The sequence below is a fragment of the Diplotaxodon limnothrissa genome, linkage group LG8 (genome assembly GCF_057381915.1).
Source record: "Diplotaxodon limnothrissa isolate DT_005_m linkage group LG8, D_limnothrissa_male_GT1.1, whole genome shotgun sequence".
Classification (NCBI taxonomy): Eukaryota; Metazoa; Chordata; class Actinopteri; order Cichliformes; family Cichlidae; genus Diplotaxodon; species Diplotaxodon limnothrissa.
The window spans coordinates 7,230,644-7,348,391 of NC_140603.1; the positions used below are offsets into that span (position 1 = coordinate 7,230,644).

The 117,748-nt window shown below is 42.4% G+C and overlaps 11 protein-coding genes across 11 annotated transcripts in view; 7 read left to right on the forward strand and 4 right to left on the reverse strand.

The window, feature by feature from the left end:
• Positions 1 to 9,779, forward strand: part of sap30bp (SAP30 binding protein) — a 19,808-nt gene extending 10,029 nt beyond the window's left edge. The window contains exons 4-10 of the mRNA XM_085360384.1: positions 3 to 42; positions 4,885 to 4,973; positions 7,470 to 7,561; positions 7,677 to 7,789; positions 7,865 to 7,923; positions 8,596 to 8,683; positions 9,077 to 9,779. Of these exons, the coding sequence (XP_085216510.1) occupies positions 3 to 42; positions 4,885 to 4,973; positions 7,470 to 7,561; positions 7,677 to 7,789; positions 7,865 to 7,923; positions 8,596 to 8,683; positions 9,077 to 9,255 (660 nt within the window). The 3' untranslated portion in view covers positions 9,256 to 9,779. The remainder of the gene's footprint in view (positions 1 to 2; positions 43 to 4,884; positions 4,974 to 7,469; positions 7,562 to 7,676; positions 7,790 to 7,864; positions 7,924 to 8,595; positions 8,684 to 9,076) is intronic.
• A 7,465-nt stretch (positions 9,780 to 17,244) lies between these two features.
• itgb4 (integrin, beta 4) lies at positions 17,245 to 41,355 on the forward strand. The gene is made up of 43 exons (XM_085361204.1): positions 17,245 to 17,361; positions 17,453 to 17,575; positions 19,408 to 19,490; positions 19,952 to 20,034; positions 20,563 to 20,664; positions 20,781 to 20,985; positions 21,060 to 21,156; positions 21,254 to 21,425; positions 22,657 to 22,920; positions 23,027 to 23,116; positions 23,203 to 23,325; positions 24,178 to 24,345; positions 24,431 to 24,507; positions 24,627 to 24,835; positions 25,305 to 25,408; positions 25,501 to 25,596; positions 25,694 to 25,826; positions 25,922 to 26,047; positions 28,327 to 28,445; positions 28,536 to 28,569; positions 28,661 to 28,855; positions 28,959 to 29,062; positions 29,139 to 29,197; positions 29,312 to 29,335; positions 29,442 to 29,590; positions 29,698 to 29,877; positions 29,976 to 30,124; positions 30,816 to 31,023; positions 31,127 to 31,444; positions 31,597 to 31,769; positions 32,121 to 32,301; positions 32,522 to 32,659; positions 32,745 to 32,927; positions 33,011 to 33,139; positions 35,653 to 35,817; positions 35,915 to 36,061; positions 36,438 to 36,572; positions 37,631 to 37,780; positions 37,909 to 38,097; positions 38,208 to 38,363; positions 38,457 to 38,621; positions 40,240 to 40,359; positions 40,449 to 41,355. The coding sequence occupies exons 3-43, from the start codon at positions 19,415 to 19,417 to the stop codon at positions 40,577 to 40,579; spliced, it is 5,826 nt and encodes a 1,941-aa protein (XP_085217330.1). The 5' UTR covers positions 17,245 to 17,361; positions 17,453 to 17,575; positions 19,408 to 19,414; the 3' UTR covers positions 40,580 to 41,355.
• A 1,385-nt stretch (positions 41,356 to 42,740) lies between these two features.
• Positions 42,741 to 48,269, reverse strand: LOC146626206 (butyrophilin subfamily 1 member A1). The gene is made up of 9 exons (XM_085360385.1): positions 48,135 to 48,269; positions 47,940 to 48,038; positions 47,751 to 47,858; positions 47,515 to 47,673; positions 47,200 to 47,340; positions 46,868 to 46,919; positions 44,725 to 44,751; positions 43,380 to 43,406; positions 42,741 to 43,300 (listed from the first exon to the last, which is right to left on the reverse strand). The coding sequence occupies exons 1-9, from the start codon at positions 48,267 to 48,269 to the stop codon at positions 42,741 to 42,743; spliced, it is 1,308 nt and encodes a 435-aa protein (XP_085216511.1).
• Positions 48,270 to 50,750: 2,481 nt separating this feature from the next.
• Positions 50,751 to 54,245, forward strand: LOC146626207 (uncharacterized). The gene is made up of 16 exons (XM_085360386.1): positions 50,751 to 50,787; positions 51,090 to 51,197; positions 51,284 to 51,359; positions 51,473 to 51,629; positions 51,752 to 51,797; positions 51,881 to 51,939; positions 52,016 to 52,051; positions 52,178 to 52,230; positions 52,314 to 52,446; positions 52,988 to 53,202; positions 53,298 to 53,343; positions 53,425 to 53,490; positions 53,563 to 53,622; positions 53,698 to 53,783; positions 54,019 to 54,113; positions 54,201 to 54,245. Exons 1-16 carry the CDS (start codon positions 50,751 to 50,753, stop codon positions 54,233 to 54,235), a joined length of 1,308 nt encoding a protein of 435 aa, XP_085216512.1. The 3' UTR covers positions 54,236 to 54,245.
• Positions 54,246 to 54,354: 109 nt separating this feature from the next.
• Positions 54,355 to 56,722, reverse strand: LOC146626208 (histone H3.3A). Its single transcript, XM_085360388.1, has 4 exons — positions 56,645 to 56,722; positions 55,773 to 55,910; positions 55,536 to 55,689; positions 54,355 to 55,447 (listed from the first exon to the last, which is right to left on the reverse strand). The coding sequence occupies exons 2-4, from the start codon at positions 55,898 to 55,900 to the stop codon at positions 55,319 to 55,321; spliced, it is 411 nt and encodes a 136-aa protein (XP_085216514.1). The 5' UTR covers positions 55,901 to 55,910; positions 56,645 to 56,722; the 3' UTR covers positions 54,355 to 55,318.
• Positions 56,723 to 57,074: 352 nt separating this feature from the next.
• unk (unk zinc finger) lies at positions 57,075 to 66,815 on the forward strand. The gene is made up of 15 exons (XM_085360389.1): positions 57,075 to 57,294; positions 57,826 to 58,035; positions 59,498 to 59,674; positions 59,772 to 59,902; positions 61,185 to 61,320; positions 61,433 to 61,550; positions 61,645 to 61,729; positions 61,822 to 62,117; positions 62,256 to 62,321; positions 62,432 to 62,615; positions 62,702 to 62,803; positions 62,914 to 63,099; positions 63,179 to 63,360; positions 63,496 to 63,756; positions 66,081 to 66,815. The coding sequence occupies exons 1-15, from the start codon at positions 57,146 to 57,148 to the stop codon at positions 66,234 to 66,236; spliced, it is 2,439 nt and encodes an 812-aa protein (XP_085216515.1). The 5' UTR covers positions 57,075 to 57,145; the 3' UTR covers positions 66,237 to 66,815.
• A 739-nt stretch (positions 66,816 to 67,554) lies between these two features.
• Positions 67,555 to 82,647, reverse strand: unc13d (unc-13 homolog D (C. elegans)). Its single transcript, XM_085360390.1, has 34 exons — positions 82,560 to 82,647; positions 81,686 to 81,712; positions 79,494 to 79,547; positions 79,324 to 79,380; positions 79,128 to 79,235; positions 78,975 to 79,034; positions 78,696 to 78,762; positions 77,248 to 77,428; positions 77,123 to 77,167; positions 76,558 to 76,629; positions 76,408 to 76,477; positions 76,215 to 76,319; positions 75,841 to 75,933; positions 74,455 to 74,555; positions 73,931 to 74,048; positions 73,529 to 73,650; positions 73,350 to 73,440; positions 73,204 to 73,260; positions 73,018 to 73,115; positions 72,870 to 72,921; positions 72,642 to 72,772; positions 72,103 to 72,220; positions 71,861 to 72,013; positions 71,677 to 71,772; positions 71,389 to 71,595; positions 71,232 to 71,306; positions 70,870 to 70,949; positions 70,638 to 70,752; positions 69,849 to 69,920; positions 69,677 to 69,760; positions 69,476 to 69,596; positions 69,264 to 69,387; positions 68,952 to 69,172; positions 67,555 to 67,667 (listed from the first exon to the last, which is right to left on the reverse strand). The coding sequence occupies exons 1-34, from the start codon at positions 82,617 to 82,619 to the stop codon at positions 67,555 to 67,557; spliced, it is 3,348 nt and encodes a 1,115-aa protein (XP_085216516.1). The 5' UTR covers positions 82,620 to 82,647.
• Positions 82,648 to 85,611: 2,964 nt separating this feature from the next.
• wbp2 (WW domain binding protein 2) lies at positions 85,612 to 93,625 on the forward strand. Its single transcript, XM_085360391.1, has 8 exons — positions 85,612 to 85,824; positions 86,880 to 86,988; positions 87,409 to 87,544; positions 87,863 to 87,955; positions 88,043 to 88,189; positions 88,274 to 88,396; positions 89,466 to 89,542; positions 92,390 to 93,625. Exons 1-8 carry the CDS (start codon positions 85,766 to 85,768, stop codon positions 92,435 to 92,437), a joined length of 792 nt encoding a protein of 263 aa, XP_085216517.1. The 5' UTR covers positions 85,612 to 85,765; the 3' UTR covers positions 92,438 to 93,625.
• Positions 93,626 to 95,265: 1,640 nt separating this feature from the next.
• Positions 95,266 to 99,207, reverse strand: trim65 (tripartite motif containing 65). The gene is made up of 8 exons (XM_085360392.1): positions 99,147 to 99,207; positions 98,314 to 98,765; positions 98,091 to 98,186; positions 97,733 to 97,963; positions 96,636 to 96,804; positions 96,455 to 96,544; positions 96,137 to 96,354; positions 95,266 to 95,756 (listed from the first exon to the last, which is right to left on the reverse strand). The coding sequence occupies exons 2-8, from the start codon at positions 98,761 to 98,763 to the stop codon at positions 95,448 to 95,450; spliced, it is 1,563 nt and encodes a 520-aa protein (XP_085216518.1). The 5' UTR covers positions 98,764 to 98,765; positions 99,147 to 99,207; the 3' UTR covers positions 95,266 to 95,447.
• Positions 99,208 to 99,608: 401 nt separating this feature from the next.
• Positions 99,609 to 104,501, forward strand: mrpl38 (mitochondrial ribosomal protein L38). Its single transcript, XM_085360393.1, has 9 exons — positions 99,609 to 99,693; positions 100,790 to 100,978; positions 101,084 to 101,215; positions 101,299 to 101,501; positions 101,591 to 101,663; positions 101,807 to 101,852; positions 103,081 to 103,239; positions 104,042 to 104,178; positions 104,326 to 104,501. The coding sequence occupies exons 1-9, from the start codon at positions 99,609 to 99,611 to the stop codon at positions 104,460 to 104,462; spliced, it is 1,161 nt and encodes a 386-aa protein (XP_085216519.1). The 3' UTR covers positions 104,463 to 104,501.
• Positions 104,502 to 109,883: 5,382 nt separating this feature from the next.
• LOC146626214 (uncharacterized) lies at positions 109,884 to 113,295 on the forward strand. Its single transcript, XM_085360395.1, has 5 exons — positions 109,884 to 110,019; positions 110,233 to 110,283; positions 110,789 to 110,866; positions 111,161 to 111,308; positions 112,134 to 113,295. The coding sequence occupies exons 1-5, from the start codon at positions 109,884 to 109,886 to the stop codon at positions 113,293 to 113,295; spliced, it is 1,575 nt and encodes a 524-aa protein (XP_085216521.1).
• The last annotated feature ends 4,453 nt before the right edge of the window (positions 113,296 to 117,748 follow it).

Below are 117,748 nucleotides of genomic sequence, written 5' to 3' on the forward strand. Positions count from 1 at the left end.
AGATCTCAGAAGCAGAAAAAAAGGACCCCAAGGAGCTAGTTGGTGAGTATACGCATGAACTCGCACGTGCTCACGCAGAATATAGAGCGGCAATTAAAGGATTAAAGTAATCCTTGTGCTCAATCTTTAACTTTGAACAATAAACTGACCCTACACAGAAGTATTAGCCCAAGCCTGTGATATATTCCCCACTGTTGTCCACAAGCTCTTAAAATGGACTTGATTTAATATTTAAAAAAATAAAAAAAATAAAAAATAAAAAAAAAATATATATATATATATATATTTTTTTATTTTTTTTTATTTTAGTGGAACCCGACTTAAAAATTAATTTCTTCCCAAGGGTCTTTCGTAAGTCGCAAATTTTCGTAAGTCGAAGCACCCATTGCACGTTTTGAGTGAGGCGATGCTGATTGATAGGCTAATTGCTAACTAGAACCACAATGCGTCGTTCAAGTGGAACAGCGAAGCGCAAGTACGGAAGCCAAGGGGTTGTCACATGATTCGGAAGGCATTGTGGGCATTGTAGGCTTGGCTGAGCCAATCAGAGCCAGCGGTTTCGTTACTCGGGCATTTTGCCGTAACACGGGCAGAAATATTGCCGTTCAGTGCCTTCGTAACTTGAATTTTTCGTGAAACGGGGTATTCGTAAGTCAGGGTTCCACTGTATATACAGGGTGGGCCATTTATATGGATACACCGTAATAACATGGGAATGGTTGGTGATATTAAAGTCCTGTTTGTGGCACATTAGTATATGTGAGGGGGAAAGCTCCTCAAGATGGGTGGTGACCATGGTGGCCATTTAGAAGTTGGCCATCTTGGATACAACTTTTGTTTTTTCAATAGGAAGAGGGCCATGTGACACATCTAACTTATTGGTACTGTCACAAGAAAAACAATGGTGTGCTTGGTTTCAACGTAACTTTATTCTTTCATGAGTTATTTACAAGTTTCTCTTTGTTCACAGCCATTAACATGTCGAAGAGGTTAACATGTGAGGAGCGGATCGAAATTGTGTTGATATCTGGTGAACGCAGTAACCGGGTCATTGCAGCAGATTTCAATGCAAGACACCCTACGAGACCACCCATCTCCCATGCTACAGTTAGCAAACTGCTCGCTAAGTTTCGTGAAACTGGTTCAGTGTTGGATTTGCCAAAATGTGGACGCAAGAAAACTGTCACTAATGAAGAAACATCAGTGGCTGTCCTAGCTTCATTCAGCAAGAGCCCACAGCGTAGCACTCGCCGCATGTCACTGGAGACTGGCATTAGTCGAACATCCCTTCGGCGGATATTAGCTACTCACAAATGGCACCCTTAGAAACTCCAGCTACTGCAGCATCTCAACGAGGATGACCCAGATCGGCGCACAGAATTTGCAGAATGGGCAAAACAAAAATTGGAACAGGACCCTCAGTTCACGCAGAAGATTTTGTTCAGTGATGAGGCAAACTTTTATGTGAATGGTGAAGTTAACAAACAAAACCACCACTATTGGTCTGACACTAACCCACATTGGATGGATCCCTCCAAGACTGTTGGAACAACAAAAGTGATGGGTTCGACATGTTAATGGCTGTGAACAAAGAGAAACTTGTAAATAACTCATGAAAGAATAAAGTTACATTGAAACCAAGCACACCATTCCTTTTCTTGTGACAGTACCAATAAGTTTGATGTGTCACATGGCCCTCTTCCTATTGAAAAAACAAAAGTTGTATCCAAGATGGCTCTGAGACTTTGCAGCGACATCAGCGGCCACCTTTGAACTCGTAACTATGTAACTGACTGTAAAGATGAATGAATGAATGTAAAGATGCAGACAAGACCAGGAGGCATTCATTGCAGTGAAATGTGGATGGCTATAATTATACTCCAGTACATTAGCCAAACTTTGTAGAGAAATACAGTTAATATATATTTAAATATATTTAAAAAAAACCAAAACAATTGTTGTAGAAAATTACACCTTTTGGAAAAAGTACAGTATATATTCTGACTTATCCTTTGTAGAACCTAATAGCACTCAAAGCTGAGTGCCTCAGACATGGCTGTAATTATTTGCTTAAAAGGATAATAATACATTTGTTGAATTTCTTTCAAAAATATGTGAAAGAATCAGATTTTTTAGCAATGCCAGCTGGGTGTTGGTACAGTAGGTGTATGAATCACTACCTAGACCTAGTTGACTTATTCAAGCCTCTTTGTCCACTGACTAATAAATGAAGGACTAACAAGGACCTGGCAGTGGTTAGTGAGTAATGACTGATCTGTACAGGTGTGTAAGGAAACATCAAATCAGGCAGGATATGAGTGATACAGGGAGTGGCGTTTTATACACCAACCTCTTAGACTGTAAACCTCTGGCACTGACCGTCTCTCTCTGCTGTTGGTTAATGCAGCCCCCAGCTGGATGCGGATGATGGCACAGATTAGGCAGTGCGACACCCATTCGACATGTGGTAATGCATTGCCACGAGGGTAGACAACTCATAATTACAATTAAAATTATGTGATTTCTCATGGATTAAATGTTTTATTTTGAAAGAATGTCTCGCAGAAAACGAGTGTGAGAAGAGTTGTGTAACATATTTGTTTATAAAATGGATGAAAATCATTTTAAAAGGTGTCAGCACATCTCACTGTGTAATATCTGCCATCACTCTCCACGAGAGGAATGGCCTCTGCTCACAAATAATTTCCCGCTACCGTCACCTCTTCCAAACTTCTAGCCTGGCTCAGGCATAAAAACAAGTCCCAGAGGAAAAGGAGATGCACTAGCGCGATTTTAAAGCTTTCAAAGCAGTTGCTATTGCCACGAGTGTACTGTAGTGTCAGTGTGACTCATAACCTGAGCCCGGACCCTTGGCATTCCTGCAGTGGAGCTCGGCTCCTCCGTCTTGTCTGTCAGTAAATGTCACAGAGCATCTGGCTAAAAGCCTTCTGTCAGCAAGCTGAAGATGGCTCTTTGTCTGTTTACTGAAGGGACGGACATTGTCTGCCTTTCCCAGAAAAAACCCCCAGGGCACAGACTTTGACTTTCTGTCTGTTTTTAGGAAGACAGATGGTGATTTAGAAACAGAATATAATCTTTTCTCTGTCTGTTTATTACTCTCAGATTCTTCCTGTTGTTTGAGAATATTCCTTCCCATGCTGAGCTGAATAATTAGCAGGGATTTATTTATTTTTGTATTTATTACACAGGCTGTGATTTATTCACACTCACACTGCTACTACCATCCGACGCACTTTAGTGTTTAGAGTTTGTACAAGGGCACAAAATTGTGAAGTAAATCTCAGGTTGTTTTAAGTGGATTAGCAGGCTTCCACACTGTTAAACCTTGTTGCAGCAGCACTGTTAGACAGTGTTTGCAAGTCTTTGTGTAGAGAGAGTTTTGTAAAATACCAAGCTACCACCTAATGCCTCTGAGTCATCGGACTTGCCTTGTCAGGTTTTTATTGTTTGGTGCTACAGAAGTTTTCTGTCTCTAATAACTGAGGTTTAGTGCCACAGACTATTTACACAAGACCAGTTCATGTTCACGTAACTGAATATCTCTGTATATCTCTATATATCTCTAAACTAGTTCACATCTTAGGCATGCGTATGAACCTATGCACATGCATGCTCAGCTTTACTTTTGTGTCTAGCCAACAGAGGGAACGCCCTGCCCCTCCTTTACTCCAACGGGGGAGGTTAACTATAACCATATCAGTTATCCAACAAAAGGGAAAGAGAGGTGCTCCGCCTCTTAGTCTTCTGACATGCGGGCAATCGGTGCACCAAAACAGTATAGACATGTGCGCCTCTGTGGACCCATATGATCATGATCAGCAGGCTGATGAAGATAGAAAATGATTAGCATCGTGTCTGCACACGAGCAGAGTTCAGCTCTGGCACATGTTGCTTAACTGTGTTGCAGTAATGTTTCTGCTCACATAGAGCAGTCTCCATTATTTCCAAACACAGGTTTTCCACTTTGCCTAAGTCCATTTTAAATGATGGCTTGCTAAGAGAATTGTCTATTTTTAATCCTGTAACACCTGAAGGGGAGCTCAGGTTTGGTTTTTGGTCTTGTGTCAGGAATTTGAATATATACTCTGATAAATGACTTTGGGTCTAACGGGATTTTTTCCCTTATGTTCCCTGATTGAAAGCTGGGTGGGATGTTTTCTTTTGAATTGAATAAAAACATTAAATATAAGAATAAAAGTAATTGGGTTGTGCGTATGTGATGATGGGATTTTGCTCTGCTCTGTAAGCTAAAGTGTGAAACAAGACACAGTAAGCACGTTCTTTTTGGTCTTTTCATGTCCAGTCAGGTTCTTACTTGTCAGTGTTCTTCATAGAGCTTCAGCAGACACGAGTTCCTCCATCTGCACATACATGCACACTTGCAGCATCTACTCACCGAAGTACTGACAGCTCTAAATGACTGTGTCTGTGTGATTAAGAGTTAGTGACACAGAAGAATGCCTGGCCTGCAGTCAGAGAGAGCAGAGGGAGACAAGTCGAGCAAAACAAAGGAGACGAAAGGAGTCTGCCTTCTCTATACAAGCCCCAACAGCAGCCACTCCCTGCCTGGGACATGCTCTCTTCATACCACACTGCCCTGTAAAACTTACTGGCACACACTTAGGAGTAAGATGAACACAAGGGTGCTCAGGAATTCTCCAGTAATACTTTGATGCACATTAATCGAGTTTCTTCTCCAATTCATGTCCGTATTCCACCACCACCTCTCCAATTTCTCATTTGGTGGATGTACTTCTACATTTTAGCCGTCTAACGTAGCTAATCCTGCATGTAAAGACACGCAGGGAAAAGCCACAGAGGTGAAAGCACATTAGGCTTATGTTTATTTTTCTTTCCTTCCAGCTCTGTTTTCAGAAAAGGTTAGAAACATGTCACCTGACGAGATCAAGATCCCCTCCGAACCCCCCGGACGCTGCTCCAGCCATCTACAGGTACCCAACACCACTGCTAAACGTTCTCTTAACCACATACATTTCACTTGCAGCACACGCTTTAATGCTGTTGTATCATGCAAGCAGCTTGAGTAACACCACTTAGGCCACAGTTATGCCTGCTAATCAGATTGGGGGGGGAGGGTGTGGTTAAAGCTGGGGTTTGGGGTTTTATAAGGGCTTGATTGAATAATCTGGGGTTTTGTAGACTTGTTTATGTGCTGGATAACTACTTTCCAGGTAGTAAATTCATCCTCCTAAAAGAACTTGTCATTAGCTTAAAAAAGAAGAAATTGGTTCCATGGGGGGAGAAAACAGTCTGCGCTCACAGCCTTGGCATAAGATCAGATTTAGAAACCAAGACTTGAAACGCTAAAGGTTCGAAGCTGCCTCATCCACACACGAAACATATGGGATATTTATGCACTGAAAATAACCTCCTGTTGACGCCAAGCGACTCATTTAGCTTTCACTTGTTCCCTCTCGGGTTAGAAATACATTCTGGTGGCGACATAAATCCTGAGGCGCACCCCTGTAATAAACCGGCACACAGTGTCATCCTCAGTCTGCTCAGCATCACCGCCGCTGATTTCTTTTCGTTGCTTTGCATTTTCGGCGCTTCCAGCTTCAGTCAGTTAGGTTTGTCTTCTGAGGAGCAAAGGCAGGTCAGGACATACAGCTGACTTAGTAAGTGAACAGCTCAGCAGTATCCCCTCTGGGCTGACACTCCCCCACCTATCAGACGAACAACTAATGATTCACCTTCACCATAACAGCCTGGATATCCCTGCCCTCTGGGCTCAGAGGAGCTGCAGCACATGTACTCTCACAGTATGGCTTAATTGGATTTCGCAAATATTCTGTTTTTCCTGTCAATTCACCAGCGCTGGAATGTAGCCACTTTGTGAACTGTTTCCAAATGCCTTTTGCAATCATACCGCGACCTTGAGATTAGAGCAGATTAGAGCGATCCACTGGCTGCCAACTCACTGAGCTCAGTCTGAAACTCGGATATCTCTGGAAAAGATTTGTGTTTTAGGAAAAGCTGACCACAATATCTGTTTTTATTTTTTATAAGTCTGCATTTGACAAAATTTTGCTGCTGGAAATTCAAGTGAAACCTTCTGAGGGAGAGGCAGGAAGTGTCCAGACTGGTCCAAATCAGAGCAGCAGAATCACTATCATGTGTTAGCCTAATAAAAAAACAACAACAAAAAAAAACACTTGCAACAGCTCCAATAGTTTTATCAGTCACCAGTAGGTTTGTTGGGGCTTTACATCAGTGTAAAGTAGATATTTGACTATTGTACCTGTTATAGAGAGTGTGTCAAATTGGAAGACTTGTAAAGATGTGTTTTCTTTTGTAGTTTAAAAGTTAAAATGTGACAACATGGTGTAGACAGTCTGCAGCAAGTGTCACTCACAGTTTCCTCTTGTGCATTTTTGGCTACTTCTTTAATAAAAAGAGAAATAACATCACTGCCAGTGAGTGCTTAAATGCTGACAGTCGTCAGCTATACTTGTATAGGTTATCTCATAGGATCTACATGCATCAGTGCAGAAGCATAAATGAAGCTTCTAATGTCATTTGTCCAACCAAAGTGGTACAACACCTAAGGGTTGCTCTCTAACAAATGCATAACTTGTAATTACAATTTAAGTGGGGCATACAGTTACTTTAAGGGTGCAGAGTGTTCATAGTGACAATGCTGTGAGCATGTTTGTTTTTGCATTTTCTGTGGGAGTTTATAGGGATGGACTCATCCTGGAACAAACTGCATATTTTGGTGCTGATCTATTCGCGACATGCTCGCTGCTTGCCTTCAGCCATTAACCTTGTTTATTTCACTGTTTATTGACATCCTATTTGTGGTTTTACATGTGGCAGAGGGATGCTTATTGAACCTTGAAAGTAAATATAATTCATTATAGTCCAGATATGTTTAATATTAGTGTGCTTGTTAATCTCAAGAATCCACACAAGATATTTTAATTAAGTCGGGGATTTATTGTGCACATTTAAAGAGTTTACTTGAGGAAGGTCAGAAAGTGCGTCTTCAAAAATAATTTTTTGTAGTTGTTTACATCAAATTATCCAGCCAATAGGGATGGCTTTTTAGAAAACACTAATATTAGAAGCACAGGAATTCGTTTTGTTGCTGTTAACACAGTAACAGTGGACCTAGACATGTAGTGATGATAGAGATACCTCTATGGATGAACAAGAGCACTATCCTCTTATTTCTTCTTTTTCTATATTAAGACCTCATGCATCACTGTGGATCTGGGTACATGTGCCAGCTCTATGTGGTTTAGTTGAACGTGGATGTGAAATATTTCTCCGCAAATTCAGGAAACTCATCTACAGTAACTCCATTCCTGGTATAAACATGTTGTTTATTTCCTAAGTGACACTGCATTGTGACACAAGTGAAGTGAATTGTAACAGCGGCGTGTGTGTTCTCTTCCTTCACCAGTTTGTTTGTTTTGTAACAGGAGAAGATTCACAAGCTGTATGAGAGGAAGCTCCATGGAGATTTTGACACAAACGCCCATATCCAGCAAAAGAAGGAATTTAGAAACCCAAGGTATGCAGCTCAGCTGGAGAATGCACCCACACCGTCAAACGCACACATGGGCTGTCAGCTACACGTGACAGCAGATGTACTGTTTGACTCTTATGAAGCTCCTCTTTGTTTTCAGTATTTACGAGAAGCTCATTCAGTTCTGCGCCATAGATGAACTGGGAACCAACTACCCAAAAGATATGTTCGATCCTCATGCCTGGTCGGAAGACTCTTACTATGAAGCTCTCGGTAAGTCTTTTTATTTTCGCTTACTTGTTCTTTGTGATTTCATATCAGCGCTCATAATTGCTTTTAATCCTCCAGCCAAAGCTCAGAAGGTGGAGATGGACAAACTGGAGAAAGCCAAGAAGGAACGGACCAAGGTGAGCCTAACGACAAAGAAGAGTGGATTACTCTGTCAGTCTGCATCAGGGGCAAGTCTCCACCAGCTGTACTTCATTTCTACTTTACCTCCATCTGACACACAGAAATCAATGTTGCCAAGTTGAGCTCTCGTAACAGCAGCTCGGGCCCAGCCCAGGGCAGATGTACTTGTCGGCTTCACCCATTCTGGGTTGCTACATAAAAACCAACTGCTCCCCCCACCCCCCCAGTATGTCTTTCTTTGCTATGGATTCTTTTGACTTTATGCTGGGCATCATTTCAGACAGCTAAATGCTGGGGGTGATGGGAGTTTCCAAGGACAATGTTGTTTAAAAACATAGTGATACCTGCTGCCATCAGCAGCATCATTCCTGCTGTTGCACTGAGCTGGACTTGAATGAACATGTAGAGCACAGCAGCTATTCTGCCTGATGTGAAATGAACTCACTGTTATGTAGCTACAGTATTCAAGCTAAGAGACATCAGAGCTGTTCACAGTATTTGTAGTTGTGCAAAATGCTTCGCTTACATATTATTGTAACCTCTGCTGTAGATTCTTAAGTTGAGCTTTTCAGTGACTGCGGTCAAGTTGTTTTTTTAAACAATAATAAATCAAACAATTTAAACCAGTGTTTTAATATGTGTGTGTGTGTGTTGTTGTTTTTTTCCAGATTGAGTTTGTCACGGGGACTAAGAAGGGCACCAACCCCTCCAGCACAGCAGCCTCCACCACCAGCAACACCACAACTACATCCACAGGTAAAGCACTGCAACATCTGCTAGCTTCAGCTGCTCCAGTAGTAGTGTGATCAGATTGGACCTCAGGTGTACACGAACAAATGAGGCTATTGGGTTAGTGAGGTACAGTCCAAAAATCTTAAGCCACTTCTTATTTGTTTCTATTTTGCTTCCAAGAAGCTGGCTCTTCTTTTTCTTTGTGCTTTTTCAGGCTTTTTTTGTTTGGTAAGCCATTGTTACAGATAACAGACACAGTAGCAAATAAACAATTTTAAAATTAATATCATTTTTAAACGCTTTGTTGCTAGCAGGCGGTCACAAAAATGAGATGAATGATGCATCCTGCCAATCGGTTAATCCAGAAAACACAGACCTGCTCTTACTGACTCCTCCCCTGTGTTTACTATGTCACAGATGCCCAGAAGAGGAAAAGTAAGTGGGACTCTGCACTCCCTGTGACCCTGGCCCAGCCCACCCTCATCACAACCACAGCCACGCTGCCCGCCGTCGTCTCTGTGACAACAACAGCAAGCGGTACCAAGACCACCGTCATCTCCGCAGTGGGTACCATCTTAAAGAAAGCAAAGCAGTGAGGATGATGAACGGGCTGCAGCGTGACCGACGGCCTGTATTGTGCTGCAGCCGTTATATGTGTGAAAAGTGATGGACACATTTTCAGAACCAGCCCACAAATTCTTTCTGCTCCTCGTGGACTCACAAAGACTAAAAACTGCCTTCTATCTCTGGGATTGTATCTGCAATTATGGCATCACAAAGCCAAACTGACCGCGGGGACAATACTCCTCTGTAAATCTGATGCATGCAGATCTTTCTAAACAAGCGACTATGTCATTGTGCTTTTTTCTTTTTCTTTATCTGATGGCAACATTTGTTTATTTAAGACAGGAAATTGTTGAAACTGTAAAAGGGTCCCTCACAGAACAGATGTAGTTAAAATGTCTGAAGTTTATTTTTCTATACATAGTTGTGGTACAGTATTTTCATGCCTGCTGTAGCACTCGATTGTAATCGTTCTTCTGTAGCACAGTGAATGACTCTGAGCTGAGATGTTTGTTTTTTTGTTTTTTTTTACTCTTGTACGTATGTATTGATAAGAAGGTGAATAAATGGATGAGATGTTGCCTTTTCACTTGGTTTCTCGTCATTTGCGCAAACTGTGATCACTCAGTCCTCTGTCATTTCACATATGGCTGCTTCTAGGAGAGCGTTACGTCTTTGTGCTTTGAAAGGACGCTCCGTGGTTATCCAGGAACAAGCTCTTATTGACTGCACACATTGGCCTGAATCTGGACTGAAGACTCTCTCTGGCTTTCGTGCAGATGCCGCCAACACATTCAAACAGTTTCTATCTTTCAGGGCGAAGCATCTGCGTTCCAGGTGAGGTTATGCTCACTCTAACCTCACACTCCTCATCTGACTTCTCTAGAAAGGGGAGTGTCAAGACATTTATGTGATTATGAGGTACTGTAGTGGGTTAAAGCTGGCAAGAATCAGCAGGCTCTGAATTTTAAAGCAGCAGCACGTCCCATTGAGTTATTTTTAAAAGCTGCACATAGTTTTTCATAACCTTTCATACTTGGAAGGTGGGTGCAGTCCTTTAACTTGCCTAACTAAATATCTGAAATATGCAAAAGTAAATGTCTTCCTTGTTTTCCGGTTGTTTATCAGAACCTCACCCTGCGATCCCAGTCATGATGTTGTCGTATAATCATCCATGATGGCCTGCAATTAGACTGATGTAAATATACCGTGCACAGCTTTGCGATTAACTTTATACTTTGTCCTCAATCACAAGCTGACTTCCTAAATTGGCTCTCACTCATTAAACCTTTGGTATTAGAGGCTGGAGAAGACTCTGCGTTCTGAATCTGAGCTGTCGGTGCGACTCCTGAGGGAGGTTTAAAGTGCAGATTATGGTTTAGCACTGACTCATTTATGACATTCAGTTGAATCATACCCACATTTGGCCACAAGCCTCTATAGAAGTCATGCATTTGGTAGAGTTGCATGTTCGTGTTCTTATTGCATCTCAACATGTTTTTGCAGAGCCTGGAATGCAAATGAATGGCTGAAGACTGCTGGTGGCACAACTGTGATTTCTCCAAGCTTCAGTGATTTAGGATAGAGGAAATACAATTAGAGCCAGACTGGAGCTGATTGGATAGTTGTTTTATCACATTTGGCTGATGTTATCTGACTTGAAAGCTTATAACTTGAGCCCTGTGCTTTGGCGGGGCCTGCCCTGTAGTGCTCTGTTTGTCCCATAGTCATGCCTTGCAGGTTCCTGGGAGCACCTGGCAAGTCCTCCCTGAGCATTTAATAGCTGGAAGTTGCAGTCTTAGATCTCTCCATTGACTCAGCGTTATGCTATTTGCTTCATGGGCTTTACTTCAGCTTTTACAGTTTACACCACCAGACTCTTGATACATTTAATATTCAAACAGTCATCCAACTGCTAAAACCCTGATAACACTGGTAGAATTTGGACAGTGAAAAGTTAAAGGCCCCTTTTTCCTGAAAACTGTCACATTAATTCAGCCATCTAGAAGTTAAAATATACATATGAAAATGGGCATGTATATACAGTGGGGCAAAAAAGTATTTAGTTCCCCCACCTAAAATGATGACAGAGGTCAGTAATTTGCACCAGAGGTACACTTCAACTGTGAGAGACAGAATGTGAAAAAGAAATCCATGAATTCACATGGTAGGATTTGTAAAGAATTTATTCGTAAATCAGGGTGGAAAATAAGTATTTGGTCACCTCAAACAAGGAAAATCTCTGGCTCTCACAGACCTGTAACATCTTCTGTAAGAAGCTTTTCTGTCCCCCACTCGTTACCTGTATGAATGGCACCTGTTTGAACTCATCATCTGTATAAAAGACACCTGTCCACAGCCTCAAACAGTCAGACTCCAAACTCCGCCATGGCCAAGACCAAAGAGCTTTCGAAGGACACCAGGAAAAGTATTGTAGACCTGCACCAGACTGGGAAGAGTGAATCTACAATAGGCAAGCAGCTTGGTGTGAAAAAATCAACTGTGGGAGCAATCATCAGAAAATGGAAGACATACAAGACCACTGATAATCTCCCTCGATCTGGGGCTCCATGCAAGATCTCATCCCGTGGGGTCAAAATGATCATGAGAACGGTGAGCAAAGATCCCAGAACCACACGGGGGGACCTGGTGAATGACCTGCAGAGAGCTGGGACCAAAGTAACAAAGGTCACCATCAGTAACACACTACAACGGCAGGGAATCAAATCCCGCAGTGCCAGACGTGTTCCGCTGCTGAAGCCAGTGCATGTCCAGGCCCGTCTGAAGTTTGCCAGAGAGCACATGGATGATACAGCAGAGGATTGGGAGAATGTCATGTGGTCAGATGAAACCAAAGTAGAACTTTTTGGTATAAACTCAACTCGTCGTGTTTGGAGGAAGAAGAATACTGAGTTGCATCCCAAGAACACCATACCTACTGTGAAGCATGGGGGTGGAAACATCATGCTATGGGGCTGTTTTTCTGCCAAGGGGACAGGACGACTGATCCGTGTTAAGGACAGAATGAATGGGGCCATGTATCGTGAGATTTTGAGCCAAAGTATTGAGTTGTATTTTTGTTATTGACCAAATACTTATTTTTATTTTACTAATTTTACTAATTTACAAATCCTACCATGTGGATTCATGGATTTTTTTTTCACATTCTGTCTCTCACAGTTGAAGTGTACCTCTGGTGCACATTACTGACCTCTGTCATCATTTTAAGTGGAGGAACTTGCACAATCGGTGGCTGACTAAATACTTTTTTGCCCCACTGTAGCAGTATATTTGTTTTTATGTTTAGGTGTTTTTATAAACCTTCATACACAATTAAAACCTTAGTAAGGTTGATTATTCATTTCTATTTTGTTTTTTCTTTTTAAACCTTTTCCCCATGGGTTATAATTCAAAAGGAACAAGAGTGGGCACACTTTGGAGGTGAGCCCGTCAGACACACCCAATGTACAGCTTGTGCTGAGCAGGTTACAACTTTACCCCATTTATCCACTGTCATCACGATATGACTCAAAAATGTGTACACAAAAACCCTTATGTTAATACATTTTAAAACTTGTGTTAATGTAGCTAAACCTGATTTAAAAAAAAAACCCTGAGCCACTATTTAATAAAACTCCATTTTTCCCCCTAACCCTAATTAATAGCTAGCTACAAAGGAGTACACGGCTACATTAAGAAAAAAATATCTACCATTTTGGCAATAAAGTAAAAAAGTATTAATATTATTTTGAGAAAAAAAAAAGTCAAAATGTGAACATTACAGTTTATTTTCTTAATGTGGTCCTAATACTCCCTAATACTAGCTAAACCTAATTAAAACAAGTGTTACTTTTTCTGTTAGCATATAGCATTTTACCCCTAAAATGACAGAGTAGCTGTGTTTTTATTGAGGTAATTATTCACATAGTCTGCGTTACTACATGTCAACCTCATTAACACAGCTTTCTATTACAATGTAAAGGGTAGTTATTTGTGCTTTTATAGAGATATTTGACATGAGGAAATTTTTGTTGCTACACTTCAACGCACAGTTTTACCAAAGTTATTAATTGGTAGCATGATTGTTTTGTAGCATACATGGTTGCAAAGCTGTGTGTGAAATGTGTGCGTAGTAGCAGATTTATTAGTGGGAAGAAGAAGAACGGGGAGACGCCATTATAAGTGGTGAATGAACTCAGTGATCCAACAAGCGCAGTTTTTGTCATGTAAATTGGCAAAGAGTGGGCCAGTGACTCAGACTGAAACGTGGAGAGGGGAGCTGGGAAATGGGGACATTCTTGTTGGGCTTCTTGTCTGAATCCAAAACTTTACCCCTTTCTTTCCAGCTGCCTGCGGTAGGGAGAAAACCAGCTCCATCAATTCTGCAGATGAGTCCGATTCACGACAGGAGCATCGTGTAAACAGTAAGTAATGTCTAAACTCATAATCAGCATGTCTGCATATGCAGGAACCAGCAGTGTATTTGTGGTCCTTGAACGGTTTATTATCAATTTTACCTTTAGTTCCCACTGAGGGTGAATCATGGTAACTGACTGGTATATGTATAACCATGTATGTACATGTATAATTAGCACAAAGCTTCTTTCACATGATCCCTTGCTTGATTGTACAAACGATACAGCAGGTGTGCCACACCTTCCCCTTAACTCGTTCAACATCTGAAAGGGCTGTTTAGATTGGCATCTCTCCTTCAGCATTAGCCAAAATACAAAAAGTGTTGAATAAGAAGAGTTGTTTCTAACAAGTTTTGTTCCCCTGGAGAGTCAGCCATTGTCTCAAACCAGATCTGGTTGCTAGGAGTGTATGTCCCCATTCAGGCTGCTCATGTTGTGAAAGGGAAAAGAGATGTTTTCACATTTAAGTTTGAGTCCTTAAATCCCAGATCTGGTCCACGCGTTGGATAAGATGTGATGCGGAGACAGTAAGTGATTGTGAATAACCTTTAACACCTGATGTGTGGTCTGCTGGAGAGCAGAGGAAAAGGCTTTCCAGATAAATACACATAAAATTGCTCAATTGGACTCTGCCCCTTACTGGAATTTCTGCTACTTCCTTTTGCAAACTTCATGCAATGCAAGAAATTTATTAAAGAGCAAAAACTTAGACTGAAGCAAAGATTAAAGGGTTAGTTACAGTAAAAGGGCAGAGCGGGGGTTTACTGAGAACGTTTAACAACAAAACAGTCCAATGATTAATGAGAATCCTGACATCTAAACAAAAAAGCCTGAGGGGCATGGGTTTTGAAGGAATGTAGGCAAGTAAAAGATAATAGTTGAAGTGTTTTAAAGTCCAAAACAGACATCTAATATGTGGGTTCTCATAGAACTCAACCGGAACACAAGCGAGCACACAGCAGCACAAGTGCTTTCCTGTGAAGATCACTCAACACTGCAGCAATATAGTGTTAAAATGGAAATGATTCTCACTCATAGGCAGGGCTGGATAAACATCACAAGGCCTGGTGGCAGGCGAATTGCTTTTGGGCCGCCCCCTACGCTATAGAACCCGAGTGACTTTGAACGTGGCATAGCTGTTAGGTCAAAAAATGCCTTGTTGATGCCGGAGGTCAGTGGAGACATCTTGAAGTTGATATGAAAGTGAGAGTAACCAAAGGAACCAGCCAGATGGCCCCGCCCCTCCCTGAGCCTGGTTCTGCCAGATGTTTCTTCCTGTTAAAAGGGAGTTTTTCCTTCCCACTGTCGCCAAAGTGCTTGCTCATAGGGGGTCATATGATTGCTGGGTTTTTCTCTGTGTGTATTATTGTAGGCTCTACCTTACAATATAAAGTGCATTGAGGCGGCTGTTATTGTGATTTGGCGCTGTATAAATAAAATTGAATTTTGAACTCATCTCAAACTGGTTTCTTCAACATGAGAATGAGTTGTGTGCTTGGATGGCCTTCACAGCCATCAAGTCAAAAGAAACACAATTTCAATTTGGGACTTTGGCCAACTGGTCCTGATGTTGCTAACCCAACCAATAATAAATATTAGGGGTGCAACGATACACAAAATTCACGGTTCGGTTCGGTTCGATACTTTGGTGTCACGATTCGATATTTTTTCGATACAAAAAAATGTTCATGCCTTTTTAATTTGTCATTTATTAAAATTATAAATATATATTTTAACTCAAAAGTACAGTTTTTAAATTTAATGTTGTTGAAACAACAAAATAATAAAAATAAATCTATCTGATCGAGGAATCACTCATCTTTGGAAAAGAGAGTTTATTACAGAGAAATGGCTCTTTCCAAAATAAAAGCTATACTATACGCTTCTTCTGGGCTATATTCTCAGCAGCATATTAAACATATCAGGTCCCCATAAGGAGAATCCTGTGCTAACGGCTGTCTAAATGACTCGGGTAAAGTTTGTAGCATGCGTGCTTGTTGTTTTTGTCTGCTTCCACTTGTCTTTGCAATAGGATGATGTCGGAGTAAATGTGCAGTCATATTCATTGTGTTCCCACTAGTGCTGTCAGCGTTAATCTTGTTAAAATGACGTTAACATCATAACGCGGCAAATCTCCGTTAACAAGTTACCGCGGATCGCCCCGTGCGTGGGGCTGGACGGCGCCAACACCTTAACAAGCTAACTGCGCTAACGCACTAGTTCCCATCAATTGAGCATTGCGTGGCACATCCAACACACTGTTTTACTTTTGTCCATGACGCGCTTACCATCAGGGTCATGCTTCACATGAAAAACAAGATAGTTCCAAAGGCCAGATCTGAATGAGGGTGGGGGAGGTTCAATTTCGGGTAGCGTTGAGGCAGTTGCCATGTTGCAACGAGCTTAGCTTCTGTCTTGCTAGCTTGTGCTGCGCTCAGTGGATCTGCACTCGACAGTGCAGCCTAGGCGGAGTAGTCGAACGCAGATCCACTGAGCGCTCAACACAGACAGCATCGTCAGAAGAAAAGTTGATAAAATAAATAAATTTTTTTGTTTTGTTCGATACATATGCGTACCGAACCGAAAGCACTGTATCGAACGGTTCAATATCGATACGAGTATTGTTGCACCCCTAATAAATATATGCTTCTTTTACTGACCATTGTCGTGCTGGGCAAATGTCACTGCAGGAGTCCTGAGCTGCAAAATCCAAACATGAAAAAAATAAATAAAATTCAAAAGCGTGACCCCCTAAAAGAGAAAAGAAAAAAAGAAAACAGATCAAACTGAAAATGTTCCCTTTTTTAAAAAAATGTTTTGTTTCGCACTTTAGAACCTCCATACATGAGTTTGAACAAAATGCGATGTCGTGCAGAGTTGGAACACGGAGCTCTTACGAGCTGCCCCATCAGGCATTAATATACTTCTTCTTGCTGTTCGGTTGGAAAGATGTTCCAACAAATTGTGAGAATGACACTTGAATATATTTAAACATTGAAACTGTGAAATTTTCTTTACCTTCAGTTTAAAATGTACCTACACCAAAAAAAGGAAACACAGTGAGGACTGTGAAGTGTGGCAATCAGTACATTAATATGAAATACTGGAAGATGTAAGTACAAGAAGAAAATGTGCCCTGCAAGTATGAGTACACGGTTGTGTAAACACAAATCACAGAACTGTTTCCCGTAGCCTGCAGGCAGAGCTGCTCTGTGTGCCACTCCCAAGAGCATGGGAGGAGGCTGCTGAAGGAGGGGACTGACTGCAGAGTGTCAAGCCCACACAGGTGAACTCCCGCTGGGGTGGAATGCAACGGGCGGGAGGGGGGGCTGACGCACAGAGGTGTGGACCTTTTAACTTAACAGGGTGGGGAAGATGGAGGCGGCGGAAGGGAGTTAACTCTATCTGTTAGAACTACTCACCTGGATAGGAAAGTGTGTGTGTGTGTGTGTGTGTGTGTGTGTGTGTGTGTGTGTGTGTGTGTGTGTGTGTGTGTGTGTGTGTGTGTGAGCATGCAGGAGCAAAAGGAGGGATCAAGTCACAGCCCTGGCAGTATATTCAGTCAGCTGCTCTCACTGAGTCTCATATCTCTCCCACATACACTCTGAGACACACACACACTCACTCTTACTTGAGTGAGCGCAGTTTGAGGGCAAATAAGTCAATATTTGACCAGAGCGGACTGTACAGGAACAAAGAAACAGAAGAGAGTAGAAGCTGGAAGTGCGTCCGTTTCTGTTTGTAAGGGGAACTGTCAACTTGGTCACAAGGATTTGAAGTTTTTGGGTTTTTTTTTTCCTTTTTCTGCTAACAGGTGGATACAAAAACTCTTCACCAAACTCCTGGGTCAAACAAAGCAGAGAAAAAAAACGGGGAAATAGTTTTCTTATTTATTGCTGCACCTTTGGACCTGGACTGGGCGAGAACACAGTAACAGGTTTGTTTGATCAGTAATCTCTTTGTGTGCGGTTGTAAATTGCCTGATGGCTCCATTGTTTTCAGCGTCCTCTTTAAACGATAATCGCAGAGCTTCGAGAAATCGACTGGCTACTCTACCTGTTGGTGTTTGCATGACTTTTGAGCGAAGTGTCTGGCTGTGAAACGTGCGTTATATAACTTTATATCAGGCCACATGGTTTTAGAATTGCATGCAAGACCGATGACTGAGGTTTAAACAAAGTTGCTTTAAGTTTACTTGTTATTTTCTTTTTTCTTTGTGTGTGTTTGTGAATTTGGCTTCTCGTTCTGCATGATTGCTCACATCAAAACCCAGACTGCAGTGTAGCACAGGTGAAGTGGATCAGCTATGGGGAGAGTAATCCTTCTTCTTTTGCTGCCTGTTGTGTTGCTGCTTGTGTTGTGCTGTTTGTGGTTTTATGGGAGGAATTTGCAGATAGCAGGGCGGGTTTCAGGTGTCACCCTTCAAACACGTTACAAAAGACCCTCCTGCCCTTTCACTGATGATGTCAAGACGAGGTCGGACCCGCACCCAGCGGTGGTATGTTCACCTGGCGGGCATGTTGTTGTCTGTGCAGAAACAAGCCCAGCTTAATGCCCCGCAGACTCCTTCTGAGCAAAGAAAAAAACAAAAAACAGCACGAATGACTCTGCTCTGTTTTCTGTCCCCTCAAAGCTGTAATTTGTGTCAGTGTCAGTGTCATAAATGCCTGCGTGCCTTTGATTTCGCCTGAGCGGGAGCAAAATGCAAAGTTGCACTTTTTTTTAGCTCATATTCGACGACTCATGATTAAGTTTGGGGATAAGAGCTGGTTTGTTCTGTGTTTCAGGCCCAGCTCTTTATTGCTCACGCACACACCTGCAGCCAGCTCAAGTTCACACCGAGTTGCCAGGTTGGCTTTCCCATGTGTTTTTCAGGCTGTGTTTTTAACTCGCACAGGTCATTCTCTCGCCCGAAGGAGAAATTCCTTTTCAGGGTTGTAAATCTTCGTGGCGCGAATCACCTTCTTTTCTTCCTTTTTTTTCTGCGTGTGCACTCAAATCGCATATGCCCACTGCAGCAATTACAGAGACCTTCCATGCCACACAGCGCCCTTTGTTCAGTGCCATGTTCGGTGGAGTGTTTTTTGCAGCTTCCATCCAAGATTCCAGAATGAAATTATAAAGTGGTTTTGTTGTGAAGAGTCTGCACAGCGTGCTGCTGCGAATATTTCCAGGTCCCACCCTGCATCCGCCCTTTCATGTCAGGATTCGATCCATCACTCTGCTGCAAAGATAAAGTTTGCTGGGAACCTTTTTTTCTTTATTGATCTGTATCTGAGATTTCCACCTACACCGTTACAGTGGAGCTGTATTGAATGTGTGTAGTGCAAGATGTACGGTCCCCAGTATTGGCCACGATCGACCTCAGAAGCAGCTTTTTCTTCTGCTGAAGTTTCTTCTAGAGAAGTCAGTTAACAGTTTGAATTAGAGATGACGATTTATTTATTGTAAATGGCTGTACTAACATATTCTCTCTTTGCTAACACTCCTAAAAAGTGTCCAGTGTTTTAAAGAATAGAAATCAGTGAATGTATTTTAATAGGGTCTAGTGTTTGTCTTTGGAAGCTGCTGTTTTCCCAAACTGAAGTGAAGGTAAGGGGAGCGTCTGGGCCTGGTCTCTCTGTCTGGCCCCGAGAGTGCAGGTGGTTCAAATTACACCAGAGGGAAGTAGATTCTCTGACCTTCTTTTTTTCTTTTCTTTCCCTAAAAGTGGATTTGAGAATTCTTCTACATTTGATTTTTTTCAAATTTGTTCTGTTTCTCTTGCAGGAAGGAGATGGGGAGATGGACGTTACATCTCTCGGTAGGGATCGCGCTTGTAGCGGTCCTGTTGACCTGCTCCTATGCTGAAGGTGAGAAAGACCAGATACATGTTACCTCAACTAGACACACATTTATTTATTGAGAACATTTATTGTGAAATATTTCTCAGTGCTGTTTGTTTGAAGCTACTGAGGTGTAGATTGACAGAACCTGTGCTATCTGCAAACTGTCTTGTGCTCATTTGCAGATTTTTCACCAGATTTGTACACTCATTTCATTATGTCGACTAAATTACAAATTGATTACTGAAAGCTATAACTGGCGTATTATTATTTTTTTTACGAATGAAGAAGTTGGATTTGACCTTAATTTTATAAAAGCTCTATTAAACCTGCTGGTTTAGCCAACTTTTATGGAATACAGGACCAAAATGAGAGATTTGAAGATGTGCTTGGTGTCAGTTGAGCTGCTGTTCACAGGTTCGGTTCTCACTGCGTTTCCTCTCTGTGATTCCTTCTGAGAGCGTTTCATTTTCTTTCTGCTCCAACAGAGAACTACTGCTTTGCCTCCAGGGCCAGCTCCTGCTCAGAATGTCTGCAAGCCGGGGTCGGCTGCGCTTACTGCTCTGAAGAGGTGAGAGTAAAAAACTGCAGAAATACGAAAGAGCAGAAAGACGATTCATTCTCAATGTTCTCATTCTTAGCATTTTGAATTTCAGGTGACACTGTTGCCTTATGTGAAGTAGTGAAGTTTATCTATTAGGTTGTAGTCAACAACTAATACATAAACAATGACATTTTAATGACAGAAAAATTCCTGTTTTTCAACTATACACTAAAGAAGTGTCTGGTTTTTTTTTTTCTTGAAGTAAATTCACAGAACAAAGGATATTTTCTGTGAATTAATGAAAACTTTATGTTTTATAATTACAGGACAGTTTGGGCAATGAACTGCAAAAACCTTTTCTGTGATTTTACACATTTATCATGTAGTTTCACTGGTCCGACCCACTTAAGTCTGTTGTGTATGTTCTGTATAATGAGTGTCACGTCCCTGGTCTATAGACTGAATGTATTCCCTTTCCAATCATCTTACCTAAGTGGTCAAATGAAGATTCTGCAGGAAAGCAGTCTTCACAAATCAATCTTCCTTCTCACTCAGACCTATAATGGCCCTCGCTGTGACCTGCATAAGAACATAATTGTCCATGGCTGCCAGGCTGCAAGCATCATTACAGTTAAAAGCAGCCAGGAGATACTAAAGGTAAGTCCTGATCACTCTTCCACCAGTTTGGCCTCAGATTAATTGTTTTCAGTCAAAAGAATTTCTAGATTTCAACTTTCACATGTTCTTCTTCTTCTATCTCTCCTTCTGCGCAGAATGAATCAATCAACGTCAATCTTGAGAAGTCTCAGGTGTCACCACAGAGTACCATGATGACCTTCCTGCCAGGGGAGGAGAAAAACATGACGGTGCAGGTGTTTGCCCCAGAGAAAGGCCCTCTGGATCTTTATATTCTTATGGACTTTTCAAATTCCATGGAGGACGATTTGGACAACTTGAAAAAAATGGGGAATCAGTTGGGTGAGCATCCTTGCAAAGGCGATGTGTCCTGATGAGTGTCGATGTTATACTGACTGGGAATGTATTTCCTGTAGCTTTGCTGGTGGGGACGCTGTCGAGTGACTACACTATTGGATTTGGAGAGTTTGTGGACAAAGTGATAGAGCCCCAGACTGACATGAGGCCCATCAAGTAAGAAAAAATGAAGAAAGTTGAGCACAGTCTGTACGTGCATTAACATAGTCAAAACATAATTTCCTCTTTGTCTTTTTTCCATCCTCTTTGTCAGACTTAAACAGCCATGGCCCAACAGCGACCCTCCGTTTGCTTTCAAAAATGTCATTAAATTGACAAGCAACGTAAGTGAATTCACCGAGAAACTTCAGAAGGAGAGAATTTCTGGCAACCTGGATGCCCCAGAGGGAGGCTTCGATGCCATATTGCAGGCTGCAGTGTGCGGGGTAAATAAAAATACTAAACCAGTGTTGCTACGCCTACATTTGTGTTAAATTCACAGGTCTAAGACTGTCACCGGGTCCGTTTTCTGCCGCTTGTCTGGGCCAGGTCGCAGGGGCAGCAGCTTAAGTAGAAAAGCCCAGTCCGTTGAACAATCACCTCCTCCAGCTCATCAACCGAAACACAGGCATTCCCAGGACAGCAGAGAGATGTAATCTCTCCACTGTGTGCTGGATCTACCCCAGGACCTACTCCTGTTCTACCTCTCCTGGTAGGAAATGCCCAGAACACCTCAAACAGGAGGCATCTTTGTCAGATGCCCAACTAGCTCCTTTCTTCCTCAGGAAGAGGCAAAGCCACCTGTCAGAGAAAGCTAATTTCTACTGTTTGTATCCACAATTGTATTCTTCTAGTTACTTCCCAGGGCTTGTAATCACAGCTGAGGGTAGGTTCATAGACTGACAGCTTCACTTTGACTCTCTGCTCTCTTCACTACGACGGACCTGTACATCACATCACTGCAGATGTGATACAAGTTGGTCTGTCAATCCCTCTCTTTTCCCTCTCTCCTCGTTTGTGAGCAAGACCCTGAGATACTGAAACTCCTCTGCTTGGGGCAGCAACCTGGAGCGGGCACTTCACCCTCTTCCTGCTCAGAACTATAGCCTCAGACATGAAGGTGTTCATTCTCATTCCAGCTCAGCTCTCAACTGTTCCAGTGCTGGAGATCACCACCTGATGAAACTAAGAGAACCACATCACTGTGTCATTCACACTAACTCTCAGTATTCTCACATATAACTATACTTTTGTGCCAGTTTATAATTTTTTGTAAACATATTTTTCCCAGCAGTTAAAAAAAGAAAAACAATGTCTACAATGCTCCATTCCTCTATCATAATATGAACCGAAGTGTGACGTAATGAAACGAACACTAGTTTTTCATGTACAAAAGGTTATTTAGGTCCTTCAGGCCATATTTTGAAAACCCTGGTGGTAATTTTACCAAGTAGCTTATAAACACAATATCTCTTTCCTGTCAAATAGATGCTATTTCCATTACAGTTTAGTTTCTTCTGTTTCCAAGTGGGCAGAAAATGAGGAGTTACTGTTTGAGGAATATTTGGAAAGAAAGGCTTCTGACCAGCAAAGGTTGAACATGCACGTTTTCCCTAAATGCCCTTGTAATTTATTTACCACATATCTTTTGCGCTACATTGTATTTTGTTATTCTAGGATAAAATTGGCTGGCGACAAGGCAGCACACATCTCCTGGTCTTTTCCACGGAGTCAGCCTTCCACTATGAAGCTGATGGCGCTAATGTGCTAGCAGGCGTCTTGCCACGCAATGATGAGCAATGCCATCTCAATGAGCAGGGTTCTTACACAGAGGCTACAAAACAGGATTACCCATCAATACCAACGCTGGTCCGTCTCCTGGGAAAAAACAACATTATCCCAATCTTTGCTGTCACTGACCACTCCTACACGCACTACCAGGTTGGTGGGCTTTAGATCTTCATATTTCACTTAAGTCATACCGAAAGTCTGTGATAAATAGATAACTCCTTTTTTATGCCATGACATTTTTTTGTATTGTGTGCAGAAACTCGAAGAGTATTTTCCCATTGCTGAGGTTGGTCTGCTGCAAGAAGACTCATCCAATATCCTTGAAGTCATGGAGACTGCCTTTACGGTAACAGCTCACGGTTGCTAGCACTTTGTACTCTGTTCAGTCAATCTCTGCATGCTGATAGGTTTTTATACTGTGTTTCTTTTCAGAATATCCGAGCTAAGATGAGCATCCGTGCAGAGGACAGGCCCAAGGCTTTCGAGGCGAAGTTCTTGAAAGAAAGTGGACAGATTGCAAAATACGGGGAATTTAATTTCCAGCCAGGAAAAATTGTATGTGCCAAAAAAGATATAAACAATTATTTTACTAATAAATGTATTTGTGTAATAGATTATTATTTTTGTTGGCAACAACTGGGATTTTCAGAATTTAAATGATGTAACACCGCACTCCCTATTTTACTGTAAAAAAAACTGATCTACATAATTAAGACTCACTACAGTTAACTGCATGATAAAGCAAACAACAAAAGAGTCATAAAATCAACGTGAGGCTATTCTATCAAACGTAATAACCATTTTACTCTGTTGCCAAATGGTAAATAATTATTTTTCACTAGTGGCATGTGGTGACTTTTACAGAAAGGCAAGCAGAGACAATGAGCCCCAGACATTTTGGCCAAAGTGGTTACTAAGAGAAAATTTGTGTTACAGTGGAAAAGGATACACTATACAAATCATTTACAAATCGTTAGGTTTTGCTTGCCCTGGCAGAAAACTACTGTTTTGTACACATTTTTGCCCTGTTAAACATCCATATATCTATTTTCCTGCTTATCCAACTTAGCTATACATCACCAGTCTTTAACAGGAAAGCAAGAGAGAGACAACCAAACATGCTCATGTTCATGCCACGGCCAGTCACCAGTTAACCTAATAAGTAATGAATGATGAAACTGATGTAACCAGATCCAAATCAGAGTTATAAAAGGAAACCAGGCCAAAACAGTTTTGAATCAGCTTGTAAAAAATGCATTTTAATACTGTAAAGTCTGATATTTTCACATGACAGTCTGTGGGGATTGATTTACTTTTTTAGCCAACCACAGGAAGCAGGAACAGGAGGAACTACCTAAATGGATTTGGTGACATGATTTTGTGTGTGTGTGTTTGTGTGATTTCTAGGGCAAATTCGTGATGCAGCTCAAAGCTCAACGGATGATTGATGAAAACCACGTCTGCAAAATGGACCCGAATGAAAACAAGGGAGTAATGAGAGTCAAACCGACCACCTTTAGCACCGGGGTCATGGTTGATGCCACAATTTTGTGTCCAACCTGTGACTGTGAGAAGGTTAGAAGCACACAAAAAGCCTAGTTAAAGTCACATTTCTTTATGGCAGATCATCTTTAAAAGACTATCTTTAACTCTCCTCCAGTCACCCATTCGTAATGCACCTCGATGCAATGGAAAAGGAGACCTGGTGTGTGGGAAATGTCGATGCCATGGTGGCTGGTGAGACTTAATTATTCATTCTATAGAAATAATTTAAAAAAACTTACCAGGATGGCACATATGAAAATGATTTCAGACTTTTTGGTTTAATATAGTTTGCTGTCACGTCTCCTCTCCAGGGTGGGTCCTTTCTGTAATTGTTCAGGGAGTGGTTCAGCTGCAGACATCAACCAGTGCAAAGCAAAGGAAACAGATGAACCTTGTTCCGGACGCGGAGAATGTCAGGAGTGTGGAACCTGCATATGCTACAACCCAAATCAGTTTGAAGGACCCTACTGCGAGTATGACAAGACCCAGTGCCAAAGGCATGCAGGTTTCCTCTGCAATGGTACGCCAGACTGTGATGTTTTGTGACTCTTGCCACTGCAAACTAAGAATAATGGATGTAGTCACGGTGATGTCACCATATGACTTTGTCATTTTGTGTATTTTACCCTAGAAATTATCGGCTTGGCGCTACTAATTAGTGCTAGGCAGCAGGCTAATAAAATACTGGAAATTCACTCATTAATGCTGAAACACAGACTTCTTGAACATTTTTAGACAGCCTCAAGTGGCCACTAGGGGAACTGCAGATTTTTGACACTTTCATGTTAGCTTATTTTTTCAGTCAGAAGTCAAAGGGACATTTAGCAGATAAAGACTCAAGTAAATTGTAATTGTGTTTGTTTGCTGGGTTTGTTAGCTTTGTCACCTTGATAATATTGATAATAGCGATCTTATTTTCCAGCAGTGTTACTTCCAAAACTCTCTAAATGTACAAAAATGTTACATCTCATTCTTTCCTCTCTCATCAGACCGTGGCTCTTGCGTTAAGGGTCAGTGTGCGTGCACTGAGGGCTGGACAGGAAATGCTTGCGAGTGTCCCACGAGCAGCCAGACCTGTCTGGACAGCAAAGGGGTGAGCAGAGCCATTTATATTTGTTAATTAAATTGAATTATCATGTATCTTTAAATATAAGAAGCGCATGACTGTGTCCTTGTGTGTGCCAGGTTATCTGCGGTGGTCGAGGTAAATGTGTATGCGGCCGGTGTGAATGTTCAGACTCTGGGATGGAGTTGACTTCAACCTGTGAGCCAAATTTCCAGGTGGGTGGATAAGTAGATATGTAAATACTTTTTAGCCTCAGTTAACATCTGAGTGGTCTTGCTTGAGTTTCTCTTCGTGTGTTCGTAACTTTTCTAGGCTCAGCTAGGTGTGTGTGAGGGCACGAGGAGTTGTGTCCAGTGTCAGGCCTGGAAGACGGGAGAGATGAAGGAAACAGAGAAGTGTGACAAGTGTCCGTTCAAAGTCATCATGGTGGACGAACTGAAAAAAAGTAAAAACCTACAAATTAACTTAAACAATGATTATCAGCTAGGACACTTTTAGCAGTAATAACACACGCTTAATGATCATGATTTGCGTTTTCAGAGGAGGAAGTGTATGAGTCATGCAGTTTCCGTGATGAGGACGATGACTGCACGTACCACTACACCGTTGACAACGCGAAAGATTCAGAAAAGACAGATTTGGAGGTTCAGGTGCTCAAGAAGAAGGGTGAGTGTTTGTATTTTACATCTGCTCTGTGCTCTTGTGACAACAGCTTATGTGTTATAATATGTGATTGCTGAATGTGGAGGAATCCTACATGATCACACAAATTTCTTTAATTTCAAAGTTCTTGTCATGAGTGTGATAAGAGTAGCTTGGAGAAAATTAACTGCAGGTGTAGTGTGTCGTGTGCAGAGATGGTGTGTACTGTACTGTAATCGGATTACTTTTTTCAAGTAACGAGTAAAGTAAGGGATTACTATTGCAAAAACGGTAATTAGATTACCTTTACTTTCCCGTAGGAACGCTGCGTTACAGCGTTACTAAAACCGTGATTTTTTTGCGAGAATGTCTCACGACAGTGACGTAAGCGAGTGCGCCGTTAGCGACAACAGCTGTGTGCAGATCAACAATGGATCATATATCGATTGTGGGAGCGAGTATGAGCGTGCAGCGTTTAAAGCGTGGAAGTACTGACCTTACTTTGAGTTTGATTCCATAAAAAGTGACAAAAACATTAGTGTCCGTTGTGCGTGGGAAGAAAACTTATTTTTACAGCGAAAAAAACCCTAAACTTCCGAGCAAGCACCGAGTAGCTACGACGTAATGGGAACCTCACAGAGAAAGTCGCAGATTCTTCCACTGACCGCGGCACACCTGCACCAGGGTAACCCTCCGCCTACCCAACTCCTGCTTTACAGGTGAAAATAGAGCAACAGGACCGCTGAGTCTTTGACTTTATTTATTTTCTGCTGTGTTTTACTTTCATCTATTTGAAAGAGTGAGTGTAAACACAAAAAATATTTTATTTTATGTGCTGGAATGTGCAGAAAATAGGTTTAAATGTTAAACTAATTTATTCAAGTCAGAGAATGTTGCATATAATTAAATTTTTACTTGATGCATAAAATTAAAAGATTAAAACTGATAAAACAAATTTTAAAAAGAGACTTTTCCATTTGATTGCATTTTGTATGATGGATTATGTAGAAAAAGTAGAATTGGGCTGAAAGATCTATCGCTTTATCACCTCTTCAGGTTGTAAATCGTGTTTTTAAAAAGTAACTAAGTAACTAAGTAATTAATTACTTTTGAAAATAAGTAATCAGTAAAGTAACGGGATTACTTTTTTGGGAAAGTAATCAGTAATTAGTTACTGATTACTTTTTTCAAGTAACTTGACCAACACTGGTCGTGTGTTGTAATCTTATTAATAGTAAATAATAATGGATTGGATTTATATAGCACTTTTCAAGGCACCCAAAGCGCTTTACAATGCCACTATTCATTCACTCTCACATTCACACACTGGTGGAGGCAGCTACAGTTGTAGCCACAGCTGCCCTGGGGCAGACTGACAGAAGCGAGGCTGCCATATCGCGCCATCGGCCCCTCTGGCCAACACCAGTAGGCAAGTAGGGTAAAGTGTCTTGCCCAGGGACACAACGACCAGGACAGAGAGCCCAGGGATCGAACCGGTGCCCTTCCGGTTACAGATGCGATTCCCAACCCCCTGAGCCACGGTCGCCTAATAACTTCAACCTAATAATAACCTTAGGATTAATTGTTCTTTAACTTTATGCGCTCTTTATTTAGGCAAACGTATTTAACGACACTAAGAAGTGCAGTGAATCTTATCAGGCTTGAAAAAATGAACCTCATACACACCGCCAGCTCTTCTGGTAAAACACCGAGGCTCCGGGACGCAAACTCCAGAGTGTCCCGGATCTGCCCCAAAGGCCTCCTTCCTGAAACCCCCAGTAGGAAAGCTAGTGAGTTACCTGAATGACAACTAGCACCTTTTGATGTAGCAAAGTAGTGGCTTTGGCACTGAGCGTGTCCCAATTGCCCAAGCTCTTAACCCTGTCTCAAAGTGAAAACCATGTACAACCTTCAGAGGAAGCAACTCCTGTTTTACCTCTCCTGGATTGCAGTCACTATGGCCCCACCAATGCAGCGAGCCAGATAAGGTCCTTTCTTAAAAAAAAGAGGGTTAATCACAGTTAGCAGTTGGATAGAACTTCCTCCAGTATGTTACGGCGAATGAGCTCTGAGCCCTGGAGTAGATGGCTTCACTCCACACTTTGTAATCCAGTCTTGATGTTAAGAAATAAAGATTTTCAGCAGTATTCTGTGACTGCTCATAAACCGATATCCATAACTGTTTTCAACTAAAGATTTAATGATATCACACAGACTTTAGAACAACAAAGCTGCAGCTCTAGCAGCTGTGCTTTCTATGATTTTGTTTCTAACTTTATCAATTTCTCCTGACGACTCTTCAGACTGCCCCCCTAGGAGCCTCTTGTGGTTGCTTCCCCTCATCCTGTTCCTCTTGTTGCTGTTGGCTCTTCTGCTGCTTTGCTGCTGGAAGTATTGCGCCTGCTGCAAGGCCTGCTTTCAGGTAATAAACACTCACATTTGGAACTGTAAATAATTAATTTTTTATATAAGTCACAGGGGAGGTAATGGTTTCTGTCTTTTCTCAACACAGAGCTGTCTGGCTCTGCTGCCTTGCTGTAGGAGAGGTAAGATGTTTATCATGTTGTATATTATTCATCATTTCCAGCAGGGGTTTGTGTTGAAGGTGAGCGACCTCATGTTGAATTCTATTTTCAGGCCGCATAGTTGGATTCAAAGAAGATGAATATTTGCTCCGTCAGTCTCTGCTTACCTCAGATCATCTTGACACACCGATGGTGAGGACCGGTCCACCCAAAGGTACTGATGTGGTTCGCTGGAAGGTTACAGACAATGTCCACCGTGGACCCAATCACCCCCAGGCTCTAATAAAGCCAAACCCTAAAGAGACCAGTGAGTTCTTTCAAAAGCAGAAAAATTGAAGAAAAAGTCAAATGGAGTTTTGGAGTAAAAAAAACTTTTACACACATTTTTTCTTTCTTTTCAACTTTTGTAGTCCCATTCCCGATCTCACTTCGACTGAACAGGCTCTTCTCTGAGAGCCTGACACACCCCGATTCCAGAGAGGGTGACCAGCTCCGCAAGGAAGTTGCAGATAATGTGAGTCTTTTGGATTGTTTGTGGGCATGTATCAGTGTAGGAACAGTTTCACTTAGCTGTTTGTTTTTCCATTTAGCTAAATGAGTTGTACAAGCAAATTCCTGGGGCGCAGAAGGTGCAGAAGACCTCCTTCAGGTAAGATGGACTAAATGTCCAGTAACACCAAAATATGTGTGCTTTTTTGTCATCAAAGCTAGAAACAAATGGTTGATTTTCTCAGTAATTGTTGCTTTTTCTTTGCCCTTGCAGAACACAGAGAAATGCTGGAAAAAGGTATCATTAATATTGTAATAATGCAAGAAAACGGTACAGGTTTTGTCTTCTTAGGGAACCTAAGGTGATTCATGTCTAACTTCTCTGGCCCTGCTGTGCTCTTTAGGCAGGACTACACCATCATGGACACCGTCTTGTCTGCTCCTCGCAGCAGCTACCCAGATATCGTCAAACTTACTGAAAAGAACGTCCAGTCTGGAAACTTCCACGACCTGAAAGTGGTGCCGGGCTACTACACAGTAGCTACAGATAGAGGTGTGTGTTATTTGCGTGCCCAAATGGTTAAAATGGATCTTTTGTTTGCAGCAAAGCCAAGCTATACTCTTATTACTGCCTGCCATAAATCTGCTCTTCTTCTGCAGAGGCTGCTGGAGCCATAGAGTTCCAAGAAGGTGTGGAATCAGTAGACGTCCATGTGCCGCTCTTTGTCAAAGATGAAGACGATGACAAGAAACAACTGCTGGTGGAGGCTGTAGATGTGCCTTTGGGGATTGCAGAGATTGGAAAACGTTTGGTTAACATCACCATCATCAAAGAGCACGGTGAGGAATGTTGAGTTAAAGTTCGAGAGGCCCTGTGGTTTGAACAGTGTATGATGTTTGATCGTATAAACTGATTCTTTCCTCTGTTCCTCCACCAGCCACCAGTGTCTTTTCATTCCTCCAGCCGTCTTACACCTACAGCAGGAAGGATGGAGTGGCCAACGTCCCAGTCAGCAGAGAGATCATTGAGGACGGACGCACACAAGTCGCATACCGCTCACGAGACCTCACTGCCAAGGATAAGAAGGTGAGCTGCTGCGTACTGGTAGCATGTGCGGCTTTTTATGTATGATATGGATGGGACTGAAAAATGAAGCCAACATGGCCACATTAAGGTGTCTCCGAAAAGTGAGTAAGCACTCACAGACGTCCATTAACACGTTTACAGTCCGAAAACTGTATCATCTCTACAACTTGTTAATAACAATTGTACACTGGGTGAGTGTTTTATAACTCATCCATTTGGATGCTGTTGGGACTTTAAATTCAAAAAGATTTTATTTTATTTTTATTTATATACCAAAGGTGGATGCAGCTTGTTAACCATCATCCAAATATGGTCACGATTACCTCTAAAAATCCAAGGACGTGACCAAAACACTAAATGTATTATTTTCAGCCAGATTTAGAAAGCAGGGGTCTCCAACTCCAGCCCTCGAGAGCTACTGTCCTGCAGCTTTTAGATGCATCCTTGTTCCAACACACCTGAATCAAATGAACGGCTTTGCCACACTTGAGGTAATTCGCGCATTTGATTCAGCTTGCTGGAGTAGCTGACACTAAAAGCTGCAGGACAGCAGCTCTCGAGGACTAGAGTTGGAGACCCCTACTTTAGAGCCTTTACAGGCTTGTGCCAACTTCTAATCACAGTCAGCGTGTGTGGTATAGGTCAGTGGGTTTTCCACATTACCAAACGGTTCCTCCATAATGTATTTCAGGACTACTTGACTGTAGAAGGAGACCTGACCTATGGTCCAGGTGAGACTCAGAAGATAGTTCCTGTTCGTCTCCTGGAGCTGAGTGAGAAAGATGGTCTACTAGAAGACAAACAGGTCAAACAGTTTGTCATGGACCTCAGTAATCCAAGGCAGGGTGCCAAGCTGGGACGCTACCCGAGAACCACTGTTACCATCGCAGACCTGCCAGGTAAATGGATGCACAAGTGTTCTGATCACAGCCTTGATTCTAAGAGAAGAATTGATCACTAAAGTTGCTCCTCTTTCCCACATTATCGCTCTTTATCACACAGAACCCAGTGTGATGGCGTTCAAGAAGGCCACCCAGAACTTCACCACAACAGATCCAACCTACACCATTCCAGTGGTCCGCACTCGCAGCCCCGAGACCCCTGCCACAGTGAAATGGCGCACCAAGAAGGCCCAGCGCTTTGAGTTATCTGGCCCTCTGAAGTTTTCTCCCGGAGAGACAGAAAAGAACATTGTGATTGATCCAAAAGCCTACCCCGGACCCATCCAGCCTGAGACCTTCCAGCTTGAGCTATTTGACCCAAGTACCAACGCTTCTATTGGAGACAAGAAGACCACCGTTGTCAATGTCACAGATGGAGGTAAGTGTGTTGAGGTGATGTTGAGTGAACTGTTAGTTCCACAAACACATTCATCCAAAGATTTACTGAAATGGCATTTGAGAAGTTTCAATCATTGTGAAACAAAATTACTGCAAGTTTGTTTATCTGGTAATTCCTTCCAATCCCCACAGTTCCAAGATCTCCTGAAATAGCACAGATGGCACAGAAGGGCTTCATAAACAGGAAAGCTGCCTCACCTGGTGGTCACCTCCTCTCCCCAGAAAACCCTAAGGCTGTAGCAACTGGACCCAGAAGCATCCGCCTCAACTGGGAACCTCCACCTGGTAACCCCATGGGGTACAAGGTACGCGAAATATCGCTGATAAGGCCTTGAAACAATATTTATCAAACTCACTGACTCCTAATCGGCCATTCACACTGCAGAAGCGAACAAATTTCTTTAAATCACGCTTGATTTTTCTGATTGTTATGCACGAAAAAAACAGGTCTCACCAACCACATCACTGCATTTGGCAGCTTTTTTTTAGGACAGATTTTCTGCAAATCACGCACGACTTTCAGTCAAGTTCAAAAAAATTCAGGATTTTATTTCATTTTTTCGCAACGCGCTTGGTGTGTAGAGGGCTTTAGTTTAAGAGCTGAATCCCATCAAGAAGATTTTTGGAATATTTATCAAGTCAGTGTTTTCTTTTAGGTCAAGTATTGGATCTATGGTGATCCAGAGAAAGATGCCCAGGTCTTAGATGTGAAGACTCCACATGCTGACTTGACCAACCTGTATCCCTACTGTGACTATGAGATGCGAGTGTGTGCCTACAATTCAGTGGGAGATGGCTACGATACTGACGTCGTCACCTGTCAAACACTGGAGGATGGTAATTACTGTAAACCCAGTCAATTTCTGTTAAATGCAACTTCTTTTTTTTAACATTAAAGCCCAGATTCCTCCAGCTTATAGCTAATAAGGATGCCGTGGTTCAATGCAATCATGTTACGATACAATTTACCCCCCACGTTAGAGCTAGTTTGTTTGGAACAACCTGTCTCAAGGCTAAATTTAAACTCACAAGTGGCTGCTGTGGCATTTTCCCGTAGTGCCCGGAGAACCTGGTCGTTTGGCCTTCAATGTCATCAGTCCAACTGTCACTCAGCTCAGCTGGGCAGAGCCTGCAGAGACCAACGGCAACATTACGGCTTACGAGGTCATCTACACGCCCATCGATGACGATATGAGTAAGAGACCCGCTCGTAAAACACAAAAGTTCTCCATATGCGCTGGGAGCGCCAAAGTTTGATTCTATCCTGTTGCTTCTCGCAGAGCCAGTAGGACCAGCTAAGAAAGTGAAGATCGACAATCCTAAAAAGCGAATGCTGTTGATCGAGAACCTCCAGAACGCACAAACCTATCAGTACAAGGTCCGTGCCAAGAACAGCGTGGGCTGGGGTCCCTTCAGAGATGCAACCATCAACTTGGCATCGCAGCCAGCCAGACCGCTGTCCAGTAAGTCGGTGACAAAGACCTCCCCAGAGCGCTCAGCCTCCATGAAAAATCATTTACCCCTTTCTTTTTCTTTCTGCCCCCAGTTCCCATCATTCCAGATGTCCCCATTGTGGATGCCGAGGCGGGAGATGAGTATGACGGCTACCTGATGTACAGCAACGAGGTGCTGAAGTCACCTGTAGGCTCCAAGACACCCAGTGTGTCTGGTGACGGTGGGTATCCAGAGCCAAAAGCACAACCTCCTCTTGAGAGCTGATAGTGTCAGAGAACGAGCTGTGACTGTAACGTGGATCCAGTGATTTCAATTCATACTCTTGATGCTCCGAGGCATCGTGTGTTAGGCAACGTGTTCTTTATGCAAAATATGCTGGCCCTTCTGAAAGAGAAGGAACATACATACTTTTCCTTTTTTGGGTTCTTTCTAATTTTTTCAGGTTTTTAGTATAAAACGTCTGAAAACATAAAAAAGACCCACCAGAGCTCTGAGACTCTGTGTTATTCTCAAGGCTCTGTCATGCTTTTTTGATACCACTTCCATCTGGCGGCCTTTTCCTACAGGCAGCGCCCCAGTCAAGCAGCAGCAAAAGTCTGCTTCCACTGCATCCGCAGAAATATGCAGTAGATGTCTCTGTGATCACAAACCAAAATGTCTTCAGTCTGCTGTCACTCTCCTGCTTTTTGCAGCCATTGTGTTGCTCTCATTTTTCTCCAGTAGTGCTAAAGTTGCTACTCACTTCCAAGACAGTTTGCACTTAAGCGATATATAATCACATCTACAGTACATGCATGCAGTTTGTCTTGTAAAGTACTCTATAGCAAAACAAACAAACCCACCCTTGGCCTGCTTGCTTCTCCACTGTAACCACCAAATCAAGGCTGGAAATATGTCAAGTTGGTGGGGTCCAACCTGGATCTCCGTAAGGTGTCGTGGAAAAGGCGAGTGGATGTCATCCCCAGTCGGCTCAGCACAGACACAGAGACGAGCTCAGATGAGACCCCCAACCCCAGCTACACCAAAACACCCCTGCCAGGTGAAGAACACTCCATCCGACCCCGCAGATAGGCAGCCGGCATGCCAGCTGTTACGCACGGCCAGTCATGCTCCCAGCAAGGCAACAACGTTTCTCTCTGCTTTCGTGGTTTAACTCATACTCAAATGTTACCACTTGTCCTTAGTCGGCACCTGCCCCATCTATCCTGCCCAGAGACGAGCACTGGCATCAACTGCTGCACCTCCAGTTGATGATCGGGTCTATTCTCTTTGTGTCCCACTGGGGAGGTTGTGATCTGGAGGCAGCTTGCCTGTGGTATAAAGCTGTATTACAAGCTTAGTTAGTGTGCAGAAGCACAGAATAAACAGGCTTTTTGGGGGGTTTATTAATTAAAATACAGTTTCATCTCTGCAGAGCACTTTTCTCGCAGCTCTTTTTCCTTTTATTTTCGAATGTGCTTTTACATACGCGGCTCGGTTATTCACATTGGGGAGGCTGCCAGTATTTGATATGTTTTCTGCACATTAAGCAACAGCATTTACAGTTTTGCTTCTGTAGATGAAGACATGCTCACTTCTCTACTTGCTTATAGAGAAAGTACTTTAGTTTCATCATGGGATACTTTATCCACAGGTCAATGAAATATCTCAATATTAACTACATTAATTTGGAATGGCTAAACTTTAAGACTAATAATATTTCTTATCAGCCTAAATGGTAAATGGCCTGTATTTATATAGCGCTTTACTAGTCCCTAAGGACCCCAAAGCGCTTTACATATCCAGTCATCCACCCATTCACACACACATTCACACACTGGTGATGGCAAGCTACATTGTAGCCACAGCCACCCTGGGGCGCACTGACAGAGGCGAGGCTGCCGGACACTGGCGCCACCGGGCCCTCTGACCACCACCAGTAGGCAACGGGTGAAGTGTCTTGCCCAAGGACACAACGACCGAGACTGTCCGAGCCGGGGCTCGAACCGGCAACCTTCCGATTACAAGGCGAACTCCCAACTCTTGAGCCACGATCGCCCCAAGCCTAACGGGAGTGTTGTAACACTAAGAAGTTATGTGTACCAACATGCCGAGATTATATAATAACTGTGTTTGGTAGTGTGTGTTAGCTTCCTAGCCTTTAACCCGAGTTCTATTTTGCTGTTTTATTTCTGTGATTTTTATGTTTTTATTTTTACTAACCAGCTTAAACAAAATCAGTAAAATTTCTATGCTGTAAAAAAATTTTTCTGACTGGCTCTTCCTTACCTGGCTTCCCCAAGTTGTTGTACACCTGGATACTCGCTGGTGTTGCAATACAATGACCATATAAGGAAATCTGCGCCGTCTCCGAGTTTGGCTCACATCGATTATTTGTACATACTGTGACATTATTTGTTACTTTGGCCATGTTTAAGGTGAGCGTCCTTTAAAATATGACTCTATGACCTGCTGCAATACAAGTAAGCATAACATGTGATTTGCTTGGAGAAAAATACAGTCTTCTAGCAATAAAAAAGAAGTGATTTCAGCTTGATTGAATGAAAAAGTGCGGTTGTAGTGTTCACTGCCCTATTGCACATAAGCGGGACTGAAACTGTTGCTGCTTTACTCTCCGCGTTCTGGCTGAGGCTGCTTCCCATCAGTGGCACTGAGAGTGAATGAACGCTTTAAATGTTGCAGATTGTGTACTGTGTTATTAACAACCCCGGCTCTCGCTGTCGTGCATCACAGATTATATGAACGGGAAGTGGGAACAGAATTTCCTTTTCCCCGGAGGGTCAGGAACACGTAACCTGTCAGCATCGTCCTCCCCCATGTCCACTCTGAGCTCAAACTACAGAGGGGCGGGCGGCTCCTATACCACGGAAACAACCACCACCTACTTGTCTGGGCCAGGTATGATGGGAGGGTGGGAGCAGCGCTGAGAAAAAGTAAAGTAAAACTTCATAACGCCGCATGTCTTTATCCTTCATCTGTCTCTCCTTCCATGCAGGAGGCTCTCGCAGACAGGATTTGATCGGAGGTGTCCACACCTCTGACGTTATCCTGAGGAAGCGTTCGGAGAACCGAGGCTACATGGAAGAAAATATCCGTGATTCTATCGTCATGGGGGACCTGTCAAGCAAATTCCCAGATCTTGGTAAGTTTTCACAGAGGTTTGAATTAATTTAGAGAAATTGAGAATGAATTATTTCTGTTCTTCTGGCCACGAGAGACGCTTTTCTATTTTTTTGGAGTGCAACAGTAAAGATGCCGTGGCAGGTAAACTATGCAAGAGCATGAGCCCATTGGTTTGGACATCTGTTAGCAGGGTTGGGGCTGTTGAGGCTTTGCAGGAGCTAAGCTGACTATCGCTGTTTCTCCCTCCCTCCCCTCGTTTCTATTCTACTTCTTTTTTTCTTCCCTCCTTATGCGCTTCCCTCCCCCTTCTGTTTTGCTTCCATCATTTTCTTTACCTCCTGGTGTCCTGCTCCCCTCTACCCCTCCCTCCTTTCCCCTGCTCAATGCGCCATCAGGTGGGTTCGGCTACACTGGGATGCAGAGCAGCTCTCAGAGTCACTTCAGCTACAGCCTGTCTCAGGGCTCGAGGGCCAGGAATCAGTCTTCAGACGTCAATGAAGCCTTGTATAGTCTGGACAGGGTTCTCCATGGTAAGTCTGCAGCATACAAGCATGGAAGCACTGGAAGGGTTTGCTGGGTGTGATGCATAAAGCACCCCTCTGCAGTCTTCGCTGCTTCTTTAAACGTGTGGAACTTTGCCTCGCTCTGAGATCCGATGTTCTAACAACTAGAAATCCCTTTTGTTTTAGATTAACACAATATTTCATTCATGTATACACATCACATCATTATTTCAAGGGGAACACACTCATAAAACAGACTTGATGCTAGCAATTGATATCATAAATTCAATCACCAGCCTCACCGACAAAGGGAATCGAGACCTTAGATTTTCATACAAACTGACTCCTTGTTGCAATCAGAGTAGTCGCCTCCTGCTGGCCGTTAGAAAGAATTGTGCCTTGGCATCACTTTTTTCAGACCTAGCAGGGATGCTAATAGTCAAACACATTACAGTTTTGCTTTTTATTGAATTTATTCATTTGCTTAACAGCTAGACTTTCTCCCACCCCAACCTGTCACAGCAGATGGCCCCGCCCCTCCCTGAGCCTGGTTCTGCTGGATGTTTCTTCCTGTTAAAAGGGAGTTTTTCCTTCCCACTTTTGCCAAAGTGCTTGCTCATAAGGGGTCATATGACTGTTGGGTTTTTCTCTGTATGTATTATTATAGGGTCTACCTTACAATATAAAGCACATTGAGGCGACTGTTGTTGTGATTTGGTGCTTGAATTAGTTTCAGGAGTTGGTGGAGATGAATATTGGGTTTATTATATTTTTCTTGTAGCCAAAACCACCAAAACTCGTATGTCATAAAAGGTCTGTGAGGGAATTTGATGTTAAATACAGTTTATCCTGCTGCCTTTAATCGCAGTGCTATTAGGACTACGCAAGAGCTGTAATGTATAATGCAATATATAATCTGTGACAGTCTTAAAATCAGTTCCATCGCTGCAAAGCACTCAGAGTAATGGAGATAAACGGCTTTGTGAGATTAGAAAAGTCATTTAAATCTAATCTGTCCCCTCTCTGATCTGAAGACGCACCACACATCTGTTAGGATGCTCATGTTTTTGTGTGTTATCTCTCAGATGCACGACTCGCCCCCGGCATTCCAGACACCCCGAGCAGACTGGTGTTTTCTGCACTGGGACCAACGGCCCTCAAAGTCAGCTGGCAGGAGCCCCACTGTGAGAAAGACATCCTCGCATACTGCGTCCTCTACCAGCTCCTCAACGGAGGTAAGTGCAAGGAGCACAACGTTAATGTGGAAGAGCGAGAACAGGATGTGCGTGTATTCACTTCCTGTTTATGGAGGCAGTTGACATCTTCTCCGATGGTGATGCTGACCACGCTCTGCTCCCTGTAGGTGAGATGAAGCGTATCAACGTGACAAACCCGGCAGAGAACTCGGTGATCATCCAGGACCTGCTGCCAAATCACTCCTACCTGTTTAAGGTGAAGGCTCAGAGCCAGGAGGGCTGGGGTCCGGAAAGAGAGGGCGTCATCACCATCGAGTCTGCTGTCGACCCCAAGAGCCCCCTCAGCCCTGTGCCAGGTGCTCCTTCACTTATCAGTCCACAAAAACAACGTCTGCTTATCTTAACAAAGGCACTCGATCTAATATTTCTCCTTCCTCATGCTGTCGCTTGTCACTTCTTCCTCCAGGTTCGCCTTTCACTCTTAGCACTCCCAGCGCTCCAGGACCTCTGGTGTTCACAGCTCTGAGTCCTGATTCGCTGCAGCTCAGCTGGGAGAAACCACGCAAGCCCAACGGAGAGATCCTGGGATATGTAGTCACCTGCGAACAGCTGCATGGCGGAGGTGAGGCTTTCTGCACAAAGGTCACTTGCAGTAAAGCTGTTACATTTTAAATTGTGCGAATTTGGTTTGACCTCTGTTTCCTGTTTCCTGCAGGTGATATGCGTTCCTTCCAGGTGAACAGCGATGGCGCTGAAACCAGTCTGACCGTTCCCAACCTGACTGAGAACATGCCCTACAAGTTTAAGGTCCAGGCTCGAACCACACAGGGCTTCGGTCCGGAGAGGGAGGGCATCATCACCATTGAATCTCAGGATGGAAGTAAGATAAAGCCCGTACTGACAGATTGGCGTCTGATATTAATTTTAAAAATACAACAAAAAAACTCCCAGCGGTTGTTGCTAGAAGCTGAAATAGACAAAAAGCTGATCCCCTCGGAGGGATGAGCGTAAATGTCAGTCTCTTTGTCTGTATTGGAGTGCAGGGCAGCTTCTGTCCAGAGTTGACATTTTAGACTGAGGCTATGCAAGAGCAAACATTTTGGAGTTATGTAACAGGAATATGCTCGATGAATTTTAAAGCTGGTACCAAAAAAGATCCATCTTCTGGGAACCTCTGGGGTAATTTATGATCCTCTCAGTCAAGGAGAAATATTGGCATGACTGTGGCGCAGCAAAGGTGCAGAGGTCTCTGTAATCCATCAAGAATTAATAGAAATTTGTCCAGCGATTCTTACTTTTAGCATAAATTGACAGAAATTATCATTTCCATGAGTTAATATGCATTTTTAAATGTTAAAAACTTAGATTCAACATTAAGAAAGCAAGCTTTTGTTGTGCTGCTTTGCACAATAGAAGTTATTGAGTTAAATCTGAAGATTGACAGGTGCTTGTTGACCTCAGGGTTCCGCTTACAGATAGGGAACCTTACATGACACCCAAAAGAGGAACGCGATCCAGCCCACTGGAAGGCTTTACAAAAAAAACTCCCATCATTAAAGGTACCGTTGAGGTCACCAAATGTCGTCTTTATGGGGGAATGAGTTACAGGGCGTCCACACAGGAAGCAGTTGGCTAGTTGCACATCTTGTTGTGCTCGATGGTTAGCTAGAGGACATTGTAGAGTCAGATTGCCTAGATAACTTTCTGAGGTGTTCATTCTTTTTGGCTTTAGTCGCTCACCTTGAAGTTGCAGCGTTATTTTGGTAGCTGTTCAAAGTCACTGACGGTCTCTTCAGAGCAGAGCAGCGGTAACTGTCAGATTTGATCAGCATTTCCTGTTTGGCGATCAACATGTGGATGTCCTTATTTGAGGAACTAAAAGTAGATCCTGATTTGGGTTATTTTAAAATATAAGCTGAAACAGTTTTTAAAGAGGCATGAGACATGCTCTTCTTTGTACTACTGTTTGGGCGCCATTTACATTTTTTTGTCTACATTTTCTGGGGTTTGAGGTTTGCGTGTGCTCCTGGGTTTTATGAATTTTTACACAGTGTAAATACCTGTATTTCAAAAAAAGTTATATGTCTTATGTTGAGGAGATATCAGCTAGGTTGATCCTAGAGTTGGGCTTTGCTTTTGTGTAATATCACTTTATACCACAAGATGGTGCTGTTAATTATTATAACCTTTATTTAACCAGGCAAGCCATTAAGATAACATTTTTGTTCATAAAGGCAGCCAGCCAAAGCATAACACCTCCTAATATTTCAGAAATTAAACAACAGCGCACATTTCAGCTACATTTCAACACCACTTGTAGAATGCTGCCCCCTGGTGGTGAAGGTTTGGTTAAAATACCTTTAAAAGCTCATGTAGGATGAAGCATTGCAAATTAGCTTAAGCTTATATGATAATGTATTGCTCAACGCATTTCTGTCACTCCTTCTTGGAGATAACAGACTTCTCATCCATCTGTTTTTGTCCTTCCTTGCCTGTAGGTGCTTTGTCCCAGCACAGCAGCCAGTCGATGACACGGCGGGAGGTTTTCCACATGCCAACGGAAGTCAGCACACGAACTAACATCTCCCACACCGTGCTCGACGACCCCTTCTTCTCAGGTACAAAAATAATAAACTAAGCTTCATTTCTCTTCTTTTTAAAATAGGATGTGTTCACTGACTGTTATGTACCACTGTCTGTCCAACAGATGGGATGATGATGACTACGCAGCACACAGAGACTAGCGGCATGGTGACTCGTCAGATCACCAAGGAGGTGGTTCAGAGGGGCGTCATGGGAGCAACTACTGTCACAAAGAAGATGTTTTATGAATCTTAAAGGGCGCGTTTGACAAACTGGCATCCAAGTGTTCGACATAATGAGAAATCATATTTGAGAATCTCTTTTAAAAAGAGTCGACTTCACAGTGCTGAGAGTGTTTTTGTATATGTGCGAGGGGGTGTAGCTTTCACTTTGCAACCAAAATTACATTCCACATAAGAACTCGTGTCTGTTACAATCTGCCGTCATTTTCTTCTATAAGTTCAGTTTGTTTTAACATATCCATACGTATCAAATATCAAGCTAGGTCTATGAACTCACTTTGTGTTGCACATTTCCTGCTAACGAGGAAAAAGCCTGATTCTCTACTGCAGGCACATGATCAAAAATATACAGGATGTAACATGTTTTTGTATCTCATACATTTGAATTAAGTTGGTATTTTTCATGCTTAAAGTTTTTCTTCTCCCCGTGTGTTTAGCATTTTAAGAAGTTTTTGACAGTAAGATATGTGTACGGTCGTCCTGAGTTACAAAACAGATGCACACACAAAAAAATAACAAGAAAATAAAACCATTTCACTTTGCCTAAAAATTTTGGGACACCATTTTTTAAATGGAAGGAGTCCTAGCCCTTGAAACAGCGGAAGATATTGCAGTTATTAGGGAATATTTTCACAAAGGATATTTACCATTCAAACCCTGAAATCAAGAATTAGGCCTGAGCATAGAGGCATGAGGAAATCTGCATTTGTAAGAAAGCAAGGTGCTCCCTATAAACAGTAAAATAGTATTTGTTGCATTTAAGAGTGATAAGGATTTTTAACTATCCATACTGCCTGTTGCCTGTTGTTTTTTGCTTTATTTTGTATTTTGCATCTTCAGGCCCCCGTACAAATGTGTGTAAAGACAGAAAGATTGTATTTGCTTCTACTGCAAGTGCTACTATGTTTGGCTTTATATTTTCTTTGAAAATGCTTTTGTGAAACATTTTTGAGGGAAGCTCCTTGGTAGGAAAATGGATAAGTGGATAAACGTCTCACCAAAAAACATTTTCAGTAGTTTTCCTGTTCTTTCGATCAATTATGTATCTCTTACTTTTTAACAGTTGAACTTTTATTATTTTATTTTTCAACTATTTTATTGCACATAATAAAGATTTGAAAGGATTTTGTGCTGGCTGATGGTTTGTGCAAACTTGTGCAAAAATAAGTGAACCAAAAATAATACAAATGCAACTCCTGCAGGTTTAGATCTCACCCTGGGTCAACCTGAATCAAATGCTTAATTCATTACCAGGCCTCTGGAGAACTTCAAGACGAGGTGACGTGTCTAAAATCTGCAGGACACTGGCCCTTGAACGCCTTGAGTACCCCCATCCCTGCTCTAGAGGAAACAGTGGGTAACAGGGAAGAACTTATAGTCAAAATTTGAGAACCCTTCATCCAAATTAGGTCAAAATCAGCACTAGACTTGCTTGCATTCATAGCAGCACACCCACCAAGTCTGAAGCAGATCAGATCCACTGCTGTTCGCACGAGCAAAGAAGAGACAACAGACTTTCAGAGATTTCTGGAATTAATAGTAAGATTTATTGAGCTAGAGAGAGGAAAGCATTGCCATGTCTTATATAGCACAAATAAACAAAAACACAGCTGCAAAAACAAGCTCATGCCTGAAAAATGTTTGCAGGAAGCTTGAGACAAAGAATCAAATAATCTATAATTCAACTAGAGGCATGCGTCAGCCCGCTCTGCAAATATCTGCCTCGTCAGCGGCACTGTTTCACTGCACTGAAGCTAAAAGTATCATCATTCACAGTGCGCTCATGCTGTAACTTTTTAATGTTTATTTGTCATCAACAATTAAAAAAAAAGTAAAAAAAAAAATGAATGGATGTAACATTACAGGTTTAAACTGATCCCCAACTTTATCCAATGAAGTTTGAGAGGAGTTTAAACCCATGGGGAAAAACATTGTTCATTCTTTAAATGCTCATTTTTAAAATATAAAGAATCAGATACTGTATGTTTCTATGAAGGCAGAGTAACAAGAAAGTGTTTAGCAGATGGACATGTCGAAAGAAGAGCAGTTCCTGTTTGGGATTTGACGAGGCACCTCACAGAAAGACTTTTAGTCCAGAAATAGCCACGCGATTCTAAATCAGTAGAATAAAAGCGTGAGCTCTGTGAGCTGCCGAGGATTAGGACTGATCCGTTTCAGTTCCAGAGGCAGGGCCCCGGGCACAGGCACCGCTGTTTCGCATCAGCAGGCCTGATCACCAGGTCTTTGACCACCTCCACAGTCCCAAAAACAGGGTACAGTTCCTCTGTGAACTTCTCGGTATAGGTGTACAGGTGGGAGCGCTTCTCCACGTCGTAGAAGGACAGCTGGCCCTGCTCATAGTCCAGATAAATGCCGACTTTCCTGGGCACCAGGCTTTGAGGTAAAGGCGTAGCGGGCACCGTCAGGGCTTTCAAATCTGTGCCTCTCTCCAGACGGAGGGTCAGGTATCCCGTATCTGTGTTCAGCGAGCGGAAGCCCTGCCTCACGGCCGAGGCTTTGGCCACTCCCAGCCGCCAGTCCCGCTCGCCCACCTCCACCTCCCAGTAGTGGCGTCCAGAGGCGTAGCCCTCCTGGCCCACAGCACACCACCAGCCATCGAAGCGTCGGGGGCATCGTGGGATGTCGCGGCGCTCCAGGCCGCACCGCATTCGTTTTTCATCATCTGAGATGAGCAGGCCTGAGTGGGCCGATTCGGAGTCCAGGGTGACGTCCTCTGTGGAATAAAAGGGCGGGATTACAAACTGCAAAATGATGTCACAGTAAGGTGAAAAACAGAAAAGAGATTTTCATACCTGCTGCATCACAAATCCAGTTCCACACTGCAAAGAAAAAGAAGAGAAACTCCGTTAGCTCATTGTTTTGTACAGTAGTTTAAAGAAGGCATGCAAAATTTACCTTCACACGATAACACACAAGCAACTTACATCCACCCCACTGTACTCAAAGCCCTGAAGTACAAAGGGGGCTGAAGTACTTGTGAAGTATTACTTTATAAGTATAAATATAACTACATGTAATTTCAAGAGCTGAAAAACACATTAATGCTTTGTACAAAAAAAATGCAACCAAATGAATTTTACGCCCACTCCCCTCACAGCCGCTGTGATCCACAGCCTTCTGTGTGCCCACTGGAAACATTTTGAAAACTAGTCCACGGCTTAAAGTTGTTCAGTGTGATCGGTCCCAACTATTATACAGAGCATGAAAAGTCCAATGTATGCATGAGTGTTCAAATATGACTATATGTGCAATTTCTTTTGACAAAAAGAAGAATAACAGCTACAAAATGAGCCCAATATCAACATGGAGGTAAAAGGAAAACTCTTTCTTGTCACAGCACTTTGTTAGGTTTACCATTATTATTCTCATTATTTGTTTCTGTTATTCTGTGCCATATTTACATTAAAATGGTGCAGTTTTTAAACTAATATATATTCTATGATACAGGTGCTCCAAGGTGGTTGTAGGAAAAAAATCCTGCTGAACATAAGCTAGAGTTTTGGATCTAGTTTATGACATTTGGCATAAACATTTTTTCAGTTAATGTTATGTGTCTGAGGATTTCAGAAAGAGCTGAGGCTACAGTTCACACAGACTGCTCAAAATTGTAAAACAGAAGAAAGGGAAAATGTTGCCTGGTCTGATAAGTCTCCAAATTTGAGTTAAGCAACATAAAGGATGGATCAATCCTGCCTTGTATCAACAGTTCAGGTTGTTACTGGTGGTGTAATGTTTTCTTGTCACGCTTTGGGCCACTTTGTGCCAACTAAGCAGCCTGTCAACCTGAGGATGGGTGGCTTCCTCTATGACTACCCTATACCCATCTTCAGACGACTGCCTCCATGTCAAAACGCTCAAATCATCTCAAATCTGTGTCTTGAGCATAGCTTCACTGTACTCAAAGGCCTCCACAGTCACCAGCCAACAGTCAGACTGTACTGACATATAGTAAAAGTGCATAATCCAGTGGCGAACCATTAAAAAAAGACTGCATTTGCTAATAATCGAGTTTAAAGTTTATCGTTACATACTATAGATTTCAGATCATATAATCCAGCCCCACATGTCTGTATACAGCTATACAGAGACATTAAAGGGGTCATTCATTTATTCATTACAGTGAGCTTCTGGACTTACCGCCGTGGGGAATGTAGCGCACAGCGTCTGAAAGAACAAACAAAGACTGATTAAAGACAGACAAGTGTTCCACTCACAACTCAAACCCTCCTACCAGCTTGTTTCCTAACATGCTTCCAATCACATTTTTATAGATTAATTCTAATTAAATATTCAGTGGAGTGTATTCTGTTACCACACACAACAGCCACATCACCGAGTGACTCGTTTCACATCCTGATTTTGCCAAGTGGTTTTTGTGCTGACACCAACATTTTGTATGTCACCCACTCAGTCGTCTGTGAGGCTTTATAGCTGCGCCTCACTTCAGCCTAGTCGGCTACGTTTTATTTTGGCCTTAGCTCTGAAGTCAGGGTTAGTCAAACTATGATCATCAAATGTTATTTTCGCATTATTTTAATTACATAGAGAAAGATAAAAAGGTCATCAGTTTTAGCTGGTTGTAACCCGGGCAACTGAGCCTATGAAAAGTAAGACTGCCTCATCATGGAAAAATGCTAATCCTATGAGCTAATATGTAATTTAACAAAAGCCACTTTCAGCTGCTCCTTTATTCACATGGGGTCACACGGCAGGTGGCCCTTTCCTGTTGGAACCTCTCAAGGATTTATGTCTCACCATGATAATAAATGTGTACTAGTGATAAACAGGTCTGAACACCTTCACACTGGTCTAAGCTTTAAACTGACCATTAGACTAATGGTAGAATTACTGCAAAGCTAGAATATTCTTTATTTATTTGATGAACTTCTTGTTTTAAAATGTGAAGTAAGTGACTAAGCCCATAAATTTATTAGGAAAATAATTACTGAGGTCTTGGGCTGTGATATATAATATAGACACTGATAATATCTGTGTCGTGTCAGCCTCCGATGACTTCTTTCACCGCTTCAGGCAAAAACTGGATAAACTGAGGAAACTGGATACAATGCTGCTGCTGCTGCACCGTGTTTCAGCAGACTCACACTTCTAATTAGGTAGTGTGTCATTAGTGACAGTAGCTCATTGGAAACTGTTCTTCAGTTATTAATATTTATAAATGCCGCAAAGCTGCAAGCATCAAAGAAACATTCAGTATTTTTTCTGTATTGTCAGAAATGTCGGTATCACAAATGTTCTGGAAACTTTGTGATATAGCTTTGAGGCTATAACGCTGAGTCCTACCCAGACTCTGCTTCTTCTACAGAAGGCATGTCAGTGTGACTGAGGAGACCCTCAAAGTATTCCTCAACTGCAGCGGTGTGAGCAGAGCGGAATCGCTTCAAGGCCAACCAAAAATCTTGTTCCATGGCCTCGCCGGACTCCTCCCACACCTGAGAGTTTGCTCGAACTGCTGCCAGAGCCACACTCTGCTTGGCGTGCCACTACATGACAGCTGCCTCTGGAGTCCCGCAGGAGAACCAAGCATCAATCACTGACCTGCGACCAGGTTTGTTTGAGTGTCACCTGCACTTGTGAACACGGTGTTTGTTATGGACAAACTGTGATTTGTCCAGAGAACATAACAGAGAACAGGCGGTTCCTCCCAGTCATGCTCCTCCAAGTCTCACTGTCCATGCCCATGTGAACATTAGTAGCACAACGGAGATTCCAGGTGGGGCACTCAGACACACTAAGAAGACTAGGTACTCTGAAATGTCACTGAGTAAATAAGGGCAAAAGGCAACCAGGACCTGTTTACTGGCCCAAGGACAGGAGGAAGTAACCCTCTCATCCACTGGGATGAGAGGGTTGAGCCTGAGCTAGTGCACGAGGCTAAAAATATCCCAATATTTTTTTTCTTTCAGACGAACAAAACAAAAACAGATTTATCTAACATTTGTCAAGCATATTTATCTACTTGTTCACTTTCTGCTTGACTCAGTAGTGGTATACTTTTACAATACCACCAGAATAACATATAAAAAAGATAAAGACCCCATTCTTCATAATTTAATTAATTAAACCAAATGTATTGTAATTTTATTCCCTACTTTATTTTCATTGGCAAGGATGGGGAGAATCCCTTTTTTCACATGTGCAGAACAAGTTTTTGGTCGAAGCAGCAACAGGTATTGTACAAATGTTGGTTTCTGACTCATGACCACTTTGCAAGATCAGGATGTTTTGTTTCATATTGTTAAACTGGATGAGATCCACTCACCAATGTTCTGACTTTTCTGCTTCTTCACCAGCCACTGCTTTGTCACATCCACCTACAAAGACACGCACACACATACAGAGTATGTCAAGGTAGACAGTGGACACATTCAGGACAAGGTGAGCTGAACAAAGAGATAAACAGATTAGCATGATTGTCGTGCAGCCTATATGCAGCATGCTTGACACACTTAGCCCAGATATCGAATGTGAGAATGTCATGCAAGTGTCGTTCATGTTTCGAATCACCTAAGTTAGCATGCTTCTTATCCCATAAATTACACCACAGAGTACAAAAACATTTAATGACGATCACTTAGCGACAGATATCAAGACCTTTATGGGGCTGTCGGCGTTCAGCACGGCCAGCATGACGAGCTCCATGGCCGGGAACAGGTTGGGCAGACGGCCCCTCTTCCACTGGAACTCCAGGTCATCCAGCATCATGAGCACAGGCTCACCTGGCCACACAGTGGGCTGAAAAAAGAGGTTTAGAAACAGTTGCTTCGAATTTATGGCCAGAGCTCAAGCACAGTCCGATTATCATGAGATCATTGTCAAGGGCACGATTAAGCCTAATCATCTTTATCAGATGCAACGACGGAACTGGGTCAGACTTTAATAACCATCCATGTCCCGTAAGAAAGTCACCTGAGGTCTGCCTTTAATATTCCGGGTCCAATCCATGATGACCCGTTTATGGGGGCCCATGTCGTACTCGCCGCCTCCCTCAAGCATGCAAAGAAGGTGTCCCTTCCAGTCCTTCTTCTCAGACTTCTCATACTGGTAGTCTGATGTGATTGTCCTTGGCTGAATAAAGAATAGAGACTTTTAAGAACATCCATAAAAAACACAATTTATTTCTGTAAATGGCTGCTATCTCGTACCTGCACTCTTTTCTCCAGCACAGCAGCCCATTCCACGATGAACTCCCGGCACACGCTGGCTGTCCAGATGTCCTCTCCGGTCCAGATGTGACACAGGATATTTGATCTCTGAGGTACAAAGGCAATGCGAATAAATGCAGAAGACTCTAAGTAATAAAGAGCAAAAAGGGAGAGAGGAGAAGAGCTTACCTGGCAGATTCTGTTGAGTTCCCGGGCCAGCTCCATAATAAACAACTGACTTTCCACCAGAGGCTCCTTCTTCTCAAGCTTCACTTTTTTGCGAGACTCCTGGAGCAAAGAAACAGAAAATTAAAAGGGAAAAGAACATCATGACTTCCAGAACATTTAGCCCCCGCAGCAATTACTGTGGGAGGATTTGTATACCTTGAGTCGGATCTTGAGCTTTTTGGCTGGCTCGATGAGGAACTGCAGGCACTCTTTCATCATGCTGGCAGCTGGAGTGCGGGGCCGATGCCCTGTGGTATGATAATAAAAAAGCTTTAGCACGCTGGCACTCATTCTGTCAAGAGCTGGAGCTGACTGCACTCCGTCGCCCACACAAATCGATGAGGGTGCAGAAATGGCTAACGCGCGAGAAGGTGGCAAAAAGGTGAGGTGGCGGAGAGAGGAGCACTCACTGCAGAACTTTTATCACAGCTCTGCACTCAGAGTCCACAGAGAGCTCATTAAGATCCCCACCGAGCTATCATTAGGTGTTGAGCCCACTCGCTCAGCCCACTCACTCCGCATAGATATATATATATCCATGAGACCACACAGTGGGTGGAAAACAGAGATGTAGCAACATTAAAAAAAATATTGCACAGTAACAGGATTTCCTGCATGCGTGTGGATCGATGCATCCTGAAAGTGGGAATTTATTCCCATGGAGACGTGAGCACAGCAGAGCGCTTTTAATAAAAACACTGTGGAGCCATGGTGGGGGTGGAGGAGGAGGAGGGGTGGGGGGGGGGGTCCTTGGACCAGTTTGCTGTTGAATCAGCAGTCAGTCTGACAAGCAGAGGGGATTTGCTGTTCTTGCTGTGATGTAGAGGCAGCAGGAGAGCTACAAAAAAAAAAAAGAAAAAGAAAAGAAAAAAGGAGGCAACAAACACTGAGGAGCACAAACTCAGGACTGAGTTGACCTTTTAGAGAGTAAATTCTGACATTCATAGGTATGCCTGCTTTCTGCCTATTGAGTATGCATATGAATTTCTTCCACCCGCATCCCTGAACTGTTAGAAACTGTTTTATGGAAAGGGGGTTGGAATCAGTTATACAGTGTTATTCAACTATAACTTCCAATCAACTCCCTTCTATAATTTTTAAACATTTATTTACACCATCATGAGTTTGCGCATGTCTGATACCAACACCAACCACACTAATGCATCTTGATTTGTAGTATTTATTAATCTCTCTTTCACTATATATGAGGGCAGCAGATGTCAAAGCGTTGCTTGTCTGTAACTGACTCATGTTTGGATGGTGGGTTTATTTCTGGCAGCGGAGGCTGAGCGTGTAGGTGACAGAGGAGCTGCAGGATTAGAGGAAATCCGGGATTATCGGTGCTGTACAAACGCAGGTAGTGACTTTCTATATTGGGAGTGAGTGACAAATCACTGCATGCAAGTTGGCATCAGAACAAACACACTGCACAACAACAGGCTCACGTTACCGTACAACAGTGTATCCATACACACCGAATTTAATTATTTGTTCCCAATTTGTAAAATATTATTCTTAATAATAAATAGAACAGAATTTCGAAATGCCAGTGTTGTAAGGTTAAAAAATGAGGCCTCTTGCACATGAAGCGATGTTTACAAAAAAGGACATAATCAAAGCAAGCGCACACATTATTCCATGTAATTAGGCCCTGTGCACCGGCAAAATGCAACCAGTTTACCAGTTGTTTTTTTATCACCTCGCTCTAGAGGGAAATAAATAACACCTCACCTTGTAACGGATAAATTCCCTTCAGGAAGAAAACTCTACGCGGCTTTTCTGTGATGCTTTCGCGAAACTCGGTTTAATTTTTTAGTGCTCCGCCATCCTCCACAGCCTCACCGCTTCCTTCACCCATCCACAACTGCGGCACGAGAGACAGCGCGCGTGCTCTTATCAACCACCGCCTCCACTGAGCGGCAGTTCCAAAGGCGGGCCGCTAGAGGCCGCCAACTAGCTTTACAGAAACGGAAGCGTCGCAGAGTTTTTTCTATTTAAAGATTAATTTACTTTTTTTTTTAGCCCGAAAATACATTTTATTTATTTATTCCAATTTAAGTAAGTCAGCGTTAAATAGTCTAGAAAGAGCACTGCGACAGCAAACAGCCTGAGGTGGACTCGAACACACGCCTTTGTTTACCAACGGAGATATTATAGGCGAGAGACGCAAAGTACTAAGGCTGCAAGATCACCGACCAAATAACTAATACTTGTCTGCCAAATGGTGAGCTTCGCTTCTAGAAGGACCTTGACTATATAAACTCGCTGGGTCTTTATTATCGTGTCCATAAAAATCTTAAATTAACGACTAAGATTCCGTTTGTCTGTTTTCTTTTCTTCCTTTATATTCCCGTAGCCTGTATAGCTTCTGTCACGTTTGAAAATATAAATATTAGCTACTGAAGTGAATGGTTGTAAACACGAACCTACAGTTCATTTGGTCAACAAGGCGGGGTCTCTGAAGGCAGCACGACAGGTTTACTGTCAGTCAGTGCGCAGGTGTACGTGGTTATTATTTCAGGCGCTTGTGTTTGCAGGTTCAATATTCCTTCGCTATTTATTTAAAATAATAACTTAATGACAGCAACACATCGCCCGTCCTCGCTCACGGTCTCGGGCAGGTACAGTGGAACTGGAAGGTGTTTCTCGATATGTTAGCTTCACGGAAGTGTGTACACAGCGCGCGTCCCCAGAGCGTGCTTAAATGACAGGAGGATAGAAGCGGCGCGTCTCTTATCAAGGACAGGCTCTGATCACAGCTGGACGATCAACATGGCACCCAAAGACCCTCTCCTTGGCTCCCTCAAAGGTAAGCATCAATAATAGATGAGTGATGGTACGATGCCATTGGATCACAATTTCAGTAAGCAGCTGATCGTGACGTACTCATAATAAAACGTACAACTAGAATTGGGTTTAATTTCTGACCCTGCAGCGCGCTATTTTTACGCCAAAAAAGCTTCCGCTACGTTTTTTATCATCAACACAGTCTCTGTTTTAGTGTTGATGAGTGAAATGGCGATGATCACATGGCTTGCAAAAATGCAGTTATGTCATGCTGATGACAACAGATTCAATGTGTGTTGCGTGTTTTTTCCCCTTCCCACTCAGTGTGTGTCCTGAACCTGCAGTCAGATGGAGAGACGGTGACAGATTCCAACCCTCACCTCGCCTCCTGCTGTGAGCTGCTGGAGCTGGTCCTCAGGAAGGGACTCCAGCGTCAGTATCATTATTTTGTGTAGCTGAATTCATTTTGAAGGAGACTTCTGCAGTATTCACTCAGGGTGTGTTTCATTTCTCTCCAGAGCCCGTTCTTAGTCTGGTGCACAGAGATTACTGGCACTGCTTCGAACAGCTACCCCATCAAGATGCCTGTGGCAGGTAACTACATCCTGCTTAGTTTAGCAGATGGGGAAGGTTTTTTTGTTGTTTTTTTTAGTGACAGCTTCACTCATTAATGCCCGTCACCTCTCTGTCTGTCTTCTCCTGTGCAGTCTGTCTGCTCTGTCCTTGGCAGTTGAGCAGACCAGAGTTTGCAGGAAGCTGCTCTCAGCTCAGGGCCGAGGGCGCTACCTGCTCAGGCTGGCCCTCAGCCGCAAGGTCCTGCCGCAGTTCTTCACACACCTGCTGCACACTGCCAGACTCCTGGAGGTCTGATACATGGACAGATGCATTGTTCCCCAGTGTTGAGCACACAAAAATGGGATTTTAGAAAGTGTGTTTCTCTAACAGACTTGCATAGTTGTGATTAACATTGTTTCTCTTTCCTTCAGTGGTACAGCCCAGATTTATCAATTCTCAGGAATGAGGAATTTGTGGGTGAGGTTACAGCAGCTTGAACAAAACTGAGGAAGTTCTTGTCAACAACAAAATCTTAAGAGCTGCTGTTCTTCCTCTTCCAGAACCTTTCATGTCGCTGCTGCTGGTGCTCTCACACATGGACTTCAAACTGGACATGGAGGTCAGAGCTGCTACTGTGATTTTTTCCAATCACTTTGAACTCCAATCTAATAAGAATTTTCTTTTCTTGTATACAGAATTGCAGTTTTCTGGATGAGAGCTGGCTCCTGCCGGTAAGAGCATCACAGTAACACTGTTATTATGTTATTTGTCTTTGGATATTATATAAATCCATAGAAGGAAAAAAAAACTACAATCTTAAGGAGGTGAAAGACTGACTGCTGGCTGTTTGTTTTTAGGTGTGTGAGATATACGAAGTTGTGCCCTGCCGGGAGGTAGGGTTGGTTCTGAGGTTAGCATGTTCCAGTCTACAAATATTTCCATTACACTGAGCACGTGGGCTAGTAAAAAAACATCTATGGATCTGCTTCTTAGGTATCTCAGCGGGCGCGTCTTTGTTCTTGACCTGATTCCCGGCAGTCAGGCTGACGTCGACAAGTTCATCGGTGCTGGTGACATCCTCGATGAGATCAATGGGACCTCGCTGAGGAATTCTAAAAGTGGACATGTGAGAAATCCCTCAGATATACAGTGCCGTACTGCATTAGGGCTGTTGTGATATTGCATTTTCATGACACAATTATCCAGCAAAACGAATTCATGTTAAATATATCATGCAATATCCGTGGATATTTCGTGTTTGTGGATCATCTATATTTTGATAAATGCCTTAGATCCAGGTGGGGCAGTCTCCGTGAATTATGTTTTGCAGATGATGACATTGTGACCTATAGTGAGAGTCTGGAAAGATGGAGGTACGCACTATAAAGGAATGAAAGTTGGTGGGAGCAAAATGGAATACATACATGTGATGAGAGGGAGACAGATGGAAAAATAGTGCACAAGGGAGGTGAAGAAGACAGTGCAGGCAGGGTGGAGTGGGTAGAGATGAATGTCGGGGAGGGATTTTTGACAGGATAGCAGCAAGAGAGTATTGATAGATAAATATAGATAGATGTAGATATTTAAGCTTGAGCTGCCAGGCGGGATGCAAAGGTGCTGCATATATATACACTTCTTTACCAGACCTTTTTTACTTGCACTCCCAGGCCGGTGCAGTTCTGTCTCGGTTTAAAGGCTGCCCTTTGTCCATCCGTGTTATAAGATGGAGGGCCCACGACGGAACAGTGTATAGACCCCTTATCAAATTCCTGCGGGCCCTGAGGACAGAGAACCCCACCCTGCAGCTGGGTCCTGCTCCCTCCCAGGAGACAGCAAGCAGAGACCAGAAGCCTCCTCCATCACAGTGTCTCAAAGAGGGAAGGCAAGTGTTAACACGCCATCGCTGCGATCTGTATTCAAGCTGCCGTCATGATGTGACATTTGAGAAATACATTCTGAACAACCTCTGTTCCACAGGATTGTTTACATAGTGCAATTCTTGGGAAAGGCAAACATTGGAATGGTAAATGACAATTTGTTTTTACAGCATTTTCAAACATTCTGCACACACCTCCTGTAACTGTCATTTGTCTGCCTCTCTCAGTTTGGAGGAAAGGAGGTGCTCCAGCATGCAATCCCACAGGTGTTGCAGAAAAACCTACCTAGCAAGGTAATGAAAGCTGTTTCCCCAATTTTCTGCAAAGCACTTATATATGCATAACCCATTTAATTTTCCCTGCAGGAAGTGCTTTTAGATTTGAAGGAAACACATTTGACGTGCACAGACAGAAACAGTAAATTGGTAAGTAGATCTCTCTCACAAAGATTTGCCTGTACTTTAATTCTCCTAAAGTTTTGTCTTCATTTCTCTCATCAGGAGTTGTTTGAGCACCATTATCCTGAGATTTCATGTGTAGGGAGATATGCACAGCCAGACTACACAGCATTTGCCTTCTGTGTGGCGTAAGTATCACATTTTATATGAAAGCCCTTCACTGATATTGCAGTACATCCTGGCAAAATACCATAATCTAAGCTATTTTATTATTAAAGGCTTTTCCACACATCCCTGTTAAACTAGGCTGCTTGTAGTTTAGATCGCACTCCTCCTACGACAGGATGTCATGATGCAATATACAAGCCTAGTCATTGGCTGGGCCCCCATGTCATCTAAGCACATGATTGGCTGTGTTCACAGAGACTCCCCAGAAACCCCTCAGTCCACAGGCTTTTGCTGTGTGGTGCTACGAGCCAGCAGCATCAAGGAGTGCGAAGACATCGTCTGCAGGATTGGTGAGGCATCACGGCTCTCAGATGCAGTCATGTGCTTACAGGCATGTCACTCAAACACTAAACACTTGTATTTTCCCCCACCTACAGCCACTGGGTTCAAGCATACGGAATGGTTTGTATGACAAACCAGCTGTGACCAACTTTGTGTTGTAAATAAAAGATGTGTATTGACCATATAGACCTCTTCACTGTCTGTATAGTAAAAAAACAAAACAAAAGGACACACCTCTTACTACTCATAAAGACCTTTAATAGAAAGACATGTGACAACATTTCATAAATAGTATTAAATGTAGCTGCCAAGATTTTATGTTGGAAAAAACATGTTAAAAAGCCATCGATATATGCAGGGGTTTGCCATGCTCTTTGTTACCAAGTATAGAGAATCAACTGAGGTAGCCAACACCCCGACACTAGGCCTTACTGAGCATGACACGCTGGCATTTTGTGGTAAATGGATTAAAAATCCTGCCCCCCATGGAAGATGGACCCCGGCACCCACAAGTTTAAAGTCAAGTGATGTTACATCTTATGATATGACCCACAATGGATAATCTGAAGCCCCCTTCAGACAAACTCTGTCTCCATTGATGGTACTTTGAGTGAGCACAAGTTTGTGTAGTGACATGTAAGTCTCATTCTCAAAGTGAACTTTGTGATCAGATGGGCGCACAAGAGTACAACTGCTTGTGCATCTTTGTGATTTGCTCAGCTGCCGAGAAGAATGCCGCGACCCAATCTCACCACAGCAAGGTACAATGAGAATTCCTAGTGATGCGCTCCAACTGAATAGAAGTAGGATGCAGAGCAATTGGCTATAGGAGGATATAGTTGGGCTTCGCCCCTTTGTGACAATGGAGAACTTATTGTTTCAAACAGTAGCTACACTTTTGTCAATGCTGATAGTTCATACTGCATTTGTGGCAACAACCCTTTTGCTCAGAGGACAATTATATGCATGATAGCTTGCTCTCAATCATTGCTTGCATTAATGAAGCTTAGACATTAGAGCAAACCTAGCCCATATCTAATGATAGACAATTGTATGTCTGCAAGGGGCTCGCACTTGCGGAATGATTGATTTATGTCAAGTAAAAAAAAAAAAACAACTGTTTAAAAAAAAAAAGCCAAGAAAATAAAAGTCCACAAAATGGTTAAGTATGATAAATAGGATCATTTGTCATGACAATGGAGTCATTAGCCACTTAGGCCCTCTCTCCCCTTATCCTACGTGCCAGCTGGATGTCTTTGGGCATGATGGTGACACGCTTGGCATGGATTGCGCACAGGTTTGTGTCCTCAAACAGACCCACAAGGTAGGCCTCACTGGCCTCCTGTTTAAGGAGAGAGAAAAAGAAATTTAAATAAGCTTCTCGTTACAGTGCTATTACTCTGCAGGTCAAATGTAAATGTTTCACTTACCTGAAGAGCGCCAATAGCAGCACTCTGGAAGCGCAGGTCAGTCTTGAAATCCTGAGCAATTTCCCTCACCAGGCGCTGAAAGGGAAGTTTGCGGATCAACAACTCAGTGGACTTCTGGTAGCGACGGATCTCCCTCAGAGCCACAGTTCCGGGCCTAGCAGATGAATCGAGCAGATATTCAACACTGTAGGCCAGGAAATCTTTATTTCTGTTAGGGGCAACCAGAGTGCCACACACCTGTAACGATGGGGTTTCTTCACGCCTCCCGTGGATGGCGCACTCTTCCTGGCGGCCTTGGTCGCAAGCTGCTTCCTTGGCGCTTTTCCTCCAGTAGATTTACGAGCAGTCTGCTTGGTACGGGCCATGTTGTACTAGCTTTTAGGATAAACGAAAAACAAAAGTCCAGGTCAGAAACTGCTACATCAATAAAGCAGCTCGGCAGAAACGGGTACGACACCAATTAGTCAAGCTAGCGTGTTAGCCTAGCCTACATGGCTAGCACCGTCGGTTCCCCCTCCCCCCCAAGGCGGCCAACACCAACATAAGCAGCGCTACTTTTATACGCCACCGCAGCTTATGTAACAGTTTCCACTAAAGCGAACTAGTGATTATGTCCTTTAACACGTTTCGCTTAACGCGTTTATTAACATACTGACATGAACGATTAAAAATCTTTTAACGGCCCAAGGTAGCCGCAAACAATGGCGTCAAAACAGTGGGAGCCCAAAACAGCCCAGCCAGTTTCTGGTTTTCGACTTCGCCATTTTCAGTTTCTCGTTGTACCTCAAACAACATTGCTTTAACTCAACTCTACAAATGTTAGCACAAACGGTTATATAAGCTGTTAGCCATTTCGTAAAGATATCACGCTCAAATTTCACGTAACATTTAAACAATTTTAGCATCGTTTGTGAGTTGTAACTTCACTTTATCGAGTCAATGGTGACATTAAACGACGAACCGCAAGACACTCCATTGTTCTGTTTTTAGCTAAGGCTATCGTTAGCAAGCCGACACTTAAACCCTAAAACAAAAATCACAACACATGTCACAGCAAAGACAATACAATCATTAGACGTATTATTAGCAAGAAGAAATACTCACGTTACCTTTTCGACTTTAGTTGAGCGTGAAACTAATCACGAAGACAACACCGGAACCTCCGAAAGCGTTTTCTATGATAGAGGGCAACGAGGCCGACTATTAATACTTTGTCGTGACGTCATACTTGTAAAACGCTACACACTGATTGGGTCAATGGATATAAGGTACAGCCAATGGAAGCAAGCAAATAAAAAAATAAACGTGACCTCGATTCCTTATTTTCTTCAGTTTCACATTTGTGCAAATGCCATAACTCTGTGACAATGTGACAGTTAATATCTTGAGTGTTTTATGACTTTCACTTTAGTTTTGAATCACAGCTTTAGTCACGTTATAACTGAACTTCAAATCCCATAGTTCCGTGTTATTAGTTGTCCCTTTGCTATTACTTCCTCTTGCCCTGCGCAGGCTCACATCGCCACAGAATGCGGATTTCGAAGCTAATGAGAATAGCTAGCCAGTAAGCTAAAAACAAGCTTCTTGTTGTTAGGGTTTAGAAGGGTACAATGTCTAAAACGTATCCACAGCCCCCGTCATCTTCGGTAGCGACGAGTGCCGGAGGACACTCTTCGTCCTCTTCGTCTTCGCCTGCAGGGGGGTCAACATCTCCTGCAACCGTGTTGAACGTGCAGCCCGAGAAACCTCAACATTACACGTACGTAGCTAGTTAGCGGGATTAGCTTGTGTACACAAGTGTACACAACCTCACGTGCACTTAAACACAGAAAACAACTGTTAAAATGTATTTAAGGAAACTCCATGAATAGTAAACCTGCGTAAAATGGACAAAGCAAATAATGTGCTTATTTAGCGCTGTAGGTCTCCATAAAGAGGCCTAACGTTGGACATTAACAGTAGCCATTTCTTACAGGCTGTGCGGTGGAGCATCGTTTAAGTGCTTTGTTGTGTGTGTGTCACGGCAGCATTCATTAAGTCTTTGTGTTGTGAAAGTATATATATATATATATATATATATATATATATATATATAAAAAATCTCCGTGAGGAATTTTGCTCACTGCTGCCGAGACTGTGTTGCGCTAAAACAGTAATTATTTTTATGAGATTATCTTCGTGAAAAACTCAATGATATCAATATATTCCTATTTGTGTAGGCCACTTCAAAATATGGTGACACCGTACAACAACATATTTCAGTCTCTTTGGCTGCTCACCTCTTTCCCAGATATCTGAAGGAGTTTAGAACGGAGCAGTGTCCCCTGTTCGTGCAACATAAATGTACACAGCACCGTCCTTTTTCCTGTTTCCACTGGCACTTCCTGAACCAGCGACGCCGCAGGCCAATACGCAGACGGGACGGAACCTTCAACTACAGCCCAGATGTTTACTGTACCAAATATGATGAGGGAACAGGCACCTGCCCCGACGGAGATGAGTGAGTGTAACAAAGGCTTCAGTTTAGCACAAGATACTTGCCTTGATTATACTTACAACAGAAACAAAAATAGGGATTTGTGTAAGGGGGAAGTTTTGTTTTTGAATGGCATAACTGGCCACACCATGTCTGGGAAGGTCTATATTAGTGGTATGTATAGTCTCTGTAAGGTTAATTTAAACAGAAAGACATAGTATTTAACTAAATGTCCACATTTTCAGGTTTGTTGTTGTTTTAGCAGCCCTTTCAAGTTTAATCTGGCAGGAGAATGTCAAATTCAAGTTCTTTATGAAGCGTATTGTGCAATTGTGTAGGTCTCTGAATGTCAATAGACCTTTATTATCTCCATTAAAAGCATCAAAGTGGTAATTCGGAACACAAATGGGCCAAAACTGTATGGATGTATGTCTAGTAGATGCTTTAGCACCTGTACTGTCACTCTGAGGGTCTCCCTCCAGTGAAATGTGCTGTACAATCCTCACAATGACCTATTTTAATATTAACAAAGAAAATGGAGATCTAAAGGATGCAACATGATTCCTGTTCTGTGACATTTTTGGTTCAGGCAGCCCACCATATAATGGCATCTTAGTTGTGGTTAGTTATGGTCAAAGTAGCCCATTTATTTAATTAATTATGTCCCTCCATCTATTTTCCTACCACGGACCCCTTCTTCTGTCTCTTCATAAGTCTCTTTTTGGGACTGATGTCCCTCCTCCTGCACTTCTCCAAAGCTTGCAGCAGCAACTGTTTGTGACTGCGACTTCTTACTAGTTTTTGCTGGTACTACTGACGGTGCAGCTGCTAACATATTGCTTACTTTGGCACATTTTGTTGCATTTATTTCTTGTTTCTCTTTCTTTTTCTCTCTCAGCTTTTCAGTTCCATGCTTTACCTTTTGTTTAGCCATCTTTATCAACCACTTCTTCCACACTAAACTCTATTCTACAAGGTGCATGACTGCACAGGGAAGGTAGGGGCGAGCCAGTGATGGGGCAATCCAAATTCTAATACAAATGAACCAATGGGCTGCTGTCAGTGCTTGTAGGGTAGTGTTAGAGTGCACAGCGGCCCATCAAGCCGACCTGTATGCTGTGTGCATATGGACACAAAAAACATAAAAAATTATATTTACATGTCATGTCTGATTACCAGTACAGTCCTGGTTGGCACCTATGGATAAAGGTGCAAAGGGTATATATTTTGTGATTTGAGCTTCAAATCAGAATACAAAAGTGTCCTTTAAATGTTGTGTGCTTAAAACATCTCACAGTCCTATTTACATCAGCAGTTGCCACAAACAAAGAATTATGAAGTGTGTTTTTCTTTACCTTTTTTTTTAAAATACTATCCATACAAAACAGTTCATAATTAAAAAAAAAAACATTGAAATGTATGCATGATTTGCATGCCTTTAAATAAATAATTTAACATTTTTGAATTTTATTTTTCTACATTCCAGGTGCCCATTTCTGCATCGAACAGCAGGTGACACAGAGCGCAGGTACCATCTCCGCTACTATAAAACTGGATCGTGTATCCATGAAACTGATGCAAAAGGCCACTGCAGCAAGAACGGCTCCCACTGTGCATTTGCTCACGGATCACATGACCTACGCAGCCCCGTTTATGACATCAGGTACACCAAATAAAACATGGAAGCGATCTTTGAAGTAGTTTCTATGTGTGTGGCTGTGTGTTGACAAAGTTTTTTTTTCTCATTACGTGCTACACAGGGAAATGCAGGTGATGGAGTCTCAAGGAGGCTCAGGGACCACAGACGGAGGTGGAGGAGATGGGCAGTCGGGACAGGCAGCGAGTACAGCCCTCATAGAGAAGATCTTGAGTGAGGAGCCACGCTGGCAAGGTAACATCTGGAACACCACTTCAGGAGGAATTCAGGCAGAAAAACAGCTCACTGCTCAATCTTTGCTATGTACTATCGGCTTTGTGTTCCTACCTAAGTACTAAGAGAAAGATCATATGTGTGTAGTCATTAGGATATGGATTGCGTTGGTGTGTGGGGATGTAGCTAGTAGCTGTAGATCGTTTCTTAGTATGGATTGCGTTGGTGTGTGGGGATGTAGCTAGTAGCTGTAGATCGTTTCTTAGTAGTACACAAAAACTCTCTTAATAGAACACAAAGCAAAGATGAAAACCAGGACATGGAGTCTTAAAGCGATCACCACAGTGATTCTAGAAACATGAAGACGTAGAAACAGAGGCTGTAGCCTGACTGCTCATCAGTTTACTTGTTGAAGCTTAGGGTCTGGCTGGTGGGCTGGGGTCAGCACTCACTCTGCTTTAACGTCACTGTGGGTTCTTAGCTAGCTTAGCGTTAGCATGCTGTCTGTGCAGATGGTTGCAAAGAGCTGAAGTTGTGTTAGCAGCATAATGCAAATATCCATGCTGTAGACTGCCACTATTTTCCTCCAACACATGAACTGAAATCAGCTGATTGTAGCATCAGTGCAAGTGGAACCGATAAGCAAGATTGATAAGCAGACAGACTAACAGTTACAAATAACTGGACTACTAGGAGCTGGATCTCTACATTTCTTTTCTAATAAGAACATGAAAAATTGTTAGTCTTCCTACACTGACAAACACAGTAATACAGGATTACCTTAGCTTGCGTACATTTATTAACATATGTTTGCTATAGCGTTTTTGCAACAATTCAACTTGGTTGGAGTTATGCATGTTTGCATGAACCTATTCTAATGTGTTAGTCTGAGTTACAGCACAAACTGATTTCTAATCCTCTGCAGAGATTTCAGTTTCCAAAACTCTGTTGTATCCTTTTAGAAATCTGATATGATGCCGTTTGTTAAACAGTGCTTACAGGTGTGAAGTAAATTAGGTTGTGTTTTTACAAAACCTCTTAAATGTTATTTAAAAACATGTTTTTTGCTTTAATTAAATGTATATATCAGTTTTTCAAAGGTTGTGATAACGTACAAGTTTGAACAAGTCTTGAATCTTTTCAGGTCCAATCACCATCCATATTGGGCTGTATTTTGAGATTGTCTGTTTATATAGATTTCCAGTTGCTGTAAGGTCAAATATTTTTACCTAATTTCACTTGATCTGCCCTTACAGTCTGCCTGCCTCACTGTGTCTTTCCTCTCTCCTCTGTGTCTCCTCAGATAATGACTACGTGCTGTCCCATTACAAGACGGAGCTCTGTAAGAAACCACCTCGCCTGTGTCGTCAAGGTTATGCCTGTCCGTATTATCACAACAGCAAAGACAGGAGACGCAGCCCACACAAGCACAAATACAGGTGCTGTGTTTCATTGTGCTAAAGAAAGAAGGCATTTAAAACATGAGGCTATTGTTGTTGCTCAATTGGGGCTCAGTTGTTAAAGCAAATTGTTTGTTTCTTACCACCGCAGAGCGTTGCCATGTCCTGCGGTGAAGCAAAGTGAAGAGTGGGGAGATCCCAGTAAATGTGAGGGAGCTGAGTCATGTCAGTACTGCCACACGAGAACAGAACAACAGTTCCACCCAGAGGTTTGTCTCCTTTAGAGGAAATTTTATAGAACTTGACTGGAAATCACCCAAGATGTGAAGCAGTGTCTTTTTTTTTTTCTTTTTTTGGTTACAGATCTATAAATCCACCAAGTGCAATGACATGCAGCAGTGTGGCAGCTGTCCCAGAGGGCCCTTCTGTGCCTTTGCTCATGTTGAAAGTAAATCCCCACAAAACACCTGTGATCATGTCTCAGAAACCCAAGGCGCCTGATGAGTCAACTTGTAATTTTTGTTTTTCTTCCTCCTCCAGAGCCCTTTGTTCCAGAGGAACCATCATTCCCCAACCCCAGCTCCCCTCCACCCCCTAGGCCTCCAGACCCTATTCCTGTCCAGGAGGTTTCTGCCAGTCCCGGTTGTCACAGCATGGGGTCTTGCTCTATGTCGGACCCCTTCTCTCCTTCTGCAGGCTCATGTGTAGCAGAGCGGGGCTTTCTTGGTAGCGTTTTGTCTCTGTGTGAGGACATGAGTGGATCTGCAGAACCTCAGTCTCCGTGGGCGGGAGAGGGAGGGTACGGCAGGGCACCTGGCTTTGAGAGGGAAGATCAGGTAAGAAGGACGCGCATAAGAAAAAGGGAACGTGGTCGTATGAGTTCCTATTAAGATATACTGAAGAAATATAATCTCTAGAATGACGACATTACTGCAAAATATTTGTCCTGCTTATTTAAGGTCACTATTTTTCAGGCCAAACAAAGGGGTTTTGCTCTAGAGCAGCGGCACAGAGAACTAGCATCAACTCAGAACAAACAGGTTTTCTTGTTTTCTAATACGATCAAACATTTTGAAATGTATTTCTTGCTTATTTATTTGTTAAAGTAACAAAACCTTTTCTTTTTCTTTCTTCACTTTTTCTTCATAAGGACCTTCAGGTGTTTTTGCCAGTTGGCAGCCCTTTGAGTCTGTCCTCCAGTATCCCCTCTAGTCTGGCAGCCACACCACCTAGCCCTGCTCCGCTTGGACCCCCAGGATCCAGCATATCCTCTGGAATGAATGCTAATGCCTTGCCCTTTTACCCGACTAGTGAAACGGTGGAATCAGTTGTTGGTAAGTAAAAGTGAAAAAAAAGAAAATCCACATATCTCGCAGTTGTGACAGTAGATATGTAAGTTGTGGTGTTTTATGTGTTACAGAATCAGCCCTGGATGATCTCGACCTGAATGACTTTGGTGTGTCGGCGTTGGAGAGAAGCTTGGAGAGCAGCTCTGCTCTGCCCAGTGTGGGAGTCATGCTCGGTATTTGAAAGCATGAACACACACAGAATTATCGACATGCGAATATCTGTCTGACATCAAACATTATGTACATGTATGTAAAAATCATTTCTTTTTCTCTTGGCCTACAGGAGGTAGCCAGCTTCAGAGTTCTGCCCCAGTGAACATCCCAGGCTCTTTTAGCAGCTCCGCTGCTTTTAGCTCACCTTCACCATCTCCCCCAGTCAGGCCGCATGCTTCACCATTCTTCTCTACTCATCTGTCCCAACCTGGCCAATCAGAGAGCAGCTTCCTGGGACCATCTCATAGCTCTTTAGGTCTGTAGATTTTTGTTTAAATGATCAAATAGTCTCATACAGAACATGATTTTGCTTATATTTAATTGTTTCTTTGTAGGTCTGAATGGTATGAGTACTAATATCTGGGAGCACTTCCCATCAGGCCAGGGGTCTCCTGGTACACCTCCTACCCTACTGCCCTCTGCTCCTTGTGCAGAGACCTCCAGGCTCAAACAGGAGCTGGAGGAAGCTCACAGGACACTGAAGCAGTGGGGTCACAGCTGGAGACACACAGCTCAGGTAGGTAGGTAGTGGGGCATGCAAATGCGAGCGTGTCCCTGAAGCAGCAGTTTGTGTGCCGTGACCTGCAGAAATAGAAGAAACAAATCCCAATCTGGACCGCACGTCATTTGTTCCGCCTGCTTTCTCTCGCAGTCGTTTGCAGCACTGAAAGCGGATGCAGAGGAGTCACGTGCCCATGCAACGCGGTTAGCCATGGAAGCAGAAAGAGCCAGGCAGGCTGAGGAGGAGGCGCAGAGACAAGCTACTCTCCTGCAGGAGGCGCTGGAGAGCTTAAGGAGCGGAGATAATCCTCATCTGTCACTGCACCAACTCCAGCTACTACACCGGCTGCCGTTGGAGTCGGTCCTCAGTTTACAGGCTCAGCTTTGTACCTGCTTACATGCTGTGGAACAGGTAATACCCACAACCTCCACGACCTGTTAGCCTCACACTGCTTGTTTCGAAGTCGAATAGCATCCACTCTAGTGTTCTAGCAAACCAACACTTTTTGGCCACATAGAACATTAAGGAGTTTAGATGTTTAGTTAATTAAGTAAGTAGGCAGTAGCTTACTCAGAAATCCTCAGAAATTATCTTACCAGTCAAAAAAAGTAGTATCAATGTTTTGATACTGATACTGGCTTAAAAGAAAAAAATAAAATGTCCCAGTTATGTGATATTTCATATCTGATAGCACATGTAAGAAGGCTAACACACAAAGCTGGCCAGCCTATCTCAAAGATGGTAGATGAAGGGTCATTGTTTAGTATCTGAAATGGTACGAAGCACAGTGAGGGTTACAGTCACACCACATTCCTCCAGTTTGTCTTCTTAGCAACAGAAGTGCAGTAGTTTAATTAGTGATCTCATGTTTTTTATTAACCTAATTTTCTATCAAAACTTCCATCACACACTTAGACTTTAATTAGAAATCTTGGCTACACGAGGAAAGCAGCGTTAATATAATTCTGAAATTGTGTTGAAATTGTTTTTTTTAGCATGAAACATGAAAACGGGACAGTGCCACCCACAACCAGAAAACGAGCAACCGGGTTTTAGAAAAAAAAGTCACACAAACAAGAGGGAAATGTTCATTTTTTTTTTGAAGGTAGCATCAAAACTGAAAACGTTCTGGAACTCAAACATTCTTCACCATATGTTATATTGTCCCACTCTTTGCAGCTATAACAGCTCCAGTCTCCAGTATAATTAATCCCAAAGGTCAAAGGTTGAGGTCAGGACTAGTCTAGTTCTTCCACACCAAACTCTCTCATCCATGTCTTTGGGGGCTTTGTTTTATGAACTGGAGCAGTCATGTTGGAACAGGAAGGGGCCATCCCCAAACTGTTCCCACAAAGTTAGGACCATGAAAGTCTTGGTATACTAAGCTTTAAGAGTTCCTTTCACTGGCTGAGTCCAACTCCTGAAACATTACCCATAATCCCCCCTCCACCAAACTTTACACTTGGCACAGTGCAGTCAGACAAGTACTGTTCTCCTTGGATACTCACCCATTAGATTACCAGATAGAGAAGCACGATTAATCACTCCAGAGAGCACGCCCTCACTGCTCTAGAGTCCAGTGGTGGATGCTGAGGTGCTTTACACCAATGTGCACTATGCACCTCAGCTGACCCCACTCTGTGATTTTATGTGGACTGCTACTTTGTGGCTGAGCCGCTTCTGAATTGATTCATTCACAAATGTTTATAGAAGCCGTCTGCATGCCCAGGTGCTTGATTTTATACACCTGTGGCCATGAAAGGGATTTTAACACCTGAATTCAGTTATTTGAATGAGTGAGTGAATACTTTCAGCAATAGGGTGTGGCTGTGGTGACGTAAATAACCTAAGATCTGAATTGACTCATTCCTAGTTATGGCCAATTCAATAAGTTGAGACAGATTCTTCAAGATTAGGCAGCCCATCAAAGTAATTATGTTGATCTCACTTATAAGGGGGGGAGAAATAAAGCCCTCTGGAAAGTCAGAGCACTCTAAAACAGATTGGAGCATGCCCTGATGTTCCCATCACAGGCCGGTGTCCTGTATGGCAATGGAGAAACCAAATCCCACAACTTCAAAATTAGACAAAAAAAATGTTTTTGGTCTATTATACTAACTTTCAGCTCTGTGTTTTTAGGCTCTGTGAGAGTAAACTGTATGATCATAGTTGAAAGTAAGGCTCAACCTCGATTTGCTTCCCTTTAAGCCCACTTTTTTCTGATTGGCTGCTCCTCAGAAACAATTCTGGACATGACCATATTAGAGAGATCTTGTCTCTGTGTGACATCCTACAGAGCCAAGAGCAAAAAATAAGTGTCTGATACAGAGATTTAGGTTTTAAACATGAGCTTTTGTTTATAGAACTTGTTTTATATGTGCTGGCTTCATTATTTGAACCTTTACCTGTATTTAACCTGAGTTTCCACTATTGTAGCCATCCATATATGGCAGAAAATAAAGGAAAGAACGATAGATTGTCTTTAACTTTATTCATACTGATACAAATTACTATAGATAAAAGGCATTTTACTACAACAAGACTTGTAAAACGACATATCTGTAAGGTACTGCAGTGGCTGACACGTGTGACAGTAACTTACATGTATGTATGACTAATACTGACAAACACCCAGTAACCTGATGATTCACTAACACTGTATATGAACATAACCATGTATTAATGTCTTTGTCCAGTTTAAGAGATGTTAACATGTCCCTCTTGTGTTTATTAAGGTGGTGTACAGGAAACAGAGACAGTGCTGCGTGACGTGTGGAGAGCAGGGCTCGGTGTCGCTGCCCTGTGGCCATGGACTACAGTGTGAGGGCTGCTCCACCTCTACAGATTGCCCACTGTGCCCTGAACAGAGCCTGGAACAGCAGCTCTCTTGACCTCACAATTCAGTGGGACCACCACAGATTCCAGACCAGTCAGTCCTGATTCCACAGACACCAGCCTCGAATTGTGTCAACAGTTCAGAATTACCCAGAGGTCATTTTGTTATTTGGTAACAAATCAAGCACTGACCTAGTTGTGTACTTCTAAGATGAGATTTACTCACAAATTGCCAGCTTGGTGAGCTGTAGTCACTAAGTAAAAGCTCTTAATGTGGAACTTTGAATGATGTTTCCAGTGGAACAATTTCTTTTCTTTCTTTTTTTTTAAACTAGATGATGCTTTTGACCAGCAACACTGTTCTTTCCACCTGCCCCTGAGTTGTGAAAATCACTTTAAGACCTGCTGTCATTTCTTGTGTAACCCTAGCTATGAAACATTTACACAAATAGTTCTCAATTATGTTTTTTTTTTTACTCTAAATAGAGTGTTTTCCATCCATGTGCAACAGGTCAGCAGTTTATTTGACTTTATTTTTTTATTTATTGTTTAATATTTTTGAGCCATCCTAACAAAAATCAAGAGGTCTGAATGAAAACACTTAAAGGGCATGGTTAGTTTCATCTAGCAATGAGTCTATATTGTTACAGTCAAAAAGAAGATATCCCAGTCTACTGATATCACATTTATAGATTTTACTGCATTTTTTTCTCCCTGTCTTTAGCTAAAATTATTTGCTGGTCATTGTTAACAGAAATATAAAAACAATAGTAGGAATATTTGTTTGAATTTACAACAGATGGCCTCTGTTTAAAGCACTCAGGTCTAATATTCTTCTACATAAACTGGAAGAATAAGCATGTTAACACAATCGAGGCAAACATAGTCAACTTGTGTACTCTTTGAAAAGACATATTTTTTATTTTTACTTTTTCATGTTAACTCAGACATAAGTATTTTTATTAAAACCGGCCCCATTGCTGTGTTTAAATCAACGCGCAACAGGTTTATCTGCCAATATTTTAGCATTTGTAGTAATCTTTGACATTTCAGCGTCAAATGTAGTCTTATATAATATAATATAATATACACACACACACACACACACACACACAGTTAAGTGATGTCATACTTATCTCTTGCACTGATTAGACAAAGCATCAGGAAGCATACAGGTATGTAAAGCTGTGTGAGGCTCAAAGTGTTCATGATCACTGTGATGGTCTTCAGTAAACTCATGCTCAGCATAAGGTCCACACACAACTCATGCAACACCAGTGTTTCCTTCTGAGTGGATTTTTTTCATTGTTTTTGGTACAGATCATTAAAACAAATTGTATATTTTTGGAGGAACAGCTTGTTTCTGTGTGTTCATTATGACTGAATGGCCTCCTGTGACTGTTTCTCTCTCTGTCTTCGCTTCTTTGCAAAAGCCTGCGCCTCCCGGTCTCCTTTCCTGGACTCCAGTAACCGCAGGATGTTGTTGTCTACAGAAATGCACACAAACATAGGTTAGGCTTGAGTGCCACTGATGATTTACAATTTAAGGAACACTTTAAAAACACATCAGATCTCAATGGAAAAAAAGTGATGGTGATGTCTATAGTGATATGGTTAATGGGTTAGGGAGGAAAGGGATGCCACATTGTGAGATTGAAATGAAACTTATAAACCTACAGAGGGCTGATTTCAAAGTGAAACAGTGATATAGCAGGCTAGTATAAATTTCATTGCAGCAAGTTAAAATGATACTCGGAAGTTAGGGCATGCTCCTAATGAGCTGACAGATGGTGTCCTGAGGTATCTCCTCCCAGATCTGGACCAGAGCATCAATGAGCTCCTCGACAGTTTGAGGCGCAACCTGGCGGCATAACGTCCCAGGGGTGCTGTGTTGGACTTAGATCAGGCAAGTGTGCGGGCCAATCAGTGCAATTAATTTCATCATCCTTGAGGAACTGCCTGCATGCTCTTATCTTGTGAAGCCGTGCACAAAGAGGAACGTAGGACCTACTGCACCAGCGTAGGGTCTAATAATGGAGCCAAGGATTTGATCCTGATACCTAATGGCAGGCGGGTTGCTGTTGCTTTGTCTATGTATCTACCCACGGATATGCCTTCCCAAACCATCACTGACTCACCACCAAACTGGTCACCTTTAACAATGTTAGACATTCTCCACGACATCTCCGGACGTCACATGTGCTCAGGGTTAACCTGCTCTCATCTATGAAAAGCCAGTGGTGACTTCATGCCAACCTCAATAAGTCTGTTTGTCATCAACATTCACACCAGTGGCCTGCTGGAGATCATTTTGTAGCTCTGGCAGTGCTCATCCTGTTCCTCCTTCCATGAAGGAGCAGATACTGTCCCTGCTGATAGGTTAAAGACCTTCTATGGCAGCGGTGCCCAGGTCCGTGAGTCGTTTGGTACCGGGCCGCGAGAGTGTCAAATTTACGGTTTTCAGGGTTTTTAATCGTTTTTTAGCTTTATTTTTTAATCGTTTTTATTGTTAGGTTTCCCTTGGTCTTTTCCCACGTGTTAGGAAACAAATCTTCTTTTTTTGGTACCAGTACTGGTTTTATTTTGTTGTATTTACCTGCGACACCTTAAAGGTCGGTCTGTGGTGCAAAACAGGCTGGGACGGCTGTTCTACGGCATGTTCATGCTTTTGAGACTGCCTATGCCAAACCTTCTGGCATAGGCAAGTACTTACAATATGAAGCGCCTTGAGGCATCTGTTGTTGTGATGTAAGTTTAACATACTGACGTACTGTTAGGCTTAGGATGCATCAGAGGCAGGCGGATTTGAGCAGGAACGTTATTTGGCTGTAAGCTGAGTTCATCTCCTTTGGATTCTTCAGCGACTCCCGGTATTGATCTGAGGGACAGAAAGGCCTCGCCTTCAAAGTCGTCTGACCTCAAGGTGTCGTGGTCCAGGACTGTGATCACCAGGCAAGCGCTGTGGGCCTGACACTGTTCCAGTGAAACCAGACTACGACAGAGGAGGGGAGGCAGATACATGAGATGAAACACGTAGAAAGAAGACAGCCACACAGGCTCACGTATGAGAGTGAACTACTTACAATTCAAATGCCTCGTCAAAAAGGGGATTGAGATCGCAGTTTTTGATCTGAGTGCAGCGAGGTTCTACCTCGGGAAAGATGTGGTAAGGCTCCAGACACAGATGCACGAATGGATCACTGAGACCTGCCGTCAATGCACACGTTACTGTATACTTATCATGGATCTAGAGCGCCTGTTTGTATCAACAGGATGTGTTTGTAACTGTTCTCACCATTAGAATCCATTGGTAGGAGGTTGACTGCATTCAGCACGTCAATTCTGAGTCTTTGGTCTGATGTTCTGTAGGATGCTAGGAGGGTGACAGCGCCGTATTTCTCCCCACTGTATGCTTTCTGTAAATCAGCAGAGACAGTGACAGTCTAAAAGAGCTGCAAAAGAAATTTGTGTGATAAGTGTTTATTGCAAAACTCACCTGCTCAAACACTTTCCCTTCAAGGTACTTTTCCACAAGCTGCTGGCTATTCAGGGAGTGGTGAGTGAGGTGGCTTTTGAGGGCCTCGACAGACACAAGAGTGAAATAATAAAGTCAAATCGTTTTAAACTCTTCGGTGAAATGAATAGTTTCTTCTTCTGCAGAGACTCACCTTGTACTCATCAGAGTGAAGTTTATTCAGAGGAAGTCCGTTTCCCTCCGCGTGGAAGCACTGCTCAAGGCACTGACATTTTCAAGAAATGCAAAAATAAATTATTACGCTTTTTACGGGTTTTTTTATTTTGATGACGTCCGCTCAAAATGGTCGTTCTAATGACCAGCAGTCACAGCTCGTCTGCTTCATTGATCTGTAACCTGGGTACACTGCAGTAACCTTACTGATGAGTTTCAATTACTAATTTAAAGTCTAACTGAAACAACATGATGTTCATTTGGTAAATAGTGGTCCCCATTTAAGTCAAAAAGGATGATAAAGAATAGCAGATGAACAGTACTCAAAGCCACGTCCTTAAGAAAGAGGACAAAATCCAGCAAAGATCTTACAGGAGCTGAGAGATCATTTTAGAAGGCCTTGGTTAATATACACGTCACCAAAACCTCATGAGAAATGTTCTTAGTGGAAGGGTAGCTGTTAAGATGCCATATTCAAGGTAGGAAAAAATGCTGAGGTATGCCAAACTACATAAGAACCTTCCTGAAAATCAGTGACAACAGGCCTTATTGAGTGATGGATCGATATTCGATATTTTTGGTATAAATTCTCATCAGTATATACAGAGGAGGTCATGAGAGATATAACAGTCTCAACATCACAGAAGAACGGAGCCAACATTCAAAGAGGAGCTTGGAATGTCCTTTAAGAAGATTGGAGAACTTTTCCTGAAGAGTGCTTAAAGAAATAACAAGACAGCCAGACAGTTTTCTGTGGCTGTGGACCAACCTGCAGTGTATATAGCAACCTCTGGGAGAACACCATTAGCCCCTCTTGCAGTTGATGCTGATTAGCCACCTGGTGGATGATTTTCACTGAGTTATTCCACAGAGGAGTCAGGAGACTGGATATAGAAGATAAAATAAGTTGACACTCTTTAGAAAACTTTCTTGAGACACTGAAAACAAACTACTGGAAAATACACAACACAAGCAGAGCTATCAGACATTAGGCTCAGTACCTGTTGAAGTTCTCTTGAACTAAGTTTTCATTCATGTACTGCAGCTCCTGCTCTATGTAGCGCATAAGAGGGGCTGCAGCCTAAGAACAGAAAAGAGGCTAAATGTTAGGCAAACACAGAAATTCAGTTCACATAGACTTGATTCAATTCAGTCCCCTCAAGGTGATTTATGTTGTGAGTTAAAGAGAAAAGCCAAACAATCAGACCCACTATCAGCAAGCACTTGGTGACTGTGGGAAGGAAAAACTCCCTTTTAACAGGAAGAAACCTTAGGCAGAGGAGGAGCAGCCGTCTGCTGTGACCAACTGGGGATGAGGTGAGAAAACTGGACAAAAGACTGGAAGAGAGCAGGCATGACTCACATCCTCTGTGGATTTGGAAGGAATCCTCCGTCTGGTCGACATGTTTCTGACGTGTGTTTCAATGTCTGTGTTTAACTGAAGAGATATTTCATTTTAAATGTGTGAAATATAGCGTTTTTTAAAAAACTGTCCAGTTTTCCATTCTAGTCTTCGATACCTTCTTCCCAAGAGTGTCTAAAGCTGATCGGATCTCTCGGCCCAAGATGCTCTGGGCCTGCTGGAGCTGTGAGGGCAGCGTGTTTTTGAACTGGCTTTCTCCTATCACATCGTGAGTCCTGTCTCGAAGCCCTGCCCAGTTCAGCTGCGTGGGAAGTCGGGTCAACACAGTCCGCAAGTGCTCCAGGTCATTCACAACCACGCACAACTGCACAGAGAGGAGGAGGACAATCTGGTTGTAGCATTAATTTGTTCCTATAGATTATTTTTGTTGTTTTCTTCTTCTTACCATGTTAATAGCAGAGCCGTGGTCAGAGTTCTTAGACAGCACCCTGACTCTCTCCTTTAGGATTTTACAATAGTTCACCACAATCTTACAAACATCCTGAAAACACACAGAAAGCCGGGATATACAACCAACAATCTTTCCAACAATCACGTAATGTAACCAGTTTATAATCTGATATATGCACCTCGGTGATTTTGACCATGAGCATGAAAGCCTCCTCGGGGTCAGGCCAGGACAGCTGTTCCCACAGCTGGCAGATGGGCTGGATGCACGCCACCAGGTCCACTGCTGAGGAGCTGTGTTTTATTGGTACAACACCAGTTTGCAGTGGTTGGAGCTGAGAAGAAGAAAGGGTTTAAAAATATATATTGACATTTTTCTTTGTGGAAGAAATTTACATTACAATAAGAGTCTTCTGTCATTTACCTGGTCCACCTGGACAGCCCTCTCCACCCTGTCCTGAGTGGTGCTGAATGCCTGGTTCAGCCAGTAAGGCAGAGCCTCTCGGAAACCCTCATGAAAGTTTGACAGCTCTAGCACTCCCCTGAAAAGGCAAACAAGCTCTTGAGCTCCTATTACATTACTTGCATTAAACTCCAAAGTACTGACAGAAGGAATTTAAACTTCAGCTGAACAAACAAAAAATAAATAGATTAAAAAATGGATCGAACGCTTAACTGAAGTGTCAGCACCACTTTAAAAAACATGAATACAACCCGGTTTCTGTGCAAATTTGGGCCCACACGTGTAATGTTAATACAATTAAAAGGCAGTGATTGGAATAATTTGTATCCAACACAATGTAATTGACAAAATCTTTAGGGTTTTTGATAAGGAAACAGTTTATATGACTAATTGTGAGGTTTTCCAGCAGCTGTTTTAGAAACAGGGTGGTACATTTGGAGCGATGGGACAAGTGAAGGGCTGCCATATAAGATAGATCACTGAGTGTGATGATTTCTGACCTTTTCTGTAAGAAAGCTTTGTCTTTGTAGATGGCCTGCAAGCTCAGATAAACTGGGAACAGGCTGTTGGCTAGTTTCTGCTCCATCTGATCCTCCATTAACGACAAGGTTTCCCTCATTTCTTTTGCAATCTGTGGAGGAAAGGAGAGAACAATGTGGCGAGAAATGACCAGATTCATTAAGAAGAAGGTTGACGGGGCTTGAAGGGACTGTTCCATTTCTACTTACCAGGGAGTCAAACCTCTTATAGGTGACAGTGAACACATCAACTTGCACAGCACTGTTGTGATAAAAACATCATGAGAACAGGGAAGGTTTTCATTCATTTCAAGCTACTGTAAGCCAAGTAAAAAATAACATTTAATTGCCTTCTTACCTCACAAATACTCTGTTCCAAACGTCTTTGTTGTGTTTTATGTCTTCCTGCACCTCCCCAATCAACCTAGAGAGGGCGCTCCCAATCTCTGAGAGGTCCTGTGTGACAGCATAGTGCAAAAATAGTAAGTGTAGTGCAATAAAATGGAGATGCCAGGTAAGATTTTCATGATGTGCTTGACTTTACCTTAGTCATCGGCTGATGCAAACCCTTTTTGATCACGAACCAGTCCTCTGTACCTTTCTGATATAAAAGTAATGTGATGAGTACTTACAGTTATATGATGTACTAAACATTAAGATGGCAATAATCTCCCAAGTATGATGACTGACCTGCATAGCATCGGTGACCTCATCATGCAGGTCAAACTGAGCTGGATTTAATTTCTGAAAAGCCTGTGTCTTACAGATCTGGACTAATATCCTAAAAAAAGCACAAGTACTTCATAATCAAAATCCTCAGCTACAACAGCTCTGCCGCCGAGTCTGTAAACACTTATAACCACGTGTACCTGAGCAGTCTGTGTAGTTTCGGAGTAGCGCTGGGTGTTGGAGGGAAGATGTCTCTGTATTTGGCCACCAGACACAGGCCGTACTGTAGGAAGCCGTGAAGAGAGTCCCCAAGTTCCTGTTTCTGATAACAGAGTGCAACACCTTCCTCAACACTTCTGGCATTGAAAGTCAGCTCCTGGCTTCTTTTAACTTTTTTATTAATGACTATCACAGGACAGAAAAATCATCATTAAAGCGAGATGACGAGTAAAAGTAGGTGACATAGTTAGGTTGCATTAGCAGTGAAAGTATGCAGGTCCCTGCGCTGTTAAAGCTCTTCACCTCTTTTCAGAAATTCTCACAGTAAAGCACATTTGCTTCTGAATTATGCAGCTGTGTGACAGTGAGTTGAGCACTTATACCTGTTGGTAGGGCAGCTCCTGCTGGTGCCAGTGGTATTCTATACTCGTGAGCTGCTGTAACAGCACAGACGAGTCCACTTCTAAGCTCTGGTACAACTTACTGTACGCCACCCATTTCCTGTCAGGGGCACACACATCCACATTTATTCAGAAGCACAACTGAAAGCTGGCACAGCAGTAACAGTAACTAAGGTTAACAGCCGCACTAATGTACACTAATGTACTGTGTGTTTTTGACACACAGTCTTCTAATTTTGTCTTTAACTGATGTGTATTGGTAAAATCCCAAAATGACGAATGTAATTAGGTTTCAGTTACATTTTGTGGGGATTCTTTGACTTGGATCACACTGACTTACAATATGTCCATCATACCTCTGATGCAATATCACTGGAAGCTGATAAATGATAAAAATATAGCAATAGATTGATAGATCTAGAGTTTATGATTCTCTTCAGCTAACGCAGGGCTTGTTTTATCTTCTTCTCATATGAAATTTACAACATGTTAAATATGGTGCTTACGCCAGGTCCTGAAGAAAAGGTGAGAGGTCGTTCTGCGTAGCGTACAGTTCGAGCAGAGTCTGGGCCTCGCCGCACAACTCCCCTTTCCACGGGGCAGAACTCTGAGAGACACAAAACAAGATCAGAAGGTTAAAGGGAGAGTTCACCCTAAAATCAAATCCAGACATTTTTTAGTACTACTACAGGCCTGTGCTGCAGTATTGTTTCGATTGTCCATCCGTGCAATTGTTTAAATATAAAGATGAATGTCATGATTCTTTTATAAGGTGTTGCAGGTGCATAAGGGCTAAAAAGGTGGTTGTAAAGGCAATGTGATGGCATCCTGACATATCCTGCATAATTCAACTTTTGTAGATATAAATGAGATCCTGTCAAATTAAAATGATATGACGCTTTTATTAAGGCGTGATAGGTGCATAAATACTCAAAACAGGTCATTTTAGCCTGCTGATAAGTGGTTTCCGAGTAATGGGATAGCATCATGATATGACATGTGTAATTCAGCTTTTTTCAGATGTAAAGCAGACGTTTTTGTCATGTTCTTAAAATGATAAAACGCTTTTATAAGGTGTTGCTGGTGGATAAAGGCTCATTGACATCATCAGAAAGGATAATAACATCATGATGGCATCAACATATCTGATATCTCTAAGTGGACTTAGATGAAGGGTGCCAAGTTTGGTTGAGCAACTCTTGAATGTGTAGTTTGCAGACAGACAGACAGACATTTCCGGTACTACAGTAAGCTTTATTCCTCTAAATATTCTTTGTTGTGAGTTGCTGACTTTTGGAGATCCCAGCTGTAAAATTAGTTGTCTTCTTCTGAACAGAATGGCTAAATCCAATCCAATAAAACAAAATAAATAAAAAGGTCACCATCACTGTCTTTCCAGAAATCCAGAAACAAATAGTGAGAAGTTTCATGCAAGCACTATTTTCTTCCCAACAACCACCAACCGTAATACTTTACAAAAGAATTTGAGGCTTGCTCTTGTGACAAGATGCGAGCACTGATGGTGCCCCCCTTGGCTGATGGGTAATGTTAGCTAGCTCCACACTCGATGCAGTTGGGTGTAAAGGAAAAAGTTCCTACATGAAACGGTCATAAGAAGGTTTGTGAACTTTTCGAGTGAACTTTGTTTCTATTATCTATTATGCTTCATGGACAGAAAAAGAAACTTATTGAGTTTTTCAAATTAACTTTTCGTGCTTTGAGCATTAGAGGGGAAGTGGTTAGGGTTAACTACGTAATTAAGCAAAAGTACACATCTTTACGTTTATTTTCTGGTGAACTGTCCCTTTAAAGAAGAAAAAGACAGCACGAAGAGAGAGAAATGAGAGACTGATGAAGGATTTTGAGAAGAGCTGAGAGGATGTTTGCCTAACCTGTTGCTTTGAGATGTAAGCCTGGACAAACTGCTGCAGAATGCCACAGTAGTTGACGTAAGCGCTTCGGCCGGCGCTCAGGGTCCCATCTCTCTGTCAGTCACACAACACATAGAAAGTATTTTCTGTTAGACATATAAATGCTATGTTCTCTGTTGTGCAAGAAGCGCAAGTCTCTCCTATTAGAGTATTGTGTCATTAACTTCACTGTTATTGAATCCACTTCCTCTTTCTTGAGTAAGTTTAGACATCAAAGAGGTTTCATGAGTGCACATTTCTTCATTTATTCTAACAGAGACGCTCTGTAAAACTACGCTCTGTAAAACTACGCTCTGTAAAACTACACGGACACTGCAAAGAGGGCATCTTTTTACCCCTTTGTGGATGAACTTGAGGTTAAGGTGGCACTGGCCACGATTAGGGTAAGTCTCTGTTCTGGGCTCCAGAGTGTACCAGTTGTCTTCAGTACAGTGGAGCTCCTGTAGTGTGAGGATAGAAAATGGTTACTAGACTGGAAAGAGAGCGCTGAGCAAAAACAGACGATACAAAAATAAGATCATTTAATACCTTCAGTTTTATAACGACTTTTCCCAAAAAGTCGTCTGTTCCTTTTTCTTTTTTGGCCTCCTTGATCATCCTAAACAGGTACGAGTAGAAACACTTAGCTGTTTTGCATAATCAACTTTTTATGTGTAAGTCACAGAGAAAGTAGAATACCTTCTTAAATTATTTAGGTTGGTTGTGAACTCCTCTAGTTTCTGTGTGAGTGACACCTCTTCATCTTTGTCCCTGTAGCAGAAAAGGCACAGCACAAAGGAATGCAGTGAAAAGACCATTTTATAGGGAATCTAATATGCTCATCTCAAATGCCATATTATTGTTTTTGCACCCTACTAGAGCAGCTTTGCATGATGGGCAGTTCAAGCTAATCCTTATTAATCCTTTCAGCTAGCCGTCTTTGTGAAATAAACAGTTTTAGCTCATTCTTGCCCCCTTCAAGCACACTTTGTTCTGATTGGCTGCCTCTCACAAACAAATGTTAGGAACAGCAGGTGGGTGGGGCATCTGTTCTCACAGCTAGAGCTCTGTATGCATGAGAGGACAGTAGTCTCAAGCCCGAGCTTTGGGCTCACTTGTAGCACAATCTCTTGTTCACCCATCATTTGAGACTTTGACCACATTTAATTTAATTATTGTAACTCCATATATTTGACAGAAGATAAGGAAAAGCATAATTAATTAACTTTAAAACAAACAAAGTGAAGGTTTCTGTTTTTCTCACCACATCTCAAGGTGGAAGCTGGCACCTGCAAAATGTCCAAATTCTCTGAAAGGAAGAGAAACAGTAGAAGGTAATGTGGGCGTTTCAATCTACTTCAGCAGAAATGATCAAGAATTGTGACTCACAGTATGAACGTTTGGTTCCAGATGGGGTTAAGAGTTTGCTTTTTAATGTCTGTTTGGTAGATTTTATCATGTGATACTGCATCCTTTACGACAGATTTAAGGGGTTTGGCTCTGGACTGGCGAGTCCGACTCTCCTCCTCATCCTCCATTATAGTGAGCAAACAGTATGGATCACTGAAACCTGTTCAAAACAAACAGTTTTTGATTAACTCAAGTCACCTCCAAAAAGAGATTAACCAATCATAAAAATGTAAACTCAGTAAATTCAAATATGAATCACGTTTGGTAGAGGAGAATGACTAAAGATTCTTAGAAGGAAGGCACAAGATCTTCACTTCTTTTTTTCTGAGGATAATCATTTTGAGAAAATATGCACATTATAAACTATAGACTATTAACCTTATCAGGATTTGCAAACAGAGGAACACTAACCATACGACATTAACTAGTCTGGCATTTCGGATTTGTGACAATCATGGCGACAATGAATCAGACCCCAGTCACACAGGGCTGGAGACTGCTGCATAACCATCTGGCAGTTTAGGGTTGTCTACAAAATAAATCAAATCAAATCGATCCCTGATTCTTCCAGTCCACATCCCAAAGTTTTCCTTGGGTAAGATGCAGAACCCCATTGGATGAGACTTAACTGAGGAAAAAGATACTATATAAATAGCAGTCTATTTACGAAATTAACCAGAATTCTCCAGGAACTACCGCTAACCAATCAGGTCATACACATTTTTCTCTAGCATGGTTGTATCAAGAACATGGCAGACAACAATCCCCCCCACCATCATGTAAGAAACTTCAATTGTAGCTTACAAGCTAAATGCTAATTTAACATGCTAAAAAGGTAACAATGACAATGGAAACACGACAATTCTTCAGCATTAAGTTGCTAGTATTTAATCACATTTTTAGACATCAATCATCATTTTATATCATGAGTTTTGGGGCTTTTAGTTATAATCCACAGTACTGGAAAGATGGCAGCAAAGAGGCACAATGTTCAGCTTTTCTAAAACATTCCAGCTCAAAAGGGAAAATCTGAAATACCCAAAGTTGCACTTTTTAATGTCAATCCATCCATTACCATTTGGAAGCTATGTCTGCTTTTGCATTAAATGTATATGATCGTGTTTTTTAGGCACTTTCGGTGTTTGACTTTTTTAGGTGATCACACACAGTAAATTTGATTGATTAATAACTTTCATAGTATAATTTCTATTTCTTTGTTTTAAAAAAATAAAGAAAGAAAAGAAAGAAAGAAAACCCCCAAACAAAAAATAGTAAGATGATGTGCAGTCTGGTCAAGTCTAGCCTAGCTGAAATCAACATCGATATAGAATCTCTGGCTAAAAAAGAAACACATTAAAAGGAGTCTCAATCATCACATCACTGAAAAGTGATAACCCCCTCTCTGTACGGGAAAGGCAAGAACTCACCACTGATGTCTTTTCCCAGAATTCCCTTGGCTTCCTTGACAGTGGCCATCAGACAATATACTGGGGGCTGGATGGATAAGAGGGTTAGATAATAAAACAACATTAAACAGCATTAACTGTTTAATGTAATATTGTTTGCAGCATTAAACATACTGATGACATCATTTCTGCCACAGTAAAGACAGTGGAAAATAGAATTCTTATGACTACTATTAATAGATGTTGGTGGTCTTCAGCATCGCATTTATTGGAACAAGTATGCAGACTTCCTTTTCTCACCTCTGTGCTCTGTACTTTCTCCAGCAGACTGTCGTGCTCTGATTCTGTCATAGTGAAAGCCTGGTAGATAGGATGGATTGAACAATCATCTAGTTGCACACCAACGCAGTTGGAAAGTTATGAGTGCCGTTATACACGCGTGTACGTTTTTACCTCTCGGATGTACCGTCGAAGCTGGTCATCTGTGAAAATCTCATTTGAAGACGGTTTCCCCATTTTGTGTGCGATGGTGTACAGTAGCTCCTTATACAGAGGCTTGAGCTTTTAACAGACATAATCAGATTGAGAACGTTGTTTGAAAATGCCATTTTATGTGCTGAACATAGTCATACACTGGAAGTGATTATACCTCCATCTCCTTGTGTCTCCTTGCTTTCTCTTCTGGATTTTCATCTTCTTTAAAATCCTAAAGGAGACACGGGAAAACTATGTTTCCATGATTCTGTTTGATAAATATGGGAATCATGCATAATTTTAACCTGAAATTTAAGCATTTAAAACACATGCAGGGTGACTTACCCTCCCTCTCAATTTCCTTGTCAACCCTAGTTTACGTGTATGCACAGGTGAAAACTGGAAAGGGAAACACAGAAAACGTCAAAAAGCAGACATGAAAGGAACATTTTAAAACTATACAATGGATTACAATGGATCACAGTGAGTTTCAAGTTAGTGAAGGTATCGTATCTACGATCTAAAACGTCATCATTTCTGTACAGTGAAAAATATAGATTCAACTTGAAGGACTTGACATGAAATTATGCACACATATAAAATCCATTCATTATCCTCATACAATGCAACTTTCTCTATATTACTTTAGAATCAACATATCAAAGCTTCCAAATTTCTATTTTGTTTTTTGCCTCATGTAGATACCTTAGTTCTTAGTATCCTATGTAGATACATTTGTATCTACATAACTAATTACCACAAAGATTCTGCATATTTTGACATTCACTTTTCTTATAGGACGTGTTCTGGTTTGTCTGCAACTTGATTTTTTCTTTAGCAATACCTCCAGGTTGAATTCTGAAACACAGTTCTCAACAACTGTTGGAAAGATTTAGATTAAATTTTATACAGACATTCATTGTGTACAGAGGGTAACACCGATTGTGCCACCACAGTGTCAAAGCGTTAACCTATTTAGTAAAATAATCCAACATCTATTCACAGACTTATACAAGATGTCCAGTGTCCGGCAGCCTCGCCTCTGTCAGTGCGCCCCAGGGCAGCTGTGGCTACAATGTAGCTTGCCATCGCCAGGGTGAATGGGTGAATGACTGAATGTAGTGTGAAGCGCTTTGGGGTCCTTAGGGACTAGAAAAGCGCTATACAAATGCAGGCCATTTACCATTTGTGACATTCATTGTTCGAAGAGGATATGTCCTAGTAACTGTTCCCCTGTTCATGAGGGGACTTTCCTGTACCAAAGCCAGTACAATAACTATGGGAAGGATTGTCCACACATTCAAAGTCTTCTAATAACGAGACCTCCTGGCTTTAACATATTCAGTAAAATAGTCCAATATCTACTTGTCACATTGGCAGCTCTTTGAGCAAATTCCCTATAAAAATTCCTGAGATTTTGTACATTTTGACATTGTCCACAGAGGACATTTGCTAATGACTTTGAGGACTTTTGAAGGTGCTGTCCTGACAAAGACTGGAAGGATTGAAATGAAATTGTGCACAGATGTTCATGGTCCTCAAAAGATGAATTTTACAGATTTATTCTCTAGTATCACCATAATGTAATTTAGCAATTTCTCCCAATATCTACAGGACAGACTTGCACAAGGTCTGCAGATGTTAAGTGAAAAGTGCATATTCTTCACGTTGCCTCTACTCGAGCTTCCTCCACCAGTCCAAACATATGTGGGTTAATTTCTCTTTGGCAATTCTGGTTTGTAAGTTTGCAATAAACTGGCAACCTGTCCCATGTGTTCCTTGACTTTTCCTTCTTGGAGTTGGGATATGCTCCAACCCTTCCCGCATTGGATAAGCAGAACGAAATGGCTATTCTTAAAGGATTTATCGTAATGATTCTGGGGGGGATATCTGACTTTTTCTCAGCCAGTGCAACCAAGCTGATCTGCAATAAAATTTCTTGACCGCTATCGGAGGGATTAACTTAAAATTTAGTACAACAGTTTTTGTCACAAGAGGATGAAATCTCCACTAGTAAAAAACTTGGGTACATTTTGTACCAAGTGTAGCATAATGACTTGCGATGGGATTATTTTTCCTCTTGGAACAAAAGCAGCAGCTAAGCTTTGAGAAAGCGAGAGAGACATCTCAATAGTAACTCAACAAGTTATTGTTCTTTTTACTGATCAATAGATCTTGCATCACATGACTTCTAAAAATGGTGATCATGTATAACAGAAAGGTAAATTGTGTAGTTGCAGTGTATACTTAATGTAGTCTAAGCACTTTCAGTGGTCAGACTAGAAAGGAACTATATAAATCCATTCCATTATTTAGCCTTGAGTGGTAATTAGCAATAAACCTGCTAACCATTACACATCTAACTATCTATAAATATGACAGTGTCAACATGCTGAGAACAGTGATACAGAGTCTTTAGGCTCTGGTCTTTCAGTTTGGCTAGTTTGGTTTAGTTAAATTCCCCCCCCCCGAACACACACAAAAACACACACTGGTTTAGTTCATCACAGCCAAGCCAATTGTTTGTGTTTTTTTACCTGTTTGAGTCTTGGTAAGCCATGCTCCTGGAAAAAACAAGGGAAAGGTGCTTATGTTGCACATTTAAATGGATGTAAAAAAAAGCAACTACTTCAGTTGAATCAAACTGAAACTAACAGGAATTTAAATGTGATCTCAAGTCACTACAGCCTTCGCTACAAGTTCTTCCTGTGCAAAAAGTACATCAATGCTGGTCTGAAGAAATGCGAGTGCTTCTTTAAAGTTTCTGATAAGGCCTGCCTATGCAAGAGACTTCCTCTGTCACTGATAATGAAACTGACTTGGAAGCAAAAGCAAACCAACAATCCAGGAAATTCACTTGAAAGGGAATCGTTATAAACATAGTCTGAAAATAATTATGCAGATACACACGTACCCAACCTCAACAAACGCACATGCACACGAGTACAGCATTTTCATTATGTACCAATGTAGCAAACCCTTCAAAAGTAAATGATTGCAAAACACTTTTGTGAAAAATATGTTTAATTCTTCATGATCTGATGTTTTCCCCCCCTAAAATAATAATGAATCATAGTCACAGCATCTCAAAATAGCCATTTGGAGACAGTGACTCAACTTCGGATGCAACAACACTGTTGTAGCTGCCATTTTATGTTTTTTTTTTTCTTTTAATTTTTATATAATTACCCTAAAATGCAAAAAAGCTTTGCTAGTATAACAAGCCACTGAAAACCAAACCAGGAAAATCTTTCAAACCCAGAGCAGAAATATTTGAAGGGATCATCAGTTTGCTTGTGGCCCGATCACCGTGTAACATAAGTAGTTAATAACTTAAGGAGAATCAAATTTAAATAAATATTGTGTAGCCTACAATCATGCCAACATATTGAAATGCACTGTAGTCCTTACCTGTTCAGGTGTTTGCAGTAGATTGTCTCCTTTGTTCGTGGGCTCACTTTGACTTGACATATTGATGCGAATCTAAGATCATCAGACTCCTGCCTCGTGAGCTGCTGAGTCTAGTGTGCGCGATATAGGGAAGCTGAGTGCTTTGGTGTGTTTCGATGAACTGTCACACAGCAGCCGGAAGTCATCACTTCCTGTAGAAGGTGGTAATGTCAATGACTGTGACTTATGACTTTTTCTTCATCTAGTGCCCTACATTTTGTTTGAATACAAAATACTGGTCTGGCTCCCTGTTACCTTTGCATATACAAACATCAACACACACACACACACACACAGTGTTTTACATCTCAGGACATGAGATTTGTTGTAAATCAAGCTTTAAAGGTTACATTCACTGTTCGCGTTATGAAATAAAATTTATGTCCTGGGAGCAAATTTTCCATAACTTGACAGATGATGAATTAAATAATGAAACTGCGTGTAACATGAGACAGTGCAGCCTGTCTGTGGAGTGTGGTTAGTTTTACCTGTGTTTATTTAGAATGTTGACTTACTCCATTATACTACTCCACTATGAGTTCATATACGCTGCTCCAAAAAACGGTACAGCCGACTAAACCTGTGATATTATTCTCTTGTTTTGCTTCTTGCTAGTGTCCTTGTCACTACTTGTAGCATAAGACAGTATCTGCAGGCTATTTTGGTTGCACAGGTAATCTAGTTTCTCCAGGAGGGCACATTTAATGCAATCTGAAGAATGTTGAGGAGGTACCAGAAAATTAAATAGCGAGAGCTGGACACTGTCTGATCTACATATTTCTGATCAGACTCCTTGAGTAAGGGGCAAGGTCCTGAGATCATTTAGTGGGATCTGTGTTCACAGACTAGCATTTACAGCTCAAATGGCATTTGCCTAAGAAATACAGAGTGGTGCCTGTCCAGACACGTCTATATAGCACGCAATGCTAGACTGGCTAATGAGTTGGTGTTTTTTTTTTTAATTGAGAGAAGTTCAGGAGACACTATTTGCAGTATTTTATTATCAGGCAGTTAAAGATTTGGCTTGCATAGCTGTGGACCTCTATTCGGGCAGTCTGCACACGGAGAAGTGAAGCACAATTCCTAATTCAAAGTATATACTTAGACACATGGAAACAAGAAATATTTGTGATTGGCTATTGATGGAGAGATGCCACGGTTTAGACTCAACATACCCTGATTTGTTCTTCTCGAAGTCCTTCTGGATGGCAGCGGTCATTGTCCTCCACTCAGGGATCTTGTCCTGTCACAATAAAGTCTCCATGTCTTGTCCACTAGAACCACCTGTTGTCAGACACCCAAAGCCAAGCAGCCTGTCCTATCTGAAACTGTGTTGTGTAAAGGTGAAGCAATTTACTTTCAACACTCAACTCCTTCCATGCCTCTTTGTTAACCCTTCACAGCTTGAGATTAGTAAAGCTTGTATAATTCTAATGAAGAGTGTATCAACTCTATTATGAGCGTACAATTGCAACTAATGTTAAAAAGAAACCTTATTTCTAACACTATCAATCACAAAGACATCACATTCTATACAAAACCATATCTCAGTCTTTACTTTAAGGTACCCTTTCTTAAACTGTTTCAGTAATTGCTTTCACTATATTATATATTCTCTATTTTCAACTGGCTACATCGTTTTTAAATTAGCTAGATTAAAAAAGCAAGTTTAGCTTATAGCTAACTAGCTAAATTTTGCATTCTACACACCGGTTAAGGTGACAGTATATCAAGTTTTACAGTGCATCTGATGACTTTTTTCAATGAAATCTCAAAATCTTTGGTTTATAAAATGTTCAATCAAATAAAATTCTTAAGGACTTTTGCTTTTATTAGACTAATAATATAGAAGCAATATACAAATCTATTAGCATGTGTGCAGCATATTAAAAAACACAGCTAATGAATATTTGGGAATTTTAGTTGAAAATTATTTGAATTAAACAAATAATTTATGTTGATGTTGAGGTGATGGAGTTCTTATAATTATTCAGAATTCTTATACAATCATTTTAGAGTAAATTTCAATCATCAGCCAGGTGTTTCCACACAGCTGCTTGTGTAGGCATTGAGAGTTTACCTCTATGGTAGCACTGAAGTGATATGAGCTGCAATCCAGGTATGACATGTTCCATGATGGCATCCTAGAGCTTCATGTGATAGCAGTAAACTTTGACAGTAAGGGTAGTTACATCACCTCCCGTGTATTAGCACATTGGAGTGAAAAGTGACATTTGACCCATCTGTTTCATTTAACAACTTTGTATAATCTATTATCTGTTCCTTGTTTTTCTGGCTCATATAATAGCTTTGTGCATGGAATTTAGAGGGTCAGACATAGATGTCAACTATTGTTAGCCAACACACACCACTTGTTGCATCTTTTACAAGGATGTGGGTGCTTCTGACTAACCTGACCACTCACCTTCTCCTGACTCATTCTGTTACATAATGTAAGAGGCATTTCAATACTTGATATATAAATCATCGTGCCATATTTGTACTACAAATAGAATTTTTGACTTACTTCTGTTTGTCAATGCCTGTGACTCACTTGAAATAAATTGTCTGTCCCTTAAACAGGTAAGGCTGACCCTGCCTTGACGGTAATAATACTAATTAAGTAAGAATACATTTCTATTTAGGCTAACTGGTACATCAGCCAGACTCATGATGTAAAGAAGTCTTTCATTCTTTTTTAATTAATTGATATTATTATTATTTACATCTAACTGTACTACTAACTATAGAGGCGTAGTTAGCCACATTAAAAGTCTTACGTATATGATGATTTTCTAGCATTATTACTATTATTAGAAGCTATATTGCAATTGGTAGAACCTTGTAGAGCTCGTGTCGGTCATTTAAACGTCATTCAGTCATAGACATTTGATCGTAAATTTATTAAAGAAATATTTAAAATCAGACTGAATGTTTTGAAAGGCTTAGGGCAAACCGACTTTTTAAAGGGGCGTGACGTCACGCGGTGGGCGTTTCACACGTATGGCGGAAGGGCAGGTGCGGCAACCTCAGCTGGCTCTGTATCACAACAACCGTTATCCGCGCGGAGGGAAGTCACCGAGGATCCAGAGAGGCCTTTGGATACGTTTTTCTGACTGAATAAAACAGTATCTAATCTTTTCCAGACAATCTGGAGGGCCGTCGACATGACTCTGAATCAGAATCACTCGGAGTCCGGTGGTGTCATCATCAACAACAGTGAAAGGTAACGTCAGTTAGCAGCTGTTAGCTAGCCGTTACAGTTAACCAGCCACGGATAAGTTATACCCGCTCTTTGGGACGAGCGTCACACCAGACTCATTCAAAAATAATGTGTCTCTGACATGTCATGGAGATAGTTTACATATCAGTAGCACTGCAAATGCAACATTATTATTCGGTTAATACACAGACACACCTGCCACACAGTAAACGCTGCACTGAATTTCTAACTTTTAGCATTTGGTAGCTTATTTTTTTTAAACAAACATATGTGTAAAAGCTTTTGTCGAACACCGTGAAATAATAATTTTGCTTTCATTTTTAACTACAGTATCATTTTTTTTCTTTTTACAAAGAGCCTTTTATATGATATAGTGCGAATTGAAGAGTTGCTCCTAATCGATGCAAAATAAACCTCTGAATGCTTCACGACTAGCATGGCTATGTTAATTATTTCAACGTCATTTTTTCTAATCTAATATTCGCGTCGCATCTTACAGAACCGGGTCCCGGACTCTTAGCCGAAATATGGCCCTTCAGTCTGTTATATCATCACCGCAGACTAGGATTACATAAATGTTTAATGGTTTTTAAATGTTGTAATAAGTCTAATGTATCGAGGATAAAACGTTATTTCGCCTCATTGCAGGAATAGCTGAGCATATATTGCAATGCAATAGCTGCATAGTCTGCGCTCTGGCCTGGCCTCTGTGCTAAAGTATTTGTTTTGTTTATTAGCATGAGTCAAAAATAATGGCCAGCTTCTTCTAGAACATGCTGCAGTGTAATGATAAACCCATTAGAGCTAACCCGGAACCTGTAGTAAGCTCTGTCACTAGATGGCATGTTAATCCTCTGCCTATAGTACTTTGTACTAAAGGCAATGGACGGTTGCACAATAACCCAATGATCTCATTTTAAGCTTTTAAGATGAAAGTAGGTCAAATGCTTATACAAACATTACAGATTTTCTTTTTGATGCACACAAAAAATGTTGGAAAGAATTCTGGTTCCTACAATCAGCTGGTTCCAGCGTCTCCTTTCTCTTTTTGGATCTAGTGTGCTGATGAACCATGACAATGTGGAGCTTGTTTTTTGTGACACGGAAAGGCTGCCCGAAGCCTTCAGAAAGAGCAAGAAGGGCAGCATCTACCTGACTCCATACAGGGTGAGTGACAACACCACCAAGTCTTCCTCTTTGTTTAGCCGAAGCCTTGTGCTGGCATAATGGTGCCACAATTCACATCACGTACTAGCAGAGCAGAAGAGCAGAACTCCATCATTCTAATTACTATCATTTAAGGTTAGTTTGGGAGTAGCTAATACAGGGGTGGGCAATCTCAGCCCACGAGGGCCGGTGTCCCTGCAGGTTTTAGATGTGTCCTCGAACCAACACAGCAGATTTAAATGGCTAAATTAGCTCCTCAACATGTCCTGAAGTTCTCCAGAGGCCTGGTAACGAACTAATCATGTGATTCAGGTGTGTTGACCCAAGGTGAGATCTAAAACCTGCAGGGACACCGGCCCTCGTGGACTGAGATTGCCCACCCCTGAGCTAATATGATGCTGTTTCTTCTTTTAATCCCAGGTGATCTTCGTGGCTAAAGGGCGGGATGCGCTGCAGTCTTTTATGATGCCTTTCTACCTGATGAAGGGCTGTGAGATCAAACAGCCTGTCCTGGGAGCCAATTACATCAAGGGCACAGTCAATGCAGAGCCTGGAGGTAGGTGTACTTTTTCCCCGTTATGCTGTAATGGAACACGCAGCATCTTGTGTCTCTAAGCCAGGGCTGCCCAATCCCAGTCCTCGAGAGCTACTATCCTGCAGCTTTTAGATGCATCCCTACTCCAACACAGCTGAATCAAATGAATGGCTTGTTATCAGGCCTTTGCCAAACACGATGGCATGCTGAAGAGGTAATCAAACCATTTGATTCAGCTGTGTTGGAGTAGGGATGCATCTAAAAGCTGCAGGACGGTAGCTCTCGAGGACCGGGATTGGGCACCCCTGCTCTAAGCCCTCTCTTGAATCTCTCTTGGAGGCGGTTGGGAGGGCAGTGCTACTTTCAAGCTCATCTTTGCTGTTGGAGGAGCCATAGAGTTTGGCCAGTACATGTTGCAGGTTGCAGCTCAGGGTATGTTAACAAAGCAGAACACATGAAATAGTACAGTTCCTGATATTTCATGGACTTATTAATCGATTTACTGCCTCACATTTTCAGCATCCAGAGGTCAGCCTGTAACTGCTGGCTTTGGTGGATGCCCCTACATGGCTAATGGGGCCTACGCTTACCCACCTCCACCTGCTAATGGAATGTACCCAGCAGGACCTCCACCCGGCTACTCCTACCCTAACCCTCCTCCTCCAGGTGCTTTTCAGAATTGTCGTCAGCTTAGATCCACATCTTGTGAAAGTGAAAACTAAACTGCAACTCTCTGTTCTCGGACTCCAGATGGATTCTACGCCACTCCTCCAGCATTTGATGCCTCTGCAGCATACATACCTCCACCTCCTTATTCTGCTCCTCTGGGTCAGCAGCCACCACATGATCCAGACCTCCCCTCCTCGGCAGCAGGTGAAAATCTCCGGTAGAGAAGCTCTGACTTCAGCTACAGCCTAAATAAAAACATCATGCTATTAGGAAAAAAGGGATGTTGAGTTTCTGCACGCGTTCATCACTCTATTTTATACTTTAACATTTACATATCATGTTGGAACAGATCTGCTCACACAGGTCTTGTTAGAAAAGAATAGAATGCCTTTGTCATTTCATAAATGTACAAACATTATATGTGAGTACAGAATCTTCAAAAATTGTTTCTGTTCATCTGGACGTTGCGTTTTTCAGTGGGAGAAATGTTTCTCCTACTGAAAAACGCAACGTCCAGATGAACAGAATCAACTTTTGGAGATTTACTTACCTGGATGATTGAGCATGCAACAAGATGTGAGTACAGAACATATACAAAAGGAGAGCTTTACCAAGACCCAGTATAATGTTAATGAAATGTCTTTCATTATATTTTTGCTTTTTCCTGCCACACCAAGTGAAATATCTGCTGTAAAAAAATCATTTGTCTTTAGTATATATTTAGTGGTATATAGATTGTGGACCTTGATTGTTTTAAAAAATATTCTCCTTTATTGAATGATTACAGGTAAATTTTAAATTGAAAACTAAGAAAAGTAATTTGTTTGGAAAGTGTGGATAGTTTTTTTTTTTTTTTTTTTCTCAAGATATTTGAAGCGATGCATACAGTACATTATTGGAAGTACTTTGTGTTGTTTGGGCCTGGATACATAAAGCAGTAGGAAGGGCAACATGTTGCCTGCTTTCTAACAATGAATGCACTGCACTGATATCACATGAGCTTAATTCAGCATCACAGAGATGTTGTACTAAGGAATTTAAGGTTAAAGATAAGCTAATGTCAGATCTCCAAAATATTTAAAACACTTTGCGCTGGAAAAATGCTATCTGCAAGTCATGGAGATTTTAAACTGCCGTTTTTTTTTCTCTCTCAATGCAAAGGCCGTCGTACCTGCAGCGTGTTTAGCACCTCTCATCTCATATGTCCCGGGGGTTATTAGTAAGACCCATGTTTAATTAATGAACCCCTCCTTTGTCTCACTCGCTTTCCCAGCGGAGGCCAAAGCCGCTGAAGCAGCAGCGAGTGCCAGCTGTGCCACACTGCCCCCTACACATGTGTACCTGCCGCAGGTGAGCTGCCCTTCATGTTTCTGCTTTACAAGTTTTTTTTTAAAATGAGAATGTAAATCTTGTCGAAGATTTTCTTTCAGTGGCTGTGAGACAGTGTTTGAATTTCCATGTCTCTTTGAATTGAGCTGTATTTCCTTTCCATTTGTCATCTGTTTGTTTGTAGTCATTGCTAGTATTGCTATACTAACAGTGACTGCAGATCCAAAATAAACTCATTTGGTGTATAATTTGAAAAGTGCTGGCCTTTTTGTATACAGAGGAGTGTATTTTAGCGCAGTGTATTTGCATGATTTTTAAACGTATTGCTAAATTTAAGCTGGGGCATCAAGTCAGATTAATTTACCAGTGTAGAAAAAAAGTCATTTTATTTTATTTTGGTGTTGGGAATTTGTGATTTTCCTTTACAACCATTTCTAAGGTTTACAGAGAAAGAAGCAAAAAAGAGAAAATATCCAGTGAGCAGTTCTGTGGGTGAAAATTCCTTGTTTTGGGATGTGGTGGAATGTGAGATTCATATCATTAATGTGCAGACAGCAGATCTCCACCAACTGTGTGATGCTACAGTCCTGATCAAAGTTTAAGACCACTTGGAAAATCATATTTTGCATGGTTGGATCTTAACAAGGTTCCAAGTAGAGCTTCAACGTGCAACAAGAAGGGCAATCTACTGTCTGGACAACAGCTCCAGAGAGGAGATGCCCTTCATGCAGCCGTCTTCACCACTTTGGAGAAATGTGTAATTTGTTTCAGCGCTACGGTTAATGTACAACACTGAAATGTAGCAATGTAGTTGACAGATATCAGCCTTAAAATGCCATTTAACGATGAATAACCAATATATTATCACATCAAATTTTTTTTCAGTGGGAAAGAAATCAGGTCAGATATTTTCCATGGGTAACATTTCGTGTTATCCCCTGACACAAAAACCATAATAAAAGCAAAATAATCAGCACAGGCATTGGCCATCAGCCATTAACATCAGAAACATCCCTACCTGCATCATTCTGCAGAAGGTCAGCCAGTCTTTACAGGGAGTGCAGAATTATTAGGCAAATGAGTATTTTGTCCACATCATCCTCTTCATGCATGTTGTCTTACTCCAAGCTGTATAGGCTCGAAAGCCTACTACCAATTAAGCATATTAGGGGATGTGCATCTCTGTAATGAGAAGGGGTGTGGTCTAATGACATCAACACCCTATATCAGGTGTGCATAATTATTAGGCAACGTCCTTTCCTTTGGCAAAATGGGTCAAAAGAAGGACTTGACAGGCTCAGAAAAGTCAAAAATAGTGAGATATCTTGCAGAGGGATGCAGCAGTCTCAAAATTGCAAAGCTTCTGAAGCGTGATCATCGAACAATCAAGCGTTTCATTCAAAATAGTCAACAGGGTCGCAAGAAGCGTGTGGAAAAACCAAGGAGCAAAATAACTGCCCATGAACTGAGAAAAGTCAAGCGTGCAGCTGCCAAGATGCCACTTGCCACCAGTTTGGCCATATTTCAGAGCTGTAACATCACTGGAGTGCCCAAAAGCACAAGGTGTGCAATACTCAGAGACATGGCCAAGGTAAGAAAGGCTGAAAGACGACCACCACTGAACAAGACACACAAGCTGAAACGTCAAGACTGGGCCAAGAAATATCTCAAGACTGGTTTTTCTAAGGTTTTATGGACTGATGAAATGAGAGTGAGTCTTGATGGGCCAGATGGATGGGCCCGTGGCTGGATTGGTAAAGGGCAGAGAGCTCCAGTCCGACTCAGACGCCAGCAAGGTGGAGGTGGATTACTGGTTTGGGCTGGTATCATCAAAGATGAGCTTGTGGGGCCTTTTCGGGTTGAGGATGGAGTCAAGCTCAACTCCCAGTCCTACTGCAAGTTTCTGGAAGACACCTTCTTCAAGCAGTGGTACAGGAAGAAGTCTGCATCCTTCAAGAAAAACATGATTTTCATGCAGGACAATGCTCCATCACACGCGTCCAAGTACTCCACAGCGTGGCTGGCAAGAAAGGGTATAAAAGAAGAAAAACTAATGACATGGCCACCTTGTTCACCTGATCTGAACCCCATTGAGAACCTGTGGTCCATCATCAAATGTGAGATTTACAAGGAGGGAAAACAGTACACCTCTCTGAACAGTGTCTGGGAGGCTGTGGTTGCTGCTGCACGCAATGTTGATGGTGAACAGATCAAAACACTGACAGAATCCATGGATAGCAGGCTTTTGAGTGTCCTTGCAAAGAAAGGTGGCTATATTGGTCGCTGATTTGTTTTTGTTTTGTTTTTGAATGTCAGAAATGTATATTTGTGAATGTGGAGATGTTATATTGGTTTCACTGGTAAAAATCAATAATTGAAATGGGTATATATTTGTTTTTTGTTAAGTTGCCTAATAATTATGCACAGTAATAGTCACCTGCACACACAGATATCCCCCTAAAATAGCTAAAACTAAAAACTACTTCCAAAAACATTCAGCTTTGATATTAATGAGTTTTTTGGGTTCATTGAGAACATGGTTGTTGTTCAATAATAAAATTATTCCTCAAAAATACAACTTGCCTAATAATTCTGCACTCCCTGTATTTATTTTGTCTCTACTTTGCTGTGAGACAGTCACTGATGCTAGCAGCTATGCAGAAACCACATCAGTGGATGACCTGGTTAAGGTGTTACAGCAAGTGGAAGTCACTGATAAAACCACGTTTTATGGGGTTAAAAGCCAGTTGTTTGCCACAGCTTCAGTCTGTGAATGGCAGTAATCCAAGACCACTGTGTGTTCCTACTCTTCTGTTTACATGGCACCATCTTTCACATGCTCAAAACAAAACTCTCCTCTCTTTCCAGGACAAGCCTCCTCCCTACTCTCCTCCAGAAGACAAGAAGAACCAATAGACCTGCTTAATGTCTCCCTCATTCCTCTTTGTCCTCTATCTTCCATCCTGCTGGATCTCATTATTTCTCTTACATTAACCGGACAGTAGGAGGGCCAGTATGTTCTTTTCCCCCCCCCCCAAGATAATCAATTTTTTTCATCCTAATCTCCTTCCAGCTCATCTCCATTTTGATCTAACCTTAAAGTCATCCAATTGCTTTCCCGCCTCAGCCTGCATTCCTTGTAATGACTCATATATTGTAATCAGCTTCATTCTCTTCAAATGCACCTTTACGTGATGTAAAGTAGCAAAGAAGAAGTGTTGGTAGCAATTTCTGAGGAAGAACAGATTGTTCAGGCCAAAGTGTTTGGAGTGGTTTTGAGGGCTTTTTGATTAAAACCTTGTAACCTGATGAGCTATTTTAGTATTTCTTGCCTTGGAAGCCTCCCCAGAATCGTGCAGCAACCTTAACTTCAGCTGTGCTCATGATGTCCTGTGACTGTCTATAAAACTAGACTCAGATAAATGATAGTAAATACTTTGCTAACCTGTCCAGAGGCGAAATGAACGCAGTATTTTATTTTTCTATTATTTGTGTGTACAGGCTTTTAATATGTAGACTTAAAAATAACATTATTTTATCAAGAACACTAACCTAAAGAAGAACTAGCTTTTTTAACGAGCGGGTCGCAGGGTGGCCCTACCTGCTTTGACGCGTTTTGGCCGACGAGCGGACCACAAAGATTAGAGCGGCGTTGAGCCACAGCAGCCAATCCCTGATCCTGGATTAGAGCAGGGGAGAGGACGGCTGGGCTTTTGGAGGGACCGACTGCCAGGAGGGATTATCTTTATAATGTTGCAAGAGCAAAGCAGTCACCCAATGATGTCACTCCCTATTTTATTACGCTTCCAGACGTTAGAGAAGACGCACGGTCAGACTCACCATCAGCCTGCTTTCATCTTCACTGCATTTTTAACATTGTATACACAAACAGAACCATCAGTGAACTCTTCTGTTTCTGTGGTCGTGATTATTACTCTTCAGTTTGAGGTCCAATCTGAGTATCTCATCTTCTATTCTTCCTTCCTCTGCGGTCTCCAATCTATATACTGTATCTGTGGCACATCTGCGGCTGATTCTTTGCACTTTTAGAATGCTATGCATCGGGTTCCTGTATGCTCCGTCATGGCTGTGTGTAAAATAAAAATAAAGCTCTGTATTTAATTCAAACTAATTTATTGAATAATTAACAACTCGAGTAAGAAAACAAGGCATGAGCTCAACTGATGCATATATGCATTGGACTGGATTTTAATAAAGAATTCAGAGTGTCTGTCTTTATTTCAGCAGAGTATTGCTATCATAAGTTTTAATAGTCCACAGTATAGTGCATTAGCAGTTCTGACAAACATATGCAACAGTCAGCAGGAAGAGTGACAGAAAGTTTTCCCCCAATCATTAGGCCAAAACAGCCAAATGTGCTTTTCCTCAGCTGTTCCTTATCTTCAGGAAACTTGTGCAAATCCACAGCAGTAACCCACTTTAAATGTGCTAAAAGTTCTCAGCTAAGCTAAGATTTGTAAACCCTCATAATCTAAAAATCATCTGCCCCAAAATATGCACACACCAGCACAATACATCAGATTCCAGCTCAGCACCGTCAACCATTTGTTTGTGCAGTCAAGATCAGATCGCAACGTGATAACGCAGCCTTCGATTTTCAGTTGTGTTCTCAGTAGTAGCGCTACAGCCTGCAACATTTTTCTTTCACCTACAGTAGCTCACATACTTCCGTAGAATGAGCTCAGCATACATGTGAATATTATCAGAAAACACAATGAGGTTTGGACATGTATGAGTACAATATTTACCCTAAACATCTGAGCCTTGAAATTTTTTTCCCAAGCATCCCTTTACATTTGCTGTTTTCATTTGTATGTGGACATATGCTCTGGCACAGGCGGATATTCATCAGTTTCCATCTGATACAATTCACTCTGTGTGATGAACATAAAGCTACAAAAGTGGGCCCATTATGCTTTTCTGTCGGTTTGTGTCTTGGTAACCCCAACCTCAAGTTTCCTGAAAATATGAATGAGATAACTTCCGAGTGAAGTCACTGAAGATATTCAAATTGATACAATAGGTGAATCTACTAATATGATGCTTTAATTGAACTTTAAAAATAAAGTCAGGACAGTATCGAATTTCACCTTTGCTAAAAAGAATCATAAATTTCCCTTAGAGTCAATTCATGTTTTTCAAATGGAATGAGTGTAACAGGTCCTCGCCAACCTATAGGAAACTTCTCATGTAGCCTGAAGTGCATTTCTTTAGGGCAGAATCAAAAATACTCAAATCTGACATGTGTAAGACCGTGTGTTCAAGTTGTCCTCCTGTGCTGGCACAGAAACAACACAGTATTACTGATGCATTCACCTCCACCTCAGTAGGTATCTTTTCACTAATCACACAGCATATATTGTAATGCTATTTTGGAAAAAAGAACATTTGTTTCAACAAGGGTGTGTGCCCTAATTAAAGACATAATCCAGCATGTATGCAGAGTTCAGTGTCTCATGAGGAGACACTTGTTTCTAAGCTTTAGGTAATGAAAGCTCAAAAGTGTGACCCACTGAAATGTAACTGTTTTTTTCCTACCTGAAATAGGACACATGAACATTATTTATCACATGTTAAAAAAAATGAATTAGTGTGAACTAAAACTGCAAATCGTTTTAAAAGCCCCTTACGTATGCATATAAACGGTTTCCTTAGCAACATTGTGGTAAGTGACAATGCAAAACCAAATGGCAAACATGTTAGAGGAAAGAAAATCCCAGTAAGTCAGTTCTTCTACTAAAAACAATGCAGGAAGGCAGTCGTCCCAGAAGAGAAAAGTGAATTTAAAAGAAGCTCCTAGATTGTTTGGAGGCGGGGGGAGGGGGTTCTTTATGTCAAGTCAGATTGTGGCCATGATTCATAGTATTCCTAGAATTCCACTTGTTCCCCTCTTCTACAAGTCCGCTCATGAAGAGCAGAGGGTGATGCTGACCCCCTCTCCTATCCAGCAGGCGGGAAACAGCTCCTGGGTGAAGGCACAGTGGAAGGCGTGCAGCCTTGTCTGGCCGGCTCCGTAGTAGGTAAGCGTACCCGCCTCGTAGTCCAGCAGCATGCCAATGCGGCTGTGATGGGAGTTGCCGGGGATGGTCTCCCGCCGGCCGTTGTGCCAGGCGCTGAGCTGGTGCTCGTCCAGTTGCAGGCTCCAGGACAGTTCATTCATTCCCACCATGCATCTCTTGCCCTTTTCCTTCCTGGGGATGCTCTCGTAGGTTACCTGGGGAGGAAGATGCGCAGAACAAGTGAAACATTAGCATCCTGTGGTCATTTCTCTGGGAACAATGAATCCCTGTATAACACATAAGGAAAATCTGTTGAAACATTCTCGACTGATCAGACAGAGTGGATCTACTATTGAGCAGGTTCATGTAACATGTGTGGGTCACAAGTTAGGTTCCTGAGCTTGTTACATGCCGATTTCCACCTGTTGTGGACTGAATACGTGCAGCTACAATCTGCATGGAATCATTAGTTCTGATGACCTCTACATACATATCAACGATTTATTCGGCAGGACCTAGAATGTTCCCGTTAGCGACCCTCTACAAAGCAATGTGTCACAAAGCCACAGCCTACACAGCATTATGATATCCTTACCCCGAGGTAGGCCCAAGGCTTGGACACCTCCAGTTCCCAGTAGTGCTGTCCGTGTTTGAATCCCTGAAAGCACAGCACCTGCCAGGTGTGATCAAAGCGGGCTTCATGAGCGGGGACAGCGCGTGGCCCTGATGTCAAGTGCTCAGCCCTGCGGTTCTCCTGGGAAAGAACTAGATGCCCATTGGCTGTCCGTGGGTCAAAAGTCAGAGAGCATCGGTCTGTAAGAAGGAAGAAAATGAATCAGGCAGATTAAAGCTGGAACAGTGATCTAGAAAAGTTTTAGAGGTCCTTAGTTATAAAATGTCTCTTAGAACTCACAAGCACTGAGGCCCTCCTTCCCAACAGGGTGGCACGGAGCAGCGGGGCTGGGAACCACAGCGAGTACTGGCCTCTTGTCCTGAGGAGAACCTGGAAACCAAAGACAATGCATGAGAACACATGAGGACCGTCTGAAGGCGGATCGAGCTAACATGCTTCATCTTTCCTAGTGACAGGTCACCTTCTCTGTCATGACCCACAGCGGTGGTCACAGCTTTCTCCAGGTCCTCAGACACCAGCTTAGACACTCGGGAGAGGATGTCGGTGACGCCGTTTAATCGATCCTGCAGGGTCGAAGTCACATCTGTGGAAATATCCTTGAAGCGCGGGACTTCTACGTGCGATGATTCCTGTGAAGAAGCGGGTTTCAGGCAGTGCTTTAACGAATAGGCAAAAGTTTCAATGTCTGATTAATTACTTTGGTTTGACCTTACAGCTGAAACAGTGAGTTTAAGCTGCTTCTGCAATTGTTAAATGAAATAAAAACTCAATTCTAATGACAATTCAAAATCACCTGCCATTCATTACATTATGACATGTGTCTGGATCCTCTACAGTGTGCTCCTAGAATTTGTGGTTAATAGGTTTCAGGCATCGTTTCTGTTAAACGGTGTAATTATTGCCCTAGCTGGCTCAAATAATGCCTCTACTTGTCTGGCCCACACACTGTCGATATGTAAAAGACGCCATTGTGATGTTTCCCACTGGTCAGGAAAGCATTGCTGTGAAGCTGAGAGTTGGAATATTTTCTCAGTGCCTTTCAAACCAGACAGATCGAGCGCAAAGGGGAGACTATAACTTACAAAATAAGTATCATGCTGCATTCACTGGCCTGGAACTAAAATCTGACAAAATAAACTTATGTGGAAAGTTCTTAATGAGATAACAAATAAAGTAAACATTAATTTTCCAAGATGTCTCTTATGACACTCAATGTTCTTTTTACGTGGCTCATAGGAAAGGCGTGACAAGGCCTGGGCCGCAACTCTGATAAACTTTGTAGTCGAAAGAAGCGAAACACTGAGGTTTTCTGTGATTGAGCAGATACCAGCCTCGTGTTGTTTAATTAAGCCCACATTTCGTTATTTAAAAAAAATGCTTGTGCAGCCATCCAGCAGTAGGAAGCTTGCTGAAAGCTCTACGCATCCACTTGTGCGTGTTACATGAAACAGCAACCTGCACATACTTACCTTTGTAAACTACTGGGACTATAAAATGAACCAAAATAAAAAACCAGATCCTCCCCTTCCCAAATGTGTAAAGGCAAGGGATACAAACCCTGATGAGGTCAGTATCAGGGAGGTCATGTAGTGCCGCAATTTGGTCTTGGCGCTCTCTGAGCAGGCGGGATTGCTCGCTGAGTTCGGTTAGCCGCGCCTCTGCCTCCGCGAGGGCTGCCTGCTTTTCCACCTCAATAAAAAGCACTGTTGCCTCCTGCTTCTCGGACAGGATTTTCATCAGGTTAGAAAACTTGGCGTTCACCCAGGCTGACGTCTGCTCAAGAGTTACCTGTTAATTTAAAATATGCTGTGTAAAATAGTTGCTTGGGTTCATTTGGGCACACGCTTTCGATTTCTTTTATACTTAAAAGCCTCCTTTTGCGAAGCATTTACAAAGGCTTAAAGTGAGAGTTTACCTTAGCTTGATTGATATTCTCAGTCAAGTCATTTATACTTTTCTGCGTCTCTTCAAGCAGTTTCCCCACGTCTGTATTCTTCCTTTCCAGCAGCAGCTGTAATGAAAACATATCAAGTCAAGAAAAAAATCATTTATTCTTTCACAGTCATACAAATATGTGATAATCATCATCTATAATCCACTCCCAGTTTTAAATCTGCAGAGGCTTTGTGTTTGTATACCTCTTGAGTTTCCCTTTCTTCCTCCAATATGACCCTTTCGTGGTTCATGCACTCTGACTTTTCACATTCGTTGCACACAGACCTTTTGTCCTGCCTGCAGTAATAAACCAAAGGCTTTTTATGGCGCTCGCACAGCAGCATGGCTCTGGCCCCTTCACCTCCTCTCACCAGAGCATCCCTACATGAGGGGCCAGCGCTGTTTGCAGTCTCTGCCAGGACCGACAAGGACACATTACGCCTCAAGACAGGTCTAATTTTGAACTCCTCATTGCAGATGGGGCACTGAGGGCCAATGTCAGACTGGCTCTTAATGTCCCAGTGCTTGCTGATGCAGCTTTTACAGAAGGTGTGACCGCAGGGGATGGTTACAGGATACCGGAAGAACTCCAGGCAAATGGAACAGTTTAGGTTTGCATTCTGAGACTCCATCTCTGAAGACATGGCAGACATCTCTGTAGAGGGAAACAAAAAAGGCTGAGGTTAACCATAATATGACACCTTTCGAGACAAACAACTTCATTTCGTTTTTTTTAAAGAAAACAATTTTATTTTTGGGCAGGAAAATATTCTTTATGAACTGGCTTAACATTTATAGGGAAAAATAACAGGCGAGCAGGAAGGCAGCAGTCCCAGATTCTAATGTCAGCTACCACACAAGTGAACGGAAACGCTAATGTTAGCCAGCGTTAGCATGCTTTCAAGTCATTCAACGTTAGCGCGGACTGTTACAAACAAATACTCGTCAACATATTAAAATGGTCAAAAGATATCTTAAAACAGAGCACCATTACACACTCACCAGCAAGATGCTGTACCAAAAAAATAATTCTTACCACGTAAACAGATAGATTCATGCAGAACACTGTATGAATATCGCTAGATGAAGCGTTCCGGATGACGTATGACGCAAAAAGGGACGCCTTCACGTGCTTTCGAGAAACCAATGAAATTAAAAAAAGACCCATATATTTTGTATTTTGTATGCTATGAGACAAACTGTAACACTGTTCCGCTGTGAAGTTGCGAGGGCAATACTACTTAATTTATGTCAATCGTTTGCTTTATTTTGCTTTAATTAATGTAGAATAGATATTTACTGAAACATTCGCCTCAAAAATCCTTACATAATTTTTTACATAATATACATAATATTTTTATGTATTAAATTTTAATGTTATAATGTATATGACTGCATAATTCAGTTTTAAGTGTCTTCTTTTCTTTTTTCCCTCTCGGCCACCGTATTCTGTTTAAAAAAAAGAAAAAAAAGAAGGGGCGGGGAAAGTCATTCCAAGATGGCGCTGCGCACAGTATGTGCTGCTGCTTTACGGACCGGGACAGATTTAGGGGTCAATAATGCGAGGGCATTTGTCACGACAGGTATGGAGTCCATCTGTATTTGGCAATTTTTAAAATACTTCCTGAACGTCTTGAATATAGAAAATATTTCGGTAGGTTATATTAGTTGCAGCAGAGCCCTGATGCACGCTGTCCCCTTACAGACATGGTAGAAATCTCATAAACAAATGTGACGAATAAATTTGGTCAAGCTAAACATTGATCAGGAAAACAACTGAGGTGTTGTAAGAGTGTCAACACATTTAATGCTAAACGGCTCATACATCAGTTACATTATTTTCTGGAAATTAGCTGCTACTGTTTTTTTCTTCTTCTTAATTTTGAACTGCAAAGTGTATGCTGTGCCATTATCCAGTGACTAATATAGTTATCAGTAAATACTCACAGCCATAGTTATAAAGGTGCAAAGATATCTGCCTTAGAATAAACAGGTAAAGTACGAGACAGTGAACTCATCACTCGCTGACAGTTGACTCGGAGTGCAAAATGTCCTCTGCACATTTCCATTTGTTTTGCAGTTTTCAGTCATGCTGTAAAACCAGCAACAAGCTGATAAATAACACAAAGAGAAATGAGGGGTGCTCTTCCTCCAAAGTCTGACTCGCCCACAGGCACTACACTGCCCAGTTAATTAACTTGATCCTCACTTTTCATGACATTTGTCTGATCCTCTGCCAAGACCCTAAAGGCATTGTTTTCAATTTTAAAGAAGGGGATTTGAATGCATGCTCTTGTTCTTTCTCTCCACCACATTTCCTCACATTTGGCCCATAATTTTTACGTAGCCTTGCTTACAAAGTAGAAAGGCGCTGAGGATGCAATGCCTACATCTGTGTACTTCACAGATGTAGGCAAAGTCATCCGCGTGGTATCAAAATGTAATGGATTCTTCCACCTCCCCACTCAGATTTGGGAAATCAGTAGCTTTGACAATCAAAAGGCACAGAAACATACTTTGGTGCAGAATGAATACAAATTAGGTGAAATAGAACAGCGCAGCAGCTGGAAAAGTAAATGTGAATCACCATCTATGATCACTATTGTACACTATCACTTTACCATTTAAAGATGTAGCATTTTCAAAAGCGATGTGTCTAACTGTTTGGGATGTTTCCAGCATTCCTCTGCAAACGGGTTCCTCCTTTGGGCCCGATGCCAAATGAAGAGATTGATGTTAAAAACCTGGCGTCGGTAGAGAAGTATCGCAGCTACAATCGTTACTTCAGGCAAGCGGCGGAGGCGAGGAACAAGGACGTATGGTGGAAGACTTACAGGAGCTACGTGGAAAACGCTGACCCTGAGCACGGTGAGATGATGGAGTGAACATCGGGGCAATGTGATGTCTTGTAAATGTCATTTTTTTAATGGTAAAAACTCCAGATAGCACGAAAGAATTCTGTTGTGTTTGAAGGCGCAGAGCGAGTGGACATCGGACTGCCCTACTATCAACCCTGCAGGACCAAAGAAGCAAAGAAGAGGAGGCAGGTGATGAAGGAGAACAAGAAGAACGTCGAGCTGGAGCGGGCGTCTCGTCTGCGCACGTGTAAGCTTACATCAGTTTCTAACGAATTCTCCTGTCGCTCTGTTTTGGTACCCTGTGGTAACAGGTTCCTTGTTGTCCACCAGTTAAGATCCCTCTGGATCAAGTGCAGGAAACTTGGGAGACGACAACCGGGCCGTTTCATGTTAAAAGACTTGCGGACCACTATGGGGTCTTCAGAGATCTCTTCCCCATGGCTTATTTTCTACCTCAGGTTACACTCAAGGTCTGCTACAGCCAGGATAACGGCACTCATGTGCACTATGGGAATCAACTGACACCCACTGAGGTACGTTAAGAGATTTTGATTCTATGTCCCCCCACACCTTTTATAAATCTTCTTGCATCATGTTCTTTCTGTTCTTTGTGGTCCTCCAGGCAGCGACGGCACCACAGATCAGCTTCAATGCAGAGGAGGGCTCCCTGTGGACCCTCCTGCTTACCTGTCCAGGTACACACAAAATGATCAGTGGACAGTCCTAAGAATGACTGGCTGTCTTTTAATACGTTTAAAAGTGAATCCACACAAGTAACTGAAGGATTCTTTACTTTTGCAGACTGTCCAAATTAAGTACAATTTTTTCCCCCCCTCAGATGAGCATCTTCAAGATAACGAGGCAGAATACATCCACTGGCTTGTGTGAGTAGTCTCATACCAGTCAAATAAGCTTTAAAACTATATGCTGACCATGTTGTGTTTATGCTGAGGTTCAAAAGTGCAATCAGATAATTCCTAAGTCAACAAGATCAATTTACTGATCTAATTTTCCAAAGTATAAGGTTTCCCACTAAATCTGAGCATCCAGTTTCACAAAACATATGGTAAATGGTAAATGGCCTGTATTTATATAGCGCTTTACTAGTCCCCATGTACCCCAAAGAGCTTTACATATCCAGTCATCCACCCATTCACACACACATTCACACACTGGTGATGGCAGCTACATTGTAGCCACAGCCACCCTGGGGCGCACTGTTTAACTGTGTGAGCTTCATGGTGCAGACTGCTGCATTTACAGAGCTTTGTCTCACAGGAGTAAGATTTAGATCTCAAAACTAGTTTATAATCAAAGTACATAATTTCCATATTGATTATTAAATGATTCTGATTCTGATCAGTGTAGTAAGTACAGTTTCTGTGTAAAAAGAGACATCTTGTGGCCAACTGAGGATACAACTCCTGCACAACCCCTTCAGCAAGAGAATCTGGTGGCTGTGTTCTGCTGTGGGAGCAGGGTTTTCATCCTCTTACACTAGTATTTTCCACATGTATTGGTCTGCTTGAGGACACAGTCAAATTGGTACGTGTTTGTTCTGCGTAATCAGTTTTATCCTGCAAATAAACCTTTCTGTGTTTACTTGAGTGGTCTCTGTCAGGACTGAGGAACACTCAATAATAAGGTGTGACACCTGTGAGAGATTTTGAAACTGCTTTCTACCAACAGAAACCAAACACCAAATGATGGAGTGACTTTTGAAAGAATTGTGTTCCATCGCTGCAGTAGACTTTCAGAGATTTAAAAAAAAAAAATCTGTGCCAAAGGTCACACACAGGTGGTGCTCAGACTGAGGCTCATAAGGTGGAGCTGGTGACAAACTAATAAATAGGGCATTTGTTTGCTCCCCAGCAAGGCGAACCCTAAAAAGGAAATGGAATAAAACAGAGCTTTGTTCTCTGCTCTTAACTTGAAGTGTAAGATGTTTTGATTGGTCAGATCATCTGGATGAGCACTAAAAAACGTACAGTCCATTCACTTTATGCTGGTTGGCTTACTGTCATTGATTTCTCACTTCAAGTTTAAATCTAAGCTAAATAAACCTCGTTTCGAGTTATTCATGGATTCCTCGAATGATCCATGTCTCTGCAGGGGGAACATACCGGGCGCAGCAGTCCAGGCTGGTGAGGAGCTGTGTCACTACCTGCCACCCTTCCCTGCCAGAGGAACAGGCTTCCATCGCTATATTTACGTGCTCTTCAAGCAGGATGGGCCCATCAACTTCCAGGAAAACATCAGGCCCTCGCCATGGTGAGTAGTACACTAATCAGAGTGGTGGATGATGTATTCTTTTTGGATGGAGTTACAACAATAACAAAGTCCATCCCAACAGCAAGTTACAGCAAGATACCTGTGACTAGGAAATGTGTTGTGCTCAGTAGGTAGGAATAACACTAATCTCAGTGTAGCATTAGCAACTGCCTCCCGAACCACCCAAACCTGGCATATATGTGCGGTTGTAGTGATGGATATACTACAACATATACTAAACACAATTCAAATTTAGAGGTCATTTTATGCGCGAGTAACCCATGTGAGCCAAACTCTCAGGCTGGTTGCTATAAACACTCTGCTACATTGAGTTTTTCTACTCTTGACTCTAAAATGTCATTAAGTGTTGAGATACCATATAGATAACATGGTGATCTCAGACACATAGCAGAGGACGGAAATTTAAAAGCAAAACTTGTGTTTCTGTGGGGCAACCACCATGTGGATGAATGGATAGATAGAGATACAGATCTCTCTGTAAAATACTAGCATCGCACAATCACTATATAGGACCTGAATTATGACGTGTTATTGCAGACCACAAATGCTGGAAAAAAAAACTCTGCCATATTAAATATGCTTCAGACAAGTGGCTGATGCTCCTAGTATACCACAAACCTTAATAAATAAAATCAATTGTCTTGACATGTTGACTTTAGCTCGATTTAGCACAAATACTCTAAACACCTCCTGGATTAAAAAATGTATTGAGTGGGGACATAACTGTTAATCCTGTGTGATACCTAAAAACGCACTGAGCATGTATCGTCTCTCCACACAGCCAATCACTGGTGCAGCGCACGTTTAAAACGGTGGATTTCTACAGAAAGTACCAGGACAACATGACTCCTGTGGGTCTGGCCTTCTTCCAATGCCAGTGGGATCAATCTGTGACAGATACCTTTCACAACACCCTAAGTGAGTCACGGTGTGGGAAAAAGACAACACAATACATGCTGGAACTTGTTTCCCACCTCTAACGTGTTCATCTAAATTGGGCCAGGATTTGTGTGGCAGCTGGTAATGTGAGTTTAACGGTCTGCTTTCCTGCATCTTCTCCTGCAGACATGAGGGAGCCCGTGTTTGAGTTCATCAGGCCTCCAGTGTACCACCCCCCACAGGTCAAATACCCTCACCGGCAGCCCCTACGCTACCTGGACAGATACAGAGACGGGAAAGAGCACACCTATGGGATATACTGATTATCAGACACATGCACATTTGAGGAAACAGCAACAACAATGTGGAATTATGTTTGCCATATTTATGTCATGATTGTAAAAATAAAGCAATTTTCAGCTGCACTGGGGCTGCATTTTATTTACCTTTGCCAAAAAACAAACATTTTATACTCACTAAACATCAATTATCAGCATTTTATTAATGATAATCTGGCAGGGATTTTTCCAGCCAGCAACACCAAATATAAGTCAGCAACATTTAACAGCTCAATAAGAAGCAGGTACATGTGGAGTCAAAATGTGATAGAAGTAACATTTTTATGCCTCAACTATTTATTTATTTATTTTTATAGTTTTAAGCCCACGAGACGTTCATGTCAAAGACCAAAAATTTGTCTAAAAGCCCGTCTAGAAAAAGATACATTTATTCATACTTGATACTATAAACTTTTATTGCTGCAGTTGCTCTAATGTTGAGTAATTATCCCTAATTTTGTGTATACTGAAGCATTCAAAGAAATGTCAGCAGATGGCACTGCTGAGTTAAAATCCCCAGAGACCACACTGATGAGTCAGAACTTTTCAGGAACCTTATTTTAACTATGACTCATATTTGATTGTAAATTCTTAGCAATAATAGCTGCGGATCTTTGCTCATGTGTCTGTTTTATGCCAGTTTTGATTGATTGCACATTAATTTCATTCCATTTTTATTTACATAGCAACAGATGACAACAACAGATGCCTCAAGATGCTTTAAAAACTCTACAATAATAGACAGAGGGCAGAACCAGACATCTATTTTTCTTTCTTTTTTTTAAATGTGGTCCTTTCTGGCAGCTTTTGCAATCAGAATTGTGATCTGAATGCATGGTGGTGCTGAAGACATTTTGCTTTTGCACAAACAGCTATATAGAATCTCTATAGGCTCCTCTTATTCATGTGAATCTTTTATTTGTTTATTTATTCATTTCTTTTTGTGCTATTTCAGATATTACATTATATGTGGTATAATATGATAATGTCTAAGTCAAGGTAGGCAAGAGAAAACAAAAAGAGGAGCTGGTGGTGGCAGTGCTGTGACCGGATGGGGTTTAACTCAGTTCAGTTCAATTCAATTTTATTTATACAGCGTCAAATCACAACAACAGTCACCTCAAGGTGCTTTATATTGTAAGGTAGACCCTACAATAATACATACAGAGAAAAACCCAACAATCATATGACCCCCTATGAGCAAGCACTTTGGTGACAGTGGGAACGAAAAACTCCCTTTTAACAGGAAGAAACCTCCAGCAGAACCAGGCTCAGGGAGGGGCGGGGCCATCTGCTGTGACCGGTTGGGGAGAGAGAAGGAAGACAGGACAACAGACATGCTGTGGAAGAGAGACAGAGATTAATAACTAATCATCAAATGCAGAGTGGAGTAAACACACGCAAGTTAAAAGAGCTGAGTTAAGAATAAACACTCTGAGCACCTACTGCAGTGTAACTAGGGGAGGATTCAGGGTCACCTGGTCAGTCCTAAATGTAACCTTTTTCAAAAGGGAAAGTCTTCAGCCTAATCATAAAAGAAAATGTCTGTCTCCCAAATCCAAACTGGGAAATAATTCCACAGAAGAGGGGTGGGAAATCTGAGGGCTCTGCCTCCCATTCTATTTTTAACTATCCCAGGAAACATCAGTAAACCTGCAGTCAGAGAGCAAAGTGCTCTATTACCTCATACAGTACTATGAGGTATAAAGCAGTCCTACATACAGGGAGTGCAGAATTATTAGGCAAATGAGTATTTTGTCCACATCATCCTCTTCATGCATGTTGTCTTACTCCAAGCTGTATAGGCTCGAAAGCCTACTACCAATTAAGCATATTAGGTGATGTGCATCTCTGTAATGAGAAGGGGTGTGGTCTAATGACATCAACACCCTATATCAGGTGTGCATAATTATTAGGCAACGTCCTTTCCTTTGGCAAAATGGGTCAAAAGAAGGACTTGACGGGCTCAGAAAAGTCAAAAATAGTGAGATATCTTGCAGAGGGATGCAGCAGTCTCAAAATTGCAAAGCTTCTGAAGCGTGATCATCGAACAATCAAGCGTTTCATTCAAAATAGTCAACAGGGTCGCAAGAAGCGTGTGGAAAAACCAAGGAGCAAAATAACTGCCCATGAACTGAGAAAAGTCAAGCGTGCAGCTGCCAAGATGCCACTTGCCACCAGTTTGGCCATATTTCAGAGCTGCAACATCACTGGAGTGCCCAAAAGCACAAGGTGTGCAATACTCAGAGACATGGCCAAGGTAAGAAAGGCTGAAAGACGACCACCACTGAACAAGACACACAAGCTGAAACGTCAAGACTGGGCCAAGAAATATCTCAAGACTGGTTTTTCTAAGGTTTTATGGACTGATGAAATGAGAGTGAGTCTTGATGGGCCAGATGGATGGGCCCGTGGCTGGATTGGTAAAGGGCAGAGAGCTCCAGTCCGACTCAGACGCCAGCAAGGTGGAGGTGGAGTACTGGTTTGGGCTGGTATCATCAAAGATGAGCTTGTGGGGCCTTTTCGGGTTGAGGATGGAGTCAAGCTCAACTCCCAGTCCTACTGCCAGTTTCTGGAAGACACCTTCTTCAAGCAGTGGTACAGGAAGAAGTCTGCATCCTTCAAGAAAAACACGATTTTCATGCAGGACAATGCTCCATCACACGCGTCCAAGTACTCCACAGCGTGGCTGGCAAGAAAGGGTATAAAAGAAGAAAAACTAATGACATGGCCACCTTGTTCACCTGATCTGAACCCCATTGAGAACCTGTGGTCCATCATCAAATGTGAGATTTACAAGGAGGGAAAACAGTACACCTCTCTGAACAGTGTCTGGGAGGCTGTGGTTGCTGCTGCACGCAATGTTGATGGTGAACAGATCAAAACACTGACAGAATCCATGGATGGCAGGCTTTTGAGTGTCCTTGCAAAGAAAGGTGGCTATATTGGTCGCTGATTTGTTTTTGTTTTGTTTTTGAATGTCAGAAATGTATATTTGTGAATGTGGAGATGTTATATTGGTTTCACTGGTAAAAATAAATAATTGAAATGGGTATATATTTGTTTTTTGTTAAGTTGCCTAATAATTATGCACAGTAATAGTCACCTGCACACACAGATATCCCCCTAAAATAGCTCAAACTAAAAACTACTTCCAAAAACATTCAGCTTTGATATTAATGAGTTTTTTGGGTTCATTGAGAACATGGTTGTTGTTCAATAATAAAATTATTCCTCAAAAATACAACTTGTCTAATAATTCTGCACTCCCTGTATTTTTAGGAAATGCTGGTAAAAAACAAGACTTTCCGTGGCTTCATAGTGCTGCTGAAGGCCAAGGTGATGCAATCCAGTTTAAGTATCAGGTTATATTTTTAGGGCCGAGTAATACATTCAGTAAGAAGCAGGAAATTAGAGATCACCTGATCATTTATGTCTTTAAGAGATTTCTCCAGTTTAACTCATTAATGTGGGTCATCATATAATGATACAACCTAAGGGAAGCATCTATAAACTAAATGAAACATGCCTCGGGTGAGCATCAACCTCAGATTATTAAACTGACACGTTGCTTAATGCGCCAACTTGCACTTGAAACTCCACTGTATCCACAGCCCTGACACAGCAACAGGAAAAGTTGGGAACAATTTTGAGGACCCATGCAAGACTTCAGATGGCTTCTAAAATGTGTATATCGTACCCGTCCAGCAAAATACATTACTGTAACTTCAGGGCAAGCTAACCTGTTTATCCTATATTAAATTGCCAAGTAGATTCATGAAACCTGTTTTTCAGGACATTTCACAATATGAAAAAAACCTTCACATCAGTGTGAATTGGTCCACTAAAACTACACTAAACTAAAAGAATCGAGATACCTAAATTATGACTAAATGTCATAGTAGACTATCAATATAATTAAATGAAAATTTGCTGTCAAAGTGAACCTTGAATCATACAGATCCAATATCTGATTTACGAATAAGGACTTTACAGATCGGCTTTCCATTTTCAGTTTATTAAATCTTGCAGAGTAGTCCTTACCTCTAAATATAACCTCTCTCTTCTGTGAATATTACTAAACAAATAAAATCAATTGTCTTGACATGTTGACTTTAAGTCGATTTACCACAAATACTCTAAACACCTCCCGGATTAAAGCGTGCATTGAGTGGGCACATAACTGTTAATCTGTGTGATACCTAAAAACGCACTGAGCATGTATCGTCTCTCCACACAGCCATTCACTGGTGCAGCGCACGTTTAAAACGGTGGATCTCTACAGAAAGTACCAGGACAACATGACTCCTGTGGGTCTGGCCTTCTTCCAATGCCAGTGTGATCAGTATGTGACAGATACCGTGCACAACACAAGACACATCACATAACAACACAATACATGCTGGAACCTGCACGTCTCTCTAACGCGTTCATCTAAGTTGGGCCAGGATTTTTGTGACAGCTGGAAATGTGAGTTTAACGGTTTGCTTTCCTGCATCTTCTCCCTGCAGACATGAGGAAACGTGTCAAATACCGGCAGCCCCTACGCTAGCTGGAAAGATACAGAGATGGAAAAGAGCACAACTATGGAATGTACTGGTTATGCAACACATGCATATTTGAGAAAACGTCAACAACTATGTGGACAATGTTTGTCATATTTATGTCATGATTGTAAAAATAAAGCAAATTTCAGCAGCACTGGTGTTGCTTTATAGTTTGCTTTGTTAAAGACCATATATAATATGTCACATAGCTCCACATCTTCATTTTAAGCATTTCTAGCAAACAATGGGAGATTGACGATGGCTCCTGGGCTAGGCAGATCCTCACGTACTAATGAATATTTAATGAATTGGAAAAAAGGGAGGGAGCGTGGGGCACAAAAGCTTGTAGAATCTGATTATAGCTATGACTCATATTTGCCTGCATATGCTTATCAATTATAGCTGCCCATGTTTGCTTATGTGAAATGTCTCTTTACTGCCAGTTTAGATGGATTGCACTTACAGTTTAAAAACTTCTGCGTGCCTGTCTGATCAGAACAGAACAAAAAATACAAATATTTAAGTACAACATGCCCTCATATGTTTGAAAATTTGCAAAAGTTTGTGGTTTTCATATTTTTAATCCCCTTCAGATAAATTTCAATAATTGATGTTCCGATGTTTCCTTATCTTGGCATTTCCACATTGGTCTGTATTAATCTTTATAGTTAAACTGAACCCTGTACGATCTATCATGAGCTGAAAGACTGCAAAGTTTCTTGCCTTTTCTTATCGGCTCTTCTTCTTTTAAAATATTTCTTGGCAGTTGCAAACAGCAAAATGGTGCATTACTGCCAGCAACTGGTGTGGAGTGCGTCTTTGCTCCTCTTTTTCTTCCAAAGCAAGATAATTGGAGCTGATGAGCTGCAGGTGTGATGCCTGCACAGTGGCCTTTTTAAACCTCACAGGTGACTTCCATCTGTGCTTGGTTGCTGGAACAATGGGAGCTGTTCGGACCATTCTCGTTTGTCTGCTGACTGTTTGGCTTGCTGGAGGTTTTGTAGCTTCTTTCTGCTTCGTTTGACACTTATGTTAATTAACTTAGGAGTAGATTTTTGTAAGATAAGATCTTGGAACTGCTAGAAGGTTCTGGTGTAAAGATTCGGAAATATCACTTAGCTATTGCAAGTTATCTCTTTTGGCATCAAACGGCATAAAGAATGAACAGAAACGTGCTAATTGTAAATCATGTTCCTCCTGTTTTGCAGTCAGTGGATTGAATCACAGACAGAATAAAGTGCTGCAGAGGGAAAAGACAGGTAAGGTCCCTGGCTTCTAATTTATGCTTGAGGGCACACGGTTACAAAATTCATTTCAAGATGGTTGGTGATTAAAATGCCTGTCATTCATCTGAAAGAGTGAAAAATGTATAGAACACAAAATTTTCAAAAGCTTATCAGGGCATGTTGTACTAAGTGTATTCATTTTTTTGTCTTGTATCCTGTGACAAGACTACTCAATGTGATTTGAAGTTATTAAATAAGAAAAATGAAGGGGGGGGGGGGGGGAATGCTTAAATTGTCAAGAACTGGGTTGTTGCCAGCAGTTGAGTTTAATGGTTATATTATGTGTAATGTTTTCAAACTAAAAGTATAAAACACAGGGTCATAATTCAAATAGACACTTATGTAAGTACCTGTTACTGTCTGTATGTGTGGACTCGGAGGAAGATATTTGTTAACTTTGGAAACCAGCTGAAGGTTGTAGTATAAACTTTCCCTCAATGTGAAAACCTCTGGTATAATAAGAAGGTTGTGTTTACAGGTCTTGGAGCCAATGATGGTTCAATACAGAGAGCGCTTGCCCTGCTCCAGTCAATATTGACTCAAAATGTTGATGAAGGTAAGCAAGATCCAGTTTTATGTAGTTTGTTGCCAGTAGTTGACAAGCATGTGACAGCACACTTGTGTGGGGCACATGCATGAGGGCTTTGGTCAGTGGTGTTGTAATTGACTTAAAAATCCTTATCTACATTGTTCATGGACATGATGTAGATATTTATGCAACAGTATCCTTGCATATGACCAAAAAGTCATGTAGGGCACAAAGTCTGGGACCAGTTGCTCGGTGTGGATTTGACTAAATCTTAATCGTGTCTGTGGTTTTGTTTAAATTTTGTTTTTATTTTTGTTCCAGTACAACAGGAAACTAATGAAGTGGATACTGAAGCATCAGTTGGAAACTTGAAATCTGGATTGCCTTTGAAAAAGCCAAACAATGTTAAAACCGTGAAGGGAAAAACTGCAGTCAGTCAGAATGTTGGTTTCCAGGGAGGTTTCTCCAAACCGACTGACTCCAACGCCACGGCGGGCGGCCTGCCGACTGACTCCAACGCCACGGCGGGCGGCCTGCCGACTGACTCCAACGCCACGGCGGGCGGCCTGCCGACTGACTCCAACGCCACGGCGGGCGGCCTGCCGACTGACTCCAACGCCACGGCGGGCGGCCTGCCGACTGACTCCAACGCCACGGCGGGCGGCCTGCCGACTGACTCCAACGCCACGGCGGGCGGCCTGCCGACTGACTCCAACGCCACGGCGGGCGGCCTGCCGACTGACTCCAACGCCACGGCGGGCGGCCTGCCGACTGACTCCAACGCCACGGCGGGCGGCCTGCCGACTGACTCCAACGCCACGGCGGGCGGCCTGCCGACTGACTCCAACGCCACGGCGGGCGGCCTGCCGACTGACTCCAACGCCACGGCGGGCGGCCTGCCGACTGACTCCAACGCCACGGCGGGCGGCCTGCCGACTGACTCCAACGCCACGGCGGGCGGCCTGCCGACTGACTCCAACGCCACGGCGGGCGGCCTGCCGACTGACTCCAACGCCACGGCGGGCGGCCTGCCGACTGACTCCAACGCCACGGCGGGCGGCCTGCCGACTGACTCCAACGCCACGGCGGGCGGCCTGCCGACTGACTCCAACGCCACGGCGGGCGGCCTGCCGACTGACTCCAACGCCACGGCGGGCGGCCTGCCGACTGACTCCAACGCCACGGCGGGCGGCCTGCCGACTGACTCCAACGCCACGGCGGGCGGCCTGCCGACTGACTCCAACGCCACGGCGGGCGGCCTGCCGACTGACTCCAACGCCACGGCGGGCGGCCTGCCGACTGACTCCAACGCCACGGCGGGCGGCCTGCCGACTGACTCCAACGCCACGGCGGGCGGCCTGCCGACTGACTCCAACGCCACGGCGGGCGGCCTGCCGACTGACTCCAACGCCACGGCGGGCGGCCTGCCGACTGACTCCAACGCCACGGCGGGCGGCCTGCCGACTGACTCCAACGCCACGGCGGGCGGCCTGCCGACTGACTCCAACGCCACGGCGGGCGGCCTGCCGACTGACTCCAACGCCACGGCGGGCGGCCTGCCGACTGACTCCAACGCCACGGCGGGCGGCCTGCCGACTGACTCCAACGCCACGGCGGGCGGCCTGCCGACTGACTCCAACGCCACGGCGGGCGGCCTGCCGACTGACTCCAACGCCACGGCGGGCGGCCTGCCGACTGACTCCAACGCCACGGCGGGCGGCCTGCCGACTGACTCCAACGCCACGGCGGGCGGCCTGCCGACTGACTCCAACGCCACGGCGGGCGGCCTGCCGACTGACTCCAACGCCACGGCGGGCGGCCTGCCGACTGACTCCAACGCCACGGCGGGCGGCCTGCCGACTGACTCCAACGCCACGGCGGGCGGCCTGCCGACTGACTCCAACGCCACGGCGGGCGGCCTGCCGACTGACTCCAACGCCACGGCGGGCGGCCTGCCGACTGACTCCAACGCCACGGCGGGCGGCCTGCCGACTGACTCCAACGCCACGGCGGGCGGCCTGCCGACTGACTCCAACGCCACGGCGGGCGGCCTGCCGACTGACTCCAACGCCACGGCGGGCGGCCTGCCGACTGACTCCAACGCCACGGCGGGCGGCCTGCCGACTGACTCCAACGCCACGGCGGGCGGCCTGCCGACTGACTCCAACGCCACGGCGGGCGGCCTGCCGACTGACTCCAACGCCACGGCGGGCGGCCTGCCGACTGACTCCAACGCCACGGCGGGCGGCCTGCCGACTGACTCCAACGCCACGGCGGGCGGCCTGCCGACTGACTCCAACGCCACGGCGGGCGGCCTGCCGACTGACTCCAACGCCACGGCGGGCGGCCTGCCGACTGACTCCAGTTCACTAAATGTGAAGCAGCTGAAGTTGGTGCTGGAAGACTTGACTTTGGCTTTGGAATCTTACACTAATTCCAGAGTCCTGACACAATAGCAAGAAAACTGCTTTGCTCTTGAATAAAACTCTTAACTTCAAGTTATGTGTTTTTGTCCACTGATTAAGGTACTTTACCTATTTCTAACATTTTAGTCATTTCCATAGTAATCCTAGACAACTAAATTATTGGTATAATTTGTGTAGGTGGTAAGCTCTGGGTGGTTTTATATTTTTTTTAATTAAAAAAAAAAGCCCAACAAAAAGCTAGTTTACCAAAATGCCAAGAACAATCAGAGGGAAAGTCAGAGCTCTTTTGAGCAAACCATCCATTTAACGTTAACCAGTAATGACTTCATGAACTTCACAAATAACATTTTTATCATTAAAGAAAAAATTACCAATAATCATCCCACAGATGTAATATCTACAGCTACTTTAGTACCATTGATGTTAGACTCTTTTTCACCAATAGATCTTTCGGAGTTAACTTCAATAATTGCCTCCCCCAATACTTCGCACTCAGGCAATAAGAAGACTTTCTCTCGTCCTGTAACAGAAGTGGTTTTGCTGCTGTCCCCCGAAAAGTTTAGTGACTGACAGTTTAATGTGGGATTGTTATAATCCCAGGCGGGGAGTGTTATGTTACTGCTTAGTTAATTTCACGTTTTAAATGTTAGTAAATGCGCCACCCTGTGGCCCCTTTAAGTCGATATTTTGGGACAGTAGAAGAAGAGTTAGACATGAAGTTCATGTTTTCTTGCTATGCTGTTCAAGATGGCTGCTCCACATTCATGTCCTTCTTTGGGTGTTTGTTAAAGCATTGTCTAAGTATTTAATGGTAAAAGGCAATGAGACACTCCAAGTGTTGTCTTTATGTGTGATGGACTACAGTTAACAAGTTTTCTATGTGCTATTCATATGTAAATGAGATCGCCAGTTCATATGCTAATTAGCGGTGCTAATCGTCATGCTAGCTTCTCAAATGCATTGTTAGGTCATTGGCACATGTTGTTGTTAACAGTACAGATGAGTAATATACATTTCCACATATGCTTTATTGTTACAGTTTCACAAAATGAAAGAACCAGTAAACTTCATAAGATCTCATCTAGGGCTGCCACGATTTGTCGACTAGTCACGATTACGTCGACTATCAAAATCGTCGACGACTGATTTAATAGTCGACGCGTCGTTTGAAGCTTTGTAAGATCCCAAAAGACGCAGGAATAAGTAGCAGGATTTAAGAGTGTAATAACGGACTGAAACAGAAGATGGCAGCACTGCATGTACAAGGATGCCAGCTGCCGTTAAACCCCGAAGAAGCAGCTGTGTCCCAGAATTCATAGCGCGGCCCAGCTCAGTTTCCAACAATGGCGGCAGCTAGTTAGTTTTAATATTACTCTTATTATTCTTTCTGGGTCACAAAATAAACGTTTAACATATTTTCAGCCGAGAATGTAGCTGTGTAAACCTCAAATATCGGCTCAGTTTATCAGGACACCACATATTTTCAAAAGCGCTCCGACGTTTTCGGAGACGTCTGTTACCCACTAGCTCGATAGCTAGCCGGGGGCTAGGTCACTAGCGCGGTGAGAACACCGGACTCCCGGCAAATTGTTTTCAAACCCACCGCCGTCTTTCGCTACTCAGGTTAAATATATATGAGTCACTTAGATAAATTAAAAATGTTGTTGTTTGGCTTTTTATTTTATTTTTTTTAGTATTTTATTTGTTCCTGAGTAAATCGGTTTGTCTGAGATTAAAGTTATAGTTTTTACACAGCTGAATAAACGTCAAGCAGACAGCTGATTATCAGAAGTGTGAGATGCTGGAGAATATACTCCGTTGTCCTGTTATATTTTAGATAGCAAGGAGTTTATTAAACTTTATTTATTAAACACCGAAACAATCTGCAAATTTCATTAAAATTGAATAAACTATCATCTTGTCTTTATTTTTAGTTAGCACCTTAAAAGCTTAAAGCTGTAAGCTAATGATAGTTATATAAGAGCAGATGCTGCTGGTGCAATAAGCTGTAGTTTTACGTCCAGTGGATGATGATCTGATTAGTCGACTAATCGCATAAATAATCGGTGACTAGTCGACTATCAAAATAATCGTTTGTGGCAGCCCTAATCTCATCTATTGTCTGGAGTTCCTGGGTTCATGTTTAGCTGTGTGGATAGTCAGACTTCTAGCGACGCCATTTACAGTATCTAACCAGATTCGTACTCTGGATGGCATTACCTTGGCCTCCAGTAACACTGTGAGGAACCTTGGAGTCATTTTTGACCAGGACATGTCCTTCAACGCACATATTAAACAAATATGTAAGACTGCGTTCTTCCATTTGCGCAACATCTCTAAAGTTAGAAATATCCTGTCTCAGAATGACGTTGAAAAACTAGTTCATGCATTTATTACTTGCAGGCTGGACTACTGTAATTCATTATTATCAGGATTTCCTAAAAACTCGCTGAAAAGCCTTCAGCTGATCCAAAATGCTGCAGCAAGAGTCCTGACAGGGACTAGAAAGAGAGAGCAGATTTCTCCTGTTTTGGCTTCTCTTCATTGGCTTCCTGTTAAATCCAGAATTGAATTCAAAATCCTGCTCCTCACATACAAGGTCTTAAATAATCAGGCCCCATCTTATCTCAATGACCTTGTAGTACCAGATCACCCTATTAGAGCACTTCGCTCTCGCTCTGCAGGCCTACTTGTTGTTCCTAGAGTATTTAAAAGTAGAATGGGAGGCAGAGCCTTCAGTTTTCAGGCCCCTCTTCTGTGGAACCAGCTTCCAGTTTGGAGACAGACACTAACTCTACTTTCAAGATTAGGCTTAAAACTTTCCTTTTTGCTAAAGCATATAGTTAGGGCTGGACCAGGTGACCCTGAATCCTCCCTTAGTTATGCTGCAATAGACGTAGGCTGCCGGGGATTCCCATGATGCATTGAGTTTTTCCTTTCCAGTCACCTTTACTCACTCACTATGTGTTAATAGACCTCTCTGCATCGAATCATATCTGTTATTAACCTCTGTCTCTCTTCCACAGCATGTCTTTTATCCTGTCTTCCTTCTCTAACCTCAACCGGTCGCAGCAGATGGCCGCCCCTCCCTGAGCCTGGTTCTGCTGGAGGTTTCTTCCTGTTAAAAGGGAGTTTTTCCTTCCCACTGTCGCCAAAGTGCTTGCTCATAGGGGGTCATATGATTGTTGGGTTTTTCTCTGTATCTATGAAGCGCCTTGAGGCGACTTTTGTTGTGATTTGGCGCTATATAAATAAAATTGAATTGTATTGAATTGAATAGGGAAGGGTGGTGAGTTCATTGCTTATAGGTATGACATGAAAATGATACGGACCTCAAAGATATAGTTCCTAGTAATGAAATAATATCCTTAAATAAGCTGAATTTTAACCTACAAAACACCAACCTTCATAGTGGCCAGTAGCTATGTCAATTTACTGTGTGTGCACTAAAGAATGGTGAAAATACAGAAATTTAAATTATTTTTAACTTGAGCAGAAATGCAGAACTCTTGAGGTTTACTACTATGTGGATGTGCACCTTTAAGGTCTGTGATAATGACCTTGGCAATTTACATAAATGTATTATGTAATGTTATTTGCGACAGTGTAATTTGGTTACCTTTAGTTTCTGACTGACCACTTTCTTCCATGGTACCAAAAGAACTGTGCCTTCCGTAGCAAAGTTATCTTCATGCATGACAATGCACCATCTCATGGTGCAAAGAACATCTGTTGCATTGGCTACTATGGGAATAAAAGGAGAGAAACCCATGGTGTGGCCCCATACTCCCCTGACCTCAACCCTGTTGAGAAAGGTCTGAGGGTGAGAGGCAATTCACATGAAAACAGCAGCTGTTGGAGGCAATTGTGATGTCTTGCCTTATCTCTCCACATTTAATGGATGCAAGAATTGGAAAGCTTATATGAAAGAAAGGGTCCTATGTTAACATGTTACATAAGTTTACCTGTCAATGTTTTTGATATAGCTTTTGGTTCTAAGCTGCTGAGCCGAGTACAGTATCAGTGTTTGTACTTTGTTGCTTCCCACCTCTGCTTCTACTTTAAACTGTTATCAGGGTGAAAACGATTCAGGTTTCATCAATAACACCGCCAACATCTGCTGCTATATCGTCTCTCCACACAGCCATTCACTGGTGCAGCGCACGTTTAAAACGGTGGATCTCTACAGAAAGTACCAGGACAACATGACTCCTGTGGGTCTGGCCTTCTTCCAATGCCAGTGTGATCAGTATGTGACAGATACCGTGCACAACACAAGACACATCACATAACAACACAATACATGCTGGAACCTGCACGTCTCTCTAACGCGTTCATCTAAGTTGGGCCAGGATTTTTGTGACAGCTGGAAATGTGAGTTTAACGGTTTGCTTTCCTGCATCTTCTCCCTGCAGACATGAGGAAACGTGTCAAATACCGGCAGCCCCTACGCTAGCTGGAAAGATACAGAGATGGAAAAGAG

Excerpts from the sequence above, each read along its gene's own strand:
- LOC146626208 (XM_085360388.1), bottom strand. The coding sequence starts at position 55,900 with ATGGCCCGTACCAAGCAGACTGCTCGTAAATCTACTGGAGGAAAAGCG. Across the intron at positions 55,690-55,772 it reads AAGAAACCCCATCGTTACAG|GCCCGGAACTGTGGCTCTGA; the intron begins GTGTGTGGCACT and ends TTCATCTGCTAG. Across the intron at positions 55,448-55,535 it reads CTGCTATTGGCGCTCTTCAG|GAGGCCAGTGAGGCCTACCT; the intron begins GTAAGTGAAACA and ends CTCCTTAAACAG.
- LOC146626206 (XM_085360385.1), bottom strand. The coding sequence starts at position 48,269 with ATGAGTGCCAGCGTGCTAAAGCTTTTTTATTATCATACCACAGGGCAT. Across the intron at positions 48,039-48,134 it reads AGCTCAAGATCCGACTCAAG|GAGTCTCGCAAAAAAGTGAA; the intron begins GTATACAAATCC and ends TCTTTGCTCCAG. Across the intron at positions 47,859-47,939 it reads AACTCAACAGAATCTGCCAG|AGATCAAATATCCTGTGTCA; the intron begins GTAAGCTCTTCT and ends TTTGTACCTCAG.
- LOC146626214 (XM_085360395.1), top strand. The coding sequence starts at position 109,884 with ATGAGCTGCAGGTGTGATGCCTGCACAGTGGCCTTTTTAAACCTCACA. Across the intron at positions 110,020-110,232 it reads GACTGTTTGGCTTGCTGGAG|TCAGTGGATTGAATCACAGA; the intron begins GTTTTGTAGCTT and ends CCTGTTTTGCAG. Across the intron at positions 110,284-110,788 it reads GCTGCAGAGGGAAAAGACAG|GTCTTGGAGCCAATGATGGT; the intron begins GTAAGGTCCCTG and ends TTGTGTTTACAG.
- trim65 (XM_085360392.1), bottom strand. The coding sequence starts at position 98,763 with ATGTCTGCCATGTCTTCAGAGATGGAGTCTCAGAATGCAAACCTAAAC. Across the intron at positions 98,187-98,313 it reads AAGAAAGGGAAACTCAAGAG|CTGCTGCTGGAAAGGAAGAA; the intron begins GTATACAAACAC and ends TTTTCATTACAG. Across the intron at positions 96,545-96,635 it reads TGTGGGTCATGACAGAGAAG|GTTCTCCTCAGGACAAGAGG; the intron begins GTGACCTGTCAC and ends TTTGGTTTCCAG.
- wbp2 (XM_085360391.1), top strand. The coding sequence starts at position 85,766 with ATGACTCTGAATCAGAATCACTCGGAGTCCGGTGGTGTCATCATCAAC. Across the intron at positions 86,989-87,408 it reads TCTACCTGACTCCATACAGG|GTGATCTTCGTGGCTAAAGG; the intron begins GTGAGTGACAAC and ends TTTTAATCCCAG. Across the intron at positions 87,956-88,042 it reads GTTGCAGGTTGCAGCTCAGG|CATCCAGAGGTCAGCCTGTA; the intron begins GTATGTTAACAA and ends TCACATTTTCAG.
- mrpl38 (XM_085360393.1), top strand. The coding sequence starts at position 99,609 with ATGGCGCTGCGCACAGTATGTGCTGCTGCTTTACGGACCGGGACAGAT. Across the intron at positions 100,979-101,083 it reads AAACGCTGACCCTGAGCACG|GCGCAGAGCGAGTGGACATC; the intron begins GTGAGATGATGG and ends TTGTGTTTGAAG. Across the intron at positions 103,240-104,041 it reads AACATCAGGCCCTCGCCATG|CCAATCACTGGTGCAGCGCA; the intron begins GTGAGTAGTACA and ends CTCTCCACACAG.
- unk (XM_085360389.1), top strand. The coding sequence starts at position 57,146 with ATGTCTAAAACGTATCCACAGCCCCCGTCATCTTCGGTAGCGACGAGT. Across the intron at positions 57,295-57,825 it reads GAGAAACCTCAACATTACAC|ATATCTGAAGGAGTTTAGAA; the intron begins GTACGTAGCTAG and ends CCTCTTTCCCAG. Across the intron at positions 61,730-61,821 it reads TGCCTTTGCTCATGTTGAAA|AGCCCTTTGTTCCAGAGGAA; the intron begins GTAAATCCCCAC and ends TTCCTCCTCCAG.
- unc13d (XM_085360390.1), bottom strand. The coding sequence starts at position 82,619 with ATGTCAAGTCAAAGTGAGCCCACGAACAAAGGAGACAATCTACTGCAA. Across the intron at positions 79,236-79,323 it reads GGAGACACAAGGAGATGGAG|CTCAAGCCTCTGTATAAGGA; the intron begins GTATAATCACTT and ends GTCTGTTAAAAG. Across the intron at positions 73,261-73,349 it reads AGGTCACCGATGCTATGCAG|AAAGGTACAGAGGACTGGTT; the intron begins GTCAGTCATCAT and ends CTTTTATATCAG.
- LOC146626207 (XM_085360386.1), top strand. The coding sequence starts at position 50,751 with ATGGCACCCAAAGACCCTCTCCTTGGCTCCCTCAAAG. Across the intron at positions 51,360-51,472 it reads CATCAAGATGCCTGTGGCAG|TCTGTCTGCTCTGTCCTTGG; the intron begins GTAACTACATCC and ends TCTCCTGTGCAG. Across the intron at positions 53,623-53,697 it reads CAGACAGAAACAGTAAATTG|GAGTTGTTTGAGCACCATTA; the intron begins GTAAGTAGATCT and ends TTCTCTCATCAG.
- itgb4 (XM_085361204.1), top strand. The coding sequence starts at position 19,415 with ATGGGGAGATGGACGTTACATCTCTCGGTAGGGATCGCGCTTGTAGCG. Across the intron at positions 20,986-21,059 it reads AAAAATGGGGAATCAGTTGG|CTTTGCTGGTGGGGACGCTG; the intron begins GTGAGCATCCTT and ends TATTTCCTGTAG. Across the intron at positions 28,570-28,660 it reads GCTGCCTTGCTGTAGGAGAG|GCCGCATAGTTGGATTCAAA; the intron begins GTAAGATGTTTA and ends TTCTATTTTCAG.